Genomic DNA, 108,844 nt, shown 5'->3' on the forward strand with positions numbered 1-108,844 from the left:
GTCAAACAAGCATGGGATCATTAATAAACATTCTAGAAGAAGTTCTAAATAATTAACTCTTGTCAGTGGATGCTCTAGCTGAACCTGGATTATACAGAGGTAAATCTTTGTCCTGCACGTTACAGAGTTTGAGTTCAGGATACTTCAGAAGTTTGCTTCTCTCTGCTAAAGCATTTGAAGAGTCCAGCATTTCAAACTGTTACCTGGTGTACACTTTGTTTTGGTGTTTAGTGCTTATCTGATTTCTCAGCGTTAAGCACGGGGCAAAGTTGGAATTGTTCTTTGGAGGATGAGCTGAGGTATTCCTACCTCAGCTTTAGGAATAATTTCCTTTCCACTTCATAAGCAGAAAGTCTATGCTTTTGAAAGGAGCCCTTTTTTTTATTTGATAGTGGTTATTTTCCCAAGATTCTTGTGAGGAGGAAAAGGGAGGAAAGATCCTATTGCTTTTAAGACTTAGCAGTCCACTGAAACAGCCTTTATCTAATCATTAGAGGAATTCTTGGTCTAATTAAAGTTCCTGAAGCTTAAGTACAGTGATAAGCAGCTTTATTTATAGAAAAGTGAAAATGGTTTAGGGAAGCTTAGACAATACTCAGCCCTTGTCTCTCAAAGGACCAGTGTTATCCTCTAGCAGTGCAGTAAGGACTCCTGTTGCTATGTATTTGTTTCATGCCTGGAATTTTCTTGTGAGTGAGAAGATGGAAAGGATGGGGTAGTTAGAACTAGAATGTGAGCTGGGAAGGTTTAACACCATGTTTTAACTACCTTGTCAGTGACTCTAGCCTGACAAGTCTAAGACAATCTTTGAAAGTTTGAGGATGTTTATCCCGTTGTGAAGGAGCCTTTTTGGCTTGTTTTTTTATTGCCAAATTGTTATGACTTGTGTGTTATGTTGTGCTTGAAAAAAAAAAAATTGGTTGTTGGAAATCACAGGTTTGGAAACAATTCAGATACATGTTGAGGAATAGAATCATTGCCCAAATATAATTAGTGGGATGTTTTTCTGACAAATTTTATTTTATGCTGAATTTTACAGTATTTGCAGGTGTAACCTGCTAAAATGAATTAGAGTAGTAATTTTTCTGTTACTCAAATTTTTCTCTTACATACTTTTAAATAATAACTGCAAGACTTACCCATTTATAAACAGTGAAATTAGGAAGTTTTATATCTTACATTATTGTGGGGTTGGTATGGGGTTTTTTTATCTATTATTATCAACAAATATACTTTAAGGCCTTTTTCCTTGTGCTCTAAAGGGTTTTTGGAGTTTCTCTGGAGGGAAATTCTTGAGCCATTACTTCATGTGTGTGCTTTTTCCTCCCTGAAGCTTAATCATCTTGAGTTTGGTTGCTTGTGCAGTATGAATTCTAAATTTATTACTTAAGGACTAGATGAGGGAGTGCAAGTTTTGCTTGACAAACAGCCATTACCAGCTGGGGTTTTTTTGCTTAAAAAACAGCCATTATCAGCTACTATATTTTTGTATGTACCACTTTGGGAACACAATGAAATCTGATGTTTAAAGCTTAAGAAATAGGATAATGGTTTTATCATATATCAGACACAAAGTATTTGCTTAAGTGACATTGGCAGGAACAGAGATTTGGGAATTGGCTCTTCTGGATGTTGATGCCAAAAACCAGGGAACTGCTGGAGCATCTGAGCTGGATTTGGAGCACTTTGTTGGTAGATGGGTCATTCCCAGATGCTTGGGATTCAAGGAGCATGGACTGACAAACTGTCGAGAAGCTTGCACATTTTCTGTTCTCTTTCTTTTTTTGGCTAATACTACAGAGTAATAGTCCTTTGGACCAAAGCAGTGCTTATTTAATAATCAAGAGAAGTAATCCTCAGAATCTAGTCACTCAGAATTGCGGCTCTCCAACTGTCAGCAGAGAATCTGGCTTTATTTTTAAATTCAAAATCAAATGGAAAAAGCAGACTACACCCACTAAACATAAAATGTGTTTTTTATGGTTCATCTTCTCTGTATGAATGAGAAAGGCCCATGGTTAAAGCAGAAATCTGCTAGTTAGTAATCTTTTTCATCTGTAGTAGCTACTAGTATTTAATCCATAGAGAATATGTTACTGAAACACACCTGCTGTGTCAGGTAAGACGTGGATGGGAGTTTTTGGAGAGCAAACCTCTCTGCTCTCAGTTGTGTTCACAGTGCTCAGGCCTGCAGTGGTTAGAAGAAAAACAGTATGAAATCATTTTGTAATGTTAAAGGATCGCTTTTGTACCGTAGTATCTTCTATGCTTGCCTTACAGGAGCTGTGATACTCTTCTGACTCTTACTGCACTCATGTCCTAGATAACTCAGATGTTTTCACATCTCAGCCCTTACTACTTGACCATTCTTGTCTTCACTAACAATGCCCCTAAACCTCCTAGAATACAGTTAGCACAAATACCTTCAGCAGCTTTCAGCACACAGCTGTTGTTCAGCACATTTTAAGGTCCTGATGTGGATTCCTCTTTAGAAAATAATGTCTTACTCATGTATCAAGGTGAGAACAACAGAGATCCTAAATGACCAGTTGGGAAACACCATGCTGGTTTGCTCTCAAGAGCACTGTGGGAGGTGGGTGGCTGATTAAAGGATAGATGTAATTCAAGAAGCATTCTTCCAGGAATCAACCCAACATAGGTCACTGCTGACATAGAAAACAAAAAAACACTGCAGTCTTTCTTTGGTAGTGGGCACATTGCCTGGTTCATTGTGTGTGCTCACTGCTGGCTGTGAACCTCAGGAAACCATGCACACCTTGGGCAGCAACCACCCAGGCTGATCATCATCATCCTGACATTTTATACATAGGATCCTCAGTCAAGCTGCCTGTGCTGTCTAGAGATGATACCTGGATTGGGAGTGAGCTCAGAGCAGATCCCTTGTACTTTGTGCCCTGGGTGACAGGTTTTACCTGAATTACCTTCAGCCATGCTGCAGTGGGGGGGGATTTGGTGGGACCTGTGTGTTCTGCCAAGCAGAAGTGAATTGTCACAGTGTTTCTTGTAGACACAAGGTATCTTTGTTCTCTGAAAGGCTGTAATTTCAGCCTCCTGACTGAAATCAAATGCTGTGGTAGATCAAGTTGTTAGTTCCATCCCTTGTGTGTTCAGTCATACCAGCCTTTCTGTTGGTCCTAAAATCCTCCAGAAGAGTGATGCAATATGAAATCATTACAGTATGAAATTATTACAGATCTTTGTAGTTCCTGACTTTCCACCAAAACTAGGTTATATGCTTCCTTCTGTCCTTTCCCAAGCCATTTTCAGCACTAAGCCTCTTAGCCTTTGGCCCATTCTTCAAATACTCCTTCTCTGCCTAGATAGAACTAGTGCCTTCTGAAAGACACAGAAAAGTCAAGCTATCTGTACATTTGCTGTCTTGTCCATTCTTTGCCATAAAACAAATTCAGGTTGTTAGCAGGAGGACAGAGCCCTGAATGAAACTGCTGCTGTGTGTGACAGAAGCATCTTGTCTAGCCTCAAGCAGGCTCTCTGTTGGCGCTCTTTTGAAGGTGACTTCAAAGAGTCTCCAGGCCATCAGGGCAGATTGTCTGCACGGAATATGTCAGTGGTGTGCACAGAAAATAGAACAGCATGGGGGTCATGTCCCATGCACCAGGCCCATGGCCCAGCCTTCAGGAGAGGAAGCTGTGCTCCCTCAGAAATATGTGATGTGTAACTGAGCAATCAGGGATGCAGTGCAAAGTGGAATCCTGCATTTGTCCAACTCAGTCAGTCTTCTGACCCTTGCTCATCTCCACCCCCTGTAACCAGTGTGTAGACACTGAGCAGGTGCCATCTTGCACTTCAGGCACTCAGATGCAGGTGTTTTAACTGAAACCAAATCTGGTTTGCCCTGTGCCTCAGTTGCTCATTTGTCTAATGGTGCTAATAGCATAATGCATATAAATACATCTAGTCCAGACACATACTGCAGTCCAGACATGTGACACTTAAAATATTTTTAAATGTGGTTTTCCTTGTTCAAATTTAGTTATCTCAGTTCTCAGAACAAGAACATTAGGTAAGACTTCTTCATTTCTACAAGGTCTAGTTTTCAGAATCAGTAGCCATTTTTAAGTTCTCAAAATGAAAACCAAAACAACATGAAACATGTCTGTAGAGCAGTTAATCTGAGCAGTTTGATTACTTGTGTGTGCAAATATTGGGTCATGCTCTAGTGTTGCATCAAACTGGTTTTTGATTTAATATTTTGGGAATCCAGCCACAGCATGCAGTTCTCCATGGATTTAGTTTTAATAAACTAAAAATGTTTTAAGATGCTATGTGAAAGACATGAGGTTTGGGCCCTACAGCCTAGTTGCTAATCCCCTGGTTTGCAAGCCAGGTTTGCAGCACAGCTCCCATCAGGAGCACTTTGCTGTGAGTGACGGTGTCAGAAGCTTAACTGATCCCGAACAGGGAGTGCTGCAGCAGCAGTGTATGTGCAGCCCTATCGGATGGCTGTGCCTGGGGCTGCCTCCCCACCTGCCCAGCGACAGCCACACAGTCCCCCCAAACTGTGAAAAGCGACACTTTCATGGGTGTGAGTCATTTTGAAATCTCCAGAATCGTTGCTTCTCTGACTGCCCGTAGGTCTGCAAGGTCAGAGGTGCAGGGTGCTGCTGTGGCGCTTTCAGAAAGCGCAGGGCCCTTGGAGGATCTGAAGTGCAGGAGGCATTCTGTTTATGGCTTAGATTTACTGCAGCTCTGCGTGTGCTGGCTTCTGCTGGTTTCGTCTTACTGCCTCGTCTGTCATCTCAGTTTGAAAGGGGCCATCCTGTTTTCATCAGGGTGCACGTTAGAGCTCTGACTTTGTTAGAGGAAAGGCAGCCAGTAGCTTTGAAGTGTGTGATAATATTTTTGCTGCTGGATGGTAGTCACACTTTATTCCCCCACTTCTTGAATCATCACGGAACATTAGGAGAAATTGTGACAGGATGTGGCTGAAGTCAGATTGATTTACTTTGCCCTATTAACTTTTTTTTTTACGATTTGCACTTGATAACTGCTACAGCCATAAGGTAAAAATGTGTCAGCTATTGCATCTGAACAACATGATCCACGCTTACTTAAAAAACTTTTGGACTTGCCTTACATCTTTAGATTCCAGCTAAGATTTTATTAATCTTTCTGCATAATTTTCAGTGAACAGCTGCACTGTCAACATGCAGACAGAGAAGGCTTCTAAGAAACACAAGGCCAGGCACAGCTCTTAAAATCTGACCTCCTGTTTTACTGCTATGAAGATGGGTGCTTATTTAGCAGCATCGATATTGTTGCATATAAGGAAAAAAGAAACAAAACCTTTGTCCTTTGTGTTGCTAATTTGAGTGAAACTAACAAAATGTCTCTGCCCTACAAAATCTCTTAAGGTCTTGCTGAGCAGAAGCTCATAGAGGTACTTGCACCAAATTTTTTCACTCAGTTTAAATACTGGTTGTCCTGTGCATGCATGGGCATGCTGTTGGGATGTCCTGGAAACAGCCAGGATGTACAGGAGGTACAGCAGCAAGTGCAGAGGTACAGTTGTACTGCCCTAGCAACAGTCTCAGTCCCAGTGAAGAATATGTGTTTAATTGGTGTGGTACTTCAAACACAGGAATAGAATTATTAGTCTGCAGAGGGAGAGTCCCCGTAGGATTAGTTTACATAATGATCACTGAGCAGCTCTCCTGTGCCACAGCTACCTGCTGGGGGACTCGTGCATGAGGTTGTCTCTGCATTTCATCACTGTTTCTCCTCTGAAGTGTATGCTAGCTCAGAGAAGCACGTAGCTGATGCACAAGACACAGGCTTACACTGCAGATGGGAGCATCTGGAGCAATCTGCACAGTGTGTACAAGCCCCCTTCTCTCTGCCCTGGCGCACGAGGGCATGGCAGAATGCACAGGGCAAAACAGACTGGAGTTGCAGAGTTCACAAGGGGTTTGCTAGGCTATCTGAAGCAGTGCCCCATTGCACAGAAGGATATCAGTGTGTACAAGGTTATATCAAGATTTCCACAAGTTCCTGCAACAGTTTTGGTGGTCCTTGCAAATTGGAAAAGCATTTGGCGTTAGTAACAGCGGTGGGTCATTGTCAGGCTGACCAGAGACTGGAGCTGTATAAAGGACAAACCTCTCTGGTATTGGAGAAGGCTTTTTTAAAAAAGGCTGATTCTGCATGCTGCACTGTATTTATAAAATTCTACTGATAGACAATTTTTATTACCAGAACAAGCCTATTTTGTCCTCCAAGATACAATTACATGTTTTAAATGTGGTGCAGATGTTTTAACTGCTGCTTTCCAATAAAAGCTGTAAAAAAGATTTTTAGAATACAGAACAGAAGCAAATCTATATTAAAAATGCTTTGTGAATTTTTTGCTTTTGAGAAATTAATGCTGAAGAACATTTACTTAGATTCAAAGTGGAAGTTTCAGTTTTATCGTTATATATCAAAGAAGTCTCCCATTTATGTTTATCACATTCCCAGCTGTTGTCTCAAACACAGGCTTGTTATCAGGTGCACAGTACCAATTCACACGAAGATGAGGTGTGATTTCTATTTTTTATACTAGTTTGTGCAAAGTAGAGATGTGGGACATAACTCACAAAAAGCTGGCTCTTCAATCATCAAAACATTGTGCTATTTATACATTTTCACAAAGGCATCAGCATTTATTGGTTACAGATTACATAACTTTTTCATTAATTAGTACTGAAACTCCTATTGCCAAGTTTTACCTCTCATTCTCATTCTAATTAGTCTGCATGCACAGTTCTTCCCTCCATTTGAGTTGGATTCATTTTGAGTAGGTGATCAGTGGGTTGGTGGTCAGGATCTCCCACTGCTGGAATTACCTTTCCCCCAGTTACTGCTCAGTTCTGCTGACTTCACTTCTGGTGGCTCTTGTCCAAACAGCCCATCCAGCTTGGGACTGTCTTCCCTTTCCCTTGAGAGATTGATTTGTCAAGCACACAATGTTCACAATGCAATTGCTTCATCATAAATGTCCAGCTCTAGCTACTGATTAACAACAAAAAAAATTTCAATTTGATTCAAATTTTGGGGGGCTCAGATCTTGAGGGGCTTGATATCCACTACGATACGACCCTTTACCTGAAACGCAGTGAGGTATGTCAACTGAGGGATTGTGTGGTATCTACTAGGAGGGAATATTCTTCATCACTAGTGAGACATAAGATGAAAAGATGTCCTATTTTTTGTTTTGGTTCAGAGCCAGTGGGAAGGAAAAAGCAGTCTGATGAAGCTTGGATTCAGACTGACTTCATGGATTAGGCTTGGCTTTTCCTTCCCTCAGTTGCTTTCGTCTCCCATTACCTGAGCAATGCCAGATGAGGATTAAAGAGTCAAAAAAAAAAGTTGTAGGGTGTCTTTTGACATAAAAATGTGGACTTCAGCAGAGAGACTTGTGAGGATTGACACTAATGAGAGCCCCTGAGCCCAAGCTGATAACATTGAATCACACTGATTTTGTCTTTGAGAGAGTTACTAAACAGACCCAAAGCAAATGTGGAAAAGAAATCAAGCCTCTTCTATGCAAAACACTGCAATGAAGGAAGGGTCAGCAGAAGAAAATGGAAGGCATGGAGATATTCCTCCATATTTTAAAAGTGTTTATTGGAGGAATGACAAGAGATATGGAAAGAAAAAAGAAAAGCTGACCACAGTCAAGCTTTATTTGTGCTATGCAGCATGGAGGCCAAGCTGGTGAGAAAGCTCTTCAAGTGACAAGTCAGGTCACTGGCAGGATGGTGCTCACCTCTGCCCCACAGCAAGGTGATCCTTCACACACCACTTGGGGGAAAGGCAAATAAAACTGTGGAGTCATAGAGCCTGAACTGGAAGGGTCCTTAAAGATCATTTAGTTCCAGCCCCTGGCATGGACAGGGACACCTTGCACTGGACCAGGTTTCTTAGAGGTCCATTCAACCTGGCCTTAAAGATTTCTAGGGATGGGGCATCCACAAATAATAATCCACTGAGCAACCTGTTCAGTGTTTCACCACCCTCACAGTAAAGCATTTATTCCTAATATCTAATCTAAATCTGCTGTCTTTCAATTTGAATCCATTCCCCTTGTTCTGTCACTACCTGATCTACAAAAGTCCCCTCCAACCTTCTTATGGGTTCCCTTCAGAAGGCTGCAATTAGGTCACCTCAAGCCACCATTTTTCCAAGCTGTACAATCCCATTTCTCTTAGCTTTTTCACATAGAAAAGGTGCTCCATCCCTCTATTCAACTTGATGGCCTCATCTGGACTCGCTTCAAGGTAGATGTCCTTACTGTAGCATCTTTTCCTCCTCATATATTTGAATGCAGCCTTCCCCTCTGCAGCACAGTGTGGGCCCCACTCAAAAACAGCTGTACAGATACTGTGAAGGAAATTCTGCCAGCCCTGGTTAGCTCAGTGTTTGCATTTTGAAGGATTATAATATAACTGGTGTAAGAGGCAGATCAGAGTAGAGCGAGAGCTTCAACAGAATTTCCAGACTAAATCCCTAATTTCACTTAGAAGCTAAGTGTAATTATGCAACTCCTGATTGGCCTTCAGGTCATCCCCAGCTGGTTTCAACTAAACCAGATGTTCTGCTTTAAAGTATGGGATTCTGTGTCAGAAATAACTACTCAAGCCCACTGCTTGCTTTTAAATGCCAGGGAGGGCCCTGGAATCCTCCCATGACCTCAGGACAGGAGGCTGCATCTTTTGCTGACAAATACTGGAACAAGGTGAACACATTTGAATCTTCTTTTCACAGATCACTGCAGCTCCCCCAGACCCAGCAAGAGGAGTGAACAGCCCTGCCGTTTTCTACCTCATGGCTTGTTGAAGAACTGAGCAGTTTTACCATTTGCCCCAGAAGTAATGAACTCTCCAGACTTCTTCATTTCAAATCAAATGAGAGACCCTGAGTCTGCCCAAGAGATGCATTAACCTCAAATTTCAAAGAAGAAAATATCCTATAAACAAAGCTGTAGTCAAATTGAAAATCTTTTGAGACCACTGCTCCATTTGGAGTAGGAGTTAAATATTTATCATCTTGGAAAGGAGCTGATTTGGAAAGCAGGTGTTTAAACATTCATTGAAATATGACAGTGAAGTTCAGGTCTTTGCTTTGAGCCATCTCAGGCATGTGAGTCTCACCACAACAGCAGCACTGGAGACCCAGAAATTCCAACTTGGAAGTAATTAATTGACCCATCTCTAATGAAAGAACCTCTGCATCCATCACCCCATTGCCTCTTTATCCCAGGTGGCACTGCTAATGTCAGTGCAATGATGAGACAGTATCAGACAATCCACAGGCAGAGCAGGTGATGGGAGAGCAGTCTTGGGTAATGCAGAGCCCCAAATGGGATAAGGAACCCACATTCCCCCAAATGGGATAAGGACCCCACATTCCCAGTTACTCAGCACCACATCTCCTCTGGTGAGGAATAAAGCTGAGGAGAAAGGTGCTGCAGGGGCGAAAGCTGACTGCCTCAGGATCAGTGTGACAGCCTCAGGAACAATCTGACTGCCTCAGGATCAGTGTGACTGCCTCTGCCTTAGGATCAGTGTGACTGCTTCAGGATCAATGTGACTGCCTCAGGATCAGTGTGACTGCCTCAGGATCAGTCTGTAGTGGGATCACAGCTGGCTGAGAGGCAGGGAGCTGAGGGCCCTGAGGGTGGGTGTGTGAGAACCTAGTGCCCCCTGCACTGAACAGGTCTGCTCACCCTGCATTTAATTAGGCATTAGAATGAGACACAGCAAGTTGTAGTATTAATTGCTGTTCACTCACTCACAGATAAGGCCATTCATTGCCACTCTGAGGTAGCCAAATAATAGCTCTCCAGTGTGAATGGTCCTCCATGTCCAGCATGGTTGATATCAATGACCTTACTTTTCACCTAAGACTTCCCAATGGACATTGTTTAGGGAGCCTAGGAGCCCCATCTGCCATGTATTTTTAAGAGCCAGTTTAATTATGTTTGATGTTTTCTAGGAGCAAAGGCCAGTCTGGAGGAGTTTTTATGCTCTGCAGGCAGGAAGCTGACAAAACGTGCCCAGTGCCCTTGAGGTAACACCATGTCTTGTAACAGGGAGCTGTCAGAGCAGGATTAGGGCTCAGGATTGTCTGGCACCCAGCTGTGAGCTCAGTTCTCCATGTGACCTGTGAGGTTCTTTGCAGTGGGAATTCAAGAGTGGGAGCCAGTGGCACGGGGGTTATTCAGGCTGCTCAGCTGTGCTGGCCTATCAACTATCAACATCTGTGGCTCTGGAGTCTCTAAGAGCTTAGGGTGCTGATCCAGAAAAATTAAATCCAAGCTAAATCCATGCTGCCCAATACTGCCCTCCCTATGTTCCTAGCTAGAGGTTCCCAGCATCTCCTTTGCACCAGCAACACAGCTCTGAAACTGCAGTGAGACATCTAGGGATGCAAACTGCAACAGTCTTCCTTTTTGTTGGTTGATTTTTTTTTTGTGCAGTCCACATCCAGAGCTGCAAAATTGTCCTGGAGCTGCACCAGCTGGTGTTGCACCTAAAATCCAACCACTGGGATGTCTGGAGTGATTGGATCTCAAACTGATTTTAGTCACTTTAAACTTTAGCAGAGACTGAAACGTTTAGCTCATGAGTGGCTAGACAGAAGATAATCCTGGCACGGGATGACATAAATCTTCTAACAAGGGCTTGTAACACACCCAAACCCATGCTAAACTGGGATGAAAGGCAGGACTATTTGCCCTGGAGTATCTGTCTGGGTGCTGCCTGTGCAGTCACAAACCTGGACTGGTGCTGGTGCCTGTCCCACCACTCACAAGGTGGGCAGAGTTTGCTTGTTCCTGCCCACCCTGCACAGCTGAGACTGACCTGCCACAGTCTGGGCACACTTGGTGAGGAGGAAAACAAAGGGCTGGAATTTGGCAGAAGTGATTGAGAGCACATGAAACCCGAGCACTGTTGCCTTCCAACTTGTTTGTGAAACACAGCAACACATGCATGGGTCGCAGATTTAGAGAGCAGTAAGCTGAGACCAAGCAACAGGGGTGACCCCACACTGTGTACACATAAACACTTCCTTCAGGTGCCTGCAAAATTCACTGCTTTAACTGTAGCTCATTGGCAGCCCTCAAGAACTTTGATGAGTGTGATAATTAAAACATACAGCTATGCCTACTACATGCAAGAAAAATAGCCTTCATACATGGAGGCTATACTTGGTTAGTCGGGTGAAATGTCTTCTAGGCCACTCCTGGGAATCATCCCAGATTTATCCTCCCCAGAGTGCATAAGCATTTCTGACTATCAGTTCCTTAGATTCTTGTTTCTTAAGCGAGGGAATGGCAGAAATGACGTGCCTTCCTTTTCACAGGCATTCTTTCACAGCCAGGTCAGCTGTGAGACTCCTGTCCTCATGGCTTTCTTCATCTGCATTTACAAAATTTCCACACTGGATCATGGGCTGTGCTTCTCTCACGATTTAGAAACACACCATATAGAAATATTCAGTTCTATTCCACCAGTTAAAGTATTCTTGTTAGCAAAAATTAAAATAAAATAAATATAGTAATAATTAATCCAACAGCACTTGATGCCTAAGGATCTTGGAGCACATTTCAGTCTATGTGAACATAACCTTGCAGGACTGTGAGATGGATCAGCACTGTGATATGGATCAGTACTGATGTCTCCAAGGCAAAGGAGAGGTATAGCAAATTAAAAAATATACCCCAGAGTACACAAACAGCCCAGGACATAACCCTCAGTCTTGGCTTTGAGATACATGTCTGGGCTCTTACCACACAATCAGTAAGAATTTTTACTATGACTGTACTTTAATAAAAGAAAAACATCTTTCCCTGTGTTATAGAAAATAACTCTCTTTTTTTGCCATTAAAAAGGCTTTATAAAATTCATATGCATTTGAAGGTGAAAGAAGTCAAAGGTACAGGTAGACATAAATATATTTGGCAGATAGACTATTTCCTTGCTTTCCACAATGACAGAATTTTTTCATATCTCCATTTTTCTTTTGGACTGACCCATCCTTTTGACAGAGAACAGTTAGATCTGGATCTGATACCCTGCAGCTGCCCCATTTTTCCACTGTCTACACAGAAAGCCCTCAACTGTTGTGCTGTCTCCTTTGCCTTCCAGTTTCACACAAGGCTGCAGCCCATGGCAGACCTTCAGCCCATGGTGTCCTTGCAGGACAGCCCGGGCAAGGCAGGGAGCAGCATGGATGCTCAGGCCATGCTGGGAGCTCCCCCATCCCTACCAGTCCCCCACTTGCTCTGCCCAGATTCACACCTTCCCTTTGCCTACCCAAGCTGTGCAGCACCCCCTGTCCCTGATCCTCCTCCTTCCTGGCTCCAGGTCCTGGCAGCTCAGGGGGAGCCAGAGGACTGGGAAGCTCAAGTCCCACCAAGAGGTAGGACATTGAGATGTTGTCCCTTGATAATGGTTTTTTCTGAGTAACAGCTCTTAAATGTGAGTCCTCTGTACTTCCCAGAGCAAGAGAACTGTCAGAGAAAATGAAATTACTAAAACACTGCAAAAATCACTAAAAATTCATTTAGTGCCTAACTTGAAACACTGTGAGTGGACAGATATTTCAGATGTGTGAAAAGAAAAATATCTCATGCTGCTTATATAGAAGGGGCCACCACAAATCTCCGGGTGATTCTAAAGAGCAGTGATACAGGCATGCAGGTTTTTTTTAAGCAAGGCATTTTTCCTGGTGCAGTACTTCTCCTTATGTGTACGGCACAATTATCACTATCATACTTAAGAACTTAAAATTCAAAGTCAAGTAATTGAACTGGCAAGTCAAAGTAAACTTGTTTTATAACTTTTGAGGAATGAATCTAAAAATTAATTCTGTCATAAGTGCAGCATTTGACAAATAGATCCATCATAACCAGAGAGTGTACATGCAGTGCTGGGCTTACCAATATGCGAACAAAATTCTACTCCCTCTTGTAAATTACGGTTTTCCTGCTGGCATCAAGTGTGGATGGTATTAAACCATAATCTAGCAGAAGACTTTGGTTCTACGTGATAGTCTTTGTATAAAGTAACATCTTACTCGCATGGATTTGAAAATAGAGCATCTTACTACAAATTGTAGGAGATTTTTACAACTTTCAGTACTATTCCAGGTTGCAGATCCTGTGGAGTTATCACATCTAAGAGCATTAATTTAATAATGGCACAGCTTCTGTGTTACCAGTTTCAGGCTCCTGCTTCTGAAAACACCAGATCATACTACTATTTTCATAAGCTTCTTGCATTATTTTAACAGTAAGAATTTGTCCATTCTTTTTTAATGGGAAGGCTGTTCCAAGCACCTTCTTGTTCTAAGAGTTTGGATATGTCTTCTAATTTCTGATCCAAATGCAGTCAAGCACAGTTTCTGGGGTTTTTTTCTACTGCTAACTATGTCCCATAGCTCCTTCCACATTGCAGTATTTATAGACATGAGCTGAAATCCCTTTGAGCCTTTGTTTGGCTAGATTGATCCCACCACCTGTTCTCATCTCTCTCACAGGACAGCCTCTTCAGTTCCCCAATTATCCCAGCCATTCTCTGTCTCGCTTCCAATTCAAAACAATTTTTCCTGGCTGTTAGCTACTGAAATTGTACACACCCTTCCAGATGCTGTTTCACTTGGGCCTGCACCTGTGAAAATAGTGTTTGGAGCTACCTCTCCCCTTACATCCAGGCATTGCAAGTACCCCCTTCATGGTGGTGATTCGCGTCACTCTCTAAACAGCCTGCAGAGAAGCCCTCTCTAATTTGAGTGTGGAGCTGCTCTGCCTTAATCATTACTTCCCCTGAACTGATGGACTTCTAAGAAAGATGTACAAGTGGTGGCATGGAAGTCTGCAATACTCACAGCTTCTGCTGTGCTCTGCAAGAGCCATCACTGTGTTGTGCTGCCAGGTGGGCAAGGAGAGGCCTTGGCTGCAGCTTCCCACTCCTCTGCCTCACAGCCTCTCAGGACATCCATTCTCCCACCACGCCATGCATGGACTGTCCCACACCAGCTCTTCTGGCTCCCCACTTGTGTGCAGCACAGACTTGGCCTCCAGAAATGGATGTGGCTTCACCTGGCAGGAGCCTCCATGGCCACCTGCCCTGTTTGGTGGGAAAGAATCACCTCTGCAGGGCAAGAATCCCCTCTGCTCATCCAAGCCCTAGCTAGGTGGGTCACTGTCCAAAACACCAGCAGGGGACTCAGAAGGAAGCAACAAAACTTCCAGAAGATGTGAAAATAAAATTTCTTGCACTTTTATGAACTCCTTTTCTTTCTACAATTTCAGCCACTTCCCTGGGTGGTGAGGCATGACCTAAAGGGCCACATACTGGGTTTACAGGTAGCAGTCAGGCTCTGGTATTCTGGTTCTTTCAGCTCTTTTATAGAAGCACAGAATCATAAGGGTTGGACAAAACCTCTGAGATCATTGAGTCTAACTCTTAATCCTGCACTGCCAGATTCACCTCTAAACCAGGTCTCTAAGCACCACAGCTACACTTCCAGGGACATTTCCACCACTTCCCTGCTCAGCCTATTCTATTACTTGATCACCATTTTGCTGAAGAAAGTTTTTTTAATACCCAGTCTAAACTTCCCCTGGTGAAATTTGAGGGGATTTCCTCTTGTTCTGTCACTCTGGGAGAGGAGCCTGACCCCCACCTGGTTACAGCCTTCTGTCAGGTGGTTACAGAGAGCAACAAGGGCTCCCTTGTCTCCAGGCTGAGCACTCCCAGCTCCCTCAGACACTCCTGCTGTGACTCACTCTCCAGACTCTTCACCAGCTCTCTGTCCGCCTCTGGACACGCTATATCAGTCCAGAGTGTCCTTCTTCAGGAAGGTGTACAGGAGCTGAGGTGCTGTCTTACAATGTGAATTGTGCTGTGCTACACATGGAACATGCAGATGATGGATTTTGATGTGTTTGATTCTCTGATTGGTCTTTCAGAGAAAATGGATGGCCACCCACTGCAGGAGCCTCATGAGTACAAATGAGGAGCATACCTGCATCCTGGGGCTCCTGTGTCCACTCTGATGGGAGCATAGCACAGGATGTGCAGGAGCTGACTCCAGAACACCTTTCCTGCAGGTCAAACAAGAGGCAGCCAGCCCTCCAGCAGAGATCAGTTGTCTCCTTGTGAGCAACTGAGCTTACAGGAAGGACCTGGGCCCCAGGGGTGCCTGTTCCCAAGACAGAAACACATCCTGGCACCTCTTGGCTCCTTCTAAACCAGATTACTGTCCAGGAAGGCAAAGAGTATCTCCCAGTTGGGGCGCTTTGTCATAGGGTGCTTGCCTGTTTGAATGGAGAAGAGATTGCTCCTTGGACACTTCTGTGAGCTCCCTCAGCACCCCTGGCAGCAGAGCTGACACCCCAGAGGCAAGGGGCCTGGCTTTCCTTTCAATGGGGCATCAAAACCTTAACAAAGTGTTTGGGGGTGCCTTGTGGCTCTGCAAATAGGAGACATGCCTTGAAATGCCTCCAAGGGAAACTGCTGTGCAATGTGTGCAGAGAGAAGGTAATGGCCCGGATTAGACTTTGGCTAAGGCACAGGCCTTGACCCTTGGCAAGGGAGTGCGCCACAGAGCTTGGAGAGCTGCACGTGGCTGTTGCTCCTGCGGCTGCACAGCACCTCAGAGCAGGGTTCAGCACGTCAGAGCAGGGCTCAGAGCAGGGCTCACACCTCAGAGCAGGGCTCAGAGCAGGGCTCACACCTCAGAGCCGGGTTCAGCATGTCAGAGCAGAGCTCACACCTCAGAGCAGGGCTCAGGCCTCGGAGCAGGGCTCACAGAGCAGGGCTCACACCTCAGAGCAGGGCTCACACCTCAGAGCAGGGCTCACACCTCAGAGCAGGGCTCAGAGCAGGGCTCACACCTCAGAGCAGGGCTCACACCCCAGAGCAGGGCTCAGAGCAGGGCTCACAGAGCAGGGCTCACACCTCAGAGCAGGGCTCAGAGCAGGGCTCACAGAGCAGGGCTCACACCCCAGAGCAGGGCTCACACCTCAGAGCAGGGCTCAGAGCAGGGCTCACAGAGCAGGGTTCACACCTCAGAGCAGGGCTCACACCCCAGAGCAGGGCTCAGAGCAGGGCTCACAGAGCAGGGCTCACACCTCAGAGCAGGGCTCAGAGCAGGGCTCACAGAGCAGGGCTCACACTCCAGAGCAGGGCTCACACCTCAGAGCAGGGCGCAGAGCAGGGCTCCCACCTCAGAGCAGGGTTCACAGAGCAGGGCTCCCACCTCACAGCAGGGCCCAGCACCTCAGAGCAGGGCTCCCACCTCACAGCAGGGCTCCCACCTCACAGCAGGGCTCACACCTCAGAGCAGGGCTCACACTCCAGAGCAGGGCTCACACTCCAGAGCAGGGCTCACAGAGCAGGGCTCACACCTCACAGCAGGGCCCAGCACCTCAGAGCAGGGCTCACACTCCAGAGCAGGGCTCACACTCCAGAGCAGGGCTCACAGAGCAGGGCTCACACCTCACAGCAGGGCCCAGCACCTCAGAGCAGGGCTCATGGCCACTCGGCAGCCACCATTGGGAGCTCTGGACAAAGCTGAGCTGTGCCCATCGTCCTCTCCTTCTGCAAAAGGGTGATTCCAGCAACTCTTACCAACCTGAAAAATGAATTCTTCCCTCTTCCTTTTTCTCTAGGCTTTTTCTCCTTTCACATTTTTCTCTTCTCTCAACTGACACTTTTCAATATTCATTTTCTTCTTTATCATCTCCTTTTTCTATATCATTTTTCACCTCTCATACAGTTTCCTCACTTGTCACTCTACTTCTTTTCTCAAAAGCATGGTATCGTTTTTTAAAAATGTTTGCTTGTCTTGTCCAAATCCTTTCCATTGTGCTTTCCCTGAGTTCCCTCATTACCTTTTATTTTCCCTTGCAGCTGCTTAGCTGCTTTTGCCATTTGTTTAAACATCCAGGACGTTTCTCATCCTCCTCAAGCTTCTGTGTACAAGGTCTGGGGCCACAGGTCTACTCCTGAATGTGGTCTGCATTCCAGCATTGCTTCCATCCTCAGAAGATCCCAAGCCCCAGCTTCCATTTGGTCATGGGATATTGACCACAGGTCAATTTTCATGCTATGGGAGCCTATGCAATTATAAAGGTAGCTAAAGACCAATCACACCGTAATACTGCATCTAGAAATACTCATGAGTAGTTGGGATCCTGGCAAGAAGAAAATTGTTGCAAGGTGTTTCAGTTAGTAATAAATAGTTATATATTGCTTCATAGTCATATATTGCTTTTGGTACATTTTGGTCAATAAATACAAAAGAAAAAGGTGTCTTCACTGTTTTCTTGCCATGGCAGTAACATTTCTGACAATTTACTCAAAGAGCCTCCTATCCTTTAGGCTTAATTGCCCTCCAGTAATTTCTTCCTATTTCTGGGAAAATCTATCTCATTAATATTTGTAGGTACAAGCTTACCCATATTTTTTCTGTACCACTGCTGGGTAACCCTAAGTAATTCTCATTGGTGTGGCTTCATGGAACAGAAATACTAATTCTGTTATTTATAGTTGCAGTGAGTAAACTAATTAACACATAGTAGTGCTTCTGGACATATCTCTCTTCTTGCCTTTCAACATTTTGGCCACTACTCAGTTTTCTCCATGTTATCACTGCCTTCACACTAGCTGAAGCACCCAGAACCATAACTAATTTGACAGAGGGAGATGTCTAGTGCTACATGAGGAAGGGCTATTTGTGCCATTGCCTGTGATGTGATATCTCCAGTTGTGCATCTCCAAGTGATGTTGGCTCTGCTTCCACTGTATCACATTGACACTTCACACCCTGCTTGTTGTTCACCTGATACCATAGGAAAGCCTTTTTCCACCTGGTTGGTAGCTGCTTTTCAAGTTTCTCTGTCTGACTGGATGTCTGCACTGGGGTTAGTTCTGATTACAGACAGGACTTGCACTTGAATAACTCTGCTGCATCCTTAAAATATTGATATTAACCATCAGCCTCTAAGTCAAGGTCATCTAAGGCTCTGTTCATCTTCCAGTTCTTTAGGCCAAGGCCCAGGACCTGGTGGGCCAGACTGGTGGCCTGACACAACCCATAGCTTAGTTTTAATGGCCTTATAAACCTCTTTTTCCAATGCAAATATGAAACTGCACTAACATATGGGCTCAGGTACTGTCCTCCACAAATGCTCAGGTGCAGCTGAGAAAGATCTCAGGTTCTTTCCCAGGAGACTTCCCAAATGCTCATGAACTTGATGCAAGCATCTGGAGGGTTTTCATTCACAGAAATCCAGGACTATATGTCTGCTTGAAAGCTTCAAACCACATTTATTGTAAATTCATGGGAAAAAAAAAAAAGAAGAAACCACAGGCTGGTAAACTATTACATCTCAGTGTAAAGAACTTGTCCAGTTATGTGCAATGAGATATTAACAAGAATGTCTAAATAAGCAACAACTTCTCAATATAAATCTCATTAAATAAAAAAGAAAATTATTTCCATATTTACAGATTACAATGCAAATGGATCCTTGGAGCATTATTTTGTATTTAGCAGGTTTATTTCTTTGAAATAAAAGAGAAATGGCTTGAATCTAAGAGTGTACTTTGGAAGCAGCTTTCTAGACAGTCTATGTTATCACCAGTGAAAGGACAAGCAGCCTCCCCTCGATCACTGCTCTGCTTGTTCTGCCATCCAGTCTTTCACCGAAGGGCCTCTGGTACCTCCACCTATGAAACAGGGAAGGGAAGAGCATTCATTACATTTGCTGTACAGTCTAGATGGCAAAATACCTGAAATTCCTGCAGACATACACTGCCAAGAGCTCTGTGCTACACATCATCTCCCATAACAAGACTGAGCCTGGGAAAGTACCCCACTTTCTGTCAAAATCACAGTCAGAAATCACTGTGCTGAGAAAAGCCTAATCAGAGGGAAGCCTCCTCCCAAGTGCTTTATTATGTTCACATCTCTAAGATTTTTTTTTAACTAACTGTGTGTACTAAAATTAACTGAGCTTGTGCTATATTTGGACCACAATCAGTTACTGACTGAGGATCTCCTACTTACCCGCCTTAATTGCTTTATGCTGCTTGCCCGAATTGCTTCCATAAGGTTGTCATGGAGAGACCTTTGTGGGGTGGATGGCCGGGTGGAGGGTCGTGAGCCTTCCTCTGATTTTCTGTCTGAGATTGATTTTAAAGAATCTTTAATTTCTTTCAATATGTTGTTCTCATGTTTTCTGGGTTTTTTGCCCTTTTTCTTTTTCTGTCCATTGTGTAAGGCTTTTTTTGAGCTTTCTTGCTGTTTGATGACTTCAGCTATATTCCTGGTAGGCGCCTTCTTCTCTGGCAGAAGCGGAGGAGGGGGAGGAGGAGGGGGAGGTGGGGGCGAGGGGGGAAGGGGAGGTGGGGGTGCAGGTGCTGAAGGCTGGCATTTCACTGGCAGTGCTTTCTTAGGGAGCTTTGGGGAAGACCACGGCGAGCTTTTAGGCGACACGTAAGGTGAGGACCGAGGTGTCCCCTTCTGCAGAACTTTGGTCTTTGGATTGACAGCTCCGTCACAACCTGACTCCTGCTGCCGCTGCTCCTGCATACGCTTTTGCCTTTGTTTATCCATATTTCTTGTCAGGATACTTGTCATGCTCATTCTTGGGCCAGCAAGGTCAAAGTGGTAGCCCAGCTTTACCAGAGTGGTGTTCTCTTTCAGCAGTTTGACTATGTCCATTTCCACCTGGCTGCCCATGATGTGCCTTTGATTGTGGAAGCGCAGTTCTGTTAGAACCTTGTTGTGCTGCAGAGCTCTCATGATGGCCAGCACGCCTTTGCCTGTGATAAAATTTGACTCAATATTCAGACTAGTTATATGCTGATTAACCTTTAACATACCAGCAATAGCTATTGCCACGTTGTCATCAGCATGGGTATTAGCCAAGCTGAATGACTTCACCATTGTGTTGTCCCTCAGGGCTTGAGAAAATTGTATGAGCATCTGTGAAGTGATGTTTTCAATGTTGTTCAGATTGACCTCTGTGGTGTCAGGGTCGTTGCTCCTAACTTTTTCCAAAGCATCTTCAATAACTGTTGGATTTCCACAAGGGTGGATGGCACTGCTTTTTGAACTCCGATTATCACTGTCTTTTCCATCATGGCCATTGAGGAAGCTTTCATCGTCCTTTGCACCATTACACTTTTTGTGTCTGCCGTGGTCAGAACGCCTGCCAGCTGCAGCATTTTGCACTTCCTCATCCTCATCATCACTCTCATCTTCATTTTCCTCTTCATCTTCTTCTTCATCATCCTCTTCAGTATATGCCTCCTCAGACACTTCACTATTGCTTTCTGTGAAGCATTCTTCTTGAAGTTCTTCTGAATTGTCCTCTTCTTGCTCAGAATCCTGAACAGGAACGTAGGTGTGGGTATTAAACATGATTGAAGTAATGGAACTGCTGCCTTTTAGCACAGGAACAATTATACTGTCACTATATAAATTAACATTGAAAGCTAAAAACAAACAGATACAGTTAGGAGAACAGAAAATGATTCATCTAACACCTATACAACATTATTTCTTTTACATTCTTTAGAAAATGCTTAGCATAAATTGCAAACACTCTACCAATGTCAGTGATTTCTGCTGAAACAACTTGATACAAGTGACACGGACATACTTCAGGTTTTCTATGTGTTGGCATGTCTACAAGGGGATATAATTTGGATCCTTGACAGCAGAAATATAAGACAGCAATTTCAGAATGAACATGAGCAACAAGCTTCTTCATTTCAGGAGGCTTAGACATCTCAGACTCCCTTGCATATGTTAGTACGTCTCAAAAATTAAAGGTTGCCATGTTTTAAAATACAAATAGTGTCTGCATGTGCAGTCTTGTATACCAGCATGCAAAACAGTACTGAATTACAGAAGTCATGTCAAAAATACTTTGGATGTACTGCATGGGCTGTACATACTAATAAAAAATTTGTGAAGAAAGGTTTGAGGTGCATTCCCACAGGGAAGATGTAACCACATGTCAATAACCCCTGAATTTCTTCGTGTTTGTCAGGAGCTAAGCTGGTGCCCACCATCAGCTGTCACAGGTCAGCCACCACACTGAAAATTGTTATAACTCACTGTCTACAGAGCAAGGGCATTGTTTTTCTGAAAAACTAGGTTCTTTTAGTGTGTTTGATGGGTATCAGGAAGGCAAATTTGGAACCATGCCCCAAAGGTCTGCTTGCTGCCTTTAGCAGTTATGGTGGCTAAAGAGAACTCTATGCAGAGGAGCAGGAAAAGGTCTCTACCCCAGGAAAGACTCACTCTTCCCATGGAGGACCCCAGCAGTGTGATGGGGATCTATGGGGTGTTACAGAACCCAGAATCTACAGCCAACCTTAAAGCTCTTGCTCAAAAGGTCTTCCATGTCAGGTTTTGCCTACTGGAAAAACTATAGGTGCACATTTTTCTTTACAATTGTAAATGTAAAACTTTGGATGAATTATAATTGTTCTGTAAGCACTACTTTAGCAATACTTGTGTTTTAATCTCTGTAAAATGCTAGATTGTATTTAGCAAAGTGAGTACACTGTGCAGAGACACAGTGATTCTGTTTCTGGAAAACAAAAGTGTTACTAGCAGGGCAGCCTATTTTTAGACAACCTGTGCAGTTTTAGGTTTGCTTAGTTATCTGTCTCTGAGAATAGAGACCTGTTAAAATGCAGGGTACTGTTTCACAATTTTCAGTAGGATTCTGTGCTGGGACATATGCAAAAAAGATGCTAATTGTAATGTTTGCAGAACTGTGACTCTTAATGAAACAGGACACTGAGTTGTTTCTGCCTGATGTTCCTGAGCACTCAGTACCTGGGGTCTTGCAGGGTCTGACTGCATTGGCCTGCACACAGAGCTCTTGTAGGACCCAGCCCCATTGCTTCTCCTGTAGAACATGTGCAGCAAGGCCCTTATGCTGAGAGATACTGTGCTACCTCTAGGCTTTTATGGGATTAAGATTTGTATCTTCTATATATGTGTGGGGCTTAAAGACTTGGAAACAGCAGGTATGCAAACCCTGTCTTCATGGTTTTGGTTTTATATCTTGAGGAATATATACTACAGATGAGCAGAAGGAGGTGCCTTTAAATTTACTATTGATATGTTTAGTGATGTTAAATTAATAAAAACCTACTTGATTTTTTTTTGAGTGGCATTTCTGAGGTCAAAGGCAGAATTTATTTGCCTGTCAGGTACATTTTCTGGTGTCATAATAATCTGCATGATAATTTTGAAATTGAACATGGAGAGATATATTCTTACTGTAGCAGCACTGTGGCACAGGACAGCTGCAGGCAACCTGTAGGGCTTCATTTTACTTTTTGGGGAACAATGTAATGAAAAGTCAGGACTAAATGAATTAATGCTGAGGTAAATATCTTGGGAGGACAAGCTATTCACCCTAAAAGGCTATCTGCAAGTTGTTTGCCTTTTGGACCAGCTGATCTGTCACCACTAACTATAGAAGGAGCATGAATAACCATCTTAGATAAAGGTGCATAATTTTCAGACAGTTGAAAGCAAGAAAATTGTTTTCAAGGACCTTTCTCATTGCCATCAGTGGAGAGAGTCTTTGCAACCTCTATATCAGCATATCAACCTTTAATTATTTAAGGATGCATTCTGGAAGTTTTTTCTCAGATCAAAAAGTATAGAATCTTTTGCCAGGACTTGGAGGTATAGCCAGTACCCATCATTAATGCTGTATATACATGGAAAAAGAAAAAAAAAAAAGATCCTGCCATTGTGTAAGACACAGAGCTAGACCCGTTCAGCAGGTTTTTTAGAAGTGCCCAGGTTTTGAGTTCCAGGCTAAGCTGGAAATAAACATTAATCTTGCCATTTACTCTCTAGGGCTGACAAACAGGGAGTGAAGTCGATGTCTGCAAGCTGATACTAATGGTCTGCTGACAGCTTCTGGTCTGTACTCTTGCCTGCAAAGACCTTATACCTCCATTCACAAACAAGAGAAAATACTTACAGGTAAAAACATCCTGGATATTGCAGAGTAATTTAATACATCTGACTTTCCTCTAGGAAGATATTTTATCTAATGTATAAACTGCAATTATTTCCTTGCAAATGAAATAAGCTCCTGCATCAAGGCTGTTAGTGGTTCTGAGTTGTTTTGCTGTCTTTGTTGTATTACTTTCTGCTTAAACATGGGAAAATGTGTCCCTATAAGCACAGTAAAAGCTTGGTAGGAAGCAGTGCTTTAAAATCCCCAAGTCCCCACTTTGCTTTTAAATTACATGGAGCCATCATGAAAATAGAATTTGCTTTTTGGTTGGGCTCAGTCTCACATACACTTTTAGCAAGGATCAGGAGTGCCAACATGGACATCAGCTGAGACTGGGAGTGCTCACTGCTTGCCAAGACTGAGCCCTTCACTCCTGCCCAGCTGTACTCTTCATTTGCAGTTCAGGAAATGGCTTTTATTACTAACATTTTTATTTTGGGGAAGGAGTTGCCTAACAAACACTACTGGTTGTTTTTTTGGGAATGCAGTTAAATGGTTTGACTGATTACTCCATCCAAGGCCACTTTTTAAATAATGTCCAGCTGCCCTCTGACTACAGTTGCCAGAAGACCCCTGAACCATGCCAAGGATCCTCAGCAGGAACAAAGCAACACAAGCTGCTGACTGCAACACAAGCTGCTTTCTTCCAGCAAGCACAAAGCCTGGCATCCGCTTACTCAGCTTCTGACATAACATGTATTCAAAATTATCTTCCTTACATGTTTCTCAGCAGTCAATACTGGTTGTTTTTAAGGAAAGGAAAAGGCATTATGTGTAGCTTTCTTAAAAAATCAAATACTATCCAAAAGCCCACATCTTTAGCTATTAAAAATTTCTAACATGCCCTTTAATTTTTGTTCCTGTTTTAATCACTAACAATAGTTTTAATGGCACTTTCTTCTATTCTGAACTGAGCACTTAAGATACCCGCAGAGAGAGCAAATACTCTCTGACCTAATACTCAGCATTATAGCACACACAGAGGTATGGCCAACAATGTTCTTAAAAATGCCACAAGAGACTGAAAAAAAATTAAATCAGTCAGTGAGATCATGCCAATGCAGAATAAAACCAAATATTTATAGGAAACAGCAAATGCCTCAGCACCTTACCTTCTCACATGCACCCAACCTCTCTTTTTCCAGGAGTTTCTTGGTCTCCCTCTCCCAGTAGGCCATCAGTGCCTCCCTGCTGAAAGTCCCTGTTGGGGTTTTCTCCGTCAGGCTCTTCTGCCGCTGTCCCACTGGGAGGTTACGGTCGGGCTCTATGTCCTCCAGCTCCCGCTCCAGCTCCTTGAGCTCCTCTTCAGTGAGAGAGGCGAGGAGCTCATCTTCATCAATGTCTTCATATTTACTGAGCTCTCTTCTGTACCCAAAGGTAGACATGGTCCTGCTTGGTCAGGCTGGTACAAAGCTACACTGACCAGGCATTCAAGAAGGCTGAAGCAGGCAAGCTGGGTCTGGTGTGGTCAGCAACTGTTTCCCTGCATAGCCAGAGGCTCCCTTTTAAGAGTAATCATCGGGGGCTTACGACAATGCATGAAGGGATGAAAGCATGCTCCGTTTTAAGCATCAGACGTCAGCTAGACATCTGAACAGCAAGAATGTCCCAACACTAATGTTTGCAAGTCCCTTAAAGAGGGGGATTATTGACACACTGGCCATGGCCATATTTAGAGCAGGCAGCTAGTGGGAGAATACCAGCCTCGCAGACGGGGGGGCGGCACCAAATAAAACCCCGGGCGCACTGACACTGGCATCGTGTCCACATTGCAGTGGGGAAAGAACAATGAAAATCCATTTAATCCTGAGCTGTCACAGGGGCGTGAAATAAAACACCCTTGCTGCTGTTCAGTGGACTTCCTCTCACAGTTTTCTCGTGGAATGCTGTTATCCCAGCAAGGTGTTTGCAGCAGTTGGGATCTATGGAAAGGCAGCCAAGGGGAGGAGGCCGGCGTGCCAGCAGCTGTGGGGATCACTGCTCCCACAGTGGCACACGTTGTCTGTAACAAATCACACAACTGAATTTTTTATTAATTCCCTTATTTCTTCTAGGACTATCAGAGTGAGAATCAGCTGTTCATGTCCATTTGGAGCACCTGTGAGATTTTTGTTCACGTGGAGAATTGTGCTCTGCTGGGGGGAATGGACAGAGTCACCCGGAGATTTAAGGGTAACAAGCCCTGGGTGGGCAGGGGGGCTGTGCCTTCACCACTTCTGACCAGACAAGTGACTGAAGGCCTCTAGTGGCTATTCTTTTAATGGCTGTTGCTTGCTGTCACTGACTGATGTGCAGCTGGAGAGAGCCCTTCAAGTCTTTATTCTAAATGTATAGCTACATTATAGTTTCTGCTAAAAGATTTTATATTATTCTGATATTATTTTTATTGACAGGCATCTTTCGGTAAGAAGAAATGCAAAAAGAAAGATTAAAGTTTGTGCTGTTTATTTGTTTTTCTGATGTGGTTGTTTTTTGGTTTTTTTTCCTTTTTTCTATTTAGCAGTGAATGATGGTGAGCTAGCAGCATTTTCTGAAACATGCAGACCAGCAATATCTGCCAATCTTTGTTGTGAGAGAGGGGAGGGAGAGGAAGAGAGAAGGTTTTATACATGGAAGTAGGAACACATCTATAACAACATATATCAGCCTTCTTAAATGATAACACACAGTGTGTTTTAGACAGTCAAGCCAATATTTAATGGAAATGTAAGTGAACATAATTTGAAGTATTGTTATTTTCTGACATCATCTCTTTGATCAGTATGGATTGGACACCTGCACTGAGGTATGATGCTTAGCCAAATTGCTCACTTGTCACTATCATATTTTCTGAAAAATCCCTTTGCCAGGTTTCCTTCCCCTGGGAAGCTGAGAAACCTCAGAGAAAAAACAATATTATCTCGTTTGCTTCTCCCTGTTTTTCTGCTTTAGAATGTAGCTGGAGATTGTTTACCAACAGGTGCATGTTTGATTAGTTTCATGCAAATTGTTTTCACTTAATGACCAATCACCATCAGCCGTGTCAGACTCTGAGAAGTCAGTCAAGAGTTTTTCATTATCATTCTTGTTAAGCCTTCTGTATGTATCCTTTCTCTATTCTTTAGTATAGTTTTAGTATAGTATTCTTTTATATAAGATAATATCATAAAATAATAAATTAGCCTTCTAGAAACATGGACTCAAATTCACTCATCTCTTACCTCATCCTGGGGACCCCTGCAAATACCCCACTCAGTTTCATTATTATTCATACAGCTTTACTGACAGTAGAGAGAGGAGAATATCAGATCTTTTTGAAAATCATGCTCAAAGAAATTACATTTTTCCTTTGATAATTTGTCCATGTGAACTTCATGCAGTTATCTTGATCAAGAAGTGGTATGAAAGCTTAAAACCTTAGTCTTTCCTAACCTACAAAATACATTAATAAAGCAGACATAAGAATATCATGTAGCTTAATATAAAATAAATATTTGCAGGTCATTTACATTGACAGAATCTTTGGATAAAATAAAAAGGAGGCAGATGCTTGGCTTATGGAGCTAAGAATGTTACCTACACCCTTATACCTTCATAGTATAAGGTCCCATCATGGACCAAGTGCACACACAGAGGTCAGTGGGTCCACAGGAGCTCTGTTCACTCTTTCACTGGGCCGAATTCTGAAAAAATGTGAAAGACTAGGAAAATATAATAAGTTCCTTTTTTCTTTTAATTTGACATTATCAATGCTTTTGGGTAGAGCTGACATAGGCATTAATTATCTGTATATAGCTGCACTCCAAGCAATTTTATTTTTTTAATATGTCTAGGACAATGGTTCACATCATTATCATTGGAGTTTGCCAGAGAAGCAGCATAATAAAGCTATTTTTCTTGAGTGCATTTTTGCTGACAACATTTTGTTACAAGCATATTTTGATGGAGTTAGGAAATGTGAACTGGGCATATTTTCTGTTGGAAAATCCTAATTGAAACTGAAATGCTTTTAGAAATATACTATATTTTATTAGTACACTGTTGATATGTATTAGTATATGTTGATATGTATACAACACTGATATGTATAATATTAAAAGCAAAAATATGCTGTTAAAAATTAAATCTATTAAAATATATTGTTTCCATAAGAAAAAAATCTCAGCTTTCTGCTCTTCCTTTTTTGTCAGGTACAACAAAATTTATAAATCTTTCAATTTTCCTGAGCTGAGAGTCCATCATACAAAGTACAAACATACAGACACCTGAATTGTCTATACGAAGTTTTTTGTGTATAAACAAAATTTTCCAAAATCAAAGTAACTTTTAAAAAGCAGCATGTATTATTCACTTCTAAAATAATATTCCAAAGGAGTATTAAATGACATGAATATTACCTTCAATGCTACTCCTTGCTGAGACATGATACAACACTGGGCCAGTAGCGATACTTTTTCCTTCACAAAATGTCAATGATGTCCATTCTAGTCATGAGATAATTTAAAGACCTTACCAAAGATGGACAAGGTACTTTCTTGTACATTTCTCCCCTGAAGCAGGGGGAAAATTGGCAGTCAGGTGAGGTTATGAGAGGTTTGTGTCCCCTCTTGATCCTATATGGCACTCGTGGTATTTTATGACCTATTCTTTACAGGGAAATGGTCAAAGGTGAAGAGCCACAAACACTTTCCAGGACTATTTTAATAAAAACAATAAGGCTGTAGCACATGGAAAATAACACACAGACTAAAATTAATATGCTAAAACAGTACAAGTACTCGCTTGTCAGAAAATGTGGCAATAGTATTTGTTATTGCCTACTTATGAGCACTGAAACACAGTCCTTGATTCTATAGTTCTCTAATCACATACTTTGATCCTAGACACGAGTGTCAGAGGCCTTTACTCAGAACCTTTACTCTTTTTCATTGCATGGGAAAGATCACACACATTTAATAGCCTTACAGTGTTTTATTTTGCCCCTGTTCTTCAGCATAGTAAAGCTATCAATGATTTCAATTGTCAGTGGCCTTTTCAGAGAACCTGAAAGTGTTACCTCTGTTTTAAGGAAGAAGAAGAGAGGTAGAGAAACCTTAAGACTCAAAGTACCCACTAATTTGGAATTTTGGATTCCCTTTCTGGCAGTATTTGGCATTATGCAAGCATTTCAGCTGATCAGGGTTCAGTTCCTGTGGGTGTCAGCCACGGCTGAAGCTTCCCACCCTTACAACACTTCAGATCACAGGTTCCAACTTCCAAGAGGAACTCAGAACAAAGACAGGAGTAATTGTGTTTTCCTGTTATTAGCATTCTTACCTGAAACATTTTGTTCCTGTTTCATAGTCTCCTTTCTCAGGCACTATACGTGTTCTGATTTCTAAAAAAACCAAGCAAAAGACCCAGAGGTCTGACCAAACTATTTCCCCAGCTTTGTTCTCAATCACAGCATTAGAAACAGTTTAGGAAGAGTCCATTGTGTGCTAGTGAGGTGGCACAGGGAACTTTCTTCCATCACAGGAGGCAGTGAGTAGAGCATGAACCATATGTAGCAGAGGAAGGCAGATTTATAGTGGCTACATTGGCTGCTGTTTAGGATGAGTCCTACAATTAGACATTAGGAAAAATCTCTTCATGAAAGGGGTTGTCAAGTATTGGAACAGGTGTCCATAGCTGAGTCACCATCCCTGCATGTATTGAAAATGCATGTAGATGTGGCACTTAGGAGCACAGTTTAGTTGTGGTCTTAGCAGTGTTAGGCTAACATTTGAACTTGATGACCTAAAAGATCTTTGTGATGATTTGATGAAGTGCTTTGCCAACTCCTAACAGAAAACCCAAACTCACTTCCCTAATGCCCTGCTGAAATCCTGTATGCAGGGAATTCACTATTTCACCAATAGGTCATGAAAACTCATCTCTCATTCGACAGAATTATTAAAAGGTTTGTTCACTTCAGAACCTGAGCTGAGGGAAAAGAAGAACTGGAAGCACCCATTTTATAGGAGGAGGATTCACTCTATCATTGTAGACCTTGGCATCCACGGTTCCTGACTTTCCGCAGCTAAATTTCAGACAAGATTTTCCATCTTTCCTAACCTGGAGGAAAGATATTTTATTGTCTTGGTTTTACAAGAGGAAACTCTTCAAAGTGTCCATTTTGCCTTTCCAAGCAATTAATTATTTCAATCAGCAGCCAAAGCGACTCTGTTCCGCTTCTCACATTTCTACACTTGGGGCACATTGGCTCAATTGCTTAAAGGCTTCAAGTAACACGTGGCAGGTGGTGCTCACCCCTCAGCAGGACAAAGCCCACAGTTAAATGCATATTTCCACTCAGATGAGTGCAGGGGAGCCTACAGGCAGGCCCAGAGAGGGCTGCACAACCTTGTCCTCAGGCGCAGGACAGCGGCTATTTCAGTCCCGGCTCGGGAGGACAGCCTGTCAGACAGATGCGTTGGCTCATGCTGAGCTCAGTCCCACACTGCAGGAACTGCTCCAATTGCCACAGAGCACACTAAAAACAACGCATCACAGCACACTGGGCTTTCCCCATGTCTCCTGCTGCCCATCTGCTGTGCTGCTTGCTCCTGCCTCCCACCACCACTTTTGCAACCCTCAGTCCTGAACCAACTCCTTCCCTCGTGCTGGCCACTCAAGGCACCAGCCCCTGAGCTCTCTCTTCATGCCTTACTGCTGCTGGGCTGCCTTCTCCACCCCTGGTCCTGCAGGCCCCCTGCTCCTGCTTTCCCTGCAGACCCCTCACTCTTCTCAGCCACCTCCACAGCCTGTTTACTGACCTCTCCTTCCTACTCCTCCTTGCACGTCCCCTGTGTCCTGCCCTCGTGTTCCTCACTGCCTGCTCTCCCCCTCCCACTATAGCAATATATATATATATATTTATCTCTATATATGTCTCAGTTTTTGTATGCTGAGTGTACAGGCCCAGGTTGAATGCAGAATTCAAAGCATCCTGGAGAGACACAGGGTCAAGCAGCCTGGCAAGTACACAAGACCACGAGGCAGACTGATGGGACAAGCTGCAGCTCTTTCCCTCGGGAGACTCGCATAACTTGTGAAAATCGTGTGCACGATACTGTGCCTGAAAAGGATGTGTCATCACCTACATTTAACAGTGCTGTCAGCAGAGCAAATGGGATGAAGCATGCACTGAAGGTATTTGAAGAAACAATTTTTCAGCTGCTTTTCTCAGTGCCAGATGATTCTGTTGTTCACTCCATCTCTCTGGGTGATGGCTGTAAACAGGGAGTCACACAGAAGAAAAAGATGTTTTCTATCATACATGCTGGGGGAACACAAAGTAGTGTAACTGCAAACATGACCCTGATTCAAAACCAGTCTTTGCTTGGGAATCAGATTCAGCATTCTATCTCAAAGACAGATTTTTCCCACAGATTCAGTGCAACACTCCCCAGGCTACCTACCAAGAGGGCAGATTCCAGGTCAGGCTGTAGTTTAAGAACTCAAACCATCACAAACAATAACCAGCTTTCACTCAAAAACATGTGCATGTGGGCTGCCTCATTGCTCAGATCAGTTTGGAAAACAGCTTTCTCAACAGCTGCTGGGGACACAATTATGCACATATACCAACAAGGCACAGGGCAACCACTAATCTAATGTATTTCACCCCCACACAGTGAGGGTATTTGTGTTGCCTTACTTATGAATACAGAAGAGTAAGAGGGAGTGAAGAAGTGAATGGGCTCTGATAATGCTGCTGATGGGAAGATAGTATGGATGCATCCTGGAAGGGGAGTCAGGTAAACCTGCCTGCAGGGAAGGACTGGGGGCAAAAATACATCTGAGTGCAAATAAGAACATTTCTGAACTAACAAATTTCTCAACCTTTAACGAAAAGAAAGAATGCTCACCTTTGTGCATGGATCCTGGTGGTCTATTTTATTATACAGAGAGGATGCCACTGAGTGGCAAAGGTACAGCAGACTTGGGATTTATTGCTCCTTCTGCCTACCTGAATCACCCTAAAATAAGGAAGACATTGGGGGAAAATAAATCGTATTGAATAAATGTCATTCCCATTCCCAGTTTTCTTTTCTTCCTACGCAGCCAATACTTTTTAATCATCTAATGTCAGTACAATGTCATGTTCTGTATTAACAGCATGAGATGAACCTGCTTATCTTTGACAGCACAAACTATTCCTGCCAGGGTTTTGCCCAAAGCAAGTGCTTTTTCATGTCTCTGCAGACTGGCCATTTCCTCATTTCTCCACACCAAATAGATAAACTGATTTGTACGCAAGGACGGGATAATGCTCTTGCTTTCTCAGAGCTGCTCTTATTCCCCAGGAAGAATCTGAGTCTGCTTTACAAACATTGCCAACAGATTTACAAACTATATATAGAAATCGTTTCACTTGCTACTGATGTACAGACATAGGGTGACCACAGCAGCTGTTTGGAATTACATCGCAATATTGCTCAACAGGTTTGGAAAGGAAGTAGAGGCCACTGTATTGCAAAGAAAGTAACAGAGGAACTGCTGTATGCACAAAAAATGTGGGGTTTGGAAGGATAATTTCAGTGGGATGCAGTTAGTCTATTACTTTTTTTAAAATGAAGCATAATAAAATAGGTAAAAATTACCAATGTAAGAACTGTATTATTTATGGTGGTGTTTGCAAGTACACTGTAATATGCATGTCTGTATGAAGTTATTAAATTATAAGTGATTATGAAAACTGCATGGATTTCATCCTTTGTTAATACTTGACAGATAATTCTCCCAAGTAACTTAGCCAAAACTATGGTTTGTAATTCAGTTAAAAAAATTACTCTATTTCTTTATACACAAGAGAGCAAAACAGGTAGTTACTATATTTAGCATCCTTTGTCACTTTTTTTAACAGTGTGTGTTTATGAAGATTTTTTAAAAAGATGCCAGCAATATAAAGAAGTTATATACTTCACAGAGAATTAAACACAAGCAGCAGTACTAACCAGGTAAATTCTCTATTGTCTTTGATTATGTTGGGGGTTTGTTTTTATTTTTTGTCAGTCCATATTAATGATTACAGAAGTTCTGCAAATATCTACCATGCATAGTAAATGTGGACAAATAGCAATGTGTTTGCCCAATTAGATGTAGAGATTTCTACTGAAAATTTGAATTTTGAAAATTAAATGAAAATACATTGAACATGTCACCAGAGCTACATTGTTATATCATTCTTATGACTACTAACCATTCACTAATATATTTTTGTAGCTTTTCAGGAGAACCTCAGCTCCCTCAGCCATTCCTCATAAGACTTATGTTCCAGACCCTGGAAATGATGGAAAAACAAAAGATATGAAACCTGTTCTACACAGATAAGTAAAAGCAAATTCATATCCATGCAAGCCATAGCCAAACCATGGATATTTTAGTAGGGTTTTTTTCCTGCCCCAAGTAAGGGTCCCAAAAAATGCCTTTACCTTACCCCAAGGTAGACACAAAAGAGCCTGTGACTTTGTGACAGTGTTTTTCCATGTGTGACTCGTGTACTGATGGCAATAGTCTGGGAAAGGGCAGCTCAGGCACTTGGAGCCCATGCCAGAACACAGACTGCTGCAGTAAAATTGCTGCTCACCTCCCACCTCAGCCTCACCCCAGCCTTGATACCCAGAACCAGCTCTGCCATGCCAGCTCCCAAAATTAGATGGTAGCCAGTGCACAGAGCTTTATGGATGTCCCACACACACCATTATGGCTTCTACAGGGAACAGCTCGTCATATACAGGACTTGTGGCTATGGTTTTCTTCCTCCTGCACTGAGCTCTGAAAACACTCACAGCTACAAACTCCATCCCATGGGTGCTGAAAAGGCTAAAGGCTGATGTAACCACTGCTGAATGTCTGGCTCCTTGGAGAGCTCACAGCCTGGTGCAGCTGCTTGTGTCAGATTTTATAAGAAATAGGAACCAAATTATACCTCTGATTTCAAACATCGTCCCCAAATCGATAGGAGGCCCTATCCCACAGCATGCCTGATTCAGTGCCAGGGCATTTAATTACTTGTAGACAACACTGCCTGGGGGTGGGCATGCCATGGAATTGGGTTGCAGTTGAACAGCCTGTGGGACACACCCAAATAGTCAAGAAAATTAAATGCTAGTGTTGCAAGGGTTCAATCACAGTCCAAGTAGGGAAAATAAAAAGGTTTTTTCCGACCAATTTATTCTTCCAGCTGGGAACGAAGCCTTTGTGTCTTTTCACACAACCACCAGCTCTGGCCCAGTTACATTTCCTGGTCCTTCCACCATGTAGTCAATCCATAAAAGCAGCATCAAATGGTCTGGCTGCAAAATAGGGTAGTTGAAAGAGTTGTGTTCAATTTCTAGCTGTGCCATAAACCTGTCATGGGGAAAACAGCTCCATGAGTATCTCACCTTATATTTCATTTAAAATAAAGTTTTGCTTTTCCCTCCATTCAGTTCACAGATGCCTTGAAAATATAAAAGACACTTTCTCATAATGCTGTATTGCTTTAGAGGAGGAGGATAGGAGTGGGAAGGAAGGGAAGCAAGAGTGGGCAGAAGCCTTTAACAAATAAACAACTTCAATGGGGAAGGACAGAAAAGCTTTAAACCAATATCACTCCACCTCCTATTTGCAAACAAAGAAAAAAAGGGCCTGGCTCTACTGATTAAAAGGTAAACACAACCAGTACCATGTCTTTTTAGCTTACCTAGTGAAATTCAAAGGACTAGTTCATAGTATTTTAAACACTTGGGGCAATGCTCAGTGCTACATCTGAATGCTTTGATGCTGCAGGCAATGTAACTACTGCCTGATGCTTGTATGAAGTCCTAAATATAAACCTTTGCCTGTGAACTAAAATTACTAATGGAATTTGGCTCTAGCCACAGAAAGGGTTTAAAATCTCCTATCTAAAGCCTTATTTGATCATGTTTCCTTTGCTGATAGCAGTATACTGTATCAGATATGTGATTACTCAGATTCTTGTGTTGTGGTCACTGTATTAATTAAAATTACCACAATTTAGGATTTATTATGATTAGTCCCATATTTCTGATTAAGAATTCCCACAAAGAAGTATCAGTTTATAGGTTAGGAAGCATACATGTATTTATCCTGTTATGTCCAGGAGGTATTGGCCAGTGGAGCCTTGACTTGGAGCTGTGTGGGGTTCACTGAGCACTCTGTGCTCAGGCCATGCCTGCAGTCACCAGTCACCTGTGGCATCCTTCTGTCAGGGGCCTGGCTCAGATACCAGATACTAGAAATTTTTTCAGAAGTGATTAAATTAATATTTTTCATCTTGGTCAAAATTCCTGGCAAAACCCCCAGAAGTTGTGTCTCAGAAATCTACATGAATAGTAGCCCCACGGAGAGCAGAAGGATGAATTAAGCCTTCTGTTAAACCTTCTTTGTGTCCCAGACCAGTAATCTTCACTTCTTCCATTTGCTCCAGTGAATCTGTCATGAAGAAGGACACACAAAGGACCAATCTAGCTGCCTTGGGATGTGGAATTTACACGTCTGACTCAGAAGTTAGGGCTTATGTGACAATGACATTCAGCAAGTAAGGAGAAATTCTGAACAACATGGAAAGTGAGTTCTGGGGGCAGGGCAGAAGCATCCTGGAGCTGAGTTGTGGGTTCTGTGAATACGTGTGTGTGTGTGATAACCAGCATATCTCTCAAATAACAGGATGCCCAGAGTTGTTGTGGCTGCCCCATCCCTGGAAGTGTTCAAGGCCAAGTTGCAGATGGCTTTGAGAAACTTGCTGTAATGGAAAGTGTCCCCACCCATGGTAGGGGGGTTGGAACTAAATGATTTTTAAGGTCCTTTCCAACACAATAATTTGATAACTGTGGGTTTAGCTAAATGGATTATGCCCTGTGTAATCGTGATATCCACCAATTGAAATATCTTCTTAGTTGGGAGGGTCTGCATTTTTTTCTTTCCTCAAGATGGAACAGATGCTAGAAAAACAAAGGGAGTAACTGCAAATAATTTTTAATTAAATATCTTTAAATTTATTCTGTCAGATTTTTTTTCTCTAAATGTGCAGAAACATACTGTGCAGTGCATGAAAGCATGACTGAGGGTGAGTCCGTTCAAGAACTGATCTGCCAAAACTCTGAAGAAACCAAAATTAAAGTTACAATATTTCTTAACCAAGGGGATAGGCTGCTTGATTTCCTGGTTTGCCCATCAAAATCTACTGTTTGTTTAAAAGAACTTACCTAAAGTCCCTTAAATTTTGCCAAGCCTTGATACATGTATACACCAAAGCTGTACCTGGACCAAACACTTTGCAAAAATACCTAAAAATAATAATTTAGATGTTTGAAGACTTTTACATAGAACCATGATCTTTAATGTACAAAGCATGCTACAACTCTTTGGATGATTGTGACCTGACATAAGCAATTAAAATTTCCTATAATAACTCTTAACATTATTATTAACTGGAAGTTAGATATTTATCCAGTCTGTGGTATCTTTGTTCATTTTTACTGTGTTTCTATGAAAAAATGAATTCTTGTGCTTAGAGGCACATAATCTGTGTAATTATAAAAAACACAAGCCACTTTTCCAGCTAAATGTCTCAATCACAGAACAGCAATAAACTCACAGAACTGAAACAGAGAACACATCAAGCCATAATTTCTAAATCTGTGCAGAGAAATGCCAAAGAACACATTTTAAAGTAATTACAGAAGTTAATTTAAACAAAGTCCTAGAAATGGCCTTCAACAGTCAAATTAATACCTAGGTAGGTTACTTTAAAAGCTGTTTTCTTCCATATTTAGCCTTTGTGAACCCTTATTTTATGCAAACAGGCTTGAAGGCAAAAAAAATCCTGTAATCTGTGGCACTGTTTTGTTCAACAGAAATATTTCTTTGGAAACACATCTACTGCACTAGCTAGGAAAGGAACAGAAATTCCAGAATTCTTCCTCATGATTTCTTAGATTTCCTTTCTAAATCTCTGATATATTAATATAAATAAATAATAAAACCACATCAGCACCATAATTTTCTCTACCTCATAGAGGAAAATGAGAAATGGCTATTATATTTTTAGAGTGTTTTCAAAAAATGATTTTGACAGTATGTTAATCTTAATTCAACACTATAAACCAGAGTGTTTCAATCTGGCTAACAAAAAGAGCCAAGTGAAGAGAAGCAAGGAATGTATGTTTTTATTAGTTTATTGTTTATTGAAGAAGTAGTCCAACTGGGAATAGGCTCAAGCTCTGGAGCTGGCCACACAAAAGAATTTCCAAAGATACCCTGACACAAAGTCCAAACACATCTCCACATTATATCCATGACAGAGCAACAGCCTCAGCATCATGTCACCACTCAAAGAATACCAAATGCACTGGGGAAATGCGAATCATTAAGCAACCAAATTAGCAGTTGACATCTGCTCCATAAGATAGGAGTAGTTTTACAGTTCCATGGCTGTCAGCTCTCACTGCTATGAGAACATAGTTTAAAGGATCATTTTTTGGATTTGCTTCTGCTTTGAGCAATATTTTGGTGTGAAGAGTCTCATTATTAGAAACAGCACAACAAAGTGCAGTCCCTCTTCTGTCATCATAAGTATTTGAAGTTATGTGTTCAGACAAGAGAGTGTTGACATCCAAACCATTTTCAATGACAAGCTCTAGACACTGGTTCTGGCTGTCTAGCAGAATGAACAGCGCTTGGCCCACTTTCCTGGATTAAAATTGGGATGTGGCTGCAATGAGATACTTCCTGCCCTAAAAACAGTCAACAAAACTAGGCAGGTGTAACTTCCTTACAGGAAGAAAATAACTCTCATCCATCTATGTTCTTAGTTACCACCTAGGCTTCTTACAAAAGTTTAAAACATAGAAACACCAGTTTTGAGCACTGTCAAATAAGATGTGTTTAAGTTGTTTCAGTGGTTTTCACTTAATTCTAAGGAGCGTGTTTTGCATTTTGCTTAGTTTCTGCTAAAAAGAAAAGTTCGTTAAATCTAATAGAACAGTGGTACTTCTAAAATAGAAATGTACATAAATATACATTTGCCAAGTTTACTACAAACATCTTTGATGTAACCTTGTGTCACATTGTCTCTTAGTAAAAATATAAAGTCCAAGCTCGTACTCACAGGTGTGAGGAAGCCACTCACAAGCCCCCACAGGCCCTCACAAGCCATTTTGTGTGTGGGGAGCAGCCCTGCCTCACCAGGCTCACTGCCACTTCACATTTCAGAAGCAGAGCTATGCAGTCTAGACTACGTCCTCCAGCTGCTTGAAACAATACTGGTACACAATCATCTGCTGAGGCCTTGACATGTCCACCTCAAAGGAGGAAACAGAACTTATATTTACATCCAAAGTGATTTACAGAGCATCATAAGAACAAATCCAGAGTACTTTCCTCCTTATTTTGATATATATTTAAGTTAAAGCTCTACTAAAGCACAGAATATTTTTTGCGGCAAATACAAAGCTCAGAATCAAAATAACAGGTGTACAGACACAAGTTCAAGTGTTCATCTGAGTGGGCTCTGCTTTGACTGTAAGCATTACAACTGAGAACTTTCAAACCAACATATTTCAAATATATTTCATTAATTAATACCAATATAATTCTATACATGAAAGGAAAAGTAGGAGTGAGGAAGGGATGGAGTGAAGTAAAGAGAAACACAGAAGGGCAAGAAGAGCACGTATAGCAATCTGTCCTTGACTGAAAGGGATTGCTTTCAACTCTGCCACTCCTCCCACATGCATTACAGAAACATGTAAGCATCACTCCAGTCCAGCAGAAACACTCACATATGCTTCCTTTCCTTCCCGCTAATTTCCTCTTTTTTTCCTGAAAGATCTCAGCACTCAGGCAAGATGTATGCCAGTGCAGAGGTGAATTTCTCTTTTCTTGAATACCTATCATTATGATTAAGATGCTCCAGCACATCACAGTGACCATATTCAGCCATAACCCCTAATGGTGTCACTCAATATTTGTCCTTAATGTTCACATTTCCATCATTCTTCAGAACATCAAAAATGTCTTTGCATCTCTGTTTTGCAGCTTCTTGCATTGCTGACCAATAATTTTCTCCTTGTAACTTATGGTCTTGGGATAAACACCCTTTCCCGGGATCATTTGCACATTTTCCACAAAGCCAGTTTTTGCTGCCAAAGTTAGTGCTGTTTTCCATTGCATGTTTTTTATTGTCATGCTGATTCATAAGGTGCTAGAGGTAAGAAAGTGAAAAAAGATACAACAAAATAAAGCACAAGGCTGTTAACACATACACATATATCAGAAACCCTTAAATGTTAAGTTTTTATTAAAAGTATCTGTAATTATGCTCACCTAACCAGTACTGCCAAACACACAGAAAACTGAATAGAAATTCTTGCTTTGTCTGTAAGCTTCTGAACAAAATGTTTAAAATGGTCCAATTTATTTGTTATTGTAAACTGATGCAACTTTTCCAAAACCAGAAAATTTGCTGGAACATTTAAACAACATAAGCAAGATGCTCCATGGAGGACTTGATCATACTTGTTTTAGTTAATAGTTCTAGCCTGTTGGTGTCTTCATTATTCTATGTTTCTTTGTTGCTCTCCTTATCTTATGGGATATTTTAACCTTTCCTGCCATCTAAAGTGACTTCAAATACTTGTGGAATTGGCTGAACTGCAGCCTTCTGCAGTGGAAACCACTGTCTTTGATCAATTTCCTTCAAAGTATATGTCAGGTTCACAAGTCCTTGAAGCCCAGAAACTTGACCTTACAAACCTGAACAGATAAATGTGATGCAGTTGAAAAAAACATATGTCAAAAACTCAGATTTGCAATGGGACTATTTTATTTACTTTTAGGGTGTGGTTTTTGTTTTGTTTTTTGTTTGTTTGTTTTGTTCTGTTTTCACCCCAGGATACCTTGCTTCATGAATGTTACAATTTTCCTGTTGTTCTCACTAGGTGATACAATAAAATGATCTCATGTCAATAATTATCTCTTTTAATGGTCCTTAATATGTTAAAACCCCCAAAACAGACCCCAAACACTCACAAATATTGTTTTATCTTTATACTGCCAAAGCACAGTCAATTAAAGAAGGAAAAGGTCTTTGGACTCTCTGCACTATTTCTGCAGTCATGAAGTTTCATGGACATTCACATGAGTTTGGTACACAAGGTCAGGCCATGGCCAAGCCATGCCAGCTATTATTTTCAAGGTGTGAGAGTCACTGAAACGCTCAGTGGATTAGTAACAGAGTATGTCAAACCTTTTAACTATAGTCATCAACTTAATTCAGTCTGTTCATATCACCAACTGTAACTGTGGCTTATGTTCACTACGGTTTTTCCTCATGATATCACACCAACCAACCATCTTACTAGTAAATTCTCATTATAACTGGAAGGTCAGGAATTTTGCTCTTTACAACATCTTCCAGGTTTTTGAACTATAAAATGCAGTCTTTATATGTTTTAAAACACACAGAAAGAAAAACACCTTGAGTTAATATATGCTGTACCTAGGTTTTTCCAAATAAGCTTTGGAATTTGATAGTTTCTCTGTTTGATTCAATCTCAGTTCCTTAACACATTTGTCCTGTTGAATCTTTTTATTTATTTTTAAACTACTACTTCCACAGTTTGTGCAGTCATGTGCTCTTTCTACCACACTGAACACTTATAATCCTTAAAATGTTGCACGAATATTACACAATTATATTAAGTCCCTGTTGTATGTTTGTCAGGGATCATGGTTCCAGTCATCCGGCAAATAGAGAAGGAACGTTGGAAATGCTATTTGGAAGAAATCTTATGAAACTTATGTTCAAGGGGAAGTGTCAATCAACTTTCTCTTCAGACTAGTTTCTGCATTGCTCTTGTAAGCACTAAGTCACTCAAAGTACCATAGCCAATATTATAATCCCATCCGCAAATACCTTACTAGTTAGTACATTATGATAAAGCTTGCAAGCCAAAATTAAATTAGTAAGGGCTTACATTTAGATTGACTCAGAAACTAAAGGTCTCTTGGATTCTGACTCCCACATAACACAGTTTCTCACCTCTTTCAATGTGTACTGGAGTCATGGCCTGGGTTTTCAACTGCAAGCCAAGAAATTTGAAGGAAGATGTTAAAAATCTCTATGTTAATTCCATTTTGTCTGATGGAGAAAATATACAACTTGGGTCTTGAGTGCCATCTCTGAACACAATAAAAAGTAGTCCGAGAATAGTAAAAGAATATTCACAAACACATTTTCATTTGGGGCTTAGAAAAACAGACCTTTGTGTTGTTCATAAAGGACAAGCTTTTCTGAAGGTTCTCTTCTCTGTCCCTTCCTATTGTGTCCATAGTCAAGGTTTGAGCATAACAGGCCAAAAGAAGATTTAACACAGAAGTTATTGGGACAAACTGCTCATCACTATGTGGACACATGCACTACTCTCCCACATCTCTTGTGGGCAATACACTCCATTGACAGGCAGAAGAATTCTGAGGTAAGATTCTTTTATGCATTTTTCCTCTCATTTTCATTAACACTTCTCAAATTCTGATGGCACCTTACAGCTTCCATCATTTAAGTCACAAATACACTCTTGTTATGAACACGCACAAACCTTTCAGGGAGCGAGGATAAAATCTCTCCTGGACTAACAGTTTCAGAAGTATATATCAATGAACATAACTGCAACCTCAATCTGCCATCAGCTAAAAGGAAAGTACATTTTAGAGCACATGAATATCTCATTGGCAGCTTAGAGGTACTCCTAATGAAACAGTTAATTTATGTGAGATAATTTATTAAAGCAAAATATGTAACATTCATAATCCTATTTCCTCCACAACTGCTTTAAGACAAAAGTTATGTTCCCTTTTTTCACACCTTTCATTGTGAAAACATTCCATTTGAAGATTTTATGCCATTGATAAAACTTTTTTTAATGAATCAGGATCATCTTAATGGATCTACATGGAGGGACCTTCATGCTCTGCCAGCCTTACTGAAATCGCTGTCCTTAGGAAAGTTGAGAATTATTATATTCCAGCCCATTTTATTATATTTATCCCAGAGCCTGAACCGAAAAGGCTCCTGAAGATTTGCACAGGCCTCAGATCAGACCCTCACACTGCAAAATCTATGAAAAAAAGTCAGTTTAGTATATTAAAAAGACATTTTAGCAATGTTTACATATGGTCTACTCCTGCCAGATGATAAATACGCTCTCAGCATCAGTGTTTCCAGGAAGAGTTAAGAACACTAAGTAAGATAGTTTTTTTAGTAATAAAATCCTTTTATTTTCATTAGAATGTATTTCCTTTCTATGACTCCTTTCTCTCCAAAACATCAGAGGAATAAACCAGCTTAGAGGCCACTCCAGAAAATTTTCTCTGGTTACGCAGTTTCCATACCCAAAACTTTCTCCTGCTTTGCTATACTCCCTGAGTGATTTCACCAGAGGCATCATAAAGCTCTTGAACATGAACTTAACCAGAAAGGGCTCAGATGAGCAGTGTTTCAGAATTGCTGTGTGTACTATTTTCAAATGATCTTATCCCACAAAAATCCATACATTGTAAAGTGAGAAAGTTGGCTAGCAGCAAGTAACTGTGACAGGGCAGAGTCAGTGTGAGGCTGGACACGCTGCCAAGGGTCTACAGGGGCTCCAAGAGCCTGATTTGCTGTATCACTGCTGGTAATACACTGTGCTGGGCTGACAAGGGCTGGCCAAGCATGGATGTTCCACAGGGATCACAGGGAACAAACAGCATGGCTGATACACTGAGCAGCCCCAGAAACATCGCTGCCCCCTTACGTGATGTTGCAATGAAAAAGCTAAAAAGCTCAGCAGGAAAATCTCCTTCCATTCACCTTTGGCAGTTTCTCAACTGCCTGACCCACACACTACATCACTGGAAACAATTGCAAACCCTTACTCTAAATGAGTTGTAGTTTTTTATATTACAAAGAAGATTTTCCTGAAACAACATTTTGAGTAGCCTGATATTTTTCTGATACTTTTTATATTCATACCTGAAACACTAGATATTACTCCTTGATGTTCTATTTAGAAAAAATGTTTTTCTCTCTAAATTACTGCTTTCTCATTAGAAAAAATATGAACTACTTGCTGATCATGGAAGTTGTATCTTTCCTTGGAAAGAAGTGTATCAAGCATTTATTGTTTTTAAACACATAAAGTTATGCGAGAGTGAGCTATTCTAATTTCTTAACCTTAAAATAAACTAGACAATCTTAGCTTTATTCTATAAATAGAAGGCCCTTAGGCATGCATAGCATGCATAGGTTATTCATAGCAATGAAAGAATTACTAGCAATCTAAATTTGGCCTCAGTCTCTGAAGTATTACGTTTTTAAACTATTTCTCTGTTCGTTTAATTGGCGAGCACAGCACAGTCTCACCATTTCAACCCATTATCTTGCCAGTGCTACTCTGGGGCCTGAATTTTGAGCAGCCAGGAACAGTGCCCTGCAAGCTGAGGTGTCCTGTGATACTTCTAAAATTAAATACGCAGTTGCTAGATAAATTAAGGTCTGACCTTGTACAACTGTAACATAAGCAGACTCGACCCTCAGGAAAGTATTACACATGACTTCTCTAAAATCTCATCAAATGTAACACGAGGTCTGGGGATATAAGAGTATCTGTGTCCCCATTGGTTAAACTACTCCCATTAAGAAAATTAAGTATTTGCCAATTATTCTCAAGCACTACATTAATAACATATGGGAGCATATTTACATAAATCACAACAAATTTGAGAAGGTTTAGTCTTCAACTAGTTGCAGATCCCACCATATAACATCACCAAACACTAATCTCTCTCTCTGAGGCTGGCATGATACAAAGCTTTATAGATTCAATGACAGACAATTACAGTACTATTTTAACCAGTTAATAACTTGAAGCGGGACAAAGAAGCAGGAAGCATGGCACCACAGACAGCAGTGATGAAAATACAGAATAACTCCAGAATAAGATCAATAACAGCAATACACAGCAAGCTAAACCCAGGCATGGGATGAGGAAGAAGCTGGAAATATCACTGATTCAAAACCAGTCTTGTTCCGGTCTTAACCAATTAGTTATCATTTTTACCATAATGAACAGACCAATAAGGGCACACAACAAACTGAAAAACCCCCAAACTTCCATCTTGTCTTTAATTGTTCTAATGAATTTAAATTTTACAGTGAACTCCTCCATGACATTTGACTCACTTGCATTTATAGAACCATAAAAGTGTAAGCTTAACTAAGGCACAACATGCATTTCAATCTTTGAACACGAGATCAACAAAATCATTTATTGATGATAAACAATATTCACTGAAACTTCTTTGGCCAATGCAACCTAACTAAAGGTGGCACACCTCTAAAAAACCCAATATAACAGAAGCAGACAAAAGCAATGGTGAGATCCTGTTCTACTGCTGGCTATGACAGGATATGAAGAGACATATATTCTTATCTAGTTAAAAAATTTAAAACACGAGTTCATAATAAAGAACAAAAATGTTGCAATTATTTACTTTCAGTTCTTTTACATAACCAGGACACCATCCGAATTAGTACATATCCACATTGCAAACGTGGAATTGTTTTGATTTTCAGATATTTTTAATAACATTGTGCATGAAGTGCCTGACTCCACTCATACATAATTACTAGATATAAATCCATCAATTACGTTTCGTGCAGAATAAGTAAGTTGTTGTTGTACATACACCACATCACTTGGCAATTTGAGATATAATATCATGCAATAAATTCATTGGTGAGACAAACATGGGATGGAGAGCTATAGCAAGGCCTTCTTAGGTTACCTACATACTGAATATTAATACACAGGATACTAGTCATAACAGAATCCCCAGTGTAAAACAAATAACAACTGGGAAATGCTATGTGGGTAGGGTTTGTTTGTTTGTTTTCAAAGTCAGTGTTGACTGTACACTGGTAATACTTTGTAGGTTTCAGCTTTGTTATATTTTAAAATAAATCATGTATTTTAATGGGATTTGACCAGTTTGGAGAATTTCCTGCAGTACCACTTTGAGATGGATTTCATGAGGATTTTCATCAACAAAGTCTATTGTTTTTCACTTTGTTGGGATGTGGCAAGCACTCCCACATGCTTAGGCTGTCTAAAGTCAGTCAGAACTACTGCTGGAACGACACTGACTGTGCTCCAAGATCGCCAGGCACAGAGCCATTGGTGCTGTGCTCTGTTAGTGTCACCAGGAGATCGATAATCTGGTTAGACCATCAGAGAGACAGAGGGGAAAACACAGGGTGGTCCAATAAAAAAGAGGCAGGAACTTTTGAAGACTGGCATTTTGGAAGGAGAGAATTTCAGGAGCTAGGAAAGAAATTCCAGCTCTTTCTGATGAAATTGCCAAGAACACAGGCGTGGGGAAACACAAGCCCTGCATACTGATACAAACTGTGTGAGCCACTGTGCTTTAGTTGCAGATTGAAGTGTTTGTTTTATCAAAGCACTGGCTGCCGGGGAAAACCCAGATATTCTGAGACTCAGCTGGGGGAGTTTGCTTAGTTATGAAAAATAGCTCAAGAGCAGGACAAAGGAATTATAAAGAACGAGTTGTCCAGAATAAGATACAAACTTACAATGTAATTATAACAAAGCATTACTGCGGAAAACTCACACTTTAAGTTAGCAACTAAGCATAAGACTTATTAGAAGGACAACTGGATCTTCAAATGAACATCATGTTCACCTCAAATAATAACTTAAATTTTCTTTTCATTGCTCTTTTGTCCCACTGTCTCTATCTCAAGGTCCCTAAACAAGTTCCCTGTTGTCTATTTTCTGCCTAGTTCTGCTTTGGGGCGTTTTTTCGCTTTTCTAAGCGATCCCCGGACGGGACTCGCACCGCTCCGAGCACTCTGCACACCGCGGCCCCGCGCACGCGCACTGCTGCCGCCCCGCCGGCCGCGGCCGCTGCGGCGCATGCGCGGCCCGGCGCCCTCCGCTGCGTCCTCTGCGGGCGCCGCGGGCGCGGCCATGGCGGGGGCGCTGAGGAAGGTGAGGCGCTGCCGAGGGCCCGGAGCCGCGTCCTGCTCCTGCGGCGGGCCGGCAGCTCTGGGGCAGGGCAAGGAGTGCCGCAGCCGTGCGGGGAGAGCGGGCGGCCACCCTGCGAGGGAAAGGCCGAGGGCAGCGCAGGGCCTGGGTGACCTCCCCGGCAGGTGGGGGCGGCTGGAGCCGGGGCACTGGAGCTGTGGCAGCAGCTGCTCGGTGCGCATCAGGCACGGCATCGGCAGCACGGCGAAGGAGGGATTGTCCCGCTGTGCTCTGCACTGAGGCGGCCTCACCTTCAGCGTTTGATCGCCGCGGTCTGAGAAGGATACTAAGCTATTAGAGAGCATCCAAAGGAGGGCAACGGAGATGTTAAAGGGCTTGTAGGGGAAGCCCTGTGAGGAGCGGCTGAGGTCATTGGTGTGCTCAGCCTGGAGAAGAGGAGGCTGAGGGGAGACCTCATTGCACTTACAGCAGTGAGGGAAAGAGGAGGGGCAGACACTGAACTCTATGGTGACCAGTGACAGAACCCGCGGGAATGGCCCGAAGTTGTGTCGGGGGGGTTTAGGTTGGATATGAGAAAAAGGTTCTTCACCCAGGGGGTGTTTGGGCACTGAACAGGCTCCCCAGGGCAGTGGTCACAGCACCAGCCTGACAGAATTCAGGAAGTGTTTGGGCAGTGCTCTCAGCTCATGGTGTGACCCCTGGGAATGGTGCTGTGCAGGGCAGGAGTTGGATTGATGATCCTTGTGGGTCCCTTCCAGCTCAGGATATTTTATGATTCTGATTCTGCTAAGGTGAGCTGCTCCCTCTTGGAGCACTGGAACTCTGGGATAACGGGCATATGGCAGGAGGTAAGGCTGGTGCCATGGAATGGTCCCTCTCAGCTGTATATTGAGTCAAAACAAAATAATTAATGCAGGAATGGATGCTTAGGTGTGTTAAGTATGTTTATGCTCTCTCTGCAGACCACTGGACTTGTAGGATTGGCTGTAGCTGAGAACCCTCATGAGGTATGTAACTTCTCATTCTGTAGTAATGGAAACTCTCAGTGAGCTCTAAGGTTTTTGTGATGTGTTTGCATGTGTAGGTATGCAATATATCTTAATCTGGTTCCAGCTTTATGAAATAATTAAAATTGTCCACAGTGATAAAGGTTTAATGCATGTCATTGTAAGTTATTTTACACATGTACTTTTTGTGGCCTGCACTGATTTCAAAAGCTCTCTAGTGTAAGTATCTTTATGAACCAATATTTGACTTCTTTCATCAGTAATAGCAAAACAAAGAACTCTTTAAATTCTGTTCTTCAGATATATAATTTCTGCTTCTCAGGAAAAGAAGATTTTTGCTGCTTTACTGTGCATGCAAATATTGAAATAACTTGCACTAAAGGGCTGGCCTAGTCTTATATGGTAGAGACTAGCTATGTGCAAAGCCATGGCGAAGCCCTGGGATGGAACACTTCAGTGGTACTCAGAAACTGCATTAGGGGGTTCTTGTAGCAATATGTGGCTTTCTTTTGACCTCCTCAGGCTCAGTAGTGTAAGTATGTTTGTCACATCATGCTTATTCAGGAGGCATTAGCTTTGAAAGAACTTCAGTGATTTTTTAAAGTTCTCCACTTTGAAATTTCTTATTATACAGCAATTCTATTTAAAAAATGCTTTTGACTTCAGTAATTAAGAATGCTGTAAAAAAGAACCCTTGCAAAAATCACTACTGTTTGGTTGAAATTATTCTAGCTCAGTCTACAGCCTTGTCAGACTCCTTCTGGGTGAACTTAGTACATTTTAGTTTTTTCAGTAACTTAAAGCTAAGAGTTAAGTACTGGACAGGGGTTTAGTTGAAGTTCAGATTCTTTGTCAGTCTTTTTGTTTCCTGTTTTTCTTCCTTGTACTTCTTTTAGTATTCTGCTTCTATTTCTTATTGTTCCTATGGGACATCCATTCCTTGTCAGGTAGATACAATCGCATGGTACAAAAGTGTGAATCTATTCACCACAATGTGTCCTTTATCCCTGCATTTAAATCCAGCAATAAAAGTTTCAGGTTTAGTTTAAATCTATTTGTTACCCAGAACTTTGCACCAGCATGAGGAAAAGTGACAAAAACTCCTCCATTATAATCTCTTTGTATCTACTCAGGTAAATTTTCGGTATCTGATGGGTTAGATATGAATTTGCCTCTTTTTTTCTTCTTCTTTTTTTTTTTTTTTTGCGAGCACTTTATGGCCTTTACTGGTTTTTTTTTCATTTTGCATCAAATCTGTTCAGATTTGTTTTATCATTTTATTTTTCCTTTGAGGAATGTGACAGCAGAAATTCTTCAGTCCTGATAAATCCCTGCTTTACCCAAGATGGAGTTCAGTGGCTCAGACTCAATTATTAGTTGATCATATACTTTTGGATTGAATACCATATTTTGTATATAAGTAGTAGCTTAGCAGGTTTGGTAGGACAAGGAGTTAAATAATTGCAGTTGTGTATTTTAACCATGTCTTGTGATCCCTTCAGCGCCTGCGAATACTGTACACAAAAATCCTTGGTGTCCTGGAGAACATTCCCAGAGATGCAGCTTACAGGAAATACACCGAGCAGATTGTAAATGAGCGATTTGATTTGGTGAAAAAGGTAAGTACAGTGCTAATTCATTCATGCTGCACATAAAAAAAATTCCTAGGATGAGAAAAGTGATTTTTGGAGTGCCTGGGTCTTTCTTAGGTGAACATGTAACTTTCAGGTATCAATTCAGAAACAGTTGAAGTGTCAAGGTTTGTTTTTGTTACTGACTGGGATATTTTGATGGCATAGGAAAAGGAATTGTTAATTTCCTGTTGATGTTTTGTGATAATTAGAAGCAAACTTTTTTTTTTGAAAGATAGAAAAGTGGTAATTTTCACACACTTTCACAAAAAAAAAGTTTGTGCTCTTGCCAGTGTAGTGTCTTAGCACAATCCTTACCCTCAATATTTAAGACAACTTTTTGTTACATTAAACTCTGCAATACTGTTATTGTATATTTAAGGTGATAATTGAAAGCTTGCATATAATTCTATAAAAACCTAAAAACAAGACTTTTTTCCAAGATAAAAACTAAAGCCTTTATCTGCTAATTCTTCTTTGGAGTCAGTAAATATTATTCAATCTTTGTATTTATCATTGAGGGTTTGATGTTTGCTTCTCAGTAACAAATGAGTGTGAGATTTCTTTGATAATGTAAAATTATATAAGCCAGCTGATTTGATAGTAGTTCTGAGAAAGATTGGAGTGTGATCTGGTTAAATTATTGTTTTCATGCTTCTCATGGGCTTTCTACTCTCACAAAAACATTTTATTGTATGTGTTTGAACACACAGGAGTCTGATGTGCAAAAACTACAGGACAAACTGAACTGTGGTCAGATAGAAGAAGTCATTGTGCAGGTAAAGAGGGGAAATTTGAGATGAAGTGCAAATGTAGCTGTGTTTTTTAGTGCTCCTTGGGCCGAGCTTTTGTTCAGAAAATTGGAAGTTTCGTGTGTCTTCTTTGCTGGCAATACAGTCAAGCAGAAGAAAAACCCTTGATAACAAATTGTCATGTATTGGTGGGATGGCCTTGCTAAAACCTAATAAATTAACAGCTGTTTCTTGCATTATGCTTATAGATATGCATGTATACCTACATTGCTTCTTCCAGAGTCTAAATCTGTGAAAAGGGCAGGAGAGGATTGAATAATACTGGGGTAATGCAAACCAAGTGGAAAATATCATGAAGTTGTCATTGGGAATGTCTCTCTAAACAGAATGTCTGTTTGGGTATTTAGGGTGATGGGATTTTTTAAAAAAAACAACCCCCAAAAGCATACAGTTCCTTTGATATTTATAGGTGAAATTTGTGTAGTCTGTGATCATGATAGATAGCAACATCACTGAGGTAATTAACTGACATAGAGGTAATTTAATATTTTGGCAATTGTATAATATTTAAAACTTTGTGTATGGTGTTTATCAACAGGCTGAAAATGAGCTGTCCCTGGCAAGAAAAATGATACAGTGGAAACCATGGGAGCCTCTAGTTGAAGAACCTCCTTCTAATCAGTGGAGATGGCCAATATAATTTTCAAAATGGTGTAACCTCTTGAAAGTAAAAAGAAAAAATTAATTATTAACCTATTGTTACTGACAGTTGTCTTTAAATTAAAGGTAATCGCTTCATTAAAATATATTTTGTCCACTTAATTCAGCAATCTAAAGGCTGCTGCCAATTTCTTGGAAAAGGGGTTTTAAGAAAATTCTTTCTGGCATTCTTACAACCTTTTGTTTATTTAATTTTTGGCATTTTTTATTAACAGGGTACTTGTGTCTTATGCTGAGTCTTTTTTATAATCTGTATTTCTGTGTTAAAAATACAGATATTATAGGCCACTTGAAATCAAAATCCAAGTTGTAGAAAAGTGTGATGATTTTGTCCCACCTTTGGCTATGTATTTTTGCTACCCTCTGACAAGATCCTTAAGGCCATGCAGATGCTGCAGTGAGGAACTAATGCTTCCCAAAAAGAACAGGATTTTAAGTTTCAGCTGAATCCCTGTCCTGAACTGGTTGACCCTACTGCTCACATAACTAAATACGATTTCTGGTTTGTGGGAGGTACTGGGAAAATTGGAGAGGTGAGAGGAAGAAAGAAGACTGCTACTCAGATTGATGGCAGCAGCAGGTCTCTTGTTAACAGGTAGTTACCATGCCTGGCATAACACTGCAGCACAAACCTTGGCATTGGCATCTTCAGGAGCCATTGTGTAGGCTTATGTTGGTCTATTGTTGATTCACATCTTGAGTGTTAGGTGTTGCAGGAAATGAGGTGACATCAGGCTGGCCACCAGTCACCAGCTGGGTCCCACAGGGCTCCATCTTAGGCCCAGTGCTCTCAGTGTGTTCATTAACAACTTAGATGTGGGACAGGAGGGGATTCACAGTAAATCTGCTGATGACACTACTTAGGGGGGAGCTGTTGGCTCCCTCGAAGGCTGAGAGGCCTTGTGGAGAAACCTCAACAGATTACAGAGATGGGCCATCACCACGGGAAGTTAAAGAGACAAGTGCTGGATTCTCCACTGGGATGGGGCAGCCCTGGAGGTAGCAACAGACTGAGGCACTGGAAAGCAACATTCCTGAGAAACAGGAATGAGATACTGGGAAGAAGTGCTGCAGAAAGAGACTTGGAGTCCTGGTCAATGGCAAGTTGAATGTGAGTCAGCAGTGCCCTGGCAGCCAGGAGGGCCAGTCCTGTCCTGGGGTGTATCAGGTACAGCATTGCCAGCTGGGCAAGGGAGGGGATTGTCCTGCTCTGCTCTGCTCTGCTCTGCTCTAGGGCAGCCTCACCTCGAGTGCTGGGGCAGTTCTGGGCACCACAAGAAAGATGAAGAGCTTTTAGAGAGTGTCCAAAGGGGGGCTAGGAAACTGGTGAAGGGCCCTGAGGGGCAGCCATATGAGGAGTGGCTGAGGTCAGTGGACAGGCTGTCACCTCTTTAGTCTGGAGCAGAGGAGACTGAGGGGAGACCTCATTGTGGTCTTCAACATTCTCACAAGGGGCAGTGGAAGAGCAGGGACTCATCTCTGGTGAGCAGTGACAGGACCCAAGGGAACAGCATGAAGCTGTATCACGAGGAGTCTGGGTTTGCTATAGGAAATGTTTTTCAACTACAGGATGTTGAGCACTGAGATTAGCTCAGTTGTTATAGTGTGGGGCTAATCACATCAGGGTGTGGACTCAGTTCCTGGATGGGCCGTTCATTTAAGAGCTGGATTTGATGGTCCCTTGCAGGCCCCTTCCAACTCAGAATATTCTGTGATCTGGGAACTCAGGATATTCTGTGATTCTTTTGAAAGCTTGTGTTTAGAGAGTTAATCTTTAAAATCCTGAATAAAATATCCAAACTAGATCTAAGGGTCCTGTGCAAGTTTGCCTTTACTGATGTTTTTTTTCAAGACCACTAGCAACATTCCTGCAAGTTTAAAGACAGGAATATAGCTATATCACAAAAATCTGCAGTTTAACAAGCATTTGTTTATGCACTAGTTACATTACCCATCATACTTGGTCATAGCTGTTTTTTCATAGTTTTTAGGCTTATAAATTTACTTGTGACATGATTATTATAAATTAATTAATTACAAATTTATATTTTATGCAATGGTATTTGGGGGTAGGTCAATAGGAGAGAAAACCAGTATTCCCAAGGTATTCCCTCCAGAAACTATTTTCACTGCATTCTTTAGCATTGGGGTTTCCCCCCAACTATCATTACTATAATTACATAAATATTTTAAATTTTGAAAAATTAAGAAGTGAAAAATACTTAGTTTTATAGTTTGGTTTTGAAGGATTTTTCAGTCTTGACTAAGATAGAAGCTGGTCTTTTCCTAAGTAAAACCACTAGATGGCATTCCAGAAGAGGACTTTGCTAAAGTCAACAAACACAATTTTCTCATGAGAAATTGTAAGGGATTACAGACTTGAATGAGGGCCAATGCTGTCACATGAGTAATGAAAATTAATGGATTTTGGTAATAAGTATTGAGCTGACCTGAGAGAAATCAAAATAAATTTTTAAAAAACCCACAATAAACAAAGTCTAGTATAAATGATAGACATATGAAATACTGGAGGTGTGGGGGTGAAGGAAAGTTTGCAGAATATGGTAGCAACTACTGGAATTCTTTCTACTATTCTGTACCTGAGACATCTGCTGTACTCTCTTCTTGTTCAGTTATTTCCTCTACTACTAAAGATGTATTTATCATGTGATTTAAAAGAGCTCTCCTATAAGCTCATTAATTGTCCTCCAGGGGAGAGGAAGTTTTTTTCATGGCCCACTGCAGCTGAAATTTGATATATAGCCTTTTAAAACTGACTTTCACAAATGAAAACATACTCTCATCTTCCTTTCACAAATGCACATCTGTTTCCTCCATACAGGTCCTAATTTATCCCAAGAGGAATATGCTAGCAAGGTATAATTTGAAGGCTAACTAATGATGTTGCTTGATTTCTCTCCTTTAATTGTTGGAAATCCATGATGATGCAAACAATTTTATAATCTGTTGTAATGTAATTTTATAATCTGTAGTAAGGTAAATTGCTGCAAGCTGTAGAGTTAACAAAGTTTAGATCTTTAAAACACTTTGAGATCATCTGATTGAAGTCATGTCAATAAAAAAGAGGTCTATCTGCAAGGATGGGACCTAGCAGAGACAAAGCCTTTTATAACAAAAATAACCTTCCCATCGTGAGAGCAGGGCAAGTACTGAGGTTTTTGTAATTCCTAGCCTGCCATCTGTGCTGCTTAGCCTATCCCAAGTGGCTGTGTTCTGAACCTGAAACCAAAACCAATGGGAGATGAGTGAAAGCTGCTTTTTATTATTTTAATATTCAAAGCTTATATGCTATTTCATTAGGGAAAAAATGAAAAATCATTGCAACTTGAAAATGAGCTTGAATGTTTAATCAACTATATAACAGTGACAAAGTGACACAAATGGCAGTATCTTTCTACAGAATTAATGGTGATCCTATTCTGGGAGTTCAAACAAGGTTTTATACAAAACAGCATTAGTAGTAGTAATGGGAAATTTCTGTCCTTTAGATGCGGAGTAGGCCCACGTTCAAGTGCCAAACAATGTCTGGGAAACATGGTAACAGTGATCATGGCATGCAATTATTGAGTATCCATTTGAATTCAATGACTGCTGAAAGGCTTTTTTCAGGATTGTCTTGGAATTGCAACACAGAACTGTGTATTTCACATCTGAAAGTTCTGTGATGTGACTGTCCGCTTGGTTTTCTTGTAGCATGCTGAAAACATTTGCAGGAGTTGTGTCAGGAATGGCACCTCAAACACCAGGAAATCCAATTTCGTATGGTTTTCATTCTGTTTTGCAAGTCTTTAATTTCCAGTTGCCAGCCTCAGTCCTCAGGGCACCGTCCCTCCAGGAGAGCAGCAGGGTTAGGCACAAGCCATGTCACGGGTAGGCACTGCCACACTGCCCGGAAGGGACGGTGAGTGGCACGGCGGCTGCCAACACTCACACACAACACCCTTTCTCGATATCCAAGAGTTCTGGGGCTTTAGTACAACTTCTGCTATTACCCACAGAATAAGGATATAAGGAAAAACGGTGTTTTCGTACATTGCTGCCGCTATGGGCTGGTACGAGCTCTCATCGCTGCTCAGGGTCACAGCGCGGGCACGGCCCCTGCGGGTGTGCCGGCACTGGGGCCGCTCCAGGCCAGCACGGGTTCGTGCAGCTGCTGTAGCTGGAGGGAAGCAAGGCACTTGCTCGTCCTTTCGCACCGCCTCCCTTTCCTCTTTTCCCGACCCGGCGGGTTTCCGGAGCGTTCCCAGTCCGCCCGCCCGGCCCGGCCCGGCCCGGCCCCGCTCCCCAGTGCGCACGCTCCTGCTCCCCAGGCCGGTTGCCGTGGCTACCGCGCCGCCGCCGGGCCGAGCAGCGCCTGCCCGCAGCGCCGGGCCGGGAGGTGCCGGGACAGGGACCGGGACAGGGACAGGGGCGGGAGGGTGGGTGCGGGGGTCCCAGCCGTGCCCCCGGCGGCGGCCGCACCCCCGGCCCCGGTGCGCACTGTGCCGGGGGCCCGCCCGCCCGAGCGGTTTGGCGTCCCCGGGCTCCCGCTGGGAGCTACTGCGTCCCGGATCCTGCGGGTTTGGTTGTGGTTCTATGCTGAGGAATTTGGGCTTAGGACTCTTCCAGCCCGTATAATTTCGGTGGCAACTCGGAAAACCGTAAAGGTGTGCTGTCTCTAGGTAATGACCCCTCGGACCATCTTGTTCTGTAGGCAGAGAACGAGAGGTAAAAAGAACTGTGCCGGCTACCTGCCTTGGAGTGTTACGTTTGGTAAACACCAGCCACCAACTTTCTGTTTGGTGGAAGCAAAGATTTCGTGCTGTTCTCAATAGGCCTTTTGGGATTAGATACAGGAAAAGCTTTTCAGGACATCATTCTGGTAGTAGAAATGTGCCAGTATGCAATTTATAATAGATCCTGTGATTATTCTTGCAGGAAGGTTAAAAGCATGCAACTGATGCTTTAGGAAATGGAAGGTGGATCAGATGGCTTTGAAGTTGTTACATCAGAAGGATCAGGTGCAGAGCAATCACCTGCACCCTCACAAGGAAAAGCAGTCGGAGAGGATGGGGATCCAGCAGAAAAGCCTCCCCTCCCTGAACCTGCAGGCACTGCACAATCAGAGAGGGGCTGGAACCAGCCGTCTCCTTCTCAAAATTCAGTACTACCAGACAGTACAGAAAAGGGGACAATGACAGGTAAAGAAGTAGTTAAAATGTTGGGTATTAATGGTTTAAAGAGATATTTTTTCTTCAACTTGCTTATAGCTTCTTGCACTCCCACACACCCTCATTCTGTTTATCCTTGCTGAGATTTGGTCCTGCAGTAACTTTTTAAATTCTCATTTGAAACATAGTCCAAAGGTAAGGAATGTATTCTTTATCTCAAACTGTAGTAGTCATTTCTAGATGGCATTTTATAGAATGATTCTTATTTCCAGGAATGTGTATGCATAAGTATACATATTTGGTATGTGCATTTAAATTACCAGTCTAGCCAACATTATAGAAATCACCTTACTATTTTACCTTTCTTAGATTCCCCTATAAATTGCCTGCCACCCTTCTTTTATCCGTGTCTTTCTCCTGCAGCCTCCCAAATCATCCATCATTTCCTACACCTGTTCTTCAGTGTTCTGGATGTCTTCAGTCACTTCCTAATACAGGACCACATTTGCGTGGTTCTTCAGAGCAGAACACAGCATATCCTGTTCAGCAGCTGAGCACAGTGAATAACAATTCCTCGTATGGACTTGCTGACTACTTTCCTCTTGGCTAGGTTGCATTCATCTGCTCTCATTCTGAGAAGCTGGCTAGGAATATCTTTATGTGGTGGCAGTATTACATTAGATACCACCTTTAAAATTGTATGATAATACCGTTTCAGCTTTCAAATAGACTGTCTTTTAGCTGAAAAAACGATGGTTATGCTGTGTTGCAGTGTTACAATAAAATCATCCTGGGCTAAAGTTGAAAGAGTTTTTTGTATGTTTTGAGAAGCTTCTCAGGAATTAATTTTGGTTTTATTTTTAGTAAGCATGATTAAGGATAATGGAACATCTTGGAAGACTTGGCCTAACTTTGAGAATCAGGAATGTTTCCCTGGAGAAGTCATTCAACAGGATTACCACATGCCTGATGTCTTAACTGTCAGAGTAGAAACAGGTAAATGCTGCTTTTGCACATTTGTCAATACATATGTAAATATGATCTAATCTAGATGTGTTACTGAAATAAGCAATATTTATATTTTGGAACTTCCCTTTTAACAGGTTCAGATTCATTTCAAGAAGTAGTTGTAAAAGTTGAAAGACCTACCTACAAGAAACCTTTTCTGGGTGGATTTAGGAACGTGTCAACAGGAGTGGAATTTCATAATGCAGGATCACAAACAAAACCCAAAAAACGACCTGACAAAGGAATTCAGTTATTTTGTAGGGGAACACAGGTAAAGGCTTTGTAATGTCCCTTTAGAATGTTGTTTTTACCAAATGGAATAGAATGCTGGCACTATTTCTAATAGGAAAGAGGAAATAAATCTGAGATAAATGTGCAAATGAAAGTATTTATTAGATAAATATAATTATTCTTGTGATTTTTATTGCAAATAGCTAATTTTGCCACTTACTGTAATGAGGAAAAAAATCTCTGTGTATTTGCTTCTAATCTGACATGCATTTTTTCCCCAGACGGCTGTGGAAAAAAATGCCCAACAACAAACAAGAAATACAACATCAACACAGATGACTAAAACTGGCCTTTATGTATCAAACATGACTGACAAACTAATAACTCCTGGAAAGTATTTTACAGCAGAGGAATACCATAAACGTAGACTTGAAGCAGTAAGTCCTTATCTGTTTGAAACTATCTGGAAAATAATGAATTGTGAAGGTTATCTGAATATTTAATGAGTGTTCAGAGTGTTCAAAGACGGAATTTAAAAGTGAACTGTAAAATGTCTTCTTATGCTTATCTTTTGTGATCTTTCAGTTACAGAGGAAGTGCATGTTTGCTCTAGGGTTTTAGTGACATTTGATACCTTGCAATCTCTTAAATATTAGGAATTATGAAATTATTGTTTTCTGTCTCACAGTGACAGTTACGTTCCCATGTAGAGCATTAAGGATTAAAGCAGGCTTGTTCTTACAACATTCTCATGATCTCTTTGGAATAACCTAAGATACATGCTTAATGTATGGCCTGAAATAAATGCAGTATTGGGTTAGGATTTAGGAGATCTGCATTCAAGCTTTTGAGTTTTGAGAACAATCTATTGTTCCTTGTCTGTTTGGTTGGGGTTTTATCAGACTTAGTAGGTTACCTTGTGCAAGCTGATCCATTTGGATTCTGTTCAAGCTCCCTGCTTTGACACTAAAGTAGAAATGGGCTGTTCAAACACAGGCAGTGGGTCTGTGGGGTTTTCTGGTGCACTGAGTTGCCTCATGAAGGCAATTCAGATTACAGATTCTGCATATTCATTGGGCAGAGGATGCCATTTAGGCCTTCCACTCTGCTTTTTGGAAACCATGTGTTCTGTGACTGCACATCTAACTAAAGTCTGACCTAAATTGTGTTAGATGAGGCATTGCTTTGTAAATGCTCTAGTTATTAATTTGATTGCTGAAAATAGACAGTCTGAATCCAACTGAATGGAGAAACAGTTGATTCCCCAAATGTCTAAGTAGAATAATTGTATTGGTAATTGTATTGACATGGTTGGTAAGGTATTTGAAGTTTTCTGGGCAGAAGTTTTCTTGTAAAGGTGGTGGTGTTCGCAGGGGTCCCAGGATGAGAGAAAAGACGAGAATCTTGACTCCATATTTCAGAAGGCTGATTTATTATTTTATGATATATAGTATATTAAAAGAAAATGATATATTAAAACTACACTAAAGAATAGAAGAAAGGATTTAATCAGAAGGCTTGAAAGGAATAGAAAGGGATGGAGTGATAATAAAATGTTGTGACTGACCAGGGAGTCCAAGACAGCTCGACTGTGATTGGCCATTAATTAAAAACAACCACATGAGACCAATCAAAGATGCACCTGTTGCATTCCACAGCAGCAGATAATTATTGTTTACATTTCATTTCTGAGGCCTCTCAGCTTCTCAGGAGAAAAGATCCTAATGAAAGGACTTTTCCTAAAATATGTCTGTGAGAGTAAGAACTTCTTAAATTGCTCAGCTGTAGCTGATGGCAATGTGCATCTTGTAGAAGTGGAACCCAGGTAGGGAGTAATTTCCTCAGGACTACCAATATGTTTTACTGTGGTCTTTAGTGACCCTTATGGAAATCTATAATGTGTCTATAGGTAATTGATAATACATAGTAGAGAGATGGTGGTCAGCTTGGTGTTCATTCACATTGATGGATTTGCCCAGTGCAGTATAGGTCCATATTGAAATACTGTTTGAAGACATATTCAAGAGAAGTTTTAGATTAAAATATTACCAGAGACAGTGTGACTGTATTAGTATGATTTTGTGCTTGATAGCTTTTGATGCTGAATAGTGCTTGGTACCTCAAGGCATTGATCTGACTGAACTGTTTGTAGTGCAACAGCCAGCAGAAGGTGAGGCTTGTGCAGTATCCTCCCTTAACATATCGTAGACATTTCCCCAGTCCTCAATAGCCACAGCTTGGCAAGGTCGATGATTTAATTTTCTTTTTTCATTTCTGTCATAACAGCATTAGTAATTTCGCTTTCATTATTTGTTCACAAATAAAATGCAGTTGATGTTGTGTCTAAGTGTTGATTTTTGTAACTAGAAATTTAAAAGAAATTTTGCAAATGTGTCTACATTTCCACTCTGTAAATTGGCAGTAAGATAAGGCAAAGAATAAAAACAGTGCATGGCAAAATACATTTTTAAGGGGAGATTTGAAAAAGAAAAATGGATATTTAAATGTAGTTTATATTTTGATTTGATTATTTGAACCTATTTTATCCACTGTATTCACTGGTTAAATTACTGCAGTTACCTAACTGAGTAATCATACTAGTGCTTAAACTAACAGTACATGACTGATTTTGTAACATTTCAATTAGTTTCAGTACAAGAAAAATCTTAGAAAATGTAGTTAGGGAGCTGGAGAAGAGTTAATAAATAATACTACACTTCAAAATACTATGTTGTTTCATTTTAAATTCATGATTCTTTGGTATTGTATCACATATAGGTAATAGTAATACAGAAGTATTTCCGTCGTTGGCATGCTGCATATTTAGTACAAAATCTGAAGGAGCAAAGGAGGTTAAGGCTGGCACAGGAGGCACAAGAAGAATTACAGAAAAAATGGGAGAAAGAACAAAAATTGATTAGAGAGTATGAGAAAAAACTGAACCCTAAAACAAGAGAAGACTTTGAGCTACTCTACCATGACTTGGAATGTAAGTTTTCTTAAAGGGATATCCTTAAAGCAACAAAACAGTACAGTTTGTTTAAAACAAACTTAGGGTTTTTACATGTTTTTATGGATTTTTTTTTTCTGCTTGACAGTGGAATCTTTTTCATTGCAAAATAATTATTTTACTTTCATGTATTACTACAAAACAGGAAGAAGAGCTTGATGCTCTGTAAGCACTGCTCAGCAATAACCAAACATCCCTGTGTTATCAACATCCAGCACCTTACAAGCTGCTGTGACTAAAAATTAACTCTATTGCAGCCAAAACCAGTACACCTTTTTTTAGAAACAACTGGCTTGTAGAAGAGTGCTCTTTGGCAGTTTTATTAACATTTTTTATTTATGTCTACAGTTAAGGTCAGCTAGAAGAACAAAAGGGTGTTTTTTTAGATCAGAGTTGCTTTTATCTTTCACTCTACATTTAAGATGCTGAAGAATTTTTGTACAGAATTTTACAGCATATGACAGAAGTTATTCTTTTTGTCTTAGTTGTCCTCTACTGATGCTTTTTCTCCTTCCTAGTTCATTCCATGCTTCATAAAACTGTGTTGTCAACATTTTAAAAATCTCTTAGGAGTTCTGCAGGATATTCTGAAAGTCATACATTTCCTGTTCTTGGAGTACATGATGTTTAATACAGGCAAGCATCTCTAAACATCTTCAGAAAAATAATGTGAATGCTGCAGATAATTGACATAAAACCTTACAAGATTGTAATGGTGCAAATAGAGCAAAAAACTTAGAGTATTTCCTTTGGAAAAACAAAAACATTCAAAAGCTGTGCACTTGTAGCAGCATATAATGAAACAGCAAGACAAATTTTGTTTTTTTACAATGTCTCTTTTAAAGCCAGGGGTTTGTACTGTAACTTGTAACAATTCTTATGTTATCTCAGCTACAGTGCTTTATGGTCTAGCTCTTTGCCAGTTAGGATATTGTTGTCCCTGTAGCAGAGCTGACCTAAGAGATGACCTACTTCATTGCAAAGCCACCTGCCCTACCATAAACCATCTCAGCTCTTTCTTCAGTGGTAAACTGAGCATAAATTTGATGGCATGTGTTATTCATAGAGCTTAGCATCACGATTCAAAAATTCCCAAGTTATACACTAATCTTTTAGGGCTGTCATACTTTGTGTGGCGTTGAACAAATGGCTTTGTCTGAATTAATAAATGATTTAGAAATATCACTGTTCGTGACGAATGTAAAAATTATTCCTTGTCTTGAGCTTTGCAGTTATTGGAATAGTATCTTCATGAGATTTGTGGCTTGTTTGAGGTTGTCTAGCCGCCCCCCCCCCCCCCCTTTTTCTGTGTAGATAGTTTGCTTTTCACTTCCCAAGAATCAAGCCCTTTTCAAGTTGTATCTGTATCAAAAGCCAAGGTACTCAAATAGGACTTTTTTCCTTGCCACTTATGAGAAGTCTTACTATTTCACTTTTTTAAGTGTGAAAAGTCTTACTTGCAGTAGAAGCAAGTAAGTTCTGTTGAAGTTATGGAAGAGTGCTGATCTTCATGATATTTTTAGATTTGAAACTTGTGGTTATGCAAGTGTCTCTAGCTTAATTGAATGACTTTGGATTCACAAATAATAAAAGTTTCAGCCAAGCATGTTCAGAAATTTCATATCTAGTCAACCTGAAAAAAACATGTGCCACTTCAGAACAGAACAAATTCCAGTATTTGAAATGATTTTTTTTTTTTGTACTATTTTATTAACAATAATGGTCTGGTATCAATCTCACTGTTTAGTTTTTGTTAACTGGTATTGGCTAGTTGCTTCTCTACATGGAGATTTGCAATCATGCTCTTCATTTTAATAGAGCTTAATGATTCTAGGAACTTGGAGATTTTTTCTACCTGCATCTGCAACAATTTTGCATTCTTATAGTGCCAACAATTTACACAAGCTAAATCATTGTGACAGTAATAGAATGAGACTATTGTCCTCCAGGGATCTGTGAAGGTTATTGCTGTAATCACAACAGGGTTACTATTACAGGGTCAGTCAGTACAAGCAATTCCTGGTGGTACAAGAACTATTGACTATATAGTGCAAATGAGGTCTATCTATATATGCAGCATGTCTGCATAGGCATTTATTATTTATTTGAAAAGTATGAGCTATTTTACTTTATAAACAGTGTAGCAAAAATTGTAATGAGTAAAATCTCTGCAGACAGATAATCTGCAGAACAGATAATCTAAGAGGAGATTAGATTGGTTGCAGGTAAATGGGGAATCAAGAAGTGAATATCAATGGTAAGTGGCAGCTTTTTCATTTCTGAATGTATAAAATTGCTTCCTGTATTTATTGCTCCACCTTAGAAGTTGCTGGGGGGCATTATTATGCCCCCTTCAGGCATAATAAAGCTTCATGTAAATCATTCTGTATAATGCTGTTGTTTGGTGAATTGGCTGTATTTAAAATATATATCTTGGGGTTCTCAGAACTTGGCAGACAGCTGTCATGTTACAGCTTGGAGAGCCTTAAGGAAATGAATTGAAATATTTAAAAATGGAAAACAAGGTGTTGTAGATAAGAAGCCACAGGCAGAAAATAAGCCTTCCTCCTTTCCCTCCTCCTGCCTCTAGTCTTACCTGATCCAGGATGTTACAGAATTTTTCAGTGCCTCACATATTGAATGGTTTCCTTTTACTCTGGGTTTTGCTTTTGCATAACTGCTCTGGGATGATAACAATACTTTGAGGTATTCTTCAGGAATGTTGAAGTTTTGGATCTTACAAAATTCCCTACAAAACCCTAGAGGTATTTGAACTAGATCAGACTCTTCAGAGAAGCCAGGAATTGTTATGGGATATGCAAAGGCAGTAAACACAGTTTGATTTTACAGGCAGATTTCTTTAAATCCACGCAGTGTCTATATTGGCAGCAAAAGTGTCAGGGGGTCAGATCCTTATATAGCATGTACTGATCCATGTGCTGCTGTCATCACCTCCTGTGGCTTCTTGTGTGGCCACTTTCACCCACTTGAAGGGTTGTGTTATAGAAAAGGAAAGGGAGAGTAAAGCAGTGACTGTCAAGTTATTAATGTGTTCTCATCTGCCTTGGATGGCAAAAGGTGATACCACTGCAATATCCAGTGTAAAACCTGAAGTGCTAAATGTGACTGTCAGTCAAGTTTTATCTCAGTTTTGGAGGACTTCAAGCTTCTTTAGATTTTACTCATTTATGCAAGGAGAAGCAGTAATATTCTCAGCACTGGGTACTAGTGGTACCACAGTAAGATGCAGCCATTTCATCATCCATTTCCACCTATGTGATCTTTTTCTCACATACAGATTCTTTTTCTCCTACTCATCCTTGAGTTTGGAGTGCAAATTGGCAGTCTGGAATTGATGTACACACACATACTCTCACAGAACATCTGTATAATTTACATTCATTTCTAGGCCATCTGCATGTATTGAAAATAGCTATAACATCAACTCCCTAAAATGGAAACTGAGTTTTAGTGAATATTGAAAGAAAAGTCGATTATGTTGTTTCTTAAATATGAAGCAGAAGTTTTGCTGGAAAGTAACAATATTTGTATCTGCAGTATGGATGCAGGAGGAGACTGAGCGAATTAACAGAACTCTTACTGGAGGTAAAAGAAAGGCAGCACTTTTTGCACTTCTGGAAGAAGAGACAGAGCTCATTGCTTGCATTGGGATGCACAAACTAAGTGCCAATCTGGAGAATCAACAAAAAGCAATACTGCACTTTCTGGGTAAGGTCAGTAATAATTCTGATCATAAAGAATATCTAAGTACAGGAATAGAAAATACACCTGCAAAGTACAAAAATACCTTTTGTAGTTTTTAACAGTTAATCATATGAATGCAAACGTTATAAATATCCAAATTATGTGGTTGTTCATGTCAATACAATTTAGTAAATTTCTTTTTTCCAAGCTGAGAATTTCATAGCTACCAGACCAATTGAAGGTTGAACAGTGGATTATTAATGCTGTTAACCTATAAAAAGTATAAACAATACATATAATTAATTATAACAATAAGTATAATAATAATAAATATGTTAATAATAATAATAAAAATAATAAAAATATAACAATAACAATAACAATAACAATAATAATAATAATAATAATAATAAATGTTATCCTTCAGGAAGTAAATTTGTCATTTATTTCCTAAATGAGTATAGGCCTCTGGTCATCATATGTCTTTCTTTAAAGAAAGCATTTATTCTGTTTCCCTGTATAAAGAAGAGTTTGAATCTGATGTTGAATTCAGTTATTAAATCACTGACTTTAGTTCCATTAGAACTTGAGATTTCATTCTTGTATAATCTTGGGGATGATTATTAAGGGAAGTGTTCTTCAGTCTTTATAAAAAAAAAGAGAATTCTTTAATTCACAAAAATTATTTAAATTGGCATTAAATTCAGTGGTATCTTAATGTAAAATACAAAAAAAGCTTGTCCTTTTAGGTAGAGGTCCAGCCATTGGAAAAAAGTAATAGTTTATTTTCAAAATATATTACATGATTATGAAAAGAAATACTGCCACAGAAATGGTTTTTAGCTATCTAATTTTTTTAGTATTATTATTTTAAAAATTTGACTATTGAGTGTTCAAAAGTAGAAATGGTGGTTTTGTCCAAAAGAGACTTTTTTGCATTCTTTTTAGTAATGATGCTGGGGAACTGTACTCTAAATGTGATTTGATAAAATGTATTACATTTCTCATTATGAACAAGTTTCTTATCTGAAATGTTGGTGGAACTATTACCACATTTATTGCTGTGCAATGACTGTTTTCTGTCTTACTGCTTTCAAGAATGAAAAAAAACCCCACTAAACCAAATAATTAGGATTATTTTCAGAGCCTTGAATCATTTCTGTGTTTAACGTTTGCTTCTTCTACTTACAATCTGTTGTGTTACCTTCTTTGAAAAAGAAGCCTGGAACAGTCAAAGCAAATATGTTTCACTTTTAACTGACTCTGTCCTTACTTTTCCATAAGGACTGATTTCCAGTGTCCTACCTGTACAGATTGCTTCCAGCACATATTCTGACAAGCTGTACAGTTTTCTTACATCTAGAATCAGAAGCTAAACTTTCTTCAGCACAAGAACTCTCAGTGACAGTTGATGTTTGGAGAATCAGGAGACACATCAGAGACAACTGATATTTTGTCTTTCCAAACAGTGGAAAGACAAGTGGAAAGACTGTTTTTCCTGAAGCAGTCACTAATAATTTATTTATTCCTACTTTAAATGTATAAATTATGCTTTTCATGAAAGGGACTGTAATCTTTTTAGTTTTAAAATTTATTGAGCTTCTGAACTAGTGCAATGTTTCATGTTTTTTATATGTTAGCTGTAGGATTTTGAGTGTTGTTCTAAACTGTTGACATAGATAGTTCTAACTCGGAGAAAAAGTAAAAATTTTTGTATTTTTATAAAAGATAAATATAATTTTGTAAATCTCAAAATTAGATGGATGGTTTGCTATGACTGTAACAGTGCAATTTAGGCACTTTAAATTACAGTATGAAATTTATTTTTGAGTGCTTGATTAGGGATAATTTGTTTTTTCTTGAACTTTGAGCTGGCAATGTTGATCTGGACACTTGCCAGTTAAAGCTGCAATAATATCTTTCACATCTGAAGACTGCAAGCTGCAATAGCCAATGTGGCATGAAAGTTGCTTCTCCATGGAAACCTTTGTTCCCTTCTTTGCTACTTTAAGCATGTACCTCCACAGGCATGTGTGCCCTTATGAAGGTTGGTACTGGTGGTGTGTGCCCTATGTTCTAGGGGGTTCTTTACGTTGAACTCGTTCTTCTTCAGCTTTTGTACTTTGGAGAGGAAGTATTTGATTAAGCTTTTGTACAGCAATCATATTGACTTAAAGAAATTTGTGTAACTATTAACTGTCACTCAGTTCATACCTTTCATGTTTTGTACTATTTCTGCACACATCCTATGGATTTTTTTTTATTATACTCACCTTTTTCTCTCTCTCTGTGGTGGTGTGTTTCCTCAGGCGCCTTTTCTGCTTTCATACATTGGCAGCAGAGTGTAGTTGTAGTAATACAGATAACAGGATTATTGTAAATTCCACAGCACTGCCAGCAGACTAAAAGACAAGAGAAAGCTGGCAGAAGATCTCAAAGTTTTAGTTTTTCTCTTGTCAGTCTGGAGTACAGAAAAATAGTCCTGAAACCAGAGAACTTGTGATTCTTTCTTTTTTCAGTAAAAGGCTGCATATTTTTTTTTCCATTTTAAAATTTTTATGTAATACCCAGCTATGATCAAGTAGTAAGAAAAAATACAGAAGTTACAGATTTATTTTTGAAGAAATAATTATAATAACAGAATTGGTCTGTATTAAGGGTCATTTGAAGAATGGGTTACCAAGTTTACTTGCACCTATTGGGTTTGCAAATTATCAGAAAAATCTAATTTTACTGACTATTTCTTAGGGTCTACCCTGGCCATTGATTTTTTCTAGCATTAGCAAATGACCTTTCTCTGTTATGGTAAGTGATTTCCTTGAAGAGGGTCAAATGTAGGTATTGAATGAACTACTATATGGAAAAGAGTGATTTGTCCCAATCTAACATACAAAGGATTGCCAGCATAATAGACCTTCTAGGTTGGTCTGAATTTCATTGTTTGCAAAGTGTGGGGTTTTGGTTTTGTTTTTGGGTTTTTTAAAGAATTTCTAGTATTGTATAAAGATAGTGAAACAAAATGAACATACAATAGAATGCTCCCTATATATGACAGAGAAAAAATCGCCTTGCTCAAGTTTTGCAGAAATTCAAAGATTTCACCAAGTAATTAAGAGTTGGTTAGTTGTTTTGGGGTTTTTTTAGCTACTGTCTGATTTTGCTATTGCATTCTTAGTTTTGGCTGTGAAATGTGATCCCTGGTTAACAATATCTCCTTTAATTAGATTTCTACCCCCACTGAAAATGTAATTAAGTGTCATTAATTTGATGTTAAATCCTTTCTGAAATTATTTTTTCTTTCTTTTCCTTACCTAACTATTTACTTAAAAGTGAGGAAAAGTTTTGATTGTGGTGATAACTAATCACATCTCTTCTAGCTATCTAATATTCTTGATATTTTTATTGCTTATCACCATATCAAGTCAATTTCATCAAAATAATGACTGTGTCAATACTGGGGTCCTGTCCAGAAAGCTACTAGACATGTGAATACTGCATAAAGTGTTCCTGTTGCTAGGTCACACTGAGACTGCAAGGTGAAGTTCGTGAGTGTTAGTGAGTACTTAAGTTCCAAATATAGTGAAAGAGAATAATTGAAACATAGAAAGAGGTTTCAAGTACCTCTCCCCATTAAGAAAAGGAAATTGAGTTAAGTGATGACGGGAGAGGCTTTTGAAAACTCTTTTTCTATTGGAATTGGGCACCTGTCTCTTTATGTAACAGTTATTTGTATCCAAAATCCATCTTCTGGAAAGAAGAAAATGAAGAAAATGGTTGTACTTTTCAGACCTTGTGGGGCAGGTGACATCATGGAACTTGTTACTGTCTATAAAAGTTAAAGATGTGCAAAGAGATAATTGAAGCATAAGGCATATGGCATGTGGTGAAGTTGGCAAACAAGAAGCTAGGTGAAGTGTCTGGTAAACTGTAAATACATACCTTGCCCCAGCTCTAACAAACTGTATTCCTTCTATCCTTCTCTGCAACTAGTACAAATAGAACAGTTCCCTGGAGATATTTGTTACTGCAGTAGACTTTAAGGTCTCAAATTTTCAATCTTTACACAGTCAACAGACCCATTGATTTTTACTGATAGTTTGATGGGATTTATGACTGCAAAGTGATATACAGAACAAATGTATTCTAACACTACTGTCAGTAAATTCACTTTAAAGAAGTAGAGCATATCCATTTAGGAGAATATTATTTGCTTTTAATATCCTGTAAGTTGAAATTGTCATGACCTGCTGCTTTAAATAAAGTGTGCAATTGAATGCTTGCTTTGGTGGAAGAGGTGCTGTATCAATATCAGCAATAGAATTAGCCTTTTGCATTAGTCAAGCATTAATGTTAACTTCCTCTTTGCTCTGATAAAACTTGATGTAACATAATGCAATTGTTCAGCTGGTGGTCAGATTTTAATAGCTCAGAGTTCTACAAACTGTTTCTGAAGTGTGCACAACCTAGGAGGTGGAAAGCATTTGATGGAAAAATCACTGAAATGGATACACCGAACTCGCTCCGTGGCAAAGAACTGCTTGAAATCTACCGCAGCATTAACACAAAGGACATCCCAAAAGATGAGAGGATATCTGTGCTGTTAACACTCAAATGGACAGTGAAGGTAAGGTTTAGTTTCCTATTTATGTTTAACTTGAAGCTTTTTATTCCAAAGGTGCTATCCCTTAATTGACTCATTAACAGTGCTGCTGCTGGCAGGCAAGTGCCATGATGGTGAGCTAGAGACCCTCATGTACTACCTGGTGTGTGAGTGTAATTTAAATTCCACACACACTCTAAATTCATATTTCACTTTATCATGTGCATATTTGTCTTCAGGTTGTGTTAGAATTTTAACCCCAGGGTTTTAGATGTCTTTGTATATTAATACATAATACAATTTTAGTACAAAGTTTTGTTTCCTATTTAAAATCAACCTTATGAGAGCTGTGGCAGGGATATATGTGGCAACTACTATTAATTTTTTCTCAGTTCTTTGAAATATCTGTGTAGAACCTTATCTATCTATTAGTTTGGATTACCAATTTTATGGGTAGCAAATACTGATTTTTTTTCTTCTTCTCTTTGCCCCCCACTCCCTGCTGCCACTGTTGCTGCTAGTGTTCCCAATGAATTAGAAGCTGCTTGCATTTTTTTTTTTAGTCTTTCATATATGTTTTATTTTTTTACTCATGTACAAAAAGAATGAGTTTCAAGGTCCTTTCAGGATGATACTGTTGACATCAGCCTAGAATAGAATGCTGCTTCCTGGTCTTATTAAAACAAATAAGCATCTTGCTGTTTGTTTTGGCAGTGTCAGTATTTGATTTAGAGTCACTATGGCATTGAGAACGCTTCTGGTTTATGAACTCTTGCCCATTGTAACACAAGTCAATATTGCTGTGGTGAACAAGTGAATTTCTGTAAATTAGCACTCTCTTTTACCTGAGAAATCACTGAACTCATTCACCTCTTACGTCTCTCTCTCTGGAGAATCTCCTGCCAAGCATTGGAAATATTGAAGTGACTAATTTCCAGGCAAAGTCCCCCATGCCTCTTGTGTGGTGGATTTTTTTGGGTTTTCTAGTGGCATTTTTTTTAAACTCATCTATATTACACCTGTGCTAAGCATCTTTTAGTGCTTCCAGGCTTACAGTTCCTCACAGCTTTGGTTTACATATACAGGCCCTTTAAAACAGAATCTGTAAGCATTCTCACTTTTGTAGTTCTACAGTTCTTTCCCTGGAGATTTTTTTCCCTGAGAGACTAACGAGTTCTTCTGTGAACATGTTCTTATATGAACATACAGAGGTATGAATGGTAATGTCCATAGATTCCATAGGTTGCTTTCATGTCTTGTTGAATGATTTTGTTTGTTTGCTTCTTTATTGTGCAGTTGATTTTCCTTTTTCTCTCTTTTTTTTTTTTTCCAGGAACATGAATGTAAATTAACCGAGGAATTAGTGGCATTAATTGACAGGGAAATTGATCTTTTGTCAAGAGAGGTGAAAGAATGCAACTTGGAAGGACTGAGGAAAAGAATTTGTACATTATTTCTCCAGTATGTCAAAACTCCAGAGTTTAACCCTCAAGTTGCTGGGTTAATTAAGGTATTATTCTTATTTTGCAGCCTGACATAGTGGCCATTGAAGTAAAGAGAAGGGGGATGGAAAATATTGAAAGGTTTTTTATTTTACATTTTGCTGTAGAATTTGTGGAGGAGTTCCTCAGGAAGTAAAATGTAGCAAGTACATAGGTTTCACACAAATAAATTTATATTGTCCTATTAGGAAGCATGGGGCATAGACATGGGTCATAAGCACCTGACAAGTGGCTGGCAGCACTGAGAGAGCCCAGAACTCTTGTGTCTGAAATAAAAAATCTGAAAGCTATAAATGGTAGATCTCATGGGATAGTATCAGTAAAATGTAATAGCAAAGCAGTACCAATATACTGAGAGAGGAAGTTGTGTTTTTTCTACTGGTCAAGAGGCAGCATGCTGGGCATCCAGAAAGGAACAGCATAGCCCATGTCAATGTCCAGTGAGTTTGCACCTAAGCAAAAACTGTTCCAGTGTGTGAGTGTTTTTCTTTTCTGACTGCATATTACAAATAAAAATATGATTCACTATCATATGTTGCTGCTCTAAGTAGCAATGTCTGTTTTGCATCTATCAGAAGAGCATTCCTCATACAGTGGTCAATGTTATCTCAGGAGTAGAGAATCTGTCAGATGTAGATGCAGATGTCAGATTTAGAACCAACTAACAGTTAATGTTACACTGGGTTTATTAGCAGACACTGAAGATTATCAGACTACTCAAACTATCCAGTTACAGACTTGGTCCATCTGCACAGACCACATTACATTCTTTTCAGAACCCATGAAGGAGTGTGAGGATGAGGAGGTCACTATCAAGTTTAGTCTATTTTCTTCCCCTGTGTTGTTTCTGGAGGACATGTGGGTCTGATGATTTTGTATTCTTATGCCAAAATGTTAATATGCCCATAATCTCAGGGTTTTATCTTTGCCAAAAAGGGCAGATTCTACATGAAAAATCAAATGTGGAGAATTTAGTTTCTGTTTTCTCTGTGTTGTCATCTTTCCAGAATAACTGACAATCTGCATACATAAAAGCACCAGGAAGAGCACTGGAACATAAATTTTAGGATCTTCATATAGCTTAAAAATGAATTGACTGATTTATATAATTGGTTTTAGCAAATGCAGTAAGAAAATACAGTTACTCTTGGTATCCTATCCAAGAACAATCACACTTTATTGGGTATTTTTAAATAAATACTTCTAGCTTTTACATATTAAAATACTTGCATGAAGATAGGCAATACTTATCCTTACAGTGTTTGAGCATACAAGTAATACAAAGATACCCTGTAGTAAATTAACTTTTTTGGTTTTTCTTTAATTTTTAGGTTCCACAAGATCCCTTAACGCTTTATAAAAACGTTTACTTCTGTCATAGCTGTGAAAAGTACTTACCACCTTCTGAGTTTCCCATTCCTGCAAGTTCCCACACCATTGGCAGATGCCGCTCCTGTTACCAGCTTGATAATGAGGCTCGGAAACGAGAATCATATTTCAAGTACAGACTTATACTGGAAGATCTCAGGAAGTCTGAAGTTGATTATCAGGATGATAGTAAAATTGTTTTCTTAGTTCAGGTACTGTTGGAAAGAGCACTGCAACTCATAGTAAGCAGTGGCTTTGACTATATGTTCTCTATTTTTTGTATGTTGTGGACAGATTGAGAAATGGGCTAAAAGCTACAGCTTCTTCCTCTGATATGTGATGTTCCACACCATAAAGAAGCAGCTCTTAAGCTCTTGAAGCATACATAGGTGTGCTTTAAAAGGTGGTTTGCAAGCTATACACTAAAACAAGTCTAGCTGACAGGTCAAAGAATCAGATGTTCCAACAACTATGCAATAAGTATTTATGTATATGAAGATGCTCTTTAACCAAGTGATCATATGAAATGTGCATAGAATTTTTTTTTAACCCAAAGCTTTATTTGGATTTTTATATGGGTGTAAGACTTGTAGAATGAAACATGCTTCTTTCCTTTTTAACCCTGTTTTCAATTTCAGCTTCCAGATATGCAGTACCTGATGGAGAAGATATGGAACTGCCAGTCAGCTCTCAGTGCCTGCAGTGACCTGTATGAGCTGGTTATGGTCAGGTGGGATAAGCAACGTGAGTGGTCTCCATGGAACACTATTCTCCTCACTAAAGAAGAGGCAGATGCACATCTTAAGCTGTGTAACCTTCAGAAGGTAAATTTCAGTGGGCTTTATTTTTTACTGTATTTATGTTAAGTTTTAGTAGAATCCTGCCACTAATTATGTTGGGCCAAATTTAGTCTTTATACTTGTCCATCTTTAAATTAGCTCATTGTGACTATTTAAATAATTGCATCTGTGCTATTAAACAGAATGGAGAGTAATCCAGAAGGCATCTGGCGTGTACAGCTCATTCCATGTACCTGAACTCTGTCTTGCCCCAATTCTCCCTCCTGAAATGCAAGAAGCTGAGTGGCCTCACCCATGCTGCCTGCTGAGAACAGTGCCATGCATGCTCTCTCTTCCTTCAGATCAGACCAGACAAGAGCTAGGCTGGATGAAAAGCATACTAAAGACTAACCACAAATACTGTGACCATTGTGTGCCCGTGCTCTTGCACATGCTCTGGCCCCATTAGTTTCTGGTCTTCTAAATTTTTCATCAAAAAGAAGAATGGCTCCTTGTCTATAACTTGTCCATTTGTCATCATAAAATTGGACACTACTTTCTTACATGAATATCAGCTAGGTATACCTTACAATGTAACCTTATAGTTTGCATTTAAGCAGTTGAAACATAATTTCTCTTTTGAATTAAAACCACTTAGAACTGTGTTAAACTCATAATCAAAACTGGATTTTTACACAAATCTTCCCAAATTCCATATCTAAACATGGTAGTCTATGAAATACCTCTCCACTGAACATAAAATATTAAGAGTATTTAGTTTTGTAAGACACAGGAGAATCCTGTGAGTTGTGTTTGTCCCGCACTTAATAATGGCTTATTAAGCCTTTCAGTTCCAGGTTATTGATTTATATAAGTAGTGATCTGCAGTCATTGTTGCCTAGTGTTCTTTTGTTTTGGGTGTTCTTAATTCAATTTTTAACACAATATGTGTGCATCAGAAATGCAGCTTTAGCTGTTATGTATTGCTCTTCTTTCTGGAAGTCTTAAGAGCAAACTAAACAGAGCAAATAATTTGCTCTCTTTAAAGTTTGATTTACAGATGAAATATATCAGGGAATTCTAAAGGCAAAAGGAATTCTGCAATCCATTGTATTTTGTGTGTGAGTGCCCAGTGTGTGTCTTCAAGCAGACACGTTTATGTGAGCTTTAGCTTTATAAGGTAGAATTGGTTTCAAGCTGGGAATCCCTTTCTTGGCTCCTCTCACTCACTGTGAGTCAAGAAGGCTATTCAGACAATCTGAATCTAGTGATGCTCCTCAGCACCCATAAATTTATTACCAGCATCATGGCAGGCAAAGATCCTGATTGAGCACTTCTCTGGTTTGATGCCCTGAGTCTCGATGTCATAGTCAAAGAAATGCCATTGACTTGATCAGGTCCAGGGCTTCAGTGGATGGGGGAGTTAGGTCAGAACAGCTAAGCTACACAAGCCTACATAAAAACCATGAGGTATTTTCATTAGCTCTTGCAACAAATATGGATGTGAATCAGTTGTAGTGAGGACTCAACTTTCTTCTTCAAAAAAATAAAATGAAGAGTGTGAAATAAGGAAAATGAGGCAAAGATAGAATGTTGTAAGTTGAATCATTGTTTTTCATTCACCAAAACAAAAAAGGCCTCTTAAGCCTTTTGTTCAATAGCAGTTATTCACAGTGATTTTATTTAATAGCAATTATTCAAAGTGATGACTACAGCAATAGAAAAATGTTTTTTCAATTAAACATTCTGGTTATTTATTACATCATCCAAACTACTAATAATAACTAGGAATTTGGGAAAATGTCACCACTGCATGCAAGTGCTGACTGAAATGCTGCAAAATACTTGCTGCCATGATTAGTTGAAAATAACTACTTTGATTCTTATCAAGGAATGCCTCTACAGTCTTCACCTAGCAAATCTTGCTATCTGAGTGTTCCTTTATTTAATTTTCAAATGTAAGTACAAATGTTCTCACCTGAAATAAATAAATAAATAAATAAATTTTATCTTGAATGGATAAAAAATAGTTACTCTGCTTTTAAAACACGACTAATATTTCACAAGGAGAAATTTTCACTACTGGTCCATAAGATAGTACTATAGAAGTACAAAATATTTTATTATGTATATATACAAATAAATTATCTGCCTTAGTTTATTAAAAGGTCAATATTTATAATGTCTAAAATATGTTGAAATGTTTATAATGTCTAAAATATGAAGTAACACATATATTTTTAGATATCTTAATTGTATTTATGGTATTTGAAATTTTTTTTTTCAGACTTATGAAGCTCCATTTATTTACAGAATAGAACAAAAGCATATCCGGGCAAAAAGCTACTTTGCTCGGATTCCTGCCATGGCATCATTTTTGCATAGAAGTAACAATCAGTCTAATGCGAATTCCTCCAAAGAAAATAGTTCCTTGAATTTAAAGAAGTGAACTAAATTCCTAGATTTTAAAGAAATATACTTTTTCATCAATACCCTAACTGTATTAAACAGATCAAAATAAACCTGTATGGATAAAATAATTTGATCTCAATCAGTTAATTTAACTGCATTTTAAGTTTTGTAACCTCATTTAAAAAAATAAAATGTTGTTAAACAGCTTTGTAAATTCTCAGTTTTTAAAGCAATGATTATTTTTCTGTGTATTTCTGCATTGCTTGGAACATTCTGTCTGTAGTGTAATATTGTACTGTACTGTTGGGCAAATTCTGTTAATTCTTTGTCACCGTTTAATTAGAAAATTATTACTATAGCAATGTATTAAATTTATTTTTCTTGTCTTGAGCACATAAGGCAGAAACCCCCTCAAGCCCTGGATTCTTACAGAACAAACATTTGTGCAAAAGAACAACTTTACATTTTGTCGCTCATATAGATGGTCATAAAAGAATTGCCAGCATGTAATTGTATCCAAGATGTTGAAATTATTGTAATTATTATAATTTGAGTATTAATAATATAAATATCATAATTTGAAATACACATTTCAGACTGTTTGAAATGTGTTTAGTTTTGAGGAGTTTGTATTTTTTTAAGAAGTATATTCTCCCCATAATTAAAAAAGTTTATGTTTGATCATAGTTACAGAGAAAAATATATGGTATAAATTCAAAAATCCAACAGAAAGTTGCAAGGTTCTTCTTGAAACCTCTATTATAAGATGTGGATTTGACCCAGCCTTTTGTTCTAACAGATTAAACTACCTAGGAAAAAGCAGTAGCATTTACTGGAATAAGCACATATTTGGCAGCAAACAGCTGAAAACTGAATTGACTCCCTCAACAGAACATGAACTGTAGAACCAGCATCTGGCTGACAAGTGCATTTTAACATCATTGGAACCTTTTCACTGATTTTACCATTAAATTCAGAATTTTAGTTTGTTTAAGTTCTGGATTGTAGTTCAGTACTGAACTAATCGTAGAATTGCAGTGCATGAGCATTCCAGCTGGCTTGTGTGCTTTCTGACATCTGAGCCTTAAGATAAGACTGGCTGTTAAGTCTGAATTTCCCCCAGAGTGATAAAAGGAGTTTTGAAGTAAATTATGGGTTGAATGGCAATGAGTCACATAGATAGGAATCTGCCTCTCTATAAATTTTTTCCTTCCTTCTTAAGCATATTTTTAAAAAGGTGATTTACAACTCCAGAAGGATGATTTAAAAAAAAAAGGTAAGGAAATAGTTCAAACAAATGTGAAAAGTCAGTAGTCCATTGATTTCAATGCAATGTGGTGTTGGAGGTTTCTGGAATCCCAGAATCATTTAGGTTGTGAGGACCTTTAAGATGAGTGCAACCATTAACCTGACACTGCCAACTCCACCCTTAAACTGTGTCTCAGTTCTACATCTACATGGCTTTTAAATACCTCTAGGTGTGGTGACTCCACCACTCCCCTGGGCAGCTTCTTCCAAAGCTTGACTACCCTTTCAGAGAAGAATTTTTAACAGAAATCTCTTCTGGTGCAACTTGAGGCCATCTTCTCTTATCTCTCTCAGCTCTTCACTAGCTTCACTGCCCTTCTCTGGACATGCTCCAGCACATCATTCTCTTTCATCATCCTGAGGCATCAGATCCCTTCCTCCATGTCATTGGTAAGGGCATTAATCAGGACTGGCCCCAGTAGTGAGCCCTGGGGAGCACCACTGGTGACTATGTGCTAGATCAGTGTGAACTCCATTCTCCACCACCATCAGCTCTTTCCTGGCAGTGCCATTTAGTCACACTGTGGAAACTTCTGTGTAAATAGTTAAAAATTTGTGCTGGAAGTACAGTCAGTTGGATGCTTGACTAATATTTGGAACGTGCTTTTCCACAAAAAAAGCATCTTCTAACTATCATCCTTCAAATCAGTGTCCAAAAACCCACTATTTTTAGGAGTGAAGAAAAGAGGAGAAAATATATGCAGATATATTTGTGAGCTAAATTTACTTAGTGCAGCAAATCGAAATCCCACTCAATAGGCTCTTCTCGTTCCTTTTTTTCAAAGCTTTTTTCACTTCAGTTGTTCCCAAACTGTGGTTCATGCAGAAATATTAAAAAGGAAATGTCGGTTTGTTTTCAGCTAAAAGTTTGTTCATAAGTGATATGGTAATCTGAGAGAAAACACTCTGGTTATGTTTCAAGAAGATTTAAGACTGTTTCTGTAAAGCAGAATACAGAGTATACCCCCCAACTGTGCATCTCACTGGTGTGTGTTGGAAGCACGGAGCAGTGAAGAGAGGGCAAAGCTCAGGATGACAGAAGCTGGGCGGAGTCCTGTGGTTTGTGTTGCCACAGCCATGAGGAGGAACGGGAAGTGAGGGTAGAAACCATGTGGCTGTGTTCCACTTGTTGCCCAGAAATGTTTTGTACAAACCAAGTACACCTCCAAATATTCCATACAATGCAGAGAGTGGAAGGTTTGACCACAGTCCCACCATCAGTGCTTTGCACAATAGTGGTTAATAAGGTATAAAATGTACCACAATTTTGTACCTCAGTGGGGGATGAGAATTTGACACAAAATTTTAAGGGACAGAATGACAGGTTTGTCTTTCTCACCCTCCACAAAAATGATGCCTTTTGGTTAGTCTTGGGTTGTCAGTTATGCTGAGTGTTGACACAGGAAATTAAACTTGTGCAATATATTCTGCAGCAGCTGCTTTTGTCACCAGCAATCCCAAAGAAGCTGCATTCAATAAACCATGGATTTGTGAACCCAGCTGGCTCTTCTGAATGTGATCAGACCTGCAGACTATTTGTGCATCTGGTGTAGGGTTTAGGGTGATGTTTTTGTAACAGTGTGTGAATTGGTTAGTGTGTCAAATATTGTCCTTCTGCAAAATTGAGTTTTGTTGGAAATTCTGCAATCCCTTATTCTGTCTAGGTGCTTCTGTTTCTACCTCTGTCTTTGAGGTGTGGTTTACTGTCTTACCTATACAGACCCTTAAACAGACAAACACACACACTGGCTTGTTAAAGGGAATTCTAAGATATCTCTGAGTTTAAGAGGAAAAAGTACAGTAAAAATCTGTGTTATGTAAAGATAAAATGGAGAAGAAAAGGAAAATGGCAATGTTTTATTGCTACCCTTAAAATTATTTTTTTTCTGAGAAATCAGATTTGAGATTGAGCTGATGAACAAATTGCCTTATATTAGGCAACCCCACTCTAACAATATACTGTGATTCAAGAAAAGTAGATTTAACTGATCTGACTGCATGTGCTCAGATTTAGTCATGCATGTCTTCTGACCTCTGTTTCTGTCATCTTGTGCAGTTCTCATTGTGCTTCCTTATTTTCCCCTTAAGACAACTCATTTTAACATAGCTCATAACTTCTTTTGTGTATGATCTCTAACATCCTGTTCTGATAGTGAGGAGGCATTTTTGCCCAGAGCCAAACATGTGCCCGAGCTGCTGCCTAATGTAGTCACAAGGTGTAGAAACTGCTCAGTGTTTGGCAGCCACAAAAAAGCGTCCCAGAGCAATTTGCTTCCGGGCATGAAGGAATTCTCTAAGACTATTTTGTTCTCACATGAGTCATGTGAAACACTGAAGTCCTGTCACATTCTGGAGTGATTATAATTTGCCCCAACTTAAAATATTTTTGATTTCTGGGGCAGCATTGCTCCGTGCAAAAGATAGCTTAACAATTCTGCGTTTCAGTGGCTCTGAACATGCCATTTTCTCTCTCTTCTTGCTGGAATCTGCAGTTTGTTGCAGATTTCAAACCTGTCAACACCCAAATGTGTGACGCCAGATCTCAATGCATGTGAAAAAACTAAGCTGAGGGACATGATAATATGTAGCAGGGGAAGAAGATATAAGTTCTGCAGAATACATTTTGTGCAGTACAGAAAACTTTTCTGCAAACTCCATTTTGAAGTTACATAAGTGTTATCAGCCTGCATAGGACAGCAGTTTGAACTCCATGACTTTCCCTCGCACTTGAAGGTTAGAGGAAACTGACAGGGCGTTTTACGAGCTGTTTGAACCGCAAACCTGAAAGTATTAAAAGCAGGAGTGACTCCCGAGCTCGGGCGGAGGAAGTTGGCGTTCTGAACGCCCCTGCTGCCGGAGCGGTGTCAGCGCTCGGCGCGGCGGGTCCGGCGGCAGGGCCGGGCGGGAAGTGCGGCTGTGCGCACGGCCGGGCCGGGCCGGGCTCCCCCTGTGCCGGGCGCTCCCTGGGCAGTCCCGCAGCCATGGCTCCGTGCCCCGCCGCCCCAGCCCCGCTCCTCGCCTCCCTCGCCCTGCTGCTCCACGCGGCCCTGGCCGTGCAACATGTGCCGATGCTGCTCTGGTCAACGCGGAGGTAAGAGATCGGGTAGAAGTGTATCCCTGCTCGTGCTCCTGCTCTGTGTGTGGCTGCACAGAGTATAGTGTGCTGCCGAATATGGTAAATCAGCTCCGGGCAGTAAATTCACCAATAAATATATTTGCACCTCGGCCATCAAACAAGTCAACAGGTGATTTCACCCGTTTTTATTTATAATTTTAGTGTTCTAAGCTGAGCAAGAAGTAAATAAATTCTGTTAACTAATCTGAAGTAGATGTGCTTTACTCACCCTAAAGCATCTTTGAACTCCACTGTTAGAGTAAGGCTTAAATCCACAACATAAGGCAGTGGCACAAAAAGGGGCTGTGTAGTTTTTTAAAACTCTGTTGTAGGTTTTTATGCCTTAGATTTCCTAATTTCTGAACCCTGCCTTTTCACTTTAATGTTCATTTAAATACAGGTTCTTAAGTACCTTGCTGCATGTATATGCATCAGATGTTAGAAACAACTGCAGTCTTGACAGATCAGAGACACATGAAATTCAGGGATTTGCATATACTTATAAAATAGGACTGTGAAGCTGTTTTGAAAGAACCAGGAATAGACCTCTTTCTTTCCAACCAGGAATTTTGTTCATGATCACTTTAAGGATTTGTACTATTACTTGGGATTTCCAGAAATATGGCAGGTTGGGCAATGCAGTAGTTTCAGGTGGATACTGAATATGTAAAGTTGTCAGAAATATTCATTACCACTTATTAACCACCTTTACCATATGTTTACTCATCTTTTATGGATTTCCAAAACCTGAAACTCTGCGTATGGAAATCTGCATGTTTTGAAAAAGTTTGATTTTATAGCTTTCACTTTTTTTTTCTCCTCCTAAAAAAAAAAGTTTCAACATCAAGTCAATTTTATATTCAAAATACTTAGTGATTCACCACTATATAACACAGGATTCATATGAGTGTACTACCCCTGTGTAATACCCCTGTATTTAAAAGCAAAGTAAATGTTGGAAAGCACTGTTCTTATGTTAAAAGTGATTCTAAGCATCAAAGAAAAGATCAGTGCTTCCTTTGTCCTACTTCCTGGTTTATATAAAAAACATACCTGCTGTATATATAAACAAGATCTTATCACTTAATCCCATGTGGTCATAAAAAGCAACCTTTCCATCAAGAAGCAATTAGCAGCTTGTTCTACTGCAGATTTTTCTGGTTTATACAAATCCAGAGCAGAAAATCAGGATACTGTACTGGGTAAACAGTTTCATGTCTCCAGGAATACAACCTTTTGTGGAAGAAATGTTCCTCCAACCATGATATTTGCATTTTGAAAGGTAAAGTTCTTGTGGGGCCAAATTTAGTTCTGGTGAAGGTCTATGAAGCAACTGAAAAGACGTTTTTCGTTATTTTATAAAACAAAGTAACACTAACAACAACTTCCTGCTGCTAACCCCAAAGTCTGTGCTTTACATTTGGTACTTCCCAGTGATGCGAGGTTTGCAGTGTGTCATCCACAGGCCTACGAAATCTGGAAATTACTGTTAAGAGTCTTAGGAAAGTTAACTAGAGAATTGCAGTAATTATGGATATCTGTGGATATCTATTCACTTTGTAGGAACATGTCCCACCAGTATATAAGTTCAGCAATTCATTAATCAACAGAAGTTGTGATTCACTGATCTATTCCATCACCCTTTCCCAGGTTATATGTTAGGATTTCATATTGAATAATTGAAGGATACTACATTTTGTTCTAATTTAGAATTAGCCAGTGTTTGCCAAGCCATGTCTCAGGACAGCTGAATTAGAGAATGTGACAGTCTCTTTTATGCATTATTACTATACTGTATTCATGCTATTAAAGATGCCAGACAGAGGTGAAACCAACAGCTGACAAATACATGCAGTGCACAAAGAAGTGGGAAGTATGATACCAGTTCTCACAGAGATATTAGTAAATCAAATACCTCTTTCCTCTAGAAAGTAAAATGCTGATCCTTACTCGGAGAAAAGTGTTTTTTTAAAAAGCAACACTCTATCTCAATTCAAATGTGGACTAACTCAGTACATCACACTGTCCTGTTTTTCACAAAAGAGTATATCACTGGATGTTCTTCAAATAACTTTGGTGTGGAAAATTTGACCTTTATTTTAAATCAGCCTTTAAACTAATATTCCCTGATTGGGTTTTTGAAGCAGGGAAGGTTGAAAGGCTCTTCTTGCATATGATACACAGAAAAAAATTGATTTATCCATTTTGAACTAATATTCAGAAGAATTTCTTTCCTTCCACAGATAAAGAGAAAGAGTTTGAGCAAATAAATTCATTAAAACTAGCTTTTGTAATTGCCCCCTCATGTGTTTGTTTTAGGAATGATTTTTGCCTACAGTCTTTTAAAATATATTACTTCCTTTTTTATGCTATGCTTATATAGGGAAGATAATCCTTTTCTGACAAACCCAGGTTATAAATGACTTTGAGAAGGTCTTAATGCAAATTAGTACATTTGCACTGTTTCCTAAACTACAGGGACTTTACTGATAAATCTACTGAAAGAAGGTGTAACATAGAAAGGAAATTTTTTTTAGTTATAATTTTATTGGATGCCTACGGAGACACTGTGTGCCAGCATGAAAGCTATTTTACTTCTCCTGAGCAGGGGAAAACATGATTTCTTACATGGTAATCACAAGGTGGCTGATAGAGATGACCGACGAGAATAACTTGCAGGAAAGAGTTCTGAAGCCGGCTACAAAGCAACACTGTAATCATGAGTTAAGAGTGCTGGAAGCCTTGTTGTCTTCCCATCTGCCCTTCTGGTGGGTCCAGATACAGGAAATCTTGAAGTCTTTGCTTCCATCAACCCAATTGCTCAAATTCCAGAAAGAATACTGTTCAGGAAAGAGCATAATGTTGTCATGTCAGAGCAGTGAGGTATAAGAAAGGAGCAAAATACCAAGCTAAGCTTGCTTTCCTCACTTTCTTTGGGGCACTGTTTGACTGATGGAGGAAAGAGAGAGCAGTTGAGTTTTAAGTTTCCTCAATCTTAAAGCTTCCTTAGGGTTCGTTTAAGCTGTGTGCTCCTGCACACATCCATTAGCGGAGATGTTTGTCATTTGGAGCCCCGCTGGTGCCATGGCAGGGAGCCCACTTGGCTCGTGGGTGGCTGTAGGAGGCTGTGTGCCTCTGGGCACCAGAGTTTGTGTGAGCAGTCAGTAAGAGCAATCAATGTGTGTGTTGGCCTGCTGCCAGTTCCACCATTCATCCATCACTGAGGTGAGCAGTTCAGTGGGATGAGCTGCTTGGCTGTGTTCAGGGAAGCTCATCCTGGCTGTATCCAAGAACCCCTGGCACTCACAGGTCTCCCTTTCACCCTGCAGCTCCCAGTAAAGCACCCAGTAAAATGTCCTGACCAGGCAAGGAGGCTGGTGGTGGCTGGGGCACAAGTCTTGTGAGGAGTGGCTGAGGGACCTGGGGGTGTTCAGCCTGGAGAAAAGGGGCTGAGAGGAGACCTTATCACTCTCTACAACTCTCCAAAAGGAGGCTGTAGCCAGGTGGGGGTTGGTCTCTTCTCCCAGCTAGCAAGAGATTGGATAAAAGGAAGCTTCAAGTTGCACCAGGGGAAGTTTGGGTTGGATATTAGGAAAAAATTCTTCACTGCAAGTGTGGTCAGGCATTGGAAAAGGGAAGTGGTTGAGTCAGCTGGAAATGTTCTAAAAACAGGTGGATGTGGATGTTGCACTTAGGCACATGGTTTAGTGGACATGGCACTGCTGGATTGACAGTTGGACTTGATTTTAGAGGTCCTTTCCAGCCTCAGTGTTCCTGTGGTTCTATTTCCTGTCCGAACCAGGCTGAGAATGTTGTTGCACCAAGCAGACAGCAGCAGCTCCCTCAATGAAGGATGTAGCCTTCCCTACTGCCATGCATGGTGCTCAGCAAACTGTCAAAAAGCAGCAAAATAGATGCATGGATAATATTGTGAATACAAGTATTAGGCAAATGCTGCATTTTAATAGAATTATTAATCAACGGATGTGGATTTTTTTTGATGATGAAGTTACTAAAGTTGACTGCATGAAAGTTAAAAAGTGTCACAAAAGATGTTTTCAAGGTTAGATAGCTAACAAGAACTGCTTCAAGGAACAGGAAACTTCTTAGAAGCAAGTATGTTTTAAAAGAGGATCATTAAACTTATGAGGTTTTGAGTTCACAGCAAAAGCCTTTATCATCATGCTGCTCCAGATAATTTCGTTTTGTTTGATGTGCTTTTGTTACCTTTTAGTCTTAATTGCAAGTCCCCAAAGCTCTCAAAAGCTTCATTTTTCTAAGATTAGGTATGAAATAGATTTATTTAGTTTTTTTTTTAATAAACATACCAAGGTATTCAGTGGCCTTTCACACAAGCCATTTTTTATCATCTTTTAATTTGTTCTATCTGCTTTTTCTTTAATATCATTAGTATTTTGATGTGGTAATGCAAGGCACAAAGTCAGTGTCAAAGTCAGTTCCTGAAGAGCCATTCAGAATCTTTGGGACTTTCTGTGTTTTGAAATATATTCATTTAAAAGATTATACTTAATTTTTTTAAATTGTGAGGTTTGTCTTCTCTGAAAAGTTGAGGCATGCCTGTTGCAATTTCTCAGTTGTTTATGTTTATAAATATAAGTTAATGTGGATTTCCAAGCACAAATTAACAAAGCAAAGATGATGAGTAAAACTAAAAAAAAATCAGATCATTTCAACCAACAAAAAACCATTTCCTTCATCTCAGCAAGATTTCTTTCTAAAGCTTGTTAAATGACAGGCAAAAATTCTACTAGAATTTAATTTTCACATCTCCAGCACCTTGTCCTGAAGGAGTCTTCCACATACAGAGTTTGCTGTCATGCTTTCCCAAGCCCCAGAGTCCAAAGTGAGGTGGGGATCACCTGGTGCTGCGGGACTGTGCTGGTTTGACCTCTGCCATGGGTGCAATTTGACACTTTTGATTCACTTTCAGCAATCTTCTTTGGAATTACAGGGAGGACTTGGGAGTGCAGTTTAGATTTTCTTATCCAAAAAACCACATTGAACCCCACATATGAGTTCATTAACCCTGTTCTTCCTCCATTTTAAAGGATTGCAAAGGTTGTTCTCATTCATAGAAGTTTGCTGTGCAATGGTCACTTGCAAATTGCTTTGGGTTAGAAAATTTAACTTTTATCTCAACTTGATCAAATTGCAATCAATAATAAATGATGTTAGAGCACACAACAATTGCCTACATTCAACTCATTGTAATTAGAACCAGTTAGAGTATCATCAATTGCTAAAACCTGTTTTCTCAGGTTGCAACTGATGTGTACCTGTGCAAAGATGGAAGATTATGCATTAAGTTCAATTTGTTTATCCAAAGACAATTTTCATTAGTCAAAACACCTGTGATAGAAATGATCGTAAAAAGTTTCATCCCTACAGACCCATGTTGCATACTGTTAAAATCCCAATGAGGTGTTGAAAGAATAATGCCACCTCTTGTTTTGCTGTTTCCTGTAGCAGCAGAACTAAATAGAGGAGTTATTTCTCTGCCCAGTCCTCATAGTGACAGGTTGGCAAAGGAGTTATAGGGCTGGGTGCTTTGAGTCATTCCATTCAGAAGAGCTCCTGCTGCTGACTTTTCTGAGCGGCTTCTCTGGAATGGTTCCTCCATCAGGAAAACCTCAGGAGAGAACCTGTGTACAATGGCACTCTGAGACACTTCTACTAACAAAAGTTCTATTGAAAAAAAACTAGTTTAAGACAACTTGTGATCTAGTCTGAGTTCTACTCCTCCTGACCTCCATCTGTCAGCACAGAAAAGTGTTTTGGGAGCTGGGATGCCATCTGGGAGTTCTCTCCAAATGTTTTCAATGTATTCTTCTTCATTGCACTTAGTAAGTAACTTTTTATGGAAAGATGCAGCTCTGCTGTTGTACACAAACAAGAAAATAGAGAGAGACATTACCCCTATTCATTCTTACTGTATTACAGTCAATTTGATGCAGGCATAAATAAGCAGAATCTTATTCTCTTGAGTAGGATGAAAGTAAACTGAACTGCAAAGTTGATCTTAAATATGATGATTTCATTACATGCAAGATGATGATTTCAGTACCTGCTGCTGCATATTTTAAGAAAGGTATCATCATTGGCAGAAAATTCTACAGAAAAAGGAATTATTCCTTTGTAGATCACAGTGGAATCCAGACATTGCAGTGCATGGAGGAAAAGTTGTCTCAGAACAGGAGCTGACATCGCTCTTGCAACCTCTTCTTACCCAGAACTCCAGAAATCTCGTCTTGTTCCTGCAAGATAGGGTATGTAAACCATTTTTTTTTCTCACCAATACTGAGCACAAGTCTGTACCTAAATGAGATGCCATGGCTCCTTCTCACCAACCTACTCTCTTTGTTTTTCAGCTTAGCATAGATGACTTCACATACTTCAGTGAATCCTATGGCAACAAGAATCCATTTCAAAATGTTCAGGCAAGCATTTATCTCATTTATTTCTTTATGTGCAGTATTTAAAAAGAAAAAGAAAGATGTAAGAAAGATGCGTAGAGAAAATAACTTGGAAAAGGTCACTGAGTTGCAGAAGTTTTCCTGTTTACATTGTTGAGATTATTCTAGTTTAAGCAGATGTGTTAAATGAAATAAACTGAGTTTGCAGATACATGCTTTGTAGCTATTATATTTTTAAAGACTGAGTTTTCACAATTCATCCTAACTGACAAAATTGCTCTTAAATATGCTGCAATATTCTATTGTAAAAACCAATATAAAGTTCCAGACCAACACCGCAAAATTCTGTTTTGAAGCCATAAGAAGAAAATAACTTATAGGAACCAATAATTTTTTTTCTTATTTTCATAATTTAATACCTATTTTCTTTTTACAGAAATTGAAGCTCATTCTGGGAGTTAACTCTTTTATATTTGTATTAATATATCATTAGATGCTATATTGGCTTAATCTTCATGGAAAAAATAATGCTAGCTGTATAACTTCAAATAAACTTTAGGCACAGAATTTCAGATGGAATCATTCTGAGTCAGTCAACTTCAAGTTTTGTCCTCACTGAGAAGTTTTATAGATTTTGTGCAGAGCATCTATGGTTGTACTTACATGACAGTTTATTGAAATGTAATTAGACAAAATGTTCACTTGTGGAAGTCATAAAGACATTCCTGGAGGCAGTATAGGATGAACAGGGCTATTAGTAATGTAAATGGTATCAGAGCACACAAGGAAATGTAAATTCCCAAGCACCACACAGCAAGCACTATATGTAATTAAATACATAAATATTCACATAATACCTATCTCTACATCTTAGAACCTCACATCTTCCTTGTACAAGGGGAACTGGAGATATTAATCTCTTTGTCATATAACAGCATTTTAACGCTGCTGCTGGAAGAGAAACAATTATTCAGAGTATCTGCATGGGTTTTCTGAGGAATGAATGGGAGTGATAATCATCTGTACTGGGAGGATCAGTGGCTGTGCCCGCAGGCAGCTGTGCTGGTTCTTCTCTGCTATGTCTTACCTTCTCAGGGTTTAACATCTCTGCGAGACTGTGTCCGTACCAAATTTTTGTTGCTGCCTGACTACAAAATGGGTTAAATTTTAGCTCTTTGACGTGCATTGCAACGCATGACATTGCAAGTTCCTAATAATGTGGTGGTCTTACTGAAGTAGCCCCTCCATGTTTAAGAGACATATCAAAGTACCTAAAACATTCTTCTTCACCTTGTAATCAGGACTCCCTCAGCCCTGTAGATAGAGATTAAAGGCTTTAAAGTCTAGAGATGAGGCCAGAGACTGATGGGTTTAGAAATCAGGTGGTATGCAAGGGGATTGGGACCTAGTGAGGCTGGGAAGGAGGTCCTCAGCTTAACAAAAGGTCGTGTTTAAGTAAATCCTTGTCTGTATCTGGCAGGTCAAACACTTATACCCAAGTATTTAACAATCTGAATAAATGTCAGTAACTGTTTTTCTTCTGCCTTTGCCTCTGTTCCTTCTCTGTCTTGGAGCTGAGGAATTTTTTCTGTACTATGGCTTCTTTAAAACTGGGAAGTTTATTTTTACAAATTGCTCCCCTTAACTCCAGCACTTCCTACATTCGTTCTCTTGGATTTGGCAATCTTAATGCTTTTCCAGTGTAGTTTGATGGAGGTGAGGTGGGTGAGTTTATAAACCTCGTTTTCTTTCATGTGAATGGAAGCAAATGAGATGTATAAACTGCATACTTTCCTTTTCACCTGGATGCCCACAGAGAGAGTTTTGTCAATATCTCTTGCATAGGGTTTAGTTCTCAGGGCCAGAAAAGGAACTTTATAGTCATCCATATTGGGCATAACAGAATCTACAAAAATTTGCTGGGTTGCTATCATATTACTTGAACTCCACTTGAGATACTTTGGGTAAGAAATCAATTCTTTATCATGCTGTGAAAATTGCAATAATACTCACACAACACAGGACAAAATGAAGGTCGGCTCTGAATTTTCTCACTGGGGAAATTAGAATCCTTGATGCTGCATAATCAGAAGTTTTTTACCTACACAGTCTATATTATACAAGTGATCAGTGAAGCTGTAATAAATGTTCCATTGCTCTCAAGCATCCTCCTTTATGAACCTCAGAAATGCAAACTTATTCAGAAACCTAAGCTGGAGATTTCATTTAGAATGTATAAGAGCATGTAACAGCATGTGTTCTACAAGAAGAAAGTGTTATTTGAAAAAGAGTTATAGACTTGTAAACCCCAGAAACATTTGCAGATATTTGATTTGTTCAGCTGCATTAGCAGCTGTTCTGAGATTTTGGTATCAATGGGTTTGCATGGAATAAAAGAATCTTATTCCAGTTCATACAAATGGAATCTTATAGGTAGATAATTTATCTTGAACTTTCAAACAACTTCTAAATTAAATAATAAAATACAGAGATTAGCATTTGGGGAACTTCTTTTTCAAGAAGTCACCTACCCTACAGACTATTTTTCTTTAATATTAGCTTTGGCTTTCCCTAGACAATGCTCAGCTCCTTAGAACTGCAGTGTATATTAACACACTCCAATTAGTGGCCAGCTGTGCATCTACATAATTATGACTGTGTAAGTCATTGCCACTTGTAGTGTGATAACTCCATCCTGTCCTCACTCAGTGGCCATGGACTGAGCACTACTATTTATTCATGTGTGACACACAAGTTCTAACAAAATTTTGACTGTCTTTATTTTCTTTCTTCTAGTTTTATTATAGTATTTATTTTTTGACAAGGGAACCTGCACAGAACCACATAATAATCAAGATAAAAGTTCATCGTAGATTTATTCAGTGACATGATGATGTTTTGTTCTCTAGCCTTTTCTAAAATACTATTAATATTTGATTTTTTTCCATCCTGATCACTATCAGCCTCTGAATTACCATTTTCAAAGAGCTGCTGTAACTCTCAAGATTTCATTACTGAAAGGTAACTCAGTTCTGAGTCTAATACCTATTATTGTGTATGTAAAATTAGGTTTGTTTTTCTGTCACCCTGTACTGTGCTAAAATCAATTTACATTGAATCTTATCAGTTACTCAGTTGACCAAAAGGCTGTGCCAGAAGCTGCTTCTGTAGTTCATCAGTCAGTCACCGCCTTTACTAACCTGGAAAACTCATCATAATGAGCAAGTTTCATTAGCTCAATATTTATCTTTTTATCTGATAGTTTAGGAACATATGGAACAGAACAGACTCTAGTGCAGTAACAGATATTTTTTTATGCCCCTTGCTTGCTAAATCTTATCTATTCTTTAGCTACCTTCTTGTAGAGACTGCCTCTCTCTACAAAGCAGCTCATTTATTTAGTTGCCCTTGTTTCAAGACTGCCAAATGCCGTGTGTGGGTCCAAGCAGACTGTACCATCTAGAGCTTCCTAGATGCCCATTAACTCCTTCAGATATCCTCAGCAGAACTTTTAGGCAAAACTTTTTTGGGAAGGCCACATCAATCTTTTCCGCAGTACAGTCCTTTGTTATTGTTATAGTCTGTATTTTATTCTTTGGAATGCCCCCTCCCATACTTGGACTTCAGGTTTTCTTCTTGACAGTTCCTTGGATCTGTCTGTAATCCTCAGAAAAAAATAAAAAAATTGGTGTCATGTTTCCCACTACACAGTACAGCGTTGGGGTTTTCAACAATACTTCCTGTAGCTGCAACACATTTTATCACATAAAGTACATCAGATCAATGTTCATTAAAATTATAACTTACAGGTTTATGCATACATTTGAAGGGCATGGGTACAGTGTAAAAGTTTGTGGGATAGATAATAATTGGAAAGTTAAAATCGAACCTTCCCCTTCTCCTTCTTTCCCCCTTCCTCTCTCTCCTTGTCCCTCTCCTGTTCCTAGCTACTATGTGGTTTTCTTCAGCAGAATGCAAAATCAGTTGTTTCTCAATATCTTCTTCATTCGCCACTCCCTTTTGGAGTTTTCGTGTTTTGAACAAGCATGGCAGCTGAAATCCTAAAATGTGCAAAGCAACATATGGGTATTGTAAGGAAAAGTGCACGATTGCCAAATGGCAAGAAGGACAAAGAGGCATGGGATCAGATTGCCTCCCTGAGGCTGCTGAGCTGACATCCAGCTGTGTCTCCCCTTCAGATGAAAAGCAGCTGAATACCAGTGGCTGGAAGTTGAGACAGATGGCAGTGCAGCACTGGTTAGGAGCAGAGCACAATTACGATGTTACTCAGTAATGATACATTTTATATCTTACTCTACATTAAATGAGTAATATGTTTAATATCCTTGGATGAAATGGCTGTTGCCATTCTGGCTCCTGCTATAGGACAGGGGATTAAAATATTGAAAATAAAAAAAAAATTGAATTTCTCAGAATTTGAGGTCTAAATGGAAATCTGTAAACAAATCAAAATGAAATGTTTCATCTTTTTTTTCCAGGAGGTGCTAAAAGCACTACTCAAATACCAAACACTCACAGACAGACTCAAACACTACACAAGATCAGTGCTTTCTGCTCTATTTTAATTTCTGCAGTTACTTTTCTCTTAGTGTGGTAAATCAGACAATTCCACATAATCCTTATGAGCAGCTATAGAAATATGAAAGTACCTATAGCCTTTGCCTAGGAAGGAAGATGTGAGCAATTAGAAAGAATTACAGAGCAGGTCAGAAAAGCAGTCAAAGAATAGACAAAATGGAACAAATGAATAGTAGGAGAAAAGTGTTAGGAACACCACAACACTTGCATGGGAGGGAGAGAGAGAGTCTGTAACAGCTTGAAGATCTCAGTGTTGGATCAAGTGAAAGGCTTAATCTGGACTTAAATGTAGAAAACATAAAAGCAAAGTTAACAAGCTGTAAACTAGGACTCAATTAAAATACATCTTCCAGTATTCATATTTGTATTGGGTTTCTGTGGCAAGACTTTGGTAGTGAGTGGGCTGCAGGAGTGGCTTATTTGAGAAGCTGCCAGAAGCTTCCCCCATGTCCAAAAGTGTCAGTGCTCCAAGAGGGACCCACCACTGGCCAGGGCCGAGCCCATCAGAGACAGTGGCAGCATATTTAAAAAGGTGAAGTTACTGCACAGAAGCAGCTCTGTTTTGAGAAGAGAGTGAGAATTTATGAGAAACCAGCCCCAAGGTCAGCACAGGAGGGGTGGGAGGAGGTGCTCCAGGCAGCAGAGCAGGCGGAGATTCGCCTGCCACCCGTGGTGCAGCCCGTGGTGTGACAGCTGTGCCTCTGTAGCCCAGGGAGGTACAGGGAGCAGAGATCCACCTGCAACTTGGTGCCAGGAGAGCTGGCGGCCTGAAGGAAGCTGTGGCCCTGTGGGAAGGCTCCTGGCAGGACCTGTGGAGAGAGGAGCCCGGGCTGGAGCAGTCTGTTCCTGAAGGACTGCACCCCATGGGAGGGACCCCATGGAACAGTTCATGATGGACTGCAGCCTGTGGGAAGGACTCTCCTTGGAGAAGTCCCTGGAGGACTGATTCCCATGGGAGGGACCCCATGTGGGAGCAAGGGAAGAGTATGAGGAGTTCTTCCCCCAAGCAGGAAGAGGCGTAGAGACAACGTGTGATGAGCTGACCACAGACCCCATTCTCTGTCCCCTTCTCCACTGCAGGGCAGGAGGTAGAGAGTCATGGGTAATGTTGTGCCTGGAAGAAGAGAGGGGTGGGTAGAAGGTGTTTTTTGTTTTATTTCTATTACCATACTCTGACTTGATTGTTAATAAGTTTAATTAATTTTCCCAAGTCAAGACTGTTTTTCCTGTGTAATTGGTTAGTGAATTCCCCCTAGCCGCTGAGCCTTTTATTTTCTCTCCTTCGTATAGTTGAAGAGGGAAATGATAGAGCAGCTTTGGTTGGTACCTGCATCAGGCCAGGGTCAACCCACCACAACATTAAATATGGGCTACGTTAATGTTGATAATTTTCAAATCTTTGCCTTGCATTTTGTTTCCCCAAATATTTTGGGTTAATTTTATTATAAAGAAAAATCTAGGAAAGATGTTTTTTGACTATGAAGTTTCCAAATTTAAAGAATGAGAATGTTTTTCAATTAACTTTATTCAAGTATCTGTATCAGGAACTCAGCTATCAGATTTGTAAATAAAGTGGATGATACCCTGATGTTTTATCTGAACCAATTCAACCTGAGCTTTGTAATTGGTACTTTGAGTAAAAAGGTGGAAAGTATGACATGAATTTTGTTTGTGTGTGTCTGGAGGCTCTGTAGATCCTGAAATCTGCAGCTTTTTAAAATTAATAATTACAAATTAGACATTTTTCTGTACCATGTATGTACACCAGGATGTACACAAATGCAGGATGTTTTTTATGCAAAGTATGACTTAACTGAATGGAGCTGCTGGAACTGGAGGTGTCTGACACTGATCTTGCTCACATCCAAGGGCATTTAGTTAGAGTCATCTGAGCTTGGCTTCTGGCAGTGCTCATAACAATCACACTCTTAGCTTGAGAACTTCTACATCATCTAGCTCACCTCTTCCATACATGTGGAAAAGACAGAAAAAATTTGGTGTTACCGAGTGCTTTAAGCTTGCTGCAAGAAAGCTCAGGAGCAACCTGCAAGCCACCAGAATTCACATGCTGTTTACTGTGTATGTCCCTCACCTTGAATGTTAAATTAAGGATACAATATAAAAATGGTTGTGTTAATTATTAAGTAACTGAATATTAAGCAGGTAAATAAATGTCTTTTAAATTTTTTACAGGAAATTCTTCAGTCTTCTCCTTCATCTTTAGTTTTGCCAGCTGTTGACTGCAAGGCTACCAAGCATCTCCTAAATATTCTTCAAGAATCAGGAGACTGGAAGTTAACAAATGTAACCAATCTCAATGTCTCTCAGCTGGAAGTGAATGCATCTAACCCAAACTTACTGGTGGTTCAGCTACCACCACTTGCAAGGTAGGGGCTTATCACAAACAGAGCTGACCCACATGTGTGCATAATTTTTAGTGCTTTTGAAAATGTCAGTTGTATTCAGGAAACTAAAAAAAAAAACAGAGTGCAAGCTTGTAGCGCTATCAAAATTGTTTCTCTTACAAGGATAAATTCAGTGTTTCTGAAAGTCCTCTGATGAGCTTACCAGGTGTAATAGATGAATTATGTTGAGAAAGGCAGTCAGGCATTCCTATTTTGTCTGCCTCATTATATGAGAACAAAGGGGCAGCTAATAAAACTAAATGGCAACACACTTTTCAGCAGAAAGGCTCAATTATTTTACTCGACACATGATTTACCTGCAGAATTAATTGCTAGAGGCATTCCAGGGGTCAAAAATACTGGCAGGGTAAATAAGCAAGCAAATAAACATACAGACAAACCTGAAGCTAATAAACAGCCTCCTTTTTCCATTGCTATGGAAGGAAGGGGAGGGTTATAATTCTTCATGTTTCCAGCTCCATGAGGGCTGTGATCTAACAGAGAAAGGGAGAGACTGTTCCTTCAGGTGAATGTATATTTAGAAAACATAAGGCATGATTGCTGAGCTCATTCTGCTTACTCTTCTTCCCCCAAATGTTACTTGGGCATTTGTACATGTTGGTGTGAGGTGCAGATATCAACATGTCCTAAACAAATGCAATTCTAGCTGTCACATCACTACACAGAAAGAGGCATGATAACAATTTTAAAGAGCTCCTGAACAAATGTTAAACAAGGGACCAACACCAAAATTAAAAAGGCTTCTCAGAGGCTGACCAAAATACTGTCAGTAGTATGGCTTCTCTGCTGCCTAGGAAATCTGAGGGGTTTAAGAATCAGCTGAAGTTGTGGTCCTACATTTTTAATGGCTTTGCAGAAGAAAAGGGTCATTAGGAGGAGATGAAAGAAAAACAGAGGGACTGACAGTAATCCTTTTATCAGTCAGTATCTTCATACATTTCTGATTCACATCATTCTTGCCTAGGAAAGATTTTTAATTATTTCTCTTCTCTCTTTTTCTTTAGTGATTTAAAAGAGATTTCCACCCTGGAAGCAATTGCTGAAAATGGTAAGTAATAGTACCTAGACATAACTAACATTTCATCATTTGTGGTTTCACCTGAGCAGGTAGTATTCTCTAGTTCCCAGGCTTTGCTTTGCTACTACCATTTAAAGGCTTTTATCCCCCTTCCCTTCTACAGTATTTATAAGCTCTGGCTGTCTTAGTTTTAATCAGACTCTAAGTGTCTGTGACATGAAATGTGACCTCGATAAATTCACATCTGCTTCAGGCATGGGCCTTAGCTCACTCTCTGAGCAAAGCCTGCATGTCTGTGCAGCTTGAGCTGCCTCCTTCAACCTCACCTTGCACACTGGCAGCTGGAGGTGCCAGGCTCATCTGGCAATTCCAAGGCCTTGGTCTCAGCAAAGGGTGTCTGCATGAAAAGGAACTGTTTTTCTAGTCTTTATAAAACAGTACTGATGGCCTTCTTTGCCTTTGATATCAGTTTTTTATTGGTTTTGCAGTGTATTAAATGCTACTTATTAAACTTGAATGTCTCAATATAATACTATAAAAAAAATTTCTTGCCTGGCATCTGGTTGAAAAAGAGGTGCCATACATGAAAATGGCACTGAGAGGCATCTCATTGCAGAGCTTTCACTTACCACTCTAAATTAGAAATCAAATTATAAAGCATGCAAATCACTGAAGTGGTAGTTTTGGGGGTTTACAGTGTAGTGGGCTGATAATTAAACAGTGTTCTTAGTGGCTATGACTGTTTCTGCTCAGATCTGGGGCTGTAAAATCAGCAGCGGATTTGAAAATCAGGGGAAAATACCTTAGTTGTGTATGCTTTTCTGTTTGTTTTTGTTCTAGTCCAAAATGAGTGGGTTTTATACTAAAACAAGCAGTTGGGTTTTCATCTCTGAATTGCAGAGGAGGTGTTTTGTTCTGTTTTCTTGTTCCCAGAGCATACTGGGTAGCTGAGCCTTGGCTTAACGTTGGTCTTGGCTAAATAGTGGCTTTGTCTTTAAGGGACATTTCTTTCATCAGCTGCATGGATTCAAGAATAAGCTTCCCAAGCCCTAGAATCACAGTATCATAGAATATGCTGGGTTGGAAGATTTAGCTGGGATCACTGACTCCATCCTAGCCCTGCACTGGACACCCCAAAAATCACATCATGTGCCTGACACTGTTCTCCAAATGCTTCATGAGCTCTGCCAGGTTTGGCCCTCTGCCACTTCTCTGGGGTGCTCTATTGCAGTGCTCTGGGTGGAAAACCTTTTCCTGATATCCAGCCTAAGCCTCCACTGACTCAGTTTCATGCCCTTTCCTTGGGTCTTGTCACTGGTCACGAGTGGTGAGATCAGCAGTGCCTGCCCCTTCTCTTCCCCTCGTGAGGAAGGAAACCTCATGAGTAACTGCAATGAGGTTTTGCAATGAGGTTTCCCCTCAGTCTCCTCTTCTCCAGGCTGAACAGACCAAGTGACCTCAGCCACTCCTCATAGGCTCCCTTCCCCCTTTTGACCCTTCACCATCCTCGTTGCCCTCCTTTGAACACTCATAGCTTTATATCCTTCTTATATTCTGGCACCCAGACCTGCCCCCAGCCCTGGAGGTGAGGCTGCCCCAGCTCAGAGCAGAGCAGGACAATCCCCTCCCTTGCCTGGCTGTGATGCTGTGCCTGATGCCCCCCAGGACAGGGCTGGCCCTCCTGGCTGCCAGGGCACACTGTAGACTCAAGCAGCTGCTGTCCCAGGCCACTTTGTTTCGGGAAAGCAAAGTTAAGAGGTGATCTGTGGGAGGATGGAAGAAAAGGCTCTGCCAGCTTGTTGGTTAGTATCAACTAGATTTTAATCAGGAAGAAGGTGTGTGGATTAGGGAACATGTGCCACTTTGCTTGGCCAAGTACAGGATCTGCACTATTGTTCCCAAGTAGGCACCTCATTTAGGTGCTCTAAAACATGGTGGACAGTCTGAGCTCTTTTCTTTGGAGAATTTGAAAATACTACATAAGAAAGGTATATTCTGATCACAGGCAAGCAAGAGATCTATATCAACTCTGTTGTCATAAGGATGTTCACAGAAGCTTCTCTAGATGAAGAAGTTGCCTCTAGAATCTTCCTGAAGGCAGGAGTTATAGATGGTACTGGTAACTATAGTTACACGTATCTCCCTTCTGAAGGGAAATGCAAATAACATGTTATTTCAGAGAGCTATTGGTTGCTTTAATGAAAGAAAACCCAAAGCCAATCTCTGCGTTTTTATACATATTACTTTTTTTTTGTTCTGCAAATTTTTGCTAAGGCTGAAGAGAATTTCCTATGAATCCAGATTACAAAATCAAGGTTATATAATGCCTTGGATCTCCACAACCAGTGTAATTATGGCAGTAGTTTTTAGGCGGTTGTTTTTCTGAGTAAGTACATTTCTCATAGTAGATTCTCTTAGCAATAATTTTGAGGAGAAAAATTCACATAGCTATGATTCTTGACTGATATGAGGAAATCAGTTCAGCTGAAACCCTACAGAAAAAAGCAGTACTTGAATTCTAACAAAACCCAAATATTTTACTCAGCCAGGACACCATAATTACAGTAAATAGAAGCGGTTAAGGAGGATAATAATATAAACTCTTAATTTCAGCAAATGCAAATAAAACACAATTCCTCTAAAGTATAACCTCAAAATCTGAGAAGTTTGTATATCCAGGTTACAAAATCTCCATCCACCAGACTGGTACATGAAGGAGAAGTGGGAAGGCACGGAACAGTAAATGTGAGTCTGCTTGCTTGCTTCTCGAGCAGTCCCAATAACAACACTAATAATGGCTCATGAGTCACAACTATTGTGCTCCTTATAAGCAGATGTTCATGTTTCTGCACAAATATTGAAAACATTTATCAGTTGAAAGCATTTATTGCAACTGCCTGTGGTTTCAGAACTAGAAGAGGGTCTTCTGTAGAGACATATTTGGACCTTTTTGAAAGGCCCTCTCTTCCTTATTTGCTTCTTCTTCCTTTTTCAGAAATACTCCACCATATTTTCCTTTGGCCCCAATGTAATTGGGGAAACTTTTCTGTGTCCTGTTGGGGGTGCAGAAGCAGGCTTTAAATCCACAGAAGGGAAAAGAATTATTGCTACCAGTATTAGACATATCATACATCTAACATAGACATACATAGACATATCATACATCAGACATCCCACACTAAACACCATGTTTTGAGTGTTGCTTCTCAGTGGTAGTTATGAGTATTCTGTAATTCACAGAACAATACTGCTTACATTTTATTATTTATTTATTAACTGATCACTTGACTAATAGTATATGCATCCTGCATGTACTCTCTTAAAGAAAGAAAAGAAACCTCTGAAGTGATTTCTCCTGCTCATGCTTTTAATTGCCCAAAGTTCAAATTTTTGGGTATATTTTCCATGATTTTACTTTTCAGTTTCAGAATCACCCCTTTTTCTGAACAGCTGTATTTTCTTTTTAAATCATCTCACTGAAATTGAGCATTTTTCAAGACACTGAGAGTGTCTCATCCCATTTGTACGTAGATACAATGAGCACTTAAGTTGCTTAGGCAAACTGAATATGCTTAAACATCTAGCTCATTACTTCTCCAACTGCTGTAGGATTTTAGCTTTCTCAACTTACTGAGTTTGTTGAATTATACATGTTTCTGTTTACAGACAAAATAATTGGAAGAGTGACCATGGATCTGCAGGAACGAGGGATTCATTTTTCAGTCATTTATACTGCAGTGAGACCTTCAAGGGTGAGTAATTGTCAGTGCCTACAACTGTCAGATTTTTATAATCCAATAGCTTAATGTTTACAGGAGAAGTCTGTAGATGATTTTCAAGATTATACAGACAAGCAATCTATATTATATGAGGTTTTGACCAGAAATGATTGCATGAATTTTCATATATGATAGCTATATCACATAACTATTGAAGTTTTACTGTTCTAGGAGACTATAAATTTGCCTTTCTCCATAGAATTTAATAGTGTTTTTAAGAACTGTAAGTTAATTTTTTTTTCAGTTTAGTGGTTTTGTAGTGAGTTCTACATGGAATGTTATCAAACTTCCTAGTGTGGCTGGTTAGTATAGACAGAGTGCTATTAATTAACTAAAGGCTACTAAAGTATCCATTTTAAAATTAATTGGTTTCGTTTCTTTTAAGCAATACTTGGTATTTACAACTGCAAGGTTAAGTTTTGACCCTTTGTGATAGTCAGAATATAATTTGTAGATCACATGATATCACATTAAGTAACAATGCAGGATAGTTATTTATGCAGAGTTATCTTTTTGTATGACATACAGGTTGGAATGAAAAAATATTAAACTTTTAATTTTAATGTGAATAAATAGAAGACAGTCTTGCCTTGAGGGAAAAAAAAAAAAGAATTCTCATTAAGAAGAGAAATATTTGAAGGATGGGCTGAATCCTAAAAAATGCAACTTTGAAAGAAACATGTCTATCTGTTTCAGAAGTAACACAATCTGAGCTCCTAATATGATAATGGTATTATGGAATCATTAAGATTAGAAAAGACCTCCAAGATCATTGAATCCAACCTTTGACTGGTCACCATCAGGTCAACTAAAGCAGAGCACTAAGTGCCACATCCAGTAATTTCTTGGGCACTTCCAGGGATGGTGACTCCACCACCTTCCTGAACAATCTGTTCCAATGCTTGACAGCCCATTCAGGGAAGAAATTAATCCTGATGTCCCACCTGAACCTCCCCTGGTGCAGCTTGAGGCCATTTCCTCTTGTCCTCTTGCTGGCTGGCTGGAAGAAGAGGCTGATCCCACCTGGCCAGAACCTCCTTTCAGGCACTTGGAAAACGATGAGGTCCCCTGAGCCTCCTCCTGTCCTGGCTGAGCACCCCAGTTCCCTCAGCCCCTCCTCATGTGGCTTGCTCTCTAGACCCTTCCCCAGCTCCACTGCCCTCTCTGGACACGCTCCAGCCCCTCAATGTCTGTCGTCTTGTTGTGAGGAGCCCAGAGGTGGACACAGCCCTTGACGTGTGACCCCACCAGTGCTGAGTACAGGAGGACAATCCCTGCCCTGGTCCTGCTGGCCCCACCATGGCTGATCCAGGCCAGGATGGCAATGGCCTCACCAGTGCTGAGTACAGGAGAACAGTCCCTGCCCTGGCCCTTCTTGGCCACCCAGGCACACCCTGGATGGTGTTCAGCTGCTGTCACCAACACAGCCAGGTCCTTTGTACTCACACTGACTCATGAGTGTCCAGGTGGCACAGTGGGTCTCTGCTGCTTCCTCTTGGATTGCAGGGCTCCTGTTCTGCTCCCAGACCTTGTCTAACAGCTCAGCATGCTACCCTGAGGATAGCTAGTCTTGCTGTTAAAGACTGAGGCCAAGAAAGTACAAGTACCTCAGCCTTTTCCTGGTACTTGGTTACAAAGTTCCCCCCTTCCCCACATCCAAGGATAGAGAATTTACTTAGCCCTCCTTTTGTTGTTAATTTATTTATAAAAACACTTTTTATTATCTCTCACAGCAGTTGCCAGATTGAGCTCTAGCTGAGTTTTCAACTTTCTAATTTTCTCTCTACATGGCCTAACAACACCCTTCTACTCTCCCTGAGTTGTCTGCCCCTTCTTGGAAAGGTCATCAACTCTTTTTTTTTTTTTTTTTTCTTTCCCCCTCTGATTTCCAGTGAGAGCTCCCTGTTCAGCCAGGCAGGTCTTCTTCCTGCATGGGCTCCTCTTGTGGCACATGGGGATGGCCTGCTTCTGTGCTTTTAAGATTTCTTTCTTAAAGTGTGTCTAGCTTTCCTGGACTCCTTTGTTTTTAAGGACTGTCCAAGGTAGAGGTTTTGTTGACCCCCTTCCTCACTTCACCAAGAATTGTGAACTCTCTCATTTTGGGGTCGCTATGCCCAGGGCAGCCTCCGAGCACCACATGTCCCACCAGCCCTTCTCTGTTCATAACCAGCAGGCCCAGCAGGGCACTGTCCCTGGTAGGCTCACTCACCAGGTGTGTCAGGAATTTATCTTCCTCATGCTCCAGGAGCCTCCTAGACTGCTTCTTCACTGTTGAATTTCCAGCAGACATCTGGCAAGTTTAAGTCTCCCACAAGAACAAGGGCTAGCGATCATGAATCAGCCAGTTGCTTACAGAATATTTCACCTGCCTTTCCTTGGTTTAGGCAACATGGAAGACATTTGTGTGATTGTCTAGATCTAGCATGAGGAGTGCCAGCAGGATATTGAGAGGCTGGAAGGTTTTCAGGAGGTAGCACAATGAAAAATGCACTGCTATTCTTATTACTAGAATAAAACCTAGAAAACCTGTGTTCAGTGGGTGCGGAGGGAAGTTCCTTTATCTTATCCAAGAGAAGAGTAAGAGGCCACTTAAATGGACTTAATAAATGTTCTTTAAGTGGATGAGCCCCTCAAAGGTGTCCTGTGTTCATTTGAAAATAGTATCGGGTTTTGCATGGAAGCAGGATCTTGAACCTCTGACTAATCCAACAAGGCGATCACAATACTCCAGGCTCTGGGGCAAAGGCAAATTCTACTGAAGAAAAACAAGAACTTTCTTCAAAAATTCACCCTGGAAAATTAACTTTCAGAGACTGGATTTTGGAGATCAAACTTAGAAAAAAACTCAGTAGCATGAGGAAGCAAGCTCACATTGATATTCTGTGTACTATGTGTTTTTTGTGGCAAAGGAGAGAATATTAGGCCAGAACTTGTGATCTGCCTTTTCTTCTATTTCTTTTTTTGACAAAGACCCAAAATAAAACTAAAATTTATTTTGTTATTGTGGCTCTTTATGGTTTGAAATGAAAGGCACATGGGCATTCTTAGCAGAAAATTGCATTTAGAACAATTGGAATGAAAAATATTTTTAATTAATGAAAAATTGGAATTAAGAGAAGGAATTTTTTGATCAATTTTAAAAAGATTTTAAACATATGCATATTTCAACAGGCTTTCCAAATTAAAGTAACTAAGTTTGAGCAGCTGAAGCACTTTTACCTAACTAAAACAATGTATTTTAAGATGTTTTAAAATAAAAGCAATTTAAACTTTTCTCAATTGTATAAATTTAATACTTTATAAAAGCATTTGAACCATTTTTTGGCCCCTCACAATAACTTTATTTCAATGCATTCAAGGTTATCAGCTTCTGCACAGATCTAGAAAAGCCAAAGCAGAATGTACTTTTGAGGGTTCATCACTCTGTGTATTTGCATATAACCTCTCCTTGGTATGTATTGCATATCTTTGGCTGTGCTTGAACTGCAGAAAATATGAACTGTTTGGTAACTGTAAATACAAATACTAACTCCCTTTGCTAAAACTATAAAGACTATATTGCATGATCTAGAAGTTACGGGATCACTCCCCAGTGATAGACAAGATCAATATATATAAGAAGTAAAAAATCAATATATATAAGAAGTTTAATAACAATGAGAGTGATTTTCAAATGCACTATGAATGCTGTATAGCTGTCATTCACTATAGAAGATTTTGCATTCACTCATGGCCTTATTCTCAGTGATGAAGGAAATTAGCTTTAGGTATTACACTTTAAAAAAAAAAACAACTAATCTCCTTCTAGTTAGGTAAATTAATTTTTTTACAATAAAGCTCCCAAAAAATGATGGTTTTGGGATGCTTATCTTCTAAAAACTCTACCTCCTTGCTCTTGGGCTGTTTATGGCTTAATAACACCACTGTCATATTCATTTGTTCTTCCACTCCCTCAAGCAGAAAAAAATAGATGTGAAAAATTCATATATTAGAAAAGGTTCCAGACTGGTATTGGCTTTACAGAAAGTGAATTAATGAGCAGAACTCACCTATGGTTGAGCATCTTTTCTGATTTGATGAGCAAGAGCTATTTGGTTTAGTCAGTGCAGACACAGATGCCTTCAGGCTGTTACAATTATCAGTTCATTACCCCAGTGCAGGATGGAGATTTGCTCGGACTGGTTCTTGTTCTGTTCCAGTTTCAGCATGACTGGAGGGCTAGAACACCTCTTCTTCGAGGAAAGGCTAAGGGAATCAGGATTGCTCAGCCTGGGGAAGAGGGAGCTTCAAGGTGAACTAATTGCTGGCCTCCAAATACCTGAAGGGAACCCACAGGAAAGCTGGAGAGAGACTTTCTTACAAGAGGGTGTAGGTATAGAAAAAAGGGGATGGTTTTAAACTGAAAGAGAGTAGGTTTAGATTTGATATAAGGAAGAAATTCTTTACTGTGAGGGTTGTGAGGCCCTGAAACAGGCCAGTGCCCCATCCCTGGAACAGTTCAAGGCCAGGCTGGATGAGACCCTTAGCAACCTGCTCTAGAGGAAGGTGTCCCTGCAAGGGGCTTGGAACTCCATGATCTTCAATGTGGCTTTTAATTCAAGGCATTCTATGATTCTGTGATTTGAAGCTCGAAGACAGAATTAAGACTCTGAAAGAGGCACCACTTGGTGACCTATTTGAAATGGTTTCACTAACCAGTTGATGATTCCTCCCACCATGTCATAAAGGAGCTGCCTTCCTCCAACAAGGCAACTGCTGAGTCTTGTGGCTCATGTTTGGAAATGCTTTGCCTTGTTGGGATGAGTTGGGATGAGTTGGGATCTCTCTGCCTGAGTGATTTGTATCAGCTAATTCTGGGCAAGTGAGGTCTATATGTCTATATCTGAAGTCATCCACCAGGGTTCTCTTTACAATCAAGGGATTATAGGTTATGATTCTTCTGACTGTTTTGTAGGAGACGGCTGCAGGATGAGATGAAACTCACCCTTAAAGCAGTCATCATGCTTGGGTCAGATCTTGACATGTACATATAGTCAGGCAACGCTCACTCAATATTTCTCATATTTTTTTCCATTAAAAACCAGAAACTTATCTCCAGATGTGAGGAGTGTCTGGCCAAGACTTTCCTTCCCTTTGAAAATCATTTGATATCTTATTTTTCTTCATGAGAACCAAACTCCTCTGCAGCCCTTTTTCTACTCTTTCATCAGGAGGTCTCATGCATATATCAATTTCTGTGTTCTTGAGGAGTTTGATCATGGTCACCTCTCTACTCTGCTTTCTTCTGGTTAGCTTTTTGGCTTATGGTTGTAATGCATAATTTTACCATGCTGTTGTAGTTGGAGAGGTTAAAAAGGATGCAATGATTTAAAGACAGATATGCTTCAAATCATAAATCTTAACAAGTTCCCCATCTTTCTCATACTCATAGGTGTCCCTGTAACATTTTTCTAGTTTTCTTCTGAAACTGCAAGACAGTTTTATAGTTGTTATCTTTTCTCAGTGAGATTGAATGCTGAGGGACCACATACTGCTAAAAGGAGATTTATGGCCACATTCCAGCTGATACTCATTTTGTTGACTCCACTTTTTACAGATGCATTGTGAAATGCTGTTTAAATTTTCTGTACTGCCTCCACATTTCAGAGTGCTTCAGTTACCATCAGCTTTGGACTCCATTCTACAAGCTGTCTGCTGTAGTTGGTGTTTCTGTGTGTTGAGTCTTTGATGCCACTCAGAGCCAAGCAAGAGTTACAGAAACTTTTTACAGTCAGAAGTAACATTGGAATCTGTCACACAAGTGGTTACTTTTGACATTTAAAAAGTGTCTCTTGGAGATATCTTCAGGTGCTATTGTTGTGCACTGCAGCTGAAAGGAATAAGAAAAGTTTTCATCTGCTTTGACAAGTGCTTGTGGTTATGTTTTCTTTGTTTCTGCCTTCCATCTAACACACGTTTTAAAATGCATCATATTTTGCTCTGCTGCATCTTCCACTTACATCCAGCTCCCCTTGTTTTGTTGACTATTCAGTTTACCACTCCAAGAAGGCTAAATGCTACCACAGCCACCCCACTGGCTTCACAGCTTCTGAGGAATGGAATGCTTTTGACCATTTAGTATACTCAAACTTTACATAACATGAGCTTTTCCATGAATAAACATTAGGAAAATGCTTATAATGCCATTTGAGAAGCTGGGGTGTAGATTAAATATCCTTACATATCCTTGAATGCGGGAATTGCCTTATTCATTTAGTCTTCTATTTTTACATTTGAAGGAGCAGCTGTAGTTTGGCACAGTGTAATAAAGCATTGGTGTTTCCAGCCTAAAAGAAGAAAAAAACCCACGAATTCCATATCCTTTGGTCTTCTCCTCTGCCCACTTAATGAATGCTATTATAATAAAACAAACTTGTAGATGAAGAATGTATATTTGATTATTTTCTAGCAAACTCAGTTTCGAGAATTTTTTTCTGACAGAGGTAGAGTATTTTTAAATAACTACAAAAGAACTGCTTGAAGCAGGTTGAAGCCAGTTAGTTGTTATTCTAGATGAACAAACCAAAATTTAGCCAAATTAGTTTCAAAATTGAGTGATGAAAATATGAGAGATTCTTGTTAGCAATTCTGTATGATTCATTCAATGTGTTAGTGGGGAATTCAGAGAAGTAACTAGTGTTTTGCCTTTAACTCTAGACTTTGCACCAGAGCAAGTTGATTCACTTACTTTAAACATTTTTTTAACTTTAGCTTACATTTTATGTATATATATGTTCATGCATTGCACTGCTCAATGAAGGGTAGCATGGAGCTAAACTACTATTGTTATCTGATCAGAACAGCTTTGTTATTTTCAGGTGCTAAGTTTTTAAGGCATAGATGAACCCATAGATGTACAGATGTTCCATATAGATCAAATCAGAAAGTTGTATTTATTTTGCTTTTAAAACTAAGGAGTAAGAAAACTGGGGTGGAGGAGGTATGGAGGGAGAAGGACACAGGTAAGGATGAATTGTGTCTTAGGAATAAAATTTACCATAAATTGTAAAATGCAGGCATAAAAGTTGCAATAAGTATTCTAAAAGATACAGTCATATATAAGCAGAAGTCATAAAAGTAATAATGCAGAATGAAATTAAGGGATAAGGGTAAAATAGGGTAGATTAAATGGAATGTGTAACTGTAAACAAGCATATTTATATGACATGTTGGTAGGCATACTAAACACTTTCTGGAAGGAGAATGCCTAGGTAAAAAGAGTATTGGAGTGACAGAATAGAGCTGTAAATGACTGATGCTGTGTCTTAAAGTAATTTTAGATTCCAGGGGACAAAGATAAATATTCTGAGAATCCTGGAGACCTAGTCTAAGAACAGTCTTTGAAGACTGAGGTTGAATGCAATATCCAAGTGATATCTCTTTAACCTAAATATTAAAAATAAACCATCTATCTGTGATTTGATAAATTGCCCAATCATCTCCACTGATTATGTTGATTGACACTGCTTATATCTGGAATACAAACTGCTTCAACACAACATATTAAAAGGTCAAATAATTTGTCAACAAAGCATTTTTCCCCTAACTCCCCTCCCATGTAGGGAGGGAAAAATGCTTTGTTGACATATTATTTGACCTTTTAATATGTCATAATCAACAGAGTGGAAGAGGTGAGGCTATTAAAAGTAATAGTCACACTTCAAAAAGTATAGTCCTGTATGATACAGAAAATTAAAAGAAATATAAATTCCTGCAAATTTAGTGCAGCATCATATGGCAGACATAAAGAGATTCAGAGGAATAATGTGCACGAGACCCAAAAGCTATTAATGAAAACACATTAAATAGGAATTCTTTCAGAGAGCAATGTATCTAATAAAAAAGAGGAGTGCAGGAAAATGAGTAACAATGCAAAGCCAAATGGCCTTTGTGTTGATCATTGCTGTGGTAGAACATAAAGAAGTTCTCATTTCAAACACTCTTTCAATAGTCAGTGAGCCTCAAAATATTTTGCTGCTACTCCGTTAACAATAGAAGAGATTTCAGAATAAATAAATAAAATTAATTGTGTCGTATCATCAAGGTTATATATTATTCACCTAAGTTTAAACTAAAATAAGAAACTGCCAAACTGTCATTATGATTTCTAATTTACAATTTTTGAATTACAATTTTTATAATGTACATGAAAACTAAAAAATAGTTTAGCCTTCTTCACAAGTGTGACATGGTGCTTGAAAAGAGGCTCCATATGTCTGGACGAATACTTCCAGGAAACTTACCTTCCATACTGACAAAAATGGTTGAAACTGTAGTTATAAATATGTGGATCTATGAAGAAAATACAATGTGGTTTCAGTATTCTCTAAGAGGCATAGGATGTGCAAATAAAAGTGACTGTGTTGCTAAAGTAAAAAGGGTAAAAAAGTAAAATCCTTAGAGATTAGCAGAAGTAAAATCTTTAAAGGTTGGAAACAAAGGATAAAAATAAAGGATTCATGTTCTCAGTGGGGAGTATTTGCCAGTGGAACTCCGTGGGGATTGATGTTGATGCCTATGCCGTTCAGCAGAGTCATTAGTATGGAAAGGGGGCTGAAATTCAAAGTGCCAAAGTTTGCTCATGTACTGACAGGTTGGAGAAACCACTCACAGCACTGCATTACTGAGTGATGAAAAGACAGATACAATCCAGCCTGAAGAAAAGTAACATGTAGGAAAACCTTTAATATGCATATTGCACTCTAGTGAGTGGCTGCTTTTTCTCAGAAGAGGAATGGCAGTACAGCCGTGGGTAGATCTCTTGGAACATCCCAGCAGTCAGCAGTAGGATGAATAGCAAGCAGAGTGTTGGAAAGGAGGAAGGCAAGGCAGCATCAGTTCACTGAGCCCTTACTGAGTACAAGTCTGCCAGTGGAATAGTGCATGTGGCTCTGGCCACCCCATCTCCAAAGGATACAGTGAAACTACAAGATTAAAATATTTCAGCTAGGAAAAGTGAGGGCAAGTCAAGAGGGAAATAATAAATAAAACTGGCAATTGTGTAGACAGGTTGAACAGGAAATATTACTCACCTCAGAAAAATAATCATGACAATCACCACTCAGACAGTAACATGGAATTCAGGGACACCAAAGACCTTTAAAGAAAAAAAGTGAACTATTTTTGGATGACAAAGGCACACAGACTTCAGTGATTACATAAACTAATGGAAGAAAGATAGGAAGGATGGGTGCAAAGAGGTCCTATTTACATGTGTTCATTTAAATGTAATCTTCAGCCCTGAAGGTTTCTAACCCAAAGATTACAGAACTCAGAGAGGGCATCCTAGGACAAGTATTGTTTGTATTTACCCTTTCCTTATCTCAGCTGCCAGTTACTATCAGGAGCTCTGGCTGTGAGCTAGGTGGACCTTTGCCCTCACACAGTTTAGCTGGTCTCATGTCTTGGCAGTGGAAGCTTGGGATATTGACATAGCATTTCTCTGGAACAGGAGTGTGAAAAGTAATATGTAACTTATTTAACTAAAGGCCAAGAGCCAGAAGAGGCAGCCAACAAAAAAGCAAAGCTCCACTATAAGAAGCTCTCGGACTTTCCTCCTCATGCTCGCCTATTAGGTTGTTGTAGAACTGCCACTTCTGGAAATGAAGATAATTGCCACATCATAAAAAAAAAGCCTACTGCATGTAAATCATTGTTCTGCTATCAACCAGGAAACCCATAAGGAGAAGTGACTGTGTCAGATGAAAATTGGGTAGGTGGCAGCTCAAGCTTGGTGCAGTCTTCCCTACATTCAGATCAGTGAAACAGGCTGGATTCTCAAGATCCTTGTGATTAAGCATCTGGAAATTGCCTCTGGGAGCTCTGAATCTTTCTCCTGTTCATTGCTGTTGGTGAGGACAGAGACTTGTGTCTTCAGTGCCTTCTCCTGATGCCAAAGCCCGTTGGCATGATCTTTTTCACAGGGAGATACACATTCCCATTTTAGGGAAGCACAGGGTTAGAAGTGGGAAACTGTTATATCTACCCAGAGGATGACTGTGTATGTGAATCCCCCCAGGAGATACCTGGGGCTGAAAAGCCAGGAGCTGGGAGATGTGTGGCTGTATGGTTGGGTGGCCTCTGCATGTGATCAGAGCAAGCCTTACCCTGAATATCTACCTGCAGTATTTCTTGTCTTCCTTCCCTCATAGAAAATTAAACTAAAGCTTGTAAAAGAAGAAGCTGGTGCAATCACAGGGATACCCCATGCACTAAAAATACCATTTGTATCCTGTATCATTTGTTTTGTACTGCAGCCTCTGTTGTCTATGCTAGAGAAATAGCTGTTAGAGAAACAAAGACACATTTTACTATCAAGGACATAAGAATTTGCTCTTAATTAGTAAAATGCAGATCACATATTCTGGGAAATGTGAGATCTGATGGCAGAATAACAAAGCCCTAAGTTTTAATGCATCCAGTCTGTAATACAGTTAGGACTATTTAGAAGAAACCTGGATTATTTAATTTTAGTTTAAAGTGAAATTTTTCTTTTCATTTATAAAAATTTCTGAAGAGAAAATCCGTATGTAGTGCCACAGAAAGTTTTGATTTTGGAAGTCAGTTTTGTAGTAGGAAGACATTTTGTTGTGAACTTCTAGATCTGTTATATTTTTGCATGTAGCAGCTGTGTTTTTCTCTAATTTTGAACTCTCACCCTGAATGTGATTCCCTGAAGTATTAGACTGTTCAAAGCCATCAACTAATGATTTTCTGCCATTTGGAAAGGTAAAGAGGGGCCATCGTTATTCATACATAGTCACTGTGTATACAAAAAAATAGAATCATTAAGGTTGGAAAAGACCTCTAAGATCACTGAGTCCAACTGCCAAACTATGCAGCCATTTAAACTCCTAAGTGCAGCATGCGTGCCTCTGAAGTTAGGATAAAGAATGATAATTTCTAAATTGAATTTTCAAACATATTTATGATTTTAGCAGAGGAATATATCTTTCCTTTAGGGATGGGTATAGAAATGTTCTCTCTAAGAGTTACTTCCATTAAAGTTTAAGTAACTTTAAAAGGTTGCTTTCATTAAATAATGAAAGACTTTCCCATAAAAATCTTGAACCTGAAATTGTATGCAAGTATCTTTTCATAGTTTGTACATCAGAGCACTAAGCATACAAAGCTAAGGAATAGGCAGGGTTTTAATAAAAGGTTAACAGAATGTTAATGCAGTATTTTGGTATTGAAACACAGAGCGTATTTCTTTCTGAGGACTCTATAACCCATTCCTGCTAGATGACAACTTTGAATTGAAACTGATTTCAGTCTACTACTAATACATTATATATTTCTTTTTAGAAAGCTGTCTAACTAGAAAATAGACTGATTAAAGAAAGCTGTGGTACTAACATCCTTTAAGGAAATAGTGCTGTATGGTCAGACCCCTGTAGAGTCACCTGTGCTAGCAGCATTGGGAGTACAGCAGAGCTGGAGGCAGTGTTGGGAGAGCTCTGGGACTTGCCAGTGTCCCCCGGGCTGTTTACTGGGGATGCTGGAAGGGAAGAGGCAAGTTTGCCCTGCATGAGGTTAAGTCATTATTTCTTCTGGGATCCCAGCTAGTGTCACAGCACTGTTCTGACCCATGCAGGCCTGCAACTCCCTCCAGCCTCGCACAGGAGTTTCTGGTATTGAGTTGCTGTGTTACATATTCATTAGTGTCACTGGTAGACCAGAAAAAAAGGCAAGAAACTAATCCCTTTCCTGACAAAATGTCACAGACATATTTTTTAATTTGTTGATGGAAGAATTACTTTGAAAGCTGTACATAAAGTGATGCCTGACATAAAATTTTGTATTAAATGGCATATTTTGTTCTTCTGTCTTTTCTGTTTTATGAAAACCTCAATGTTTACAATTTTATTGAAACACTGCAACTATTATTCTGTGATGTGATTTTTTATTTAGACTAAGTGATTGAGTGATTTCCTAGATTGATATTTAATGAATCAGAAGAAGCACATTCTACTTTTTAGTACACTACAGTATGAAGGCTAAACCTCAGTTATTTTAACAGCTAGATTTCTCTTCTTCTGGGACTTTCAGCCAAATCATTTGGAATCAGCCAAATCACTTGGAAAATTCTGCAACAGAACAGAGTGTTTCTTGCCTTATGTTGAGCAGAACTATTGGAAGGTCAATGTCGGATTCTGCTGTGCTTTATTGCTGTTAAAAACTCCTTCCTTCTCCCCACTAGGGGAATTTTTAGGTTCGTTTCCTTATGAACCTAAAAATATTCCTTGCTCCTGATCCTCAGATCCTTCAGTTCGGGATCTGAACTTCCAGCAAGAGTTACTGACTGTAGTTGAACCAAATCCCCAGCCAGGCTTGCCATTACCTGGCATTGAATCCTGGATATGGTGTAAGAGCAGCAATAGGCATCAAACTGCTAAAGCAATCCCACAAGAATGGTGGAAGGAAGTTGGTATTCATTTTCTAATAAATCTCACCTTATAAATTTCCATTTTCCAAAGTTTCATATCAAAGCATCCTGACAAGGGTCCATAAGTAGCAGACACAGAGGTGGTAGTTTCTCCTAACTGCTGGGAAAGATTTCTTGATTTGGTCTCATTTTGGTTTATTTGGTGGGCTAGAGACTGGTGGGAGATAAAGGAAATTATGAAATTGTGGTTGATGACATTGGCTGGAATATTTAACTAGGTTTTGGTGGAAACACGTCTGTTTTGAGAAAAAATTGGAAGAGGAAGAAAGGTTTGTCAAGAGAAAAGCATGGAAATCTTAAAAAAAAAAGCATGGATATTATTTCTAAGATTAATTTTGCCTAGACTTTCTGATATGTATTTCATTTATATTTATACACCTTCTAGCTTCCATATCCTACTGTCAGAAGAATTATATGCATATTAAGTGCAAGAAAGCAGAGTAGAAATTAAAAACCTTTCAAGAGATTTTCTTTAGAAAATGCTTGTTTTAACTTCCCTGTCAAAAGATCCAATTTGCTGGATTTATTGGCCAGTTTTGCAGATTAGTCCTCCAAAGTCCTGCAGGATCCAAATATTAAGTAGAGAAAGGGAAAATTTTAAGGGTCTTCAGATTTTTAAT

General features: G+C 39.8%; 4 protein-coding genes across 6 annotated transcripts; 2 read left to right on the top strand and 2 right to left on the bottom strand.

Moving 5' to 3' along the window:
- Positions 1-18,740: 18,740 nt before the first annotated feature.
- On the bottom strand, positions 18,741-24,489 carry LMOD2 (leiomodin 2). The gene is made up of 3 exons (XM_054278446.1): positions 24,217-24,489; positions 19,108-20,424; positions 18,741-18,767 (listed from the first exon to the last, which is right to left on the bottom strand). The coding sequence occupies exons 1-3, from the start codon at positions 24,487-24,489 to the stop codon at positions 18,741-18,743; spliced, it is 1,617 nt and encodes a 538-aa protein (XP_054134421.1).
- Positions 24,490-36,238: 11,749 nt separating this feature from the next.
- Positions 36,239-38,057, bottom strand: ASB15 (ankyrin repeat and SOCS box containing 15). Its single transcript, XM_054274608.1, is given in 5 exon segments — positions 36,239-36,371; positions 36,373-36,457; positions 36,460-36,492; positions 36,495-36,805; positions 38,005-38,057. Coding segments are annotated over 5 exon segments (615 nt in total).
- Positions 38,058-45,090: 7,033 nt separating this feature from the next.
- Positions 45,091-49,382, top strand: NDUFA5 (NADH:ubiquinone oxidoreductase subunit A5). Its single transcript, XM_054271750.1, has 5 exons — positions 45,091-45,165; positions 46,125-46,169; positions 47,672-47,788; positions 48,514-48,579; positions 49,151-49,382. The coding sequence occupies exons 1-5, from the start codon at positions 45,091-45,093 to the stop codon at positions 49,250-49,252; spliced, it is 405 nt and encodes a 134-aa protein (XP_054127725.1). The 3' UTR covers positions 49,253-49,382.
- Positions 49,383-53,621: 4,239 nt separating this feature from the next.
- On the top strand, positions 53,622-83,944 carry IQUB (IQ motif and ubiquitin domain containing). Of its 3 annotated transcripts, XM_054271725.1 has the most exons (13): positions 53,794-53,954; positions 54,211-54,473; positions 55,308-55,439; positions 55,547-55,722; positions 55,964-56,119; positions 58,461-58,671; positions 62,251-62,426; positions 66,851-67,021; positions 68,331-68,507; positions 69,831-70,079; positions 70,506-70,691; positions 83,642-83,768; positions 83,871-83,944. In XM_054271725.1, exons 2-12 carry the CDS (start codon positions 54,245-54,247, stop codon positions 83,765-83,767), a joined length of 1,989 nt encoding a protein of 662 aa, XP_054127700.1. In that variant the 5' UTR covers positions 53,794-53,954; positions 54,211-54,244; the 3' UTR covers position 83,768; positions 83,871-83,944. The 3 variants fall into 3 exon arrangements, with proteins under 3 accessions (XP_054127691.1, XP_054127700.1, XP_054127681.1); XM_054271716.1 differs by lacking the exons at positions 53,794-53,954; positions 83,642-83,768; positions 83,871-83,944 and adding exons at positions 53,622-53,671; positions 72,934-73,379; XM_054271706.1 differs by lacking the exons at positions 83,642-83,768; positions 83,871-83,944 and adding an exon at positions 72,934-73,379.
- Positions 83,945-108,844: the final 24,900 nt, after the last annotated feature.

Source organism: Melozone crissalis, unplaced genomic scaffold (genome assembly GCF_028551555.1).
Source record: "Melozone crissalis strain CALT ecotype California unplaced genomic scaffold, PUWL_Pcris_2 ptg000004l_1, whole genome shotgun sequence".
Taxonomy (NCBI): domain Eukaryota; kingdom Metazoa; phylum Chordata; class Aves; order Passeriformes; family Passerellidae; genus Melozone; species Melozone crissalis.

Bases quoted from the DNA above. Each gene is read 5' to 3' on its own strand.
- NDUFA5 (XM_054271750.1), top strand. From the start codon at position 45,091: ATGCGCGGCCCGGCGCCCTCCGCTGCGTCCTCTGCGGGCGCCGCGGGC. The intron at 46,170-47,671 runs GTATGTAACTTC...TGATCCCTTCAG, and splicing joins TAGCTGAGAACCCTCATGAG to CGCCTGCGAATACTGTACAC. The intron at 48,580-49,150 runs GTAAAGAGGGGA...GTTTATCAACAG, and splicing joins TAGAAGAAGTCATTGTGCAG to GCTGAAAATGAGCTGTCCCT.
- IQUB (XM_054271716.1), top strand. From the start codon at position 54,245: ATGGAAGGTGGATCAGATGGCTTTGAAGTTGTTACATCAGAAGGATCA. The intron at 58,672-62,250 runs GTAAGTTTTCTT...TTGTATCTGCAG, and splicing joins ACTCTACCATGACTTGGAAT to TATGGATGCAGGAGGAGACT. The intron at 62,427-66,850 runs GTCAGTAATAAT...CTGTTTCTGAAG, and splicing joins TACTGCACTTTCTGGGTAAG to TGTGCACAACCTAGGAGGTG.
- LMOD2 (XM_054278446.1), bottom strand. From the start codon at position 24,489: ATGTCTACCTTTGGGTACAGAAGAGAGCTCAGTAAATATGAAGACATT. The intron at 20,425-24,216 runs GTAAGGTGCTGA...CAGGATTCTGAG, and splicing joins GGTTGGGTGCATGTGAGAAG to CAAGAAGAGGACAATTCAGA. The intron at 18,768-19,107 runs GTAAGTAGGAGA...CCTGTTTCATAG, and splicing joins GCATAAAGCAATTAAGGCGG to GTGGAGGTACCAGAGGCCCT.